Raw genomic sequence first — 143,888 nt, 5'->3', positions numbered from 1 at the left:
TAGCAGTGTTAACTGCTTAATAGCCACGTTATAAAACAGAGAAGAAATTCAATTCAGCTCAGTTTGGCATGGCCTTGAGGTTGTTTTCAGTGACTTCAGTGCCAGTGTTTGTGTGCTCAGAGCAAAGCATATGCTTAAATACATTTCTGGAGAACAAGATTTTAGTAGCAATTTCAGTTCAAGGATATTTATCTCAATTACCTATTTTTGGAACAAATTCCCCACAAAACATCTTACTCTTTGCACCTGCAAAATACTTGTGCAACAGCATTTACTGGCAGCTCCTTAAAACCTTGCTGCTACTTCAGAAACTGCTACAAATATTTATCCAAGCATTAACTTTATTACATTTTCTGCAGAAGACTACTCAGCCTTGTTCTCTTTGACATTAAGGGATGTGGGGAATTTCTTTTCCAGCACACCCTGAACTTAATTTTGCTTCTAACCTTGAGGCAGTTTATTGAAAATCCAGAGGTGATTGTTTTCTTACAGCATGATTAACACTTAGTGGTAAAAATTTCTTTGTCCTTGTGTAAAGAACTTTTTAGTCACAAGAGGAACAAAGATTAACAGTTATCAGAAGATTCAAACTTTGCTTTTGTTTAATACGACTAGCTCAGTTATAAAATGCAGTTATGAGATTTCTGTAATGTACAGTATTATTGACATTCATCAGAATGTAAAGACACAAGGAAATTTATTTTCTGTATGAGATTAAGATTGAAAAATATATATATATAATGCTGGGAGTTGTGTATTTTTTGCAAGAGAAAAATTCTCTTTGGTTTGGATTTACAATCAAAGAGCAGAGAGATGCTGGGAAGCCACAGGCCAAAAGTGATTAAAAGGGACAGTGGCTTGTCCCAAATGGGAGCAATGGTGAAGTCAGGATGGGCATCCACATTCCAAGGCTTTCACATCCCTTCCTCACTGCCTGAATCCTGTCACCTTTCTGCACTCATGGCTGTGTAATTTCCATATCTCCTGGAGTCTCCATTTGGCATCAGTGACGACCCACAAATTGTCTGTGCAAGGAAAACAGATGCTCCAAGCTCAAAGACTAATTAAAAAAACAACAATAAATATAATTAAAAATAAAGGGGAGAAAGGGAAATAGCCATCAGACAAGTTCAAGCACAAGCCAATCTAATCACAACTTGAAAGAAAATTGTTTATTTCACAGTTACTGCATTGGGAAAACATGTCAAGTTGTTTTCACAGGAGTCTGAAACCAAATAATAATAAATGTGAAGCTCATACGGACTTGAGAATTCCATTTTGTGGAAATTATGACATCTTCAGAAGAGATTTGTTTTACTGAAATGAAACAAAGCCAACTTTTGACATTTCTCACAAAATTTAATTGCCTGAAACATTCCTTAATTGTTTCAGCTCAATCAAGGCATTTCATTTTGTTTTGATGCATTGGAATATTTCTAGCTCATTTCACTACTGAAACTCAACATATATGTATAAAGAGAGAAAAATTGTCTTTTAAAATTAGCTTTGGTTAAGTTTCCTAAATCAAAAATGTAAAAAGAGATTAGCATCCATTGCCTATTCTAAACAGGCACTTGGCACTCTGACTGTACTGGTAATCAAGATCAGATTGAGATTGACAATCTGATCTCTCAGTGACCAGTTGTCCCCAGCTTCCTTACTGGCAATTGCAGAACTGAGCAATATTTATTTATCAGAAATCTGTGAGCAGTCTATCTGGATGATTGATTCCTGTTCATGTAACGCAATCAGGAGGCCACATTTAGGTCAGGAACCCAAGTCCCAGGTAGGTCTCAGGCTGCTCAGGAAAGAGTTCCATGTAATCAGACTCTGCTAAAGCCATCAGGTTACAAGAGGAGCCACACAGGATTGGGTAAGAAAATTAAAACCAGGAATAGCAACGCTCCAGCTTTTCTAAAATCAGACATCGAGCTGCTGAATTATTTCTAGGATGATCAATTTTTCATACTTTGAGAACAAAATATTGTCAAAATCATCAGTTTTCCAAAAAAAAAAAAATTGACATTTTACAGCAAAAATATATTCCATATGTGAATTTTAAAGACTTTTGCTGTCCAAGGGTGGATTCATCTCCATATTTGAACTGCAAGCCTGGGCCAATAAAATGGGGTGGAAAGTCTACCAAAATTTCTTACTATTTAGTGTAAGATTTAAGAGCATCAGAATACCAGGGTGGGGGAGAAAAAGGAAGGAGAAGAGGGGAAAAAAGGAAGATATTATGTTTCTGCTGTATCAATAGGGATCAGTGGTTTAGGAAACCTGACATGCAGGGGGAGGAAAACAGGAACTGACCTTTCTGTCAAAGAAGGAGAAATGAAAGAGGCAGAATGTATCACTCTGCATTCTGACTTAGGTGGGAAACAAGGGTTTGGACTGAAATAAGGGAATTTAGGCTTGGTACTGGGGAAAAAATAATTTAAAAACCCACAAACAAATAAGAAATAACACCCCACAAAAAGTCTCCTTACTGAAAAGAGCATAGGATAGACTGCACAGAAATGGGCCATTCTCTCTAGATGTCCAAAAACATTTCATATTCTCAAAAATAGTCCAAACATCCATCACAGAACAGTTAATAATAATATAGTTAATAATACAGAATAGTTGAATAATTCAGAATAATACAGAACAATTGATCGTGTGCATTTTTTTAGTGTTTTCCAGCTCTCTTTTCTCTCAGAGCCTGGAAGACACAAAAAGAGGAAGACATGAATTCAGATCATACCAATTGTACAGGGGTTAGCCTTGATTAAGAAGCAAAGAGGAAAAGGTCTTTCCTAGAAGGGTTCTCATCCAGGGAACCATGTTTCTTTGGATATCTCAATTCCCTGGGTGGTTTATTATATCCCTGGATTTTTCACACCAGATCCTGGCAGTGATTTGGCAAGAGCAAATAATTTCTGCCCACTGCTTCTATCAGTATCACCCACAAAACGTCCTTTGGTGCTTCTGCTCTCTGTGAAGGAGGGAAGAAGGAAATCCAATCCTGATGAGCCTCAGCCTGCCAACTTTGCCGCTGAAGCAATGCATTATGCATGTGTTTGTGACAGAGAGTGGTGAGTTTAATGTGCAGAAATGAGCCTGGAGAGCTGTGGGGTTGTTACATGCCCTGCCTGGCTGTGCAGGGATTTGTGCTGGTTGCTGCTGCTGTGCCAATACTCCTGTGTAAAATGCAATCCCACCATGTCAGGACTGCTAGAGCCTCTTGTTTGCTCTGCTCTTTGGGTTGTACATCCTGTCATCACTCCATGTTCATGGCATTTGCCAGTAGAAATTGTGAAACCTTAATGAGCTGAAAAAATGTCGTCTAATCTCATTTCAAATCCCTCAGGAAAAACAAATACAGAAGCACAGAATCACAGAATGAGAAGGACATTAAAGATCATCCAGTTCCAAGCCCTGCCATGGCAGGGACACCTTCCACCACCCCAGGTTGCACCAAGCCCTGTCCAACCTGGCCTTGAGCACTTCCAGGCATGGGGCAGCCACAGCTTCTCTGCCAATATTTCACATTGTCCCTCAAGCTCTTAAAATCAAGACAAAAGAGTCTAGAATAGGGTGAAGTTTTTTATTTTAGCTGACAGTGAAAATATAGACATAAATTTGATACCATGGTATAAAGCCATGAAGAAATTTGTGGGATACCAGAAGAAAAAAAACACAGGATCATCAGAAGAGGCTGAAAGGTTCTTCTCATTGCCAGTGTGCAGGGAAAAGGGAGAATTATTTTAACAAAACAAGGAGTCATCTGTCAAAGAATAATAAAACCCTGCAATTAGGCACCAAAAACATGTAAGAGGGATGAAAACTCCTCAAATTGCTGGAGGAGTTATCATGAGAAGGGTATTAACTTAACTGCAGCTTTAACCAGTCAAGGCTGGGCAAGATTGAGTATTTCACTTTGTTTTTTTAAATGCCACTGCACTTGCCTTTGTCACATCTGCTGGGGCACCAACCAAATAAAAGCCTATTTATACCATTATTCCTTATATTAACACAAAACAATGGTAATATTTCTTCAGCCAGCATAATTTTGACCCACTGCATTGACTTCCACTAGGACTTGAAGACTTTCCCCACAGTTCATAAATGTTGAGCTGCTGTTTTACAGGACAGTTTCTTATGCTACATGTGGTGCCACTGAAGTCATTAATTTCCCCTGGAATAAGCAATGCTTAGTCTAACTTGCAATTCTCTGCAGTATATTTCTCCATGCTGTAGCTGTAAAGGCTAACAAGGACCTTGATTGTGCAAATCAGAATAGATTAGGTTGGTGTGTTAAGATTATTTCCCTTTCGTTTAGCTCCAATAGCCCCTAGTGCAAGAAGGAGCATTGCAAATCATACAAAGTTCAAAATATGATATAATGGCACAAAATGAACCTTTTGCATGAAAAATACAAAGAGTTCAATCTCTTTAGTTCAGCCAAAAGAAAGTTAAAGGAGCCATAATGAGATTATAAATTTCTATGAAGGGGAAATACATTGTATAACAGGTGCTTTCAGTTTAGCAAAACACTGAGTACAAGTTTAAAAATGCTTGTACCAGGCACCCAAATTATCATTTGGTTTCCTCTATGTTGGAAAAGTGTCTAACAAATAAAGCAGAGGTTAATGCTGGCAAGTGCAGAGGGAAATGAAGTTAAGGCTTTAATTGCAAGGGTAGTGAAGCACCAAAACTTATTAAAGTCACAGTAGATTCTCCATGACTGAGCAGGGGGAAGGGGTTTCCTTAAATTTCAAGGTATTGTTCCAATTATCATGAGCTCCAGGAAAACTCCTGGTTTCTTTGCTATGGGAAATCAAATTAGGAAACTTCAGTTGTTCCTTCTGACCACGTGAAGTTGTCATTGGTGTATATAGAGCAGAGTGGTCAGGATCTTTCAGCCTTTGCAATGCTGTGTCTTCCATCAAACTTGCAAAAAGGAGAAAGGAAAAGTGCCATGAGACATTTGGATATTGCTGAACTGACAGAGCTTCCTTCAGAGATGGGCAAATAAAAACAAATTAACCTAAACAGATGGCACAGAATCACAGAAAAGGCTGGAAAAGACCCCTAAGATTGAATCCAACCATTTACCCAGCACTGCCAAGCCCACCACTAAACCATGTCCCTAAGCAACACAGCTACATGTTTTTGGGAGCACTTCCAGCATGTTACAGCATTATATCTAGGACTGCTAAATCTGAGAAAACAAATGCAGGCACAGAACTCTGGGATCCCAAAACTGGAAAAACCACCTGCTTCATCTCCTACCCATCCAGGATCACTCTCAGCAGCACAGCAGTTGATTTATTCAGGGATGGTATATTTATTGCCAAGCATCTTTCATCATGTGCAGAGGTTTCACTCAGCTGAAAAATCCAGATAATAATTTCCAATCACAACAGTATAATGCCCATTAAATTGTCCAGTATTTGTCAAATTAACATTCATCCCAATGAGTTAATGTATAATATTAGGGTGATCACCATCTTTATGCTGTCCTTGTTACTGTTCAGTGCTCAGTAAACTCAACTTTTGCAATAAAAGCACATTTGTAAATAAACAATCCCATGCTTCCAGGGCTCCCTGAGCACCATATCAAGCATTAAATGAGGTTGTTTTTAAAGTGGGCTCCAGCATTTCTGGTGATGAAGCTGAGAATCTCCAGGCTGCAGGAGGATGAAAACAGAAAAAATGCAAAAAATGTCACTGTGCTTTAGCCAACAGTGGTGCAGACCAGCTGGCTTTGACCAGGGTAACAAGAATCAATGTTTGCCTCACCTTCCCTATGAATAACATTTTTCCTTGTATTTATAGGAATTTCCTGTATTTCTCTTCGTGCCTATTTCTTCTCACCATGGTCACTGGACACCACTGAGAAGAGTCTGACTACACCTTCTTTATGCCCCCACACTGGATTTTTGTAAACATGGATGAGGTGTTTGCCCTTCCTGTGGGCAAAAATGTCTGGTCAGTTCAGAGATCAGAAGAATGGAATGGGGGACCTTGACATCTGTGGAGCTGGTTTCATGTCAGCCAAAAGGAAGATTTAGATAATTTCTCCCATGCTTGAATTACATCAGATTCTTGGAGATGATGCAGCTTCTCTGTCACCCTGAAAGGTAAAAGTGGTGGCAAGGATGAGAGTCCAGCCCTTCACCCAGTGTCTGAGCTGCTGCATTTATTCCATTTCTAGGACACCTGATGGGTTTTAAAAAGCCATCAGAAAGTCTCCAAACCAGGAAAAGCCAGGAAAAAACCATCAGATGCTGCTGTTTAACACAGATTTTACTGTTCTTCCAGCTTGGAAATCAGATTATTCATTTTTATCCAGCTCATGACACCTACCCTTCCTCAAGTCCTGGCATTAGGAGTTAAGTTGTATCCCTCCAAAAATTCTGCAGGTCCAGTCTTAGATCCTAAAATGGAAAATAATGAGCAGCCCTGCAGATCCCCCTGGGCCAGGCACAGACAGCAAACCCTCCTTCCACCAGCCCAGCACAAGGAACACACTCTGCAAATCCTATAAAGGCAAAACTTTACAGATGTGCCTGGTTAAGATGTTTCTGTTGCTGCATGATAGAGTCAGTCTGAAAAACATGGCTTTCTCTTCATGCTCTCAGGACCTAACATTAACTAAGTTCTGCTCTTAACCCAGCTGCTTCCTGCTTGACATTTATCTGTGGCTTTGGCTCGAAAAGTCAGTTTGCACCGTCTGTTCTGTTTTCCTGCAGAGAAATCACCATCTGTATTTGCCATTGTTTGATGATTAGCTACAAGTAGCATCAAACTCTTCTTTTCCAGGTGTTTGCCCTGGAGAGAGATTCACCTGTTTCAGTGGTTTCACCTATTATAGGTTCAAATTCTCATTAATATAAAACTTTTGGGTTTAAAGAGCCTGTTTTGTCCCAGTGGTGATGGTTTCCAGCCATGGGGTACCACTGTCAGGGGTGACTGTGAAAATCATATTGGGGTCCATTGAGCTGGCAAAAGTCAAAGCCCAGACCACAAATCCCTGTTCACAAAAGATGCAATCCATTACCCTTGCCTCATATTTGTTAACTGCTCTTGGCACTAAAAAACATCAAAAACACATATGGAAAGAAACAATAGGGGAATTCCATGCTGAGAAAAAAAATTTTCAAAACTGTACTTCACTATAACACTCATGTGGCTGCTTTTAGTGTCTCTGCAGAAGAAGAAGGAAGTAAAATATGCCTGGTGAAAGAAGGTCTTGCTCAAGAGAAATGCCTTGGAAAAATCATTTTAAAAAATTAAAAGCCTTGGAAAAATAATTTTTAAAAATTAAAAGCACCAAAGTAATAAGAATATTTTTTTTCCTTTTCTGGCAGGAACCCCCTGACTATTAAGGAATTCTTTTTGGAAGAAGCTATTAAAATGTAATACAAGACACTTTTTCCACAGAAGCCACAAAATTTGCTGGCCAAGTTCTCCCTTGAAGTAGTGAGAATTCTGTACCAGTGGAATAAGGAAAGATATCAGTGAATTGAAAATCGACTTTGTTAAATGTACAAAAAACAGGTTAGTGAGGTTATAACAAGAACTCCAGTGCATGTTAACATATTTTGCAGGTTCTGCACTTACCAGCCATGGCCCAAGGATGTAGGAATGGGAATCTTTTCAGGGAACCTTTTCAGCTCAGAACATGAACAGCAAGCCTCTCAAATCCAAGAGCAGGTTTAGACTGAGATCCAGAACTTCTTTTCAGAAGAAAACAAAGACTATTTACAGGAGCATGTAGTGACAGGACAACAGGGAATGGCTTTAAACTGGAAGAAAATAGATTTAGATTGCTTATTAGGAAAAAAAATATTCACTGTGAGGGTGGTGAGGCCCTGGCACAGGTTGCCCACAGAAGCTGTGGCTGCCCCATCCCTGGAAGTGTCCAAGGCCAGGTTGGATGGGGCTTGAAGCAGCCTGGGACAGTGGAAAGTGTCCCTCCCGTGGCAGGGGTTGGAACTCAATGATCTTTGAGGTCCCTTCCAACCCAAACCATTCTATGTTTCTGTGAAGAATTGTCTCCACCCTGATGGGATGACTGGGTAAGGATTTGAGTCCCTCTCCACACCACTGGTGAGAGCTACAGGGATTTTTTTCTTTTTTTTTGGTCTATGCAGCCATAGCTGCTTCTCTCCTCCCATTGTTTGCTTCTCCTTCTTTCCAAGGTCACCAAACCAGCTCGTAACAGGCTTCTCATTTGCATATTCATTACTGAGGTGAATAGAAATGCAAGGTACTGATGTTCAGGCAGCAGCAGACAGTTGTGTGCCAGCACCCAGCAGTGCAGGGTCCTCAGCACCCTTTGAACACAGCACCTTCCTTTAGGAATCTTTATTAATTCCTCTCCTGTTAATGTGCTGCATTCACCAGGCAGGTACCACAGGCTTACCTGGTGAACCCAGGGCTGTAGAGGCCTGGAAATTACCTCTGCACTGTGTTAATGAGGTGGAAGTATCCTGAATGAATCCTAAACATGATCTCCTGTGAACACTGCCTGTGTTTTCACTCTCACCATTGCACTCCAACCCTTTGTGCCATTTGAAATCCTTTGGAAAGGGACAAGTGTCACTGTCATATTTTCTGAAAAATCCCTTTGCCAGGATTTCTTCTCCTGGGAAGATGAGAAGCCTCAGAGAGAAATTAAAACAATAATTATCTGATTGCTTTTCCCTAATTTGCTTCTTCGGAATGTGGTCTGGAGAGTGTTTATCCAACAGGTGGTTGTTTGATTGGTTTCATGTGAATTGTTTTGACTTAATGACCAATCACCATCCAGCTGTGTCAGGACTGTGGCGAGTCACAAGTTTTCATTGTCATTCTTATTAAGCCTTCTGTCTGCATCCTTTCTCTGTTTTTTAGTATAGTATTCTTTATTATAATATAATATCATAAAAAAATAAATTAGCCTTCTAAGAACATGGAGTCAGATTCTCAATTCCTCCTTCATCCTGTGGACCTGAAAAATACCACAGACATGCCTGCCCAGCACTGAGAGCTGGGGCAGAAAACATCCTGGTGGTGCCAAACCTTCTGCAGAAGCACCTGGAGGCCACAAGACATCCTCAAAAACATCTGAAAGGGCATGAGAGAGAGCTGTGTGCAGAGCCTGAAATATTAATTTACAGTCAACCAAGCACAGTCTTCATGGAACCATGCTGACCATATTTATATTAACAGAGAAAATATGGAGTTTGACTTTACCTTGCATTTCTTTAGGTTTACAAACTGCAAACTGAAAGGACATGAGACAAAGTAATCAGAGGCATGAGGGATAGCCAGAGGCATCTGGAATCCACAGCTTGACAATAAAAGACCCCACAGTGGGTTTGTCAAAACTGCCACTGTTGCAACACTTCTCTGTGCAACAGAAAATCAGAGCACAGCAAAAAACAAATGAAACTTATAAAAGGAAAAATATGGGTAAGCACATAAAGGAAATTTTTTTTAAAAAAGGAAATAGCATGAGATTTTATGTCATCTAATTTTTTTTAATATCGAAATCTCGTCCACCTAGAAAAGAACACATCATCCCCATGGCTTATATTTCTCTAGGAGAAGTTATTAATCTGTTTAAACTGCCTCAGAGTGTAATTATCACCCTTTTCTGTGAAAGCAAAGCCTGAAAATTTTTGATCTTTGGTATTATTTACTGAAGCTGTCCCTGACTCACCAGCACCCTCAAAATAAAAAACTGTAATCAATATCTTATTATGGAATTTTTTTTTTGAGGTAAATTAGCTTTTATTCCACAGACACCTATACATTTTCTTGTGTGAGTGAGCCTTTTCTCACTGGCTACCTACTCCCTTTTCATTTAATCTCAAGTCAAAAAACAGATCTCAGGATTTATTTTGAAAGAAAGCAAAACAAATGGAATTTTCAGATGAAGAGGAATGTCTGTACAGTGGAAGCAAGAGGAACTCAGGAGACCTGAATGCTCTCATCTGGCTGTGATTTGAGAGATCTGAGACTTCATTTCAAGCTGTAGTCATCTCTTCTCTTCCAGCCATGGCTGTACTGTAAAAAACTCTTATAAACTCTGAAAAAAATCAAAATCCAGAGCAGACCCCTTGCTGTCAACCTGGTTTTCCTGAGTTATTATTTTCAATTAGTATTTAAAAGTGTGTCTTTTTTTTCTTCCTTATTTTGTTAAAGCTGTAATGAAAAAACTGCAATGTGCAACCCAAATGAATGACCAATATTTAGGACTGAACCTATAGCAAAATCAATAAATTTTTATTATTCTTGTTGCTGGGAAAAAATTTTACAGTAAGGATACTTTGAAATTTTCAAAGTCTTTATCCTAACCATCATGAAATAAAAAAATGTGTAGTTTGAAACAGTCAACAAATTATGTTCATACTATTATGCAATGTGTTAAAATAATAGAAAGTAAATTGGGAGTCTTCCAGCAGCACTGCAAGACTGAATTGAAATGTGATAGATGGGTTCAGAGATATGAAACTCATTGGAATAAAAGAGGTAAAAGGATGAAATGACAACAAGAAACGGTTCAGAACCACGAATGAGCTTGATGGAAAAACAAAATGGGAAAAGTAGCAGTCTGAAATTGCAGAGCAGGAGGCATCTTTACTGTCATGTTGCTGCTGCCTCAATCTGATGTCCAAGTTCACTTGGTCTCTCATCCAAGTCAGTCTCTGGGTGCTCCAGGGCTTCTTTAAGGTCCCTGCATTTGGCCAGGGAAATCAAAGCAAAGAAATCAATGTCCTTATTTTGTACCCCATGGCTTTTTTCATGGACAGGACTGAGCCAGACTTGCTTTCTACCAAACTCCTGTTTCTAACTCTCTGCACCCAGGAGCCCCAAGGAAGCCAAATTCACCCTGGCACAGCACTCATGGGTGATACAGCACAAGCTCATCTTTATCCTGCTCCAAAATTTCCTTCTTCTCCAAAGGCTTTTCCAAGGTTTCTCACATCACCAACTGAGCAGACAGATAAATTCAGTCCCCCACTTTCACTTCTCATTCCACTGCCAAGGTGAAGCAGTCAGGAACTAAACCCTCCCCTGCTACACCCTCTACTAACTCACAACTCAATTGTTTACTGCTATAAGAGGTTTAAGACTTTTATAAAACTTCTTTTTTTTTTTTTTTCAGGGGTAGATGGTATTTATGGTGTGCTTAGGAGCTGTGGGGGAACAAAACCAGAAAATTTATGCTAACCTTCCCATCCTGCATTGTCCAGGACATTTTCAGTGTGTGGAAATGCTCAGCTCTTTGGAGGAAGGCACTCTGAGGGATCTCAGTGCAGCAGCCAACATTTGCTTAACGTCCCATTAATATTTAAACAACAAATCTGTCAACAGATTAATTGGCACTGCCACTTTCCAGCAGTTTTATGGGCACTTCAAACCACCAGCAGTCTATTGCTAAAAAGAAGCATGTAGCTTTTAAATATGTATGCATACAAGACAATACTGATATTAAGCACCCTGAAGAAAAAGCAGAATTGTAATCATGCTGAATTCCCAATGCTTCCTGTTCTCTCCAGAGAAGTGTTGACAGAAAGAGGTCATCAAAAATATTTAGGAATTACTTGGGCACTTTTTCCCATGGCAGAGAAGACATTGATGTCAAGGACCAAACATAGACTGGAACGAGCAAGGAGGGAGGGAAGATTTTAGATCATGTAAGAAGCCATTTTGTGGAATCATAGAATCATTAAGGTTGAAAAGACCTCTGAGATCATCAAATCCAACTGTTAACTCAGCACCAGCCCTCTCTGGAGGCTCTCCTATCCCTTCCCCAGCTGCTACTGAGGGAACCTGGACAGTTTAGATTTCAACTGATGCTTAAAAGCTGAAGTTTGGTGAAGGGAACTTTACCCCTGGTATGGAGCACCACTCAAGCCTCATTTATTAAATTCAATGGCTTTCCCAGCTCTATTTTGACAGGCACATCACAGTTAATTACAGGAATTATTCAGTGAAGTGGGCATAGATTAATGCATGTGCTTGCTCGGATCCATGCCAATAGATCTGGGAAAAAATTTGCAAGAGTGACAGACACTACAGTGCATAATTCCCCTGCTTCACTCATTAGCCAAGCATGTACCAGTTTCAGGAGCAGTGATCCAACCTTATTTGCTCTGCAGAGAGATAAAATCCACAAATGTGTGGGAAAGTGAGGAAAATGGGCACAGAGATAGAGACTGTAGCCCCTAATTGATCCTCCACAAAATGTATTTACTCTGTTTTTGTTCCCTGGTGAATTCATTAGCTCTCACTTAGCACCATTCTTTGGTCAAATGCTCAGGGAGGAAATAAATTGAAGCAATTTATTCTAGCACTCATAAAATACTGGTTTATTTCCACCTTTTGACTATGCAAGCCATGAAAGCAGTTACTCTTTGGAAGAGCAATAATTCTCCTCCTGGCCTCCAGAGGTTTTTTGGAAGAAACTCACACGAATGTGTATCTGTGTGTGGGCACACTCATAGCAAATTTCATAACAATTTCATGGTGTCACTACCAGCAGCTTAGGAACAAAATACAATCAAGGCACTTGAAGTTTTCTGCCAACCCTCCAAGCTTTTTTCTGGAGCCTTTCTCACTGGCAGTGCAGATTTGAGGCATTAATCACACCCTCTTGTGCTCCATCAGATTTCCTTCCTCAGCCAGAGGGTGAGTGAATGAGACAGAGCTACATTTCATGTTTATAAAGACTCATAGCTCTTAATTTTACTTTTAATTTTAAGCAATCAAGTAATACTTGTGTTCATTCAGCAGCTGTTCTGTGCCTCTGGTGAAGCAGGTACCTGCCCATTTGTGAGCTCAGGCCATATTTCTGCAACATCTAAACAAAAAGGATTTTGAGATTTACCACTGGGAAAACTTTTTAAAGCTTACTTACTTACCCTACCAAGCCATCACTCCTTGTTTAATGACTTTTTTCTGGCTGCATTTCAGATCTATTTCTTCATTGTGGATTTCTGTAATCAACATTTCACTTCAAACTTAACACAATTATTTGGCTTTATACCTGGCGTTTGAACTCAAAACTGAATTTAAAAATATATATTTTTTCTGAGATATTTGTTGCTCAATTTATTTCCCTTGCTAGGGTGTTATTGAACACACACTCCTTTCTTCTGTAGTGCAATATTCCAAGTACAAGTAGCTTCATTTGAGTTTGAACTTCAGAAATGGGCAATTTCTGAACTTCCAAGAGTCTTTGATCCTCTAGAATCTCATTAAAGTTGCTCCTGAATACAACACTCTATTTTTGCAATCACTTTGCCAATTAATGTTAAAAAAAAAAGTCACTTATTAGTAAATCGGTGAGAGGCCATGACCTGATTATTTGGAATAAGAGGCTATTCCTGGTTTTAACAAAGGAGCTGCATCAACAGAGCTTTGATAAGATTCTGTTATATGGCTGCAAATAAACTGGGTCTGCACTGATCCTGGAGAGGCTGCCTAGAACAGAGGCCAGGCAGTGTTAAAGGAATAAAGCAGGGATTTATTGGAAGCCCTTCAAAGGTCACACCTTGGGCAGTGCAAGAGCCTGGCCATGGCTCCACCCAAGATGGACCCTGGGTCACAAGTTTCCAGATTCTTATAAGTTTTGGTCCATTTAAATATTGAGTCAATTGTCCAATTACAGCTTCAGGTTATGAAGTCCCATCCTCCCAGTTTGCTCTCCTCAATTCTCTGTTGTTTGCACTTTTTGGGTCTGAAGCTGCAATAGCATCCTTGGTTCTGGGGCTGGACAAGGATTGTTTTGTCTGACTAAGCTGTGAGGAGAACTTGCTAGCACTTTATATGAAGTTCAGAGTTATACACTAATGCAGTACAGAATCTGGAAAATATGAAAGCTAAAACTTATGGAATCAACACAGTGTTAATTATTTAAAGTGACAAAAGAGACAAATTGTCTCCAAGAGCCCCCCCTTGGCTGGAAAGGTGGCATCATTGCTCCTTAGCCAGAGTCTTTCCAATGGAAGAGAAAAATATTATTTCCAGATAATTTTTTTTTATTATTATTATTATTATTATTGGTGGTGGTGGTGGTGTTGCTTAAGTTACTATTCCATTACAATTTTTCTTCCCTCTTCACATGAGGGAATGAGAACATCAATAATGTGGGGATTTTTGTCTTCAAGGAAAGATATCAATGTTTGATGAAGAAATATAATTCCAAGGAAACCCAAGCATGGTTATAATTAACACCTCCAAGTGTGTCCATTCTCATTTCTTTCTAAGCTGCGTTGCAGCTTTAAGTATTAGCAGAAGTCAGCTGAGAATTTACAGCTTGCAGGCTCAAATAGAAACAGCTTCTCCTAAACTGTACCAGAGCTTAAAATGCAATTATAAATCATGTATTTAATTACACTGCAATCTCTCTGTATACACAGAATATTCCAGTTAGCATAATCAATATGAAAGACAGAGAAAGCAGCAGTGTGAACTCTGAAATCTCAGAGTTAATTTACCCAACACGAGCACCAAAGCCAAAACAGCACTCCTCAAATCTCAGTTGCAGCAACAAACTCCTGGAAAAGCATTTTGCCTTCGGAATGGTTTTCAGTTAGTTTTGAAATTTGTAGCTCAGAAAGAAATGAGAGGAAATGTTCTGTTTGCAGTCTATCCATGAAGATACTTGAAGCCCAACAGGACACAGTTCTTTCAGTCTTTCACCAAACTTGCTTGAGGGAGTTGATCCATCCCTGTATCATCCTTTCCATGTTCCAAAACTCTGTGAAGTTAGGGATAGCTATCCCAGCACAACATAAAAAACAGCTATCAGCCAAAAATTATTTAATGGCTTATATTTCTAAGCACCTAAATTTCCTAGCAGCACCTGTCTCATACTGACACACAAGGAAAAGATCAGGAATCATGTTCTAGGAGAATGAGACACCAATAAAACAATCTTAAATACCCTTAAGAGGAACTTTAGCAAAGAGCAAGCATATGCATAGAAGTGGTATTTAGGTTTTGGGGGTAATTCCAAAGAGATCTTCAAAGGCAAATTTAGCAGAACTGGACAGAGGTTTTCAGAATATTGCTTTACCAGGAAAGCAGTTATTCTAGTACAAACAGGTAGGACAAAGTAAGACAAAAAAATAGCAGTTAAATGACAAAAGAATTAACCTTAATTTACTCTAATTAACCTAGAGATTAATTGGTCTTTGCCACTATATTCTGCCATCACACTATGGTTTTTATAAGTTATTCTTATTGGCCAATCCATCTTCAATTCGACTTTCCTTCTTAAGTCCTCATTACTATTCTACAGCTCAATAGCTTTTTTTTTTCCACTGGACATGTTAAATGGGGGAAAAATAAAATGGATCAATATAGCAACTCAATTAATTCCTCATCTTAAATTCTAATAAAATCAATTTGGAGAAGTGTCGTATCATTAAGCTTACATCATAACGCAGTAATTAGAAACAACTTTCATCTTGCTTGTTCCTTTGAAGATTTTAATGGCAATCAATTAAACATGCTTTGCTTCTCCATTAAAGACTTCCAAAATGGAAATTGGATGGGAAGTTAAAGATAAGGTGGCTGATTGCACACTCCTCTCATCCTCCCCCATTTCAAATATTCCCCCCCAAAATGTGCAGACTCACCATTAAAAAGTTAGCATGAGCATAGTAACCAGCAATAAGTTTTCAGTGAATAGATCATGTTCTAATAGAGTGCTGCAGCACTTTGGGATTTGCATATTTACCAAGCAGAAATTTTGGTGGTGCTCACTGAGCTCAAATCTCTTTTCAGGTTTACACTCAGACACCTTTAGGAGTTCAGCTATTTTTTAATTAAAAGGATGAAAAAAAAGCTTCTCTGTGCACTATTTAAATTAAAATGTTTCTGCAGGTTTTAGAGAGAAAATGATAAATTTTACATGCTGTTTCATTAACAGTAATAACAGCATCTTAGCAGTGATTCCCCCTATACCAGGTGCTGCACAGAAAACAAAATTAAAGAGGACAGGCCCAATTTCAATTTTTCTACAGTTTAAGCATAAACAACCAGGTACCTCCAGTAATTTTTCTCCAGCTAGGGATTTATGCCCAGGAGGAATTCACAAAGAAAACATGCACACCCAGTCAATGGCTGAACATCCAATTAGCTGCTACTCTCTGACATCAGAGAAATCCACATCCCTTAACTGCCTGTGTTCTGCCTTATTAAATTCCAACAGCATCTCTGCAGAAGTCAGAACTGCACACAATGGCCCTGGTGAAGTCCCAGCATGAACCCCACAACTTCACACCATCCTCCCCCTTGTTATCACCCCATGGTGCCTGAAATGGCACTCAAGGGGGTTTTTCCAGGTTTCCTGAATTGTTCACAACTTGTATATTAACACTTTCACAAATTATAGAATCACAGAAAGGTTTGGATTGGAAAAGGACCTTGAAGATCATCTCATTCCAATCCCCCTACCAGGAGCAGGGAAACTTTCTACTAAACCAGGTTGTTCAGAGCCCCATCCAACTTGACCTTTAGCACTTCTGGGAATGGGGCATCCACAGTTTCTCTGGGAAACCTGTGCCAGTGCCTCACCACCCTCACAGAGAAGATTTTTTTTTCAAATATCTGATCTAAAGCTACTTTCCTTCAGTTTGAAGCTGTTCTCCCTTGTTCTGTCACTCCATGCTCTTGTGAAAGTCCCTCTCCATCTTTCTTTTAGCTTCTTCCATCAGAAGCAGATCAGGGTAATTGCAATTGAGACCATCACAGCACAATAGAAGGTTTGGATTAACTCCAAACCATGAATACCATTTATTCTCCAGGTCTCTCCATTGTCTCTTGTTATTTTTTTTCATTCATTTAACTATCTGTCCTTTCTACAATCAAAGAAAAGACTAACATTTAAGTAAAAAGCTCTTCCAAGAATTGAACAACTTGTTCTTTAGTCGATGTCATTGGAACTTTATAGATAAAACTATTTCTGGATATGTCAGTAAAAGAGACCTCATTGTGCCAACATTTGCAGTCAGTCTGAGTATTGATGAAAATATGAAATGGTATAATTAGAGTTCATTGTTATAATTAGAGTTCATCACTCTTTAGTTCATTAAAAGTTAGCATTTTGCTGAAAATGTAAGATCAGCTTTTGTTGAACAATTTTTAAAATTCTTCTTTGGACGTCTTATGAAATATTAGTATGTGAAAGCAATTATATGCTTAACTTTTCCTGAACTTTCTTATGCTTTGAATAGAAAGTGCAGAAAAAGTAAGGAAACTGCTTTAAGAGGGATGTAATGCAGTCATAGCTGAGAAAAAAATTTGAAAGGAGGAACAAGAGCTAAAGAAAAAAGGACAAACCAAAAGTGGAAGAGAGGAAAATTTTTTTTTTTTTTAAAAATGACACGTCAGAGAGAGCACCACAGATTAAAAATTATTGATTTACAACATTTCTAAATAAAATTACATTCTTCAGTCAAAACCTTGTGTGATTTGGGTTCATCTCATCAAAAGGTCTCAAGGTCTGCACCTGAACTAGAAATGAATGTGCTTTTAGAGTCAATGAAAAAATGAACAGTTCATCTTGGGCTATAACTCAGATGTTAGGAATCAGTCAGATGGATAATGTCTGTTCCTCTGCAGTACCTGCAAGGTGAGCCTGGTGTTCCCAACACTGAGCAAGGCACCACCTAAGGGAGGTGACATTAATGCCACCTCTGGATTTTCAGCCCTATCAATGTCACAGAAAATTTTGTTTAGAAGGAAAAGAGGTGCAGGGTCAAACATCCAAGAACCCACAGGCAGGTGGAAGCTGTGACAGGGTGGATTTGTTGGGTTTGTGAAAATCACAGAATGGTTTGGGCTGGAATGGATCTCAAAGCTCATCTCATTCCATGGGCAGGGACACCCTCCACTATCCCAGGTTGCTCCAAGCCCCATCCAGCCTGGGTTTGGACACTCCCAGGCATGGGGCAGCCACAGCTTCTCTGGGCAGCACCTCAGAGGTTTTCATGGCTGCAAAACATCACAACAGGAACCATCCTCAGGTCACTCTTCAGAAACTGGTATTGGCAATAACTTAACCTGGACTTTACTTGGACTTTACAACACTCCGAGTTTTTGCATCAGAAGATCAAATGGTTGAAAAATCACTTTTTACATTGCTCAAGTGGCCTTTGCACTCAGGAGAACATTGTGCTTTTACTTCATAAAATTGCTCCAGACATCCACAGGTTTAAAGGAAAGCATGTTAAAGAAGGGTGATGTAAATGTCTGACAAACTAATTCCACATCAGTGTCAATGCCTGAACTTGACTTTGAACAGGTTATCAGAAGTGAGACATTTTCAAAACAGAAAATGTGAGACACACTCGTGGATATTTCACAGAAAGCCTCAGCAGCTGCATCCCCTAGGCCTCTGTCAGTGCTGCTGCTGGGTTAAATAAAGATACAAGGGCACTGGAAATTGGAGTCTGGTAAAACAGAGGTCTAAGAGAACTCCCACACACCTCTAGAGAGATCAACACTGCTTTTAAAATTATCAACCCACAGCAAGTCCATCACTCAGTTTGTATTTTCTAGACGGAGGATAGGGAGCTGCTAGCTCAGAAAGTTTGCTGAAAAAAATTAAACTGAACTGGTTTCCATTAACCCTGGCCCTGGATCTGTCCTCAGGGACAGCAATCACAGGATGTATTTGTCAGCCACGAAGCCCTGGAGAAACTGTTGGCTTGCAAAAGTCAGATCACAGTTCAGGAGTTGGATGTACAGACCCAAACCTCACAAACAGCTCCCTGGCTGAGCAATAAATCCCATTTAAACTTGTCCAGAGCACTAAGCTGGATGTGAATTCCCTCACAAAATGACTTTGTAGGTCCTTTCTTACAAACCCTTCCCACAGCTCTGCCTTGCAAATGCTTTTTTGGCACAGCAAATACCTGTGGATGCCATCCCTGGAAGTGTGCAAAGCCAAGCTGGAAGGGCTTGGAGCAACCTGGTCTAGGGGAAGGTGTCCCTGCCCATGACAGGGGGTTGGAACTGGGTCATCTTTAAGTCCTTTCCAGCACAAATTGCTCTGTGGTTTTATGATTATTCAGTGTTTTATTCACCTATTCAAGAAGTGTAACCCAAGCAACTGTAGTGGCACCATGAGTCATTGCAGACACTGGGAGAGAAATTAGGATAAGGCTGAGTCAAAACATTAAGCCAAAAACACCTGAGCAATGCTCTCCTTACAAATTCCCACCACAGGATATTCACCAAAGTCAGAATTCATAGAAACATCCCATAAGGACTTTGTGATGGGGCTCCTGAGCTGTTAAAGGCTGTCCTTTTGTTGTGCTCTAGAGAGAAATCAAGCATGAAGGAAAGATTATTTGATATTAGAAAGAAATATCAGTATTTCTTGCTGTGTGATTTAAATGCTGATGGAGTGTCCCAGTACTCTGCTGATCTGCTCCATTCCCAACCAGGTGTCTGAGATTTCACTAATAAAGAAGTGCAACACATCTTCTACCATTCCTTAGCAACACAAGGCTCCCCAGATTTCGGAACAGAAGTTTTACAGACTATTAACTGTCTAATGCCTAAAAGTTCCCCAGGAGTTATTTTGCAGTATTAAGCTAAAGTAATATGACAATCTCTGATTAGAAGATGAATTTTCATGTAATGACCTGATAAAAGTCTTAATTGAAAAAAACTTTACAAAAAGGTCTTTTTAACTGTTTCTATTTTCAGACAAACATACAAATTTCTTAAAGAAATCACATCACATAACTACATCAGCTACTTATAGCCACAGCTGGAATCTGATCTTTCTGCAGAAGCAACAATACAGACAAAACAGAAAAACTAAAAAACATTTTAAAAAATGGATTGTTTAAGAGAAACACGGAAAATTCTTAAAGAATTTAATTTTACAAGGAAATTAGGAAAAGAAAGCAAAAGCCTACAGAAATCCTTTAAATGGGGAAATGCAAAATTTCCATCAGCAGAGATATTTAAGAAAAGGTTAGACTGGCATGGTTTGAACTGAAGTCAGTACCATCTTCAGGAAATGGCTTGACCAGAAATCTTTTCTAGCCCAGCATTATTTACAGCATTCTCCCCCTCCTCAGGTCTTCTGTGCTAATTGCAAAAGCTGAAGCTGCACAATGGGAATTTTACACGCCTGATTTTGAGCAGAGCAAGGGGTTTCTCCATGTCAGACCTGCAGGAACCAGCAGAATGTGTTTTCTGTGGCTTCATTTTCTGTTTCCATCGCCCAGATCCTCAGGCTGTTCTGGGCTGGGTGACTGCTGCTCCCACAGCCTGGACAGGTGGCTGTACCTTAACCCTTGGGTCATCCAAAATTTCTTCTCTGTACCCACAAACTTCTGAGTCAGATGTCACAGAGGCACCTCCCTATATGGAAATGAGTTGCATGCAGGCTGCAAAATGAGATTTTTGCTCTGCTCTTCATGTAAGAGTTCAGGGATAAACACCAGGTTTCAATTTTTTTTTAAAACTAAATGGATCATGTTCTTTGTGTTATTTTCTGCACATGGAGGGACTCTTGTGTCAGGGAATTACCTCAACAACAACGAGACAGAGAGCAATAAACTTTAAAAATGTTAAATATTATAAATTGTTTTAATTTATGTGTCCTGTACTGCTATTCATCAAGCAGCATCTCTTTCTCCTTTCTCTTTCTCCTCCCTGCCCCTGAAGCTACCCCATAATTAAGAAGGGGTCACCTGGTTGTCCATGTTTACTGAGTTAGATCCTGACCTGAGACATTTACACGCAAAACCAGGTGTGCACTGACTTTCAAGTGTTAAATCAGGTCCTAAATGAAAAAATAATACTGTGCTCAAGCTCCTTGTTCTTATCAGGGTGGCCTGTAAACGTCCCACTTCACCTTTAACATGTTCTATTTGGAAATTAAACCATCTTAAGCAACTATTCATTAATATTGCTATTGCTAATATTATCTCTTCCTTTTTATGAAATAATGTTTGTGTATAATTTTCATGCTTATGAAGCCTTGGTAGACCTTCACAAGGATTTGGCTGAGGCTAAGCAGCACAAGTGGCTTTATCTGTCCCTAGTGGGCAGTTTTCCTCCTTTACTCTCCCACCTTCTCCCTGTCACTGGTTTCAGATGCTGTTGCACGTTCCTTATTCCCAAGACTGAAAGCTCTGCTATTTTTTATTCCTCCAGATCCTCACCAAACAGAGTCCTGACCCTCTCCTGAGAATCCCTGGTGCTGCAGAGAGGCAAATTCCTCACACAAGGCTCGAGAGCTCCTCTCCTGCCAGGCAGCTTTGCATTAGCATTCATAATTTCCAGGAGTGCTTCAGTACAGCAGGAAAAGCTTGGGAATGAGAAGCAGGCACAAAAAAAGCTCTGAAATGTGGAGGGCACAAGCTGCTGCCCAGCAGGGTTTGCTGGAGGCATCTCAACTGGGAGCTCTGCTCACTCATCATCAAATCCCCAGGTTGCTTTCAGAGCCTGGTCTCCAAACCTTTGCCCATCTGAGGACTGGCCCAGCCTCTGTGGCAGTGGCCATTTCTGCTCAGGAAAAAAGAAATTCAGCTGGGAAAGAACATCCCAGAGTGGAAAGTCATCCTTGGAAGTGTTCAAAAGGTGGGTGTGGATGAGGCATTTGGGACCGTGGCTAAATGGTGGGCCTGGCAGTGCTGGGTTAACAGCTGAACTTGATGGTTTTAGAGGAACTTGATGTTTTTAGGTGTTTTACAGCCTAAATGATTCTATGGTCCATTTTCTTCACAAAGAAAATATCTGTGAAGTCTCTGTCCCTGGGCCTGTGACATGCCTTAGAACCTGGTGGCAATCAGGACTTCAGGAGAATCTGGAGTTTTCCCAAAATTACAAAATATTAAGTAGAATAGAGTCAAAACATGACCCATCTTTCCTGCTGCCACCATGCTGGTGTCACCGTGCTCTCCTGAGGCTTGCCTTGCAGAGCTTGGGGATAAAATGGGAAGCTGTTATGCAGCTGTTTCATAATTATTTATATATCATTCAACACACAGAGATTAGGGAAAATATAGATTTTTGTCAGTGTCTTCCTCACAAACCAAAATAGCCACAGGAACATGCTGCTTCCCAAGATGACAGGAAAAATCAGAGACATCTCATTGTGCATGAGTCTGTTCTACTGCACATTTCAATTACTCTTGTCATTGGAAACATCTTATCCTGCATTTACTAAAGAATCAACATCTCTGCTTGCCCGAACCCAAATTTCTCTTTCCTGTCCTTAATCAGTACAGCTGGCAGAGACAGTCTTGATTATTTTCCATAAGATCTGATATTGATTTGAACAAAATGCCTGTCTGAGGAGGAGCTGAATTCAGAGAGTGAAAACAGATAAGAATTACATCCCTTTTCTACTACACATGGAAATGTGCAGAGAAGGAGGTTGAAACAGCGGAGGAATCAGAAGAATGAAATTCGTATTTTTCTACAGTACTGAGACTAAAACTGTGCAGTTGCCAGAGACATTCAATTTCATCTTTCAAAACACCTTTGCCAGGAAAAAAAGTTCTACTTAAAGTAGAGAGAGGTAATTACACTAAATTGCGCAGAGGTAAATGAGATTCAGTCATGCATGAGGGTCTTAGGAGGAGAAAATGGGGCAGATTCTGTGGTTTCCATGGGATTAGTCGTCCTGTCAATCAATTTGATCTGAAAAGCTGGGCTGAGCAGTCTTTCTGGCTTTTATTATTATAGCATCAGGAAATTGCAGCGACTTGAGAGGCTATCCACAAACCAAAAAACACTTTTACACTTCTCAGACACTTTTGCAACCTTTCAACAAAATTTAGGGATTTAAAGTGCCTGCCTTTTGGTGTGCTGTACATTTTCTGAATTTTGTTGTAAGTGCCGCCAATTGATTAGATGAGCTGCTTTTATTTATTTTTGTCTTCAAGCCCTGCCTTTTTACCACCATCACTACCTGCAATTTTTTGGGAGTTAAGGTAGGAAAGTGAAGACATCTTCTCTGTGACTAGCAGTTTGTGATCCAGAGGGGAATGAAACACTAATGGATCCCCTGAGAAGCAGAGAATGAGGGATTGTGCTGTACCACAGCAAGTAGAAGAAAACATCATAAAGGATAAGGAAGCCATAAAATGACCAAATTCATGTACAACAGTAAAGGGTTATTGAGGGCAATGCTGGTGGGACAGTAGAGACAGGAACCAGAGGAGTGGAAGGGTTATTTTTTTCTGAGTGCTTGCCTTTTGTCCAGGCTGTTATTTTCTTTAAATGAATCCATGTATAAACAAATAGATCCCTAAATCATTAATTTGAGTTGGAGGGGCTTCTGATCTTTGTGCATGTGCAAACACAAGCACATGGATTAACCATTTTATTCCAGGCACTGTTGGGGCATCAGAAGGAGGTGAACAAGTGAGGAAAGAGTACAGGAGGTCCTGACAGCAGAAGAGCCCATAGTCCTTCTTTGGACAGAGCTGTAACACAAAGTGTGGAAACTCTTTAGGAAAGACAAGGGCTGGCCTGAGCAAAACCTCTGCCTCTCACATTTCCAGAGAGCTGGAAGTCAATTGAAATAACCTTTCAGGGTCAGTTTACATACCTTCCGGATTACAAAAATTGCTGAATTTGTGAGAGCTGAAACACATGTAGGAACCTGGAGAGATATGGGATCTCAGCAAACATAAGCAGGGGAGAACCCTCTGAACTTGGCTCTGGAATTTGCCTCTGGACATCACCTTGGGAGAGGTGCAAGACATTATACTCTGTGATTTCCTCTGCAAGAAGCCAGGACTGAGTGAAAAAAAAAAAACTAGCTGGTGTCCTTGAATCATGCCAGGCATCTCCCCATCCAAACCTCATACAATCTCAGATGGGCATCAGGACAGGTTTTCTCTGCATATTACCACAGCTGGTCCCTTTTCTTGTCTCCTTGTCTGCATGTGGCTCAGCTCAGATGAGTACTTCAGGCTCTCCTCTGTCTATCTGCAAAGCTTTCTGCATCACAGCCTTTGCCTGGTCTTTGAAACTGCTGAATTTAAGCAAGAGCTGCTGTTTTTCAAGTTCTCTTGTGTCTATTACCTCTCTGCAGGCTCACAGCTCTCAGACTCCCCTGAACCTTTATTGCAAAAACAAACACCAGTCCCTGTGACTTTCATCCATGGCACTCTGCAAATGAAGGCAAATGTGTTACATGAAAACAGATTTGATTTTTGCCCCTTTTGAAAGCTGAAAAGGGGAAAAAAAGCTCTAATTAAGAGTAAGGTGAAGTTATTTTCATTCCTTTTTTTTTTAAAGCTTAATGAAGCCCATGGGAAAGAGGAACTACAGAAATACAAAGTGAGCAACCTACTTTAGTGGAAGCTGTCTCTGACCACAACAGGAGGCTGTCACTAGATGAGCTTTAATGTCCCTTCCATCTCAAACCATTCTATGATTCTACAACAGTTCAGTCATGAGTGAATGCAACACTACCAGGAAAAAAGAGAAATGAGACACAGGTCTGAGTTACTGCAGCTCCACAAGCTGTAGGTCACTCACTGACAAAAAAATTGAGGAAGTTTACATTGACACAATTCTTCTCACTTGCTATATGTCAAAAGAAGTTCCTGTGAGTGATCACCTCTGCAACCAATGCAGGGTAAGCTCACTTTGCCTTGCTAACTCCGCTTCCTCAGGGGGCCTCTGGGATGACCATTTTAACAATCTAAAATACTGACACAATGAAAGCCATAGAAGAAAGGGTAACAACATCAAAATTATATCACAAGCCCACTGTCTACTTTTTTATTTCTCTTAAGGACGAGTGGGAACCCAACAGTAAAATATGGTACAAAAAGGCCTGTCTGGATGCTGCTGGTGCTGCAGGTTTTTTTCCCATAAGCTGTTCTGTTTTCCTGACAGACTGCAAATGCTCTCTGCCTTTCTCAGAGCCTTAATGCATCACATATCTGCAGCAGCAGAGTTTCCCTGGGATAGGTTCCTTTGCTTGGCTGTGCAGCTCAGGTTGGAGATTGTTTTAGATTAATGGAGCCTGTCACTTCTACAGTAACAGCTGTTACTCACAAAATTGGACATTTTCCAGCTAACCACTGCTCTGAACAGAAGAGTAAATAGAGACCACTTAGCAGAGGCAAGAAACTCAGCACTGCTGGAGGATCAGGACTGTCACAGGTGACAGGTGTCCTCTGAGTGTGGAGTAAGGTCAGGCAGCAGCAGAGTCCCCCCCATCTGCTGCTTCTTCAACACTAATTGTCAGCCTTATGCTTTACATTGGTGATTGCCTCGGGTTAAATCAAGCCCTGATATCTCTTGTCTGGAACGAGCATGCGGAAAAGAGAACAGAAATTTTTGAAAGATGTTTGCAAGCTGTTTATCCAAGCAGCCAGACACTGGAGGAGCTCACCCAGGGAAAGGTGTAAGCCCTCCCTAAAAGAGCTTTCAAAAATAGTTTCAATGAACTGCTGTAAGGTGAGAGCTCTGTTTATTAACATTTCCATGGAACAAGGAGACAGCTTCAATATTCCTCTGTTTCTTGTGAAACGCTGAGCTGTTAAAAGATGCTAAACTGCCCTGCTAAAAAAGACAGGTATATTGAAATGGTTAAATATCAGTGGTCCAGCTATATGCTTATCTGAGTAGATTATGTTTAAATAATCACCAAAAAAATCATTAAATCATTTAATCAAGGAATGGATTAGGTTGGAAGAGACCTTGAAGATCACCCAGTTCCAAACCCCTACCATGGACAGGGACACCTTCCACTAGACCAGGTTGCCCCAAGCCTCTTCCAGCCTGGTCTCAAACACTTCCAGGGGTGGGGCATGTACATAATAATAGCAATAAAATAATAATAAATAATAATAAAAACATATTCTTTCAATATCAATATGAGGGTCTAGAACTGACCTGCTGTAAAAGAAATTACTCATTTTAGACCATTTTCTGTCAACCATATCACAACAGAACAACTCTGGAAACATTCCCCAGGAAAACCCAGAGATGAGAGGTGATGGCAGTGCTCTTGGTCCAGCACAAACAATTAATTTGTGGCAGAAATTTCCAACTAAGGAACTATGCCCAGAATTCCAGGATCATCTCATTCCAACTCCCTGCCACTGGCAAGGACACCTTCTACTAGAGCAGATGCTCAGAGCCCCATCCAGCCTGGCCTTGAACACTTCCAGGGATGGGGCAGCCACAGCTTCTCTGGGCAACCTGTGCCAGTGCCTTACCACCCTCACAGTAAAGAATTTCTTCCAAATATCCAATCTGAACCTGCCCTCCTTCATCTCAAGGCCATTGTCCCTTGCCCTCTCACTACATGCCCTTGCCAAAAGTGGCTCTCCACATCCCTTTATGTACTCCCAATATCTCAAAATATCAGTGCATACTACAGAGCCCATCCCTGGCCAAGAGTTTGTCCCAAACTGAATTTTCACATCAACTATTATCATGTCCTTCATGAAAAGAAATTAGAAGAACATGAGAAGAAATAAGAACATGAGAAGAAATATCTATGAGCTCCATTTTAAAAGGACACAGTACCCTCAAGCAATGTTCAGGTCTGGGCTTTGTTTTTAAAAGTATTGAATGAAAGGCTGTGCCTGTGGAAAGGGAATGCTGATGCATTTTTTTTATTTATCAGACAATGTAGGGCTTAAAAGAAGCATTATTCTCATATCTATTATATATCTAACTTCTGGATAAGGTCCAGCAAATGCATAGAATTTCATCATCATCATTTTTGGTATCTTTTCTATTGAGTAGTGAGGCATGACCAAGAAGTCCCTCAAATCAGATACTAATTTCAAAATGTTGACGCTGACAGAATTTTCTCCCAGGTTTGCCTGAGATAAACACCCCAGAAGGCTGCTGACATCTGATCTTCAAGGCACTCCCTGGCAAACAAAGCTCTCTTTCTCTCATGAGGGTTTGTTTGAATGCCTCCCAAGAGAGGTCAGAACTGATGTGTGAAGGGTGCACCCACATCACACACCCAGGGAGTGACCTGCTGTGCTTCCTCAGCTCCCTGCCTGCCAGTGCCAGAGCTCTGTTCCCTCACACAGCACATTCCCTTCTGCTTTATTAGCTGAAACTCAGCCCTGTGTGAAACGCAAAGAAATGAACTCCCAGGCCTTTTTTTTTCCCTCTCCTTTTTCAGTGCCTGTACTCTCATGCCAGCTAATTTACAGAGGAAAATGTGCTGCGAGCAAAGGGAGCAAAATGGATGATTCTCCTTTCACTTCAGATCACTTCCGATTTCTCAATTGAAACTGCATTTGCATTGAGCATCTCAGTGCAACCTCATGGTAACAAACAGGAGCCCCCCAGCTCCTGCTCTATCATCACCATCCCCTCAATCAGAGATCAGCTCATCACTTGCTGAAAACACGTTGGTTTTATGACTTTTCTGTGATCAACCATATTCTTTAGAGGTCTTTATATCAAGCCATAGGCAGTGTCTTACACATAAATGTGTGGGTGGCAGCAAAATCTCCAGAGCTATACAGAAAGAAACATAACAGACACTGCAGATGGAAATTCCTGTTATATCCACATCCCAGGAAATCTCTGATGCACCATCCACAGAGCTGTTTCCCAAGTCAAAAGACCTTGGCACATGCTTCCACTGCCAGGTAAAGGAAAATGAGGCAATATCAGGCTGGAAAAGGCCATGGCAGCATGATAACTCTGCCACAGAACAAAGAGAGAGAGCAAGGAGCAATCTGCTCTCCTTGCTGTCTCTGTCCTGCTGGTGCTGTGCTGCAATGGTGAGTGATGACTCCACACTGGTATCCACACATTTGCTCCTGTTTCACTGTGTGATGACAGGCAGCTCTGGGGAAGAGCGGGAGAAGGGAGCAGCATGAGCAGGAAATGAGGGAGGAGGATTTGGAGAGGGGAAGAATGCTAATGTGCAGCTGGAGAGGGATGTGGTCATAGTAAAACAATGACAGAGTCAAAAAAAAAAAAATAACAACGGGAGGGAAAAAATGCAAAGCTCCAATGCTTTCATTATTTAACCAAAGAATCCTGAGGACACTGAAAGCAATGTCCTTGTCAGGTCAGTGTCCAGTAGGATCCTTTTAATAAAGCCCATCAACAGCATTGCTATCTGCCCTGTTTCCACTGAATGTGTCACCAGAAATTCAAACCATTTCAAACTTTCAGCCTCTGCAGGGAGCTGCTGTCTGTGGGTCTCACTGATGGCTTGAGCACAGTGGGGACAGAGGGGACACTGAACTTGCTCCATCCATAGGTGCTTCCATGCCTTCATCTTTCTGCCTCTCAGTCCCTTCATTCCTCTGCCCCTCCAGCCCTTCATCCCTCACAGGGAGAGCAACAGGGACAAGGCTTGGCTGGGCCTGCCCTTCTCTTGTGACTTGTTCGAGGAGCACATCCTTCCTTAGACCCATCAGACACTTCTCCCACTGCTGCACTCTGTTCTCTAAGGGGGATAAGACAGAGAAAGAGAATAAGAATGGGCTTCAAATTCTCCTGTGAAGAAATTTCAAAGCAAACCCAAGAGAGTTCATTATGAAGGTGAGGAGCTCCTCACCACAGGATGCTGTAGGTGTTAAGTGATGAGTTTTCAGGGGTATGTGCATGCCAAAAGAGCCACCAATTTTACAAAATACACAGAAACCACTCCAGGAAAATCTCTGAACACCAAGTATTTGGATGCCAGAAGAACAATTCACTGAAATATGTTTACCTTGCTCTTATACCTCGTGTCACTCTGGGCACTGCCAGAGACAGGACATGAGGCCACACAGCCAATACAGCCTCTCTTCTGTCCTGGCATCCCAGGACCTCTTCCATATTCCATGGGAGCAATCTCTCCCCTTCAGTAAACAAACAACCCTTCCCTCCAACAGGCAGATTTTGGTTTTTAAATATGATCAATACCATCCCAGCCCCTGACCTTTAAATTCAGTGTTATGCCAGGCCCTCAAACTCTGCTACCTAAATTGACTCCATACTTCCAGCACCATTTCAATCAGTAACAGTGTGAAGGGACTATGACACCAGCTCTGCATTAATCCAAATAATGGTTTACTCCTTCTGATTCTGGCCCCCCACCAAGAACCTCAGATTCCCAAAGCCAGGTTTGGAAGATGGAAGGAAGGTGTAAAAGCAGGGAGAAGTGATTTGGGAAAGGAAGGGTAGGTTAAATAAATCCACAAAACCAGCAAGATGTCATCTTTTCTGCTACTTTTCTGCATTGTTTTTTTACTCCTAGATTACACTTTTTTCCCTAGTCACCAGTGCCAACATACCCTCAGAAAAGATGCCTTTAAAGATTTGTTTGCTTGATAAAATGCTATTTTTGTTGTGAGGTTTGATGAGTACCTGAAAAATCTCTCATACCCCTGTCAAAGACAGAAATCTATCTAAGGAAGAGGTCTTTTCTTAGGAAACAGCAAAAGCTCAGTCCAAAATATGTCTATCACACATAATTGCTTCCAATAACTTGGACTGTCTTAGTCTTGGCAGTTGTTGGGCAAAAGCATCTTGTGTAAAGGGAAAAAGCACAATATTTACAGGTTGGCTTAGGGCATCTCATTTAACAGTTCACAAATTATTTGGGTTTTGCTTGCCCACAGATTTACCCCCCACTTCCTCAGACAAACATGTCTGCAGGCAATACATGCACCAAGATTGACCAAATGCCATTGACTCAGTTCTCATGCCAGAAGGGAGGTGTAATATACACCCAGTACCCATTCAAGCACAGAAATTTCATCAGTCCCACCCTGGGGTTGCAGCATCTTCCTGCAGACCCGTAAGAAATTGTTTGCTTTGATGGCAAACATCACCACAGCAGCAAATCTGCCTTTTCATGCAGCATTGCTGGGCATGACTCCTTTTTTCATTTTGTGAAAATGTCTCTTTATTAGGTTTCTGTGATCCTGAAACTCCACCAGGGTAGTGTGTGTGTTGGGAGAGAACAGGGGACAGGTAGGCCACCCTGATTAATAGGACAATGATGAATTGTGTCCATGACCTGAGTCCTTATTTGTGTTTTTTTCACCTCAATCTCAGCAGAGCAGCCACTGGGTCAGGGCACTGCCAAGTCACAGGGCTCTGTGCTGCACTTTCACATGCAGAAACAGTGGCTCTTTTTTATTTGTGTCACATTTCAGGGCTCTGTGCTGTTTTCCCTACGGCAGGAGAGAGAGGTGAGACCCTGCTGGCAGAGGTAAGATCACACAGAGGTCCATGCTCAGAATATTTATTTAACAGGACAAGAGTGAGGAGAGGCAGTACAGGACATGCAGATCAACTATCATCCACAGAGGTTGCAGAGGTTGTCATCACAAGCTTGACAATGTGTTTAACAGCTTTCCTGGCATGCTCTGAATACAGAGGCATCCCTGTTCTGCATCCAAGCCTTTGGCCACTGTGGTCTGCACTGGAAAAGTGAGAAGTACTCAGGCTTGGGCACTGATTTATCACTGACTGGACCACTTCCATCTTGGAGTAAATTTCAAGCCTTTCAAAGAGGTCTTTCCCAGGCAATGTGTAAATATCATTTGAGGAGCAGCACAAGCCAGGGACTGCTCCCAAAGGGCAGAACAAATTGCCCTTACAAAGTAAGGATTTTTAATCACACACATGCCAACCTGCCGTGTCCTCTGGACCAAGGAATGGACTTTGCCCCTTATTTGTCCATAAAACATTGTCATAGAAACCAGACTCTAGACACAGGTGAATTTATTTGGGGATGAATATTATAGCCCCGTGGCTATAATATTATTGCTCTTAATTTTATTTTGGAAATAAAATTAAGACCAAAAAAACCATAATCAGATCTTCTTCCTCCATACCTCTAAAGACTTTTGTCCACTATAGCAAACTGCAAAGAGACAGCTGCTCATCTGTGATCACTGAAGGCCACCCCTCCCCAAATATACCTTCCAGCTGAAATTAGGACCATGTGAGGAACTTGAGATAAGATAAAGAGAATACTATCGTCCAATCATCCCAGGTCTGGGGAGAAGAATGTGTCCACCACTGATACTGGAAGAGACACTGGAATGCTGATGGTTCCAACATTCAGTGGGAAGCTGCTGATATGCAAAGAACCTGCCCAGGTGCCCACCTCAGGCTACAGCTGGTGTTGAACAAGATAAGGAAAGAGGCAAACCAACATCCAGCTGAAACTCCCTGCCTCAAGGGAGGTACCTGGGCATTCCCACCTGAATCTGAGTGGATGTAAATCCAATAGAGTTGGTGTTCCTGGGATTTCTCCCAACACTTGATGAGTCTGGATTTTGATCAACAGACATTGAAATTGCAACAACCAAGTTTTATTGTGAGCCCTACAAGTGGTGAGATCTTTCTACTTCTATCTTTTCCTTCTCTTTCTTATATATTTGTAAGTGGTATCTATATGCTTTTATATTGTCATTTTACTATGAATAACAACCAAAATGTGTCCATGCCCATTTCTCTGGGCAGACAAATTGTTCTACAATAAACCCTCCATGTGTATATTTGCAAAAACTGATCGTTCCGTGTTGTTTCACTCTAATCTCTCCCAAGGGATTTATAAAGAACCTGGGTTATCCTCACCTTCTAGGACAGGTCACAACACGTGTCTAACACTTCTACAGATATCCAGTGTTTTCTTTCTGTGCTCTTTCTGCTGCACAAGCAAGCAGGAATAAAAAAAACTTAGGATAACAACTGTTCACAAATTCATGTGGATTTGGCTAGTTTGGTGAGATATCACGCTTTCTAGAGAGAAAAAATGCTGGACTTTTTTGGTTTATGTTTATATCTTCATTGAAATTTTAATTTTCAAATGAACCCCAGCCAGTGCAAACTCATGGTTTCTACAGTGTTTTGAGTCCAGGAGGGAACACAGATTTCAGTACACTGCCTCTGCTTCACTGCAGTGGATGGAATTAAACTCCTGAGTTCTTCAAATGGAAGGCTCTGGGATATTTAAAGGATAACTGCTTCATCAAGAAAAACCGCTTATATGAATTAATTAGAGCTTTAGGACATGGAACTCAAATATGGAAAAGAAAGAAATCCAGCCTGGGAAGAGTTAATGACTCTGACAAGATCAGTCCTGGGCTCCAGCATTTGCTGGAGGGTTGCAGTGCCTGAGAGCAGTACAAGAAAGGTACCAAGAGAATGGGAAAACTGACTTTGTCAACAAAAAAAAAATCTTGTCTCCTGATTTCTTTATCAAGGCAGCGATTTCTTTTGAACAGGTCAATACAGTCCTGCTCTGACTTTCTTGTACATGTGAAGATGGGCTTGGCACCACTTCTGTAAATTCTCTGAGATGAGATACATCATAAGTTACATGAAACCCCATGAGTCAGGCAGCTCTCTCCATCAAGAAACTTTCCAGCCAAGGAGCAGGAGCAGTTCACAGTGAAATCCATTGGCATTTGTCTCTTCAGCCAGATCTATGGGGGTTTTTCCTTTTTTGCCTGTATTCAGAATTTACACCTGCCTAACACAATGCAGGAGCAGTTGTACTGACCACACTTCAGTGGGATAACTCACACATTTGTTGCTGCAAGGCTGGGATTTGCATTAGTAGGAATTTTCGATTTTTCAGTGGCCATATTCATTTAATAAATTAGACATTTTTGAACAGTGTTTAATTGTGGATCAAGCTTCCAAAAATGTGTGTTAATAAAATAGTCTGGAGCTCTAAAGGACATAAAGGGAAGCTTTGAAGATGTGAAATCAAGTCCACAAACAGGATTTCAGAAAGAGAAGTAAATACTTAATTCCTTTTCCCTCCACGAGTAAGGAAACAGATGGAAAATTATGCAGAGGGTTCAAAGGGAAAAATCATGAAGCTGTGGTCCTTAGGAAAAAGCTGCAAGATCCATTCAGATGTGTCTCACTTGTTCATCAAACAGAGGCAACCAAAATTCTGGTGAAATCCTGCTCTGTTGGATGCAGCTTTGGGAATTCCAGCTTTCCCTTTCATTTGGGTTTTTTTGCAGGAGATAGGGGTGACCTTTCCCCATCTCCTTTCCACATCAGTGCTGCAGAGCTGAATGCGAGCTGACACAAACTGGGTTTACCAAGAAGCCTTTCAACTCATTGCTGGGGACTCCTCTGAAGTCTGCCAGATGCTGCAAGTGACCATTGTTCTTTATGACAAAAAAACCCCACAAGCAGAGCCTTTGCTGGCATAAATTAACAGTTTGCAGCATCTGAGGACTTGCCTCTAATTTGGTCACTCAAAGGTGGCACTTCAATCCATTTCTGATGCACTGAGTCATCCTGGGAGGTGTGAGCAGCCATCTCTACTTTCCCTCTGTTCATAATTTAGAGGTGATCTTACAGTGTTCAACTGGTTCATAGGCTGGGATATGGAAACTTCAGAGTAAATTACTTATTCCAAACGCCTCAGACTCTCTCAACTGAGGAAATGGAGGTTTTTACAGAGCAAGAAGTATTTCAGCCTAGGAATAGTAGCCTGAAATGCTGGTGAAAAAGCAATGTATAGCTCCCAAGTGCTCCAAATCTTGCTTACACAACTCAAGTTTCAGTCTTGATCAGGCATGAAACTCAGAGCTGCCTTCTTTCTTAATAACTTGACTGGCTCAGAACTTGCTAGGAAAACCATGAGTTTGACCTTCCAGGCACACTAACTGCACAGAAACTCCTTCTCAACACTCAGACTGTTCTGAGACCATCCAGTAGAAGCAAATTACTATATCTGGTAGTGTGCAAAGCATTATTATGCACAAAACTTTCACACATGCTGAGGGTTTAATCTTTTCCTTGTTTGTGGTGGAATTTATTGTAGTCTTAATTTCTAATTGTAAAAATGCATTTCTATAAAGGGCACATGTCAGAACAAATTCTCAATAAAAAGCATCTCTTTGGGAATCTGTATTCATTCCACAGCATTGGGCAGGGATAGGATTATCTCACACCTAAGAATATCTCTGGTACATTTAAGGCACAATAACTATTGATTCTCTTGCACAAATGGAAGAGTAAATATGACTGAGATGATTTCACTGCTTTGAAAATTCCAGGAAGGAAGAAATATAAATAAATTGAAACCAACCAGCATGTGTTTTGTCAGATGAAATCAGGAGGGAACAATATGTGCTTTCTGAAAATATAAGAGAGTGTTAAATGCAATGAAAAGATTCATTTGTTTGGTTTTAAACAAGAAGGAAACAATAAAAGCACAGTTGTATCCACTGATAGTTGCTCTCTGGGCAGATGGGGATGGTAGCTTTCTCCAGTTATGCACAACACATTGAAAGGAAACTTAGGAAAAGTAAAACAGGCAGTTTAAGAGGAAAAGAACAAATAACTGAGTAGTCTGAGAGCAGGAGTGTCAGCAGCTATTGTCTTTCTGAGTGCCAGAAAGGCATCTGAAGGTCAGTAACACCAGGAGTGCAGCCCCACAAAGTGTAGTGTGGCAGTTGTGGGTGAGCACTGAATGGGTTGGGTTGGGTTGGAAGGGACCTTAAAGATTCTCTAATTCCAACCCCCTGCCATGGGCAGGGACACCTTCTACTAAACCAGGTTGATTAAAGTCCCATCCAACCTTGCCTTAAAAACTTCTATGGATGGGGCAGCTACAGCTTCTCTGCAGCCTGTGCCAGGGCCTCAGCACCCTCCCAGGAAAGGATTTCTTCCTCAAAGTCAATATAAACCTTTCCTCTTTCAGTTTAACGCCATTCTCCCTTGTCCTGTCGCTCCATGACCAGAAACCTCTTTCGAGATTTCTTGTAGCCTCCCCCAGGCATTGAAAAGCTGCAATCAGGTCACATTTTCAGGACAAATGCAGTAGCTGCAAGTTCTGGATTCTAAACAAAGGCCCTGAGTTTAATTACACAGCAACTTCTTGAGTTGGACCCCGGTCTGGTGACCTGGGGCAGTAGTTGCCTTGCAGGAGATACATTTATCTTCCAAGATGCACAAGGAGTGATCACTATCCACTTTACTCCAGGTCTGAGAAGGATCTCACACATCTACAACCACAGGGAGAGTGAAAAGCAAGGTCCTGATGTACAGTCTCTGGGCACAGGATGTCCAAGGAGATCAAGCAATTGAACTGGTTGATAGATTCAGGATGTGCTCATGCCAAATCATGGCTTCCTCTAGATACTTTCTCCCTAGGACAACTATGCCTGTACTCCCATCACAGCCCCACCTTGTCCATTTAGGGCTGATAATCATGTTCTTTCCCAAAAATACATTGCATTGTTTGTCCCCTGTCTGGCAGCTTCCTTGAAGCACTGAGGAAGCAGCCTGAATGAGTGCATTTGCTCACCACATAAATTCCTGAAAGAAAAGGTTATGCAAATATTTCATTTCCACAGCAGCAGGCTTTGACCTCAGAGCAGCCTCTGTGGCTGTGTTATCTCTGCTAAAGGCTTCCAACTATGCTGAGATCTGGCATGTGAGATTAATGGCCATGTAAAGGGGTTAGGGTTTGTGCTGAAATATTGTTGAAAGGCATCACATTGATTCCACTGAGTCAAGAAAAAGGAGTCTTGCTATACAGCTCCAGTTTGGCCAGTGGGATGTTTTCATCCCAACACCTTCAGGATTAAAAGTTCACGCTCTCTCTGCAGTGCTCTGACATACAGCTGCTCCAAGGCAGCAGGTACCCAGTTGTAAGTACATAGGTGTAAAGGGAAGCAACCATATTCATGTAAGCAGACTCCTTGAAAGGCTGAGAGAATTGGGATTGTTGAGTCTGAAAAAGAGAAGGCTCTTGGGAGACCTTGGAGCCCCTTCCAGTACCTGAAGTAGTCTCAAAATGAATCTGGAGAGAGACATTTTACAAGGGCATGTAGAGACAGGACAAGGGGGAATTGCTTTAAACTGAAAGAGAGTAGATTGAGATTAAATGTTAAGAAGAAATTCTTCCTTGTGAGGGTGGTGAGGCCCTGGAACAGATTGCCCAGAGATGTTGTGGATGCTGCCCCATCCCTGGAAGTGTTCAAGGCCAGGCTGGATGGGGCTTTGAACAACCTGGTTTAGTGGAAGATGTCTCTGCCAATGGCAGGGAGTTGGAATGAGATGATCCTGGGATTCTGGGCACAGCTTCTCAGTTGGCAATTTCTGCCACAAATTAATTGCTTGTGCTGGAACAAGAGCACTGCCACCACCTCTCATCTCTGGGCTTTCCTGAGGAATGTTTTCAGAGTTGTGCTGATGTGATGTGGTTGCCAGAAGATGGTCTAAAATGAGTAATGCCTCTTACAGTAGGTCAGTTCTAGACTCATACATTAAACTGTGTATTAAACACTTATGGGAACAAAAGTGGTGAACAAAACCTCGTACAATCAGAGATCAGTTATTTGTCTCAGGGCCAGCACACAGAAACAATTTTCTAGCATTAGGGACTTCCTCTGATAGAGGTGTGATCCTTACATTTAATGGCTTTTGACAGAATTTTTCCCCCACTTTTAATTTATCCATGGCTGTTTTACTGCCTCCAGACTTCTGGCATTCTCACTTACCTGTGGCAATAAATTAAATATATTCTTAAAAAAAAAAAAAAAAGAAGAAGTGAAAAAAAATATTGTTTGCTGTGCAAATATTGAGATTTCTTTCTCTCTGTGTCCCTCTATTCATCTGATTTTCTGTAGACTCTTCTGTTCTTCTGCTGGACAAAGACTCTCCTGTGTCCCTCTCTGTGGATACATCCTTCTAGGTGGCTGTCCTTGGAGCCAGGCCCTCACAGACATTTGAGCACATTTAGCTTTCCTCTCCAGCTTTGGTTTGTTTCCTATTAAGGTGACAGTCCTGCAATCCCTCTTCATTAAAACAGGCGATTGGAGAGGAAAGTGACTCCCTGCATGTCTTATCTCCGGCACTTGACCAGCTAAACAACAACTTGTTGCCTCAGGAAAGGGCAACTCCTTCATCTCCCACAGCTCTGTACGTCACCCACTGTGAAGTGCATCTCCTGCTGGTCCTGGTGTTTGATTTGTCCTTATATCTGCAGGTGTCTGTACAAGCACACTGGGTACAAACAATTATATGGTATATGAGTATTGCTCATTATGGTGTGTCACCTTCGAGCTTAGCAAGGATTTCTGAACAACCTGGGACAGTAATAGGTCATGGCTTACCTAAAAATTCTTTTTCCTATGAAGTTGTATTTTTTTTGTCCCTGCTGTCCTTCCCTGTACCTTCTGTAGTTCACCCTCTTTTAAGAATGGTGCACACAGTTTTCAGAATCATAACAAAATTCAAGTCAGAAAGAGCCTTAAGAAATCCTCCTGTCCAAACCCCTGGTCAAAAAAAGGCTTTGAGATTAGATCTGATTCCTGGAGTCTTGTCCCAGAAATCTGATTAATATCTCCAAGGATGGAAAATCTACAGACTTTCCAGGTAACCTCTTTCAGTATCTAGACTAGCACTGATAGCAAGGAAATTTTGGCAATAGAATTTCCTCCCAGTTTTCTCTAACCAATGGGTTTCCACATTCTGGAACAATTTTTGGATGGGCACTTTCCAGCCTGGACTTGATTAGCATTGTACCTTTGTGTCTTATTATCAACATCTCCAACTAGTCCTCCTGCAGTTTTGGCTCCAGGGGCTGTGACTGCTTTCAGACTGATTGCCCATGGTAACTCCTTGTTCAGATCCAGTTTCAAAATACTTACTTTGGCTTCATGGGCAGCATTCTGGAATTCACATCCTTCAGCCTTTCTGCCCATTGATGTAAACTTCTTCTTAACACCATAGAAAACAACAGTCAATGGATCAAACCAGCTGTCTCAAGACCCTCCTCACAATTTTTTCTAGCTGGAATAACTGGAAAAAAGAGAGACAGTTTTGATACTTTCTTGCCTTTTTTTTTTTTAATCTTTCTTTATCAAGACTTGAAAAACATCCTGTTTTCAGGTTTCCAGATGGCCCCAGCTCTATGATCATTTATTGTGCGGACATGAGGAGGCTGGTTAGCAATAAACAAAGGTCCACAAATTTTCAAAGGAATTCAAACCACTTGTTGAAAAACTAATTAAGTATCATACAGATTAGATGCATGCTACAGTGATTGCAAATGCTTTGTGTCTCAAGTGCTATCTTAGCACAGACATCAACTTCATAATTTTAATTTCCTTACACTCACCCTCTCTTCAGTTCCGCCCGAGTGATTTATTTGGGTTTTTCAAGTGGTATAAATTAGCATAAATTGAAATGTCAATATCAGGGAAGAGAAAAAAAAAACAACAATAAAAAAATCACTGTTGGGAAAACCATGTGTCTTTTTTCAATTCCCTGAAACATCCATATTTTTAACTAGGGAAGCATATCTACTTAAAAATGCTCTGACCTGAAGTAGTTTAGTTTCTCTCATAAAGCAGGAAGGAGCACTTCAAAATCACAAAGAGCTTTATTAATCTGTTGCTTTTATGCAAAACTCTAAGGACACTAACAGTTGTCTTTTGCACCTCTTCCATACACAGGTTTTAGGAGCAGATGAATCATTGTCACATCCAGTCTGACCAAAGCACAACCAAAATATTGGTACCAAATACACACATTTTTCACAAATATCATCACAGGTAGGCAGGTTCTGTCTAATATCTCTGTCAATTATCTGGATGAGACATCCTCAGGCAGTTTGCAGCTGACACCAAGGAGGTGGGAGTGTTGATTTTCTGGAGGGTAGGAAGGCTCTGCAGGCAGATGGGACCAGGCTGGATGGATGTTGTGAAGCCAGAGGAGTAAGATTCAAGAAGAACAAGGCCTGGGCCCTGCCCTTATGTCCCAAGAAGCCCCTGCAGTGCCCCAGGCTGGGGGCAGAGTGGCTGGAAAACTGCCCAGCAGGAAAGGTCCTCAGAGAGCTGGTTGACAGTGGCCAAATGTGAGCCAGTGTGTGGACAAAGAGGTCAGTGGACCTCTGGCCTTCTGTGCCAGCACTAGTGTGGCCAGCAGGACCAGGGCAGTGACCGTCCCTCTGTGCAGGGCACTGGGGAGGCCACACCTGGAGTCCTGTGTGCAGATGTGTGGCCCTGTTTAAGATCTGAGCAGTGAGAGATGCCTCTGCCCGAATTAAGGTGCCAACAAGACCATTTATCAACGTGAACAATGGGGATTTATTTAACAATAAATGTGGGGTAGAGAGATAGGGATCGGACAGAAGAGGGTGAGAAGGAAAGAGGGGGAAGATCAAGGGTGGGTTGGGCTAGGCTGGGGTAGGGAACAGCAGGACTAGGGTTGAGTGGGGAAGAGTGGGAGTGGGGAGGGGAAGGAATCAGACAGAGGGAAGTCCAGGATGCTTGTTGCAAGTGGTGTCTGGTTGGTCCTTCCCCTCTCTGAGCTTCTGCACTGGACTCTGGTGTTTCTTGTGGAGTTGAGGAGACCAGGTCATTCATCCAGTATTAACGCCTTCCCCAGTCTATGTTGTTGTTGGTACCCAGAGAGGCGTTTTCCTAGTTGCCCTGTGAAGAGAGAATGGGTTTGCCTTCATTTACCTGCAATGCTGAGGCCCAAGCAGCATTTCTCAGCTACAAATGCAGCCTATAGCAGGGTGGGGATGCACCACCACAATGCACCCGAGCCTCAATCAGCTGTGGGATTATTCAATGTAGCTCTGTCACCCTTCCTCAGCCGGCTCTCCCTGACCAGGCTGCCTTGCTGTTGGCTTAGGGGTGAAGGGCTGGGGCCAGCAGCAGGGCCTACCTTTGGCAAGTGGTTGCCTTGGCCACCATCCACCCATCCATCCATGTATCCCGCATTTCATCTCCCTGGAGCCGTTCCCTCTGGGACCTGCCGCTGCCCCTGGGAGCTGGGTGTCCCCAGGGTGAGCCCCGGCATCTTTGGCCATGGTCCTGCTGCTGGCCCCGGGCTCACTCCTCTGGCTGCCCCCTGAGGCAGCTGAAGGAGAAAAGGCGGCGCAGAGCCCGCCGGGCCCTCTTGGCCATGGAGCGCCATGGCCGTGGGGCCGGGGGCTGCGGGACGGCTGCGCTGCCAGCGGGGCAAGCAGGAACGCTGCGTGCCAGGGGCTGCACAGGCACCGGGCAAGCACCTGCTGGCGGCTCATCCCCGCAGGGCTTTTCCTGGGGAGGGGCGGCCTGGGCACAGCCAGCCTCCATGCCTGCTGCCTCGGCCTCGTCCGCAGCCTCGGCAGGCGAGGGGCACCCCGCAAACCCCTTTGGCTCTTGGGGTGGTGCCCTGGGGAGAGGCTCGCTGTGCTCCTGGTCACTGAGGTTGCTGTCCGGAGAAGTAGAAGCTGGCTCGAACTCTTCGTCACTCAGTGAGAGGGACAACGGGCTCTCTACCTCTCTGTCCCATTCTCCTGCTGCTTCTTCTTGCTCCCACTTCTCCAGGAGCTCGTTCAGAAGAGTTTCCATTGACAGCGAATCCTCAGAGTCAGACCCTGAGTCTACCAACAGCTCAGGAGACACAAGCTCAGAAAAGCTTTGTGTCTCTGCTGTGGCGTCTTCGGTCGTGCTGCAAGGGCTGAGTGCCACCGAGGGGTCTGCAGCTGGTTCCAGGTTGGCAGTTGATGGATCCCCGAGGTTACCGCTGGACACCACGGAGCTTTCTTCATTGTCCGTGTAGATGCATCTAAACAGATCTGCATACATTTTGTCTTCGTCCAGGTTCTCCAGCTCCTCTGGAGAGCTGGAGAGTGGCCTCGCCCACTGCTGCTTGTGAAGTGCAGCATGCTCAGTTGCTCTCTCCTCACAGAAGCCTCCAGGCAAAGGAGAAGCTGAGAAACCTGAGTTTTCCTCAGGCTCTAATGTGAGGAAGAACTTGCTGTGCCCCTCATCACAGGGATCTCCAGCCAGGGCACAAGCTTCTTCCTCTCCCTCATTCTCCTTCAACGAGGCAAGCAACGCGCTCTGCAGGTCTCGATCCCACTCTCCTGCAGCCTGTGTTTCTGGGAGCTCTTCCTCCTCCCACTTTTTCTCCAGCTCCCTTACAGAATTGCCACAGGGCTGCAGGTTTAGAGAGACATGGCGCCACATGGGCTTCCAAGCCGGCCGTGTCCCGGTGCAAACCGGCACGCTGCATGTGGGTGCCATGGGCGGCCGGGGGTGCCCCTGCCTTGCTGCTGACCCAGTCCAGAGTCCTTCCCCTCTGCTCCCCAGGGAAAGTGTTCCCTGGTCTCTGCCCGCAGCCAGAGTGCCCCATGGAGGAGGTGGCACACGCTCTGGCTGGCCCCTGGCCATGGGGCCCACAGCACGAGCTGTGCCTCTGAAAGAGGACCCAGAGGTGGCTGCTGCTGACAGAGGGGGCAGCTTAACACAGTCAGTGGGTGCTCTTGGGCTTTGCCCACTGAGCTGGCGTGGAGGTGCCAGTGTCAACTGAGGGCCGTGGAGAGGCGGCAAGTCCGACACAGACAATCTCCGTGGCCCCGTGACACGGCTGCGGGGCACTGAGTGCCCGCCCTCCCTGCTGCCCCTGCCTGTGCAGGACCAGGTGGGGCTCCGTGACGGGATGGGGAACAGAGTGGGCCTGTTCCCAGGGATGGGTGTGATGGTTATCCAGGTGACCTGAGGTGCTGCCTGTGGCTGCCTGGGGGTCACCTGTGAGAAGCAGAAGGAGGCATGGGATGGAGGCGGCTGTGTGAGCACAGTGTCCCCCACGTGCCTGCAAGCCCGGGCCTGGCCCCAAGGCAGGTGCTGGCCACAGCAGCCAGGCTGGGCCACGTTCCCAGCTGGGCTCGCTGCCTCTGGGCCATTGCTGGGCCTGGGCCATCCCAGGGCAGGCCCTGCACAGAGCATGGCCTGCTGCCAGGCCTGGCTATCCCTGCCCCAGGGCTTCCCCCAGGTCCCACTGCAGGCTGTCCCTCCTTCCCCAGCCCACACCTGTTGCCGCCGCCGGTACAGCAGTGGCTGCCCCTCATGGGGCAGGCCATGGGCATTCGCCTCCTGCTTCCGTGACATTGTGGGAGTGCTCTGCTGAACACTGGCCACAATCTCCCAGGTGAGCTGCTGCCTCCAGAGAAGCTGCTGCCTCCTCAGAGAGCTGCTCTCCTGGGAGTGGCCACTGCAGGGTATTTATAGCCCCAAGGCTCATGACATGCACCCACATCACAATGGCCTCTGGGCACGATGTCACTGCGGGTCACAAAGGCGTGGTGGCCATGGCCACACCCTTTCTCCCAGAGGCCTGACAGTTTCCATGCTGATGCCCCTGGACACAATGGCCTTTTTAAAGCCTTTTCCCCTCAACTTTGCCTACTCTTATTCCTCTCCCAGTGACCTGCAGCTCTCTCTTGTCCCACCACTTGGTCCTGCCCTAAACACACCCAAGGAAGCCCTGTGCCCAAGTGCCAAAGTGCTTTGCCCACCCACATCACCATGTGTTCCAGCCCTTGGCACCGACCTCATGTAGAAAGACCATCAGAAACATAAATGCCTTATTGTAAGAACCACACACTGCCATCTGGGACATGTTTCATGTGGTCAAAACATCAAACGCCAAAATATTTTCATTGTGCTTCTTAATCACAAAGTGAGTAGATTAATGCGCTTCTTGCCTGGGTGCCATAACTTATTTTCATGGTTTGGTGAATAACACTTGTTCCATTCTCTTTGGTGACTTTAACTCTCCACAGCCCGGGTCACAGATCCTGCTTCTTGGCATCCTATCATGTTACTGCCGAAATTTGTGCTCCCAATCCTATTAGGAATTTCAGCAGATATTTCAAGCACCATCTGGAATTAGATTCAATTTACTTCAGTGATGGGTATAGTCTTATCACAATCATCAGGATCATCCCAAATATCACCATCCCAATCTTCTGGGGACTGTTAGTTTCCTAATTTGCATGGGGTTAGGTGAATGTGAGGCCCACATGGGCATCATCTAGATCCTTTCTTCCAACTTTTGCATTTTCTCCTTTTCTTCCTGCAATTACTCCTGTTCAATTTGCATGTACAGTAGTAACTCAGCTGCTCCCTTGCCTTCTATTCCCTCTCTCAGATCTTGTCTGTCTACATTATGCTTTTTCCTGTCCTCACAGGTGGCTTTTAGGCAGCTGCCTAACATCTTACAAATAATTCCTTTTCCTCTACCATTTTCAATATTTCCTCTTGCTAATTTAATTTGCTTTGCAGTTGCACTCCAGTCATGTCAGTGGTGGTAAGCCCATTCTTCTGAGAATTTGGGACTCAGACTTATTCCATGCTGCCACAAGCAATCAGGAATGCTAGTCCCCATCCTGACAACTGCACCAATATGTTGTGAATGGGTGATTTAGATCACTTAAAGAACCACTGTCAAAGGTATTAGCAAAATGTTGTTTGTGTCGCTGTCATATTTTCTGAAAAATCTCTTTGCCCAGGATTTTCTCCTGGGAAGCTGAGAAGCCTCAGAGAAAAAGGAAAACAAATTCTTATCTCATTTGCTTCTCCTGTGTTGTCCTCACACGTGCAATGTGTTTGGAGATTGTTTATCCAATAGGTGATTGTTTCTTTGGTTTCATGTGAATTGTTTTGACTTAATGACCAATCAGGGTCAAGCTGTGTCAGGACTCTGGAAGGAGTCACAAGTTTTCATCATTATCTTTTAACCTTCTGTAAGTATCCTTTCGGTATTCTTTAGTATAGTTTAGTTTAGTATTCTTTAATATAATATAATATCATAAAATAACAAATTAGCCTTCTAAGAACATGGAGTGAGATTCATCATTTCTTCCTGCCACAGGGAACCCCTCAAATGCAATAGGTTTGGTGGGTTTTTTTAATACAAGGTTGCAGAAGTGTGACTTAACAAAGTCTGAGGTCAACAGTCACTGATTGGCACAGTCATTTGAACATTGATTCTAAACTGCCATCTGACAAGTCAAAGTTGCCAAACTACAAGGTTATGCACAGTGTCAGTCAATTACCAAAGATTTGCCACCAGTAAAAAGTCTCTCTGACTTCAGAATTACTTCAGCTCAAGGGGAGATTGCAGCAGAGAGAGGCAGCTCAGCTCTGAGTGGTGCCAGTCACCCCCTCCTGGCACAAGGTACTCTGCCTGCAAGGGTAATCAGAACACATCATTATCTTAAAGGCAGCAATGAATGTATTAGAGATGAGGCACAAAGATGGTAAAACTGCTGAATGTTCTTTTTGACAACCTATGAGCTCTCCAGTTGCTCAACTGTAGAACTGCAGCAGCATTTAAGGCACGAGACACTCCATTGCTTATAAGCTTATTTTTCCAGTTCTTTTTAAAAAGAGAAGAATTCCCATTTCCTAAGGCAAACTGTTAAATATCTCTGTGTCTCTGCTTATTTTTATGATATAACAAAATTCTGGAGCCAGCTGTATTAGTTTATGTGCCTGAACAAGTAAAACTTCTCAAAATAGGAAACCAATTCATTTTTCAAACTCACTGCACTAAGGGGAAAGTCACCTCCCTGAACTACTTTTCTGCATGTTGGTGACAATAAACCCAAAGAGCTCATTCTCACCTCAGTTAAATTGGCATCAACCTGCTCATTTTCCATCACTGCCCAGTTAACTTCCAGTTTCCAGGTGCAATACTGATACCTTTTGCACTTGAGGAAGAGATGACAAGACTTAGTTTCATTTTTATTTTGGAAAAAGAACTTTTCTCATGATCTGCAACCCTTTGCTCTGCCAGAAGCTTTCATTTTAAGAATTTTCTTATTTGTACAAAGATCTAGATATTAATTTCTATCTGAAAGTCAACAAAGTTTGAAATGGAAATGAAATACTTATTTTAACAGAGAATAAGTAATTATTGGAGCTGATTATGATGGGATGAAGGGAAATCTCCACTGTTTGACCTCCTTAATCAAAGTCAGATATTCTTCTAAAAAAAGTTGTGATTGATCGTTAAGCAGCAATCTGAATGAAATTATAAAATCAGGTGGAATGTCTGTTTTTCTCCACACTCCAAGCCTTTGAATCTGTTTGTTCTTTTGGTGGATCTAACATTCAAAGCACTGATCCATCACACCATCCAAGCTTATCAAGGAAGTGAACTCTTACAGGTGTTAGCTTAAAACAAAATTTGTTATATAGTATCAGTGCCAATCTGAAGGCTTTTAAAAAGACTTCTACAGACAGGTGTGTGCTTTCCATTTAAGAAAAAATTCAGAAATCAGCAGGATATAGCCAAGCTGCAGCACAGAAAGGGATAAATTCTGTCAGTGTAACATTATCCCCTCCATTCTTCTGTCAGTCTTTTCCCATTCTGGATTTTCTCACTGTCAAAAGACCAGATGTTTCATTGCAGCATCTCGGAGAAATGGCCTAAGAATCTGTTTGCTTCTTAGAAAAGACAAAGGGGGAAGTCCATCTTCAAGCAAAGAAAGCTTTAGAGGGATTTTTCTAAAGCATCCCTAGAAGTTGGGGTAAAACTGCTTAAAACTGCTGTTGACATTGAAGGAATTCCTTTCCCTTTCTCCTCCTGTTCAGATACATTAACCCAAGATATGATCTTCAGGGAAATTGAACCAATCTTCACCTCCTAGGATTGTACTGGGGTTTACAGCCCAGGCACTCCAGGACCTGAGGCAATGTAAACCTTGATCTTTCCTGCTTTCTTCTCACAATCTCACCCTTCCCTAGGTTTTTGGGTTTTTTTCATTAGAAGTATTAAATTTTTGAGAAGATGGCAGGCAAAGTTTGGAAGTGGAAGGATCTACCCTGAGTACTTCACCCCATTTCAGACCCAGCTTTCCATTCTGTGGCTGGGCCAGCTGCTGGACACAGTGATTTCATGGATCACTGCTGACCTCTAGCAAAGGTCTAAAAAGGCCAAATCAATACCTGGGAGATTTAAATTTTCCAAAAAGTGGACCATTTTCAGGTCAGAGCGAAACCTCAGTGTTTCTTCCCCAGAGGAGGATAGAAACATGTTTTTCTGGCTGATATTGCCCAGCCACCAGCACTGGAGACTCCAGAGGCTGTGAGTTCCTGGCAGACAGAGTCCACCCAGGATGCTGCTGGCACAGTGCTGGCAGGCAAACCCCAAGCAGAGCAGGCTTGTGAGCAGTTTGCTGAAGGGAAAGAAAAAACACACTAAAACCTTCCTCAGGATGTTGCAAATGACACAGATCAGCAATTTTGGTAGCAGGTGTGTTTTTCTCAGCATTTTCCCCACCACTTCTCCTTATAAGTTTGATATTTCCTGCTGTATTTCTTGGTTCCCAGAGACTCATTGCTGCCTGTCAGGCAGAAGGATGTTTCAAGCTATATCCTGCCCTGCTGCGGGAAAAGTCCTCATGCTGGTTTTGGCTAACTTAAATTTCCTTTGAGGAATGTATTCCCAGGTGTTCAGTTTAGTAACTACATGATTTTCTGGCTGATCTTATGTTTTACAAATAGCAAAAATTATCTTTTAACAGAGAATGAATAAGAAGAAAGCTACTCTTGACTGCCTGAGAATTGCAGCCTTTAGCTAACAGTTAAAATTTAGAGATGCTGCTTTGAAGGAAGGACTTGGAACAGGGCCTATCTTCCCTCTGCAAAGCAAAGACTCATTGCAGCATAGGAGCAACACTCAATAATGTGCTAATTAATCAACTTTCCTTACAAAGATATCAGAGAGAATAGTTCCCAGACAATTCAGCTGGACAAATGTTTCTGAGCCACAAGAATCAGATGTGATTGAGTGGATTAAAGGAGCAAAAGGGCAAAAGCACACATGGTTCCTGCAGATTTACCCTTCCCATTTCAAAACACTGCCCTAAAATACTGCTCTGGGGCAGATTTGCTTGATGGCGAGAGATTTAGGGTAGCACTTTCCCACAGCACATCCCCATTTCACTCCAAAGTAGCTCCAGTTTTGAGCAGCAATAAAAAGTAAATTACATTTATTAAATCCCTTGATCCCACCTTTAAGGACTGCCAGTAACAGCATTTTCATAAAAGGAAATGTCTCTCTCAGGCTCCAAGTCTTTCCATTTCTGCTGTAATTTAAAGAGGGGAATAATTTCTTCAGAAAAGACTTCTGCCAATGCCTGGCATCCATGTTAGGCATATTTAATATTTAGTAAAATGTTGAACACACCATGCTGTATTTCAAATTCTTCAAAGCTAGATACTAGATGAATATCATGTGAGTGAGATTTCAGCTTCATGGAACAGCTTGTGTTGGAAGGGAACTTGAAGATCATCTCATTCCATGATCTTCTTCTGCTTAGGGCCTAATTACCTGCCTGGCCTAATTACCAACAGCTCATTGCCACTGCTTCACAGACTCTGAGCTTCCAAATCCCTTCGTGTTTTGGGGAGATTTTTGGACGGATTCCCGTCCATTTTGATGGATTCCCATGATGTTGGAGCAGGTGAAGTTCCTCTTGGAAGCAGGAGAGGTCAGGAGGCTGGACACACAAAACAAATGCTGCATATTGACTTCAGGACCCCTTGGCCATTTGTTTATAACCTTGAAAGGTCTCCAGAGCTTGCAGATAACCGAGATGAGCCTCTGTAGAGGCCAAGATCAGAGCTCCTGGTGTCCTACCCCAGGGTGTGGCAAGCACAGGGAGTCATAGAGGGGTATAAGGACAGATTATAAGACAAAATAGCTCTTCTCTGATACACTCCTACCATCATCTAGTTTGGTGACTTTACTGATTTTAGGAACTTTCCTACTTGAGGAGAGGACCCAAGGCATTTTTGACAGGCTCCATACATTTAATAGCAGAAAATCCAAGAGATCCATGGGCTTGCTAGATGAGTGCTGCTAGCACAGCAATCCTAAGGGAAGCAATGATAAAAGCAGTGGATAAAAGTGGAAGTATGGGACACAGGAAAGCTGTTTTGTTCCTCCCCATTCTCTGCTCTGGGCAAAAGCATCATCAGAACCTCATTCCATCAGTTTATCATTTCATGGCAACCAGATCTACTTTAGAATAGTCAGAAAACAAGCCCAAGTCAGACCATGGGTTTCTTTCCTGAGCAGATGAAATCAGGGGATCCTCCTCTCTTGCCAATGGGAAGAGCATTCACAATGACCACCCCACTGCAGCTCCTCTTCTCCTCCAGGTGGAGGGAGAAGTTTGTGATTGCATTATCACAGTGACACCTCCACCTCCCCATGAAGTAGCTTCCCGGAGTTGTGCTCAATCTCCAGCCCATTTCAGCTGATAACATCCCACCTTCCTGCTGAAAAAAACACATCTGTTGAGACCAGCTCCTACCACTACTTTCTGTTCATTCTGGTTTTAGACTCCCACCATCATCTTGAAAGTCCTTAGAAAAATGAAATGGGCCTCCTCAGTGAGCTCATTTTTCTACTGCAGGGCTTCAACCACTGTGGTCAACAAAGATGTGAGAGGGCTCTGAGACCCTGAGACTTTGCCAGGGTGATGGATGGGTATTAGACTCAATAATTCCCTGGAACTGGTTCTGTGATGCAATTCAAGCCTAGCAAGGGCAGTACATTTCCCAACAGGGATGGCAGGAGACTTAGGCTCCAAATTTATCTGGGAAAAATTCTGTTGTCACAGATAAATAAATTCAGGTTATCAAAAACAAAGGAGGAGGAAGAAAAATAGTCCTTTGTTGTCAGTGTGTTGCCACAACAAAGTAATGATCAAGCAAGGTATTATTAACAACACATGCAAAAGCTGAAAACCTGCATCCAGTTCTTAAATCTTACCTATTTTTAAATAAAATCACTTACTAGAACAAGATCCTCCAAACAAAGAGAAGTGTTACTTTTTTGGACACTTAAAAAGACATCTAAATAATAATATAAATATAAATAATAATATAAATATAATTTATAAATGTAAATATAAGTATATAAATATAAAGCCTTGCAAAGAAGGAAGGATACTATCCAGCTGTGGAGATTTTTGTTTATTTACTGGCAAAAAGACTTCAAAATCTTTTTCAGGTCTCTTCCAAAATAGTCTGGGCTGTAAGGCAGAGCCCATGTTTACTCAGTGTGGCACTGATTTAGCTGTGACTCTGGGAGAAGAGTCCTGCAGGGGCTGAAGGGTTGTGGCTGCCTCGGATTTACAGAAGGAAAAGCCTTTGGATCATTTATCTCTGAAGATGAAGTGCCTTCTATTCACTGTACACAAGGGAATAACAAGGGTATCATTATATAACTATGGTGCTAACCTAATTAATATTTGACTAAGAAAGAAAAAGAGAAAGAATAAAGCTTTTTGAAGTTAAAGAGTATTAGATAAAACCTTGGACTTAACAGTCTTCCTCTTTTCATTTCCCTGCTTTAATCTTCAGGTATAAAGAGACTAGTTTGAAATAATTTAGGATGTTTTTATGGGAAGATCACAGAATTGTTGAGTTTAGAACAGAAAACACCTACTCCAACCCTCTTATCAAAACAGGGTCAGCCAGGGTAGTTTGCTTGTCTGAGTTTTGAACATCTTCAAGGAGGGAGACACAACATCTCTGGGCAAACTGCTCTGCTGTTTGTCCACCTTCAAAACAAAATAAAGAAGGGAAAGAAAAGAAAATTTCTCATGTCTAAATGAAATCACAGAAGCATAGAATGGGTTGGGTTGGAAGAGATCTTAAAGATCATCCAGTCCCACCCCCCTGCTATGGACAGGGACATCTTCCACTGATGCTCAGAGCCCCATCCAACCTGGCCTTGAACACTTGCAGAGATGAGGCAGCCCCAGCTTCTCTGGGCAATCTGTGCCAGGGTCTCACCACCCTCACAGAGAATAATTTCTAATATTTACTATAAACCTTCCCTCCATTGTAAGGCCCTTCCCCCTTGTCCTATCACTGGATACCCATGTGAACACCTCAGCTGAGAAGGGACCTACCAGGATCATCCAATGTCTAACCCAAGCTTGCAGAGGCTGTGGTCAGCATGGAAAAGGTGGAAAAGAGGAGACTGAAGGAGAAATAGGACAGGGACCCTGCAGAGTGTCTCCAGGAAGAGTGAAATAGCTGGATTCAGGATTATCAAATAGGCAGGATTCAGGCAAGGACCAGGTGCTGAAAGTGCTGGTGCTCAGTGTGACAGCAAGAAAAATTCAAAAATAAAATTAAAAAAAACAAAAGGTGTAAAGTAATAAGGCTTACACATGAAGGAATTCCTCCAGGAGGAATGGCAGCAGACATGAGCTCACTAATGCCTAACAGCTTCACAGCACAAAAACTTCTCTCCCCTGGATGTCTGCTTTTCTCACAGAGCCTGACATGCTTTTACCTCTTGACCTGCCTGTCCTGCCTTCAGCCCTGAGAGAAAACAGCCCACACTCAATAAAGGTCTGGCATTCCCTCTGGAAAACACAGAGGTAAATTCTCAAAATGGTGTGGTGGAACCTTAAAGTATCTAAATACAAGTACCATTTCCAGGACTCTCAGATTAAATGATTTTATAGCATTCAGGTGGATGAATGCTTCACTTCCACCCTTTTTCCATTTCTGGTTTGTTTTGGGGATTTTTTAATAAATAACCATTTTTGTATAGATATCCAATATTCTTTTAGATTGCCAGATTATCTCCAGGTAGTTCACATCATCATTCTACATTCGTTTTGTCACTAGCAACTCAACACTCAAACTGATGTTTGGGGTTCCTGTCAAACTTCCCTCTCCTCCTATAAAAAAAAAAATCTCTGCCATTTAGATATGGAGGATTCTTTTTTCTTTTGGACATCTCTATGACTTTTCCACCACAAGTTAAATACTTCCAAAATAATTTTAAATAATCTGAAGTATAATAAATGAAACAAGGTGGGCAAGGCACAAGGTCTATTGGTGAGAATCTAAGTTGAAGTCCTTGTGCCAGAAGGCTTTTTCACAGAATCTGTTGCTGATGAAGATTCCTGGCTCTGGTGACTGCAGATGCCCTGGATTTAGGAAAAGCTGTTTGACAGAGTTCTAAGGAAAACAGGTTCTTCAAGGAAAATAGGTTCTCCAGGCATGGGTATCTGAGTTTTAATATCAAAAAGCATTTTGCAATGTTCCTTCATGCAAGAACTTTGGAGTTCCTTCTTCTGAGAAATTATGAGAGAAAGCCCTACATTTATTTCCATTTTCTTGAAGACAACTTAAGGGAAAAATGGAGCAAGTTTCTGGTCACCTCTTTTCTGAACACCTTCCTAATTGTAGGGTCATCATCTGGTCTTTAATAACCACAATTTTGCAGAGGCGACCTGGTAGAAAATCCTGCCAAATTCCTACGGTTTTAATTAACAGACAGAGCTAAGAGACCCTGAGACTGTTTATTTCTGTTCCTTAGATGAGCAAAAACATTGACTGGCACAACAATATTTGTCTTCTTTTGGATCCCTGGTTCAAAATGATAGCAAAATACATCAAAACACAATGTGAGGGTACGAGATATTCGTTATTGCAATTACACATGGCAGCCACATTAATTAGTCATCCCAGCATAGATGGTGGAGAGGGGAGATTATAAATTTAAACAGCTTGGGTCACAACAGTAACAAAGTCAAAATATAAGCCAAAATGACTTGTGGGAAAGAGATAATATTTTAACTATCTCTATTTTGGAAATGTTCATCAATTGTGAAATTCCATAGGAGTTAAGAAAACATTTTATCTACTAAAACTGATTGAGTGTTGTTTCTCTGTAGAGAGGAAATTCTTGCCTGTTTCTATTTTTTGTTTCTTCAGAAAAATTTTGTCCCCAGAGACTATACCAGGATTCAAGTCCTCTTGAACCACTGCTACTAGCCATAAGCTTGAATATTTTGTTTTTTTTGTTAAGGAATAAACTTTTAATTTTGTCCCAGTGGTTAAATTAACTTTGCTTTCTGCACAGTTCCCCAAGCCCAAAAGAAAACAAAATATAAGCACTCATTTATTAGAGAAAAAATATCAGAACTGGAAGCTGGATTTTGCTGGGTTTTTAGCAAGAGATTTTCTTCCATCTGCAAAAATTAAAGGAAGACAAACAATTTACCTACACCCCGCATTTTGGGTTCCAGAAACCTCAGTTATGAACAGTTCAGGAACATTTGCCTTCATCATAGATCAAGGATGAACAACCTAAGGTGCTACAATATGATTCCTTTTCCCTGTAAGAATCCATCACCCTTTCATAGCTCAAAAGTTTTGAAGTTTTTAAACTATGATTTTGGAAGATGTGAACAAATTTATTTCATTTTCTGGGTACCCATCAAAAACATGTCTTTTGAGAACTTCTCAAATAGGATTTGCAACAATGTTATTCTCCTCTTCCTTTCAAGCCCCTGCTTTTCTTATAGAATCATAACATCATTAATGTTCCAAAATCCCTCAGAGATCATTGAATCCAACTGTTAACCCTGTACTGCCAGATCCACCACTAAACCATGTCCCCAAGTGACACAGCCTTTGGTGATCCCACCACCTCCCTGGGCAGTCTGCTCAACTGACTGGCCACCCTTTCTGTGAAAAAAAATTTCCAGATATCCAATCTGAACCTCCTCTGGTACAACTTGAGGCCATTTCCTCTTATCCTGTCACCTGGCAGAAGAATCTGCCCCCATCTGGCTACACCCTCCTGCCAGGGAGTTGTAGAGAGCAATAAGATCCCCCCTGAGCCTCCTTTTCTCCAAGCTGAGCCCCCTCAGCTCCCTCAGCCACTCACCAGATGTGCTCCAGACCCTTTCCCATCTCCGTTGCCATTTTCTGGACACACAAAGGTGTCCCCTCTCCTTCACCACCCCAAACAAGGGTGTTTGTCCCCCCCACACCACCTGTGACATCCCCACAGCTCTGCTGTGGAGAAAAGGGTATCTGTTACAACTGAGAGAAGGCTCAGATCTCTGGAGGTTTCTCAGGATAAATCCAAACCTTTCACTGCTGTGGTGGTGTAGCAAGTTCATCTCTTCACAGCTTTCCATCCCAAATCTCCTGCAAATTCTCTTCACAGCCTTCCATCCCAAATCTCCTGCAAATTTCCATCCCAGATCTGCTGCACTATGCAAGATCTTCTTGCTCCTCTTCTCCCATAGAAGGAGCAGCTCAGATCCTGACCCTGCTCAGTTCTGCCTCTTGCTAAGAAGCCTTGAGCCATTTTTAATGCCAAAATGGCATAGCAAGGACTTTGAGACTCTATCAAAACTAATAAACCACTGCCCAGAGTTGTGAAGGACTACAGAGGGGATGTGATTGTGAGTCCTGCCATGTTTTCCTACAATGGAAAAGAAGGGGTTTGGTGGGAAAGGCACCTGGGAGGCCTCAGTAATCCCATAAGTGCCAGAGTGAATTCCTTGAGCTGGAGGCAGGTCTGCAGCCTTCAGCAGCAGAATGGGGTTTGCCAAAGGGAGGATGGACCTGTGCAGCCTCGACACATGCAGACCCCATTTCCAACAGTCACTCACCTCCATGTATCTCCTGCATCTCTGGGGCTCTGCTTGCCTCCAGCTTCAAACCTGAGATTTATGTAACCTAAAAAGGGCAGAAAAATAGTCAAGAATCATACAATTCAATTTGCACTTTTTGCTGTTGGGGGAGCAGGGAGGTACAAGGGAATTTGCTGGTGGTGGTGTTATTTTGGACAAGATATAAAACGTTCCAAATATGAATGTAGAAAATAATTATGGAGTAACCACTCCTGCTTCTTCCTTCTTGCAGATGCTTGAAGACTGTTTCTCTCTAAATGGAAGGACAGCTGCAGAGAGATACATTTTTGCAGGAAATGCAGCTCTGATGAATACCAGTTGCTGAATTTCCCCTCTGTCCACCCTGAAACATTTCACCTGTTCATCTAATGGCTTTTTGAAGCAGCAGGGCTGATTTGTCCTTGACACAGAGTGAACTGGCTTTTAACATGGATTTATCCTAACTTCATTTTACAGGAAGCTCAGTTCTCTTTTCCAGATAAAGTCCCTGTGTCACATAAAACCCAAATATTCTGGGACATGGGGAACAGAAGACGATCCAGGAAAACTATCAGTGACCTCTGGGACCACAGCAGCTTGGATTTACCTGGCTTTCCTATGAAGAAAAACTCACATTTCCTAGAGGAAAAAAAAAAATAGTGCAACAATCAAGAAGCTGCAAAGTAAGGAGACACTCTGGTGTGTGAAATTCCCCTATCCCCAAAGGATTTTATTTTCTATTTTAGGTAGCCTCAATTCCATGTGGGAAGACAGAAAGGGATAAGAGACAAGAATGTAATAAAGGATTTGATATGGAAGCTCCCAAGATAAAAATCTTGCCCCAAAATTCATTGTGTAAATTGAACCTCTCAATGTGTGCAGGGTGACCACATGAGCTGAACAAATGGGGATGTGAGGTTGGGTTTGATTTGGTTTTCTGGATTTTAATTTTTTGTAAGTACTTTGTGCTGCACACAGAAAACATGCAGAGATTCTGACTGTGCCACAGGCTGGCCTTACAAGAATTTAACTGAGAGGACAGAAATTTCAAAGAGTTCAGACTGGTTTGGGCTCATTTGGCTACAGCTGGAGGAGAATGCACAAAAGTCGCTCTCCATAATTTTGTGTTAGGTTTAAAAAATCTCCATTGAACACTTTGGTTGTTGTATTAACAATTTTTCTATTGTTATTCCATAAAAGTAAGCTGACTTCTGCAATTCCATCTTAGAGATTTCCACGAGGGCGATATCCCAGAGACTCCTGAGACAGTATCCAATCATTTCAGTGGGAATTTCATATGAATAACATGTCCCAGTGAAGAGCTGGATTTCAAGTTGCTTTCTGTGGTAAGGCTGGGACAGACAGGCAATCCTAAGGTAATCATTGAAACCCTCTACAAAATATCAAACTCTAATGAGACAGCTGATCATCTTGGACTCAAAGAGCCAAAATTTAACTGTCTTTTTTGGCCAATTTTATTCATAATCATAGCTAATCATAATTTTTCCCCCTTCTATAAATTCAGAGCCATAAAAAAATCCTCTTGGTCTCCCTTATTTCCTCTTGTTGGTGTAGATAAAGGCTACTTTACAAAACACTCCATGCCTGTTTATTTACAAATAGCTTAACATAATGAGCCACTAATCTTATTTGAGGCCTCTGAGCAGTATTGAAATATAGATTGTCACTAATAACCACAGTACTTCCATGTTACTGGTGCTGAAATGCCAGTCCTTCCCTCCCTGCTTCCCCATGGAGCAGAAGAGAATGTTTGCTGAATTTCCAATGGGCATGTCAGGATAACAGCATCAACCACAGCAGAAACTCCCCAATTTACTGAATGTGTTCCTTCTTTGAGTCAGTTCTTGTGATGGTTCCCTAAACTAAAAAAAGAAAAACAAAACCAAAGTTGTCCAATTCTGTTGGCCACAAAAATCCCATTTTTCAGGTGTGCTTCCAACTTTACAATAAGTTGGAAGCATCTGTTACACAACAATTTTCCACCTGTAAATAACATTTCTTGGAAACAGAGACATTGTGTTGAAATATTTTGATTTTGGTGAAATATCTGATGGGAAATTTGGATTGTTTTGACTTCTTCATTTCACTCTGGTGTTGAAATGTTTTGTTTCAGTAAAGCAGAGAGGGAATGTTTTGACTTTCTTACTCTGTTTTGTTTTACCCTAATTTTATATTACCATCCTTCCAATACTGTGTTTATGTATTTGCCTGTTATAGTAACAGTTCCTTTGGCCATCTGAAAATATGCTGAGATGAAAGAAAATGAGTATATTTCATCTTTTCTCTGAGTAGTATTGATTACTTCACAACATAATGTTTGTACAATCACTGATGTTTGGGGTGGTTTTTTCTTTTCTCATTTCACTGAAGCTCCATTTTGCTGTAAAAGCAATTTACAAAATGGCACCTTTTCCCACAGACAGGGACATTTATTTACCATCAAAACTAATGTGCTAACTAACAGTGTCAAATCACATTCAGCTGCCACAACAATTAATTTCCCACTGCCTGGCCATGGCTGCCCTTTTTCCTCCTGATTTACAGGCCCTCATTGTACAATCTTCCCCTTGCACTGGAATAAGTTATTGGCCCTCTTGCTGGGGAAATGAGGGGCTATTTCAGGCCCAATGGTTTACTGGGAGGTGTCCTTGCCTATGGAAGGGTGTTGGAACTGGGTGACTGTTTAGGTCCCTTCCAACCCAAACCACTCTATGAGTCTGTAATCCTCTACAAAAGTGTCCACAAAAACACAGGTTTTGACTCCTGATTCAAGGCAATGGAAAGCCATGGCAGCAATCAGGTTAAGCTGCATGTTAATCCTTGAGAGGGTGTGCAGAAAACAGGAATATCTCCTTTTCTTAGGAGAGTTGGGAACGTTGGTTCTGAACAGCACCCTTGGGATGTTAATGGACAGTAGCAGAGTTTCTCCAGCAGCCTTACCCCCAGAGTGTCACCTCATGTCAGCTTTTGATCCAAACAAATCCCAGGAATTACAGCTAGGGAAGATCTGTGCAGTCAGTGAGGTGGGAGTAGGATCTTTGCTGAAGGTTTGTCTCCACCTGGAAGTTTAATGAGTAAATTACTGAGCTCAAAGCCAGGTCTGTACAACACTGTCCCATTCTATATCCTCACACAACCCTGGGAGCCCCTTGCTAATTCCTACCACTGTCCCAATGCAACAAACCCCTTTCCTAAACTTTGTAGCCCAACTGGTGCTTCCTAATGCTCTGGGATGTGACTCCAGGATGCTCCAGTATCCATCTGGTCTCTCTTGTGCTTTCAGATTTATAACTATTTCCCCCCACTTACCTCTTAATATTCTCCATACCCAACATGCATGAAAACTCTGATGTTTTATTCAGGGGCAGTTGTCTCTGGCCATACTTCTGCCAATTTAAATACCAGCACCATATCAATGCTGTTGCATAGCTTCACCTTTAATTCTCTGACAATAATTTTATTACTCCAGGTTTTGATTCACATATTCATATTTCTTGATGCTTTCCTTGTTCTCACGTCTATTTCCACCTCTGTACTGCTGTTATCTATTATTACCAGGTTGCCACAGTAACTGCATTCCTCAACACTCCTTATTTGTTCCACACCAATTGTTATATGGACTGTGTTTGTTCCCATCATTGCCAAGATCTTGATCCTTTTGTTGTTGTTGTTGTTGAAATTTTGTCCTGTTCCATGGTTTGGAAGCTTTTGGCTGCACATCATGGGGCAAGAAAGAAGAGAGGTAACTCCTCCTCCAAGGCCCCACACACTCACAGTTCTCACTGAAAATATTGCTGTTCTCTGAGGCAGTTGGCTCTGACATGTCATTCTCTGCAGGTCATCAAGTTTTCCACTTCCTGACCATCCAAGGAGCACAGATTCTCCCTGTTCAGCCTGGTGTTCTCTGCAGGACTGCTCTGGGTGTGAGCTACAGCAAACTGCCCACCCCATCAAACTTGTTCAGGCTGCAGAAACATCCCCATGGGCAGCACCAGAAAACCCCAAATCCCACCAGGGCACCCTTCCTGAAACCGCAACATGAACTCCTGCACACTCAGCGAGGGGATTTCTTTCCCTTTCTCTCTCAACCTCTATGTTTTGCTGCCCTCTCCTGCTCAGCCAGGAAACCTCTCAAACCTCTCAAACCAGGAACTGCAGAGCTCACCTGGAAATTTGAGGCTCCCTCATATGTATGACAAGTCTTGCCAGAGCAGAGCATCCCTGATGGGAGCAAAGTGGCAGAGGCAGCAAGGAGGTACAGGGTATCAGTGGATACCAAGATTAACCCTTCCTGAGAATCTGTTCTGGAAAGAAAAACAAACAAACAAAAAACAAAACAAAACAAAACAAAAAAAAAAAGCTGTGAGGAAATTGCTCTGCAAAAGAAGCAGTACTCAAATGTTTCTACAGCTTGACCCAAGTACTAAAGGGGGCGTTATCTCCTTCTTCTTTAACTCTCAGGAGCTCAGGATGTGGCTGTGGGAGGAAGTCAGAGAAGTCATTGCAGCATTGCAGCCACTGCTGTATTGGAGCCTCTGAGCTCACATTTGGAGGTCCCAAATTGGCCCCTCCATGTCCTTCACTCCCACAGCAGCAGCAGCAAAGGTCGGTGACTGTGACCACCTAAAATAGCAAAGGGCAGTGCTGCCACCCCCTGCACACAAACCCTGTCCCTGGGAAGCACCTCACTGCCAATGTTCCAGTCTCAGCTATGTTATTGCCTACAAAAATTCTCCATTTCAGGCATCACTGGAGTGATTTCATGGTGCTTTTACTGATTTGTTGATTAATGACCTTGCTGTGCTGCACAACAAAAACTTTCTTGGGGCTGAAACAGAAGCCCAGCACTAAGGACATGAAATGCTACAGTGCCATCCAAGCACCAGGAATGGAGCTGCTTTCTCCCACTAAAAACTATCAGAGGTAAGAGCAGATTTGAGCTGATTTTAGTGGGTTCACCCCCTTTATTCCTGAAGGGAAAGCAAATGGTTTCCTGCAACTCACTCCTTGTGGTGGGGTGCCAGGCCATCCCATGGTAATGCAGCCAGCCAAGTCATAAATCACTGAATCATGGACTATTTTGGGTTAGAAGGGACCTTTAAAGGTCACCAAGTCCAACCCTCCTGCCATGATCAGGGACACCTTCAACCAGATCAAGTTGCTCAGAGCTCTGTCCAACCGAAACCTGAAAGTTTCCAGGGATGGGGCAGCCACTACCTCTCTTCTCTTCCTTCACTGCTCTCAAATGACAATTGTACACATTATTGAACCCATGCCTTGCTTTAGACATCAAACTGTTTTCCCCACCTGAAAAAAACAGATTGGCAAAAATTTATGCATTGCAATATGTGTTTTACACTCACAAATTCCTTGTATTCTTCATAACTTATTTTCTCTATGAAGCCATGGTAAAAATATTGAGAAAGCTAATAGGGACAGCAAAAGATAGAATTTAATTACAATAAGAATTTATTTACAAGAAGGCTGTAAGGGACTTTTTACTACCCCTTCCCATAGTAACAGGACTGGGGGTAATGGTAAAGGAGAGAGGGTTTAGATTAGATATTAGGAATAAATTCTTCCCTGTGAGGGTGGTGAAGCCCTGGCACAGGTTGTCCAGAGAAGCTGTGTCTGCCACATCCTGGGAAATGTTCAAGACCAGGCTGGATGAGGGTTGGAGCAACCTGGGATAATGGAAGGTGTCCCTGCCCATGTCAGGGGGGTTGGAACAAGATAATATTGAAGGTCCCTTCCAACCCAAGCCATTCTAGGATTCTCTGGATATAATTCCCAGCTGACTAACACAGCCACCAGCTGATCCTCATTCCACACAAGCAGAGAGGAGAGACCAGGCCAGGGTTTGGTCTGGTTTAGCCACATCATGTTTGTGCTACAGATGCTGCACAAACATGAACATGGGCATAAATGGGGCAATAAAAAAGTCACAGAGAAGAAAAGCTGAGAGAAGGTGACCTTGACAAGTCAACTAATACAATATTTATTGGCTTTTGAAAGAAGGGTTTATTGAGCAAGAAAGAATGACATCAGCCAACAGAGGATGAAAACAAGCACCTGATAAGAGCTGGCTTAAAGCTCTGTCCAAGCATATATAAGGAATATAAAGCATATATGAGGAATATAAAGCAGGAAGAGGGATATATCCTAGAGAGGGCTGGTGGATATGCTGTCCACATGCTCAGTGCTCAGGGAAGTGCTGCAGGTGAACTGGAACAGTCAGTATCATGGAAAGGACATTGTACAACCAGCCTGTCACCAAATTACCCCAAATCTTTACCAAGAACCTAGTCCCTTGTGATGATGTGCATATATGGAGTTTCTAATCCTAAATAGCTACCTGGGGAGAAACAAAAACAACAAAAAAAATCCAAAACCCATAAAACCTGGCATCAGCTAGAAAGTGTATACATGCCTGGGAAAACTGGAAAAAAAACCACCAGTTTTATTTTAAATTCAGATACTAACATTTACACTAAAATGTCAAGCCATAAGAGAATGGAATCAACCGAGCCTGTAAAAGCAAAATAGGCCACATTATTAGACAGCACTTTTAAAATTAGTCTTGATGTTCACTTAATTATCTCCCCTTGGCTGAGTCAGGAAAATAGAACCTTGCCTTATTATTAGCATTTCTTATAATTATGAAGGTCTTTGATTGGGTTCTGTAGATGATCTCAATGGGATCTGTCAAACAATAGGATAATCTTCATTTCAGTGAAAAAGCTCTCTATCCCAAAGGCATGGGTTTTTTTTCTTTTGATAAATGGCTCTTTCATGTAGACACAAACCTAGCAAGACATTGAATCATGTGTTCAAAATATAATGGCTTAGATGATTAACAAAAAGTTAACATGGGAAAGGTATAATGTACTTAAGAAAAATCTCTTTATTCCTGAGAAGGAAAAGAAAGATGGGGTAGAAAAGTAATATTTACTGCCAGCTCCACAGCAAGTACATCCACACACAGTATAATTATTCAAATTCCACTGTCCTCCAGTAAGGTGGGGTTCCAGGGAACTTAGGACAATAGATCACCTAGAGTTGCCTAAAAATGTTACTGTATTGGAAGGAAATTCTCCGATAAGTTTATCAAAATTATGAGCAATTTCTTCCAACACAGTTAGAACTTGAGTGTAAAATGAATCAAATCAGTGTAAGCAGAAAGGTGCATTTGTCAAAGCAGTATTACCAGCAAGGAAGCACATTACAGCAAAAGTGTGGAAAACTGCACTTTCTTTGCTCAGAAAAGCTATAATTTGGCAAAGAACTTCAGTGTGTGCCTAAGTTATGAAGTACATTACATATGATGGAAATCAAGCAGTGAGGTTGTTATTCCCCAGAATGCTGTAACTTAATTTCCTCCATTTGTCAATTAGGAGTACATCGGAAAAATACTTTTTTAATCCAAGAATAAATATATCCAGAGAAGTAGGAGCACAAGTGTGATTGGTACAAGACTTCTGGCTGTGATGTCCAGACCTCACAGAGCTTGTACAACCACAACCATTTCTGATTCACCTGTGATTGAACATGCTACAGTTCTGCCAATAAACCAGAGTGCCTCAGGCCTTCTGGAAAGCCATTCTATATGAGAAACATGAAAATCCTGACTTCTCTTATTTATGATTTAAAGCAGAATCTCCAGAGCTTTGTCAAGGCTGAGAAACATGCACGCCTCAGGGCATGTGGCCACCTCCAGCTAATAGAGGTCAGGAGGAACAACACTTCCCCCCTGGCCCCAGGACTACCTGCAGCATCCCAAGGTGTGTGCTATGGGCTACTGTACCAGGCAATTAATGTCCTTTCTCTAATTCCTCTGTCTTTGCCCACCAGGGACATCTCCACAAGGATCTCAAAGGCAACCAGCAACAGGATGAGAGGACAAAGCCCCCAGCTGTGCCAGGGGAGCTTCAGGTTGCACATCAGGAAGAATTTCTTCACAAAAAGGGTGCTTAAACTTTGGAATGGGCTGCTCAGGGTGGTGGTGGAGTCACCAGCCCTGGAGGTGCTTGAGAAATGACTGCACATGGTGCTCAGTGCTGTGGTTTAGCTGACAAGGTGGTGATTGGACAAATATTGGACTCAATGATCTTGGAGCTATTTTCTAACCTTAATGATTCTGTGATTCTATGTCAGCTTCCAGGTTAAACCTGAAGGATGGCAGGAAATGCAGCTGTGCACTGGGAACTAGGACTGGAAATGTGGGAAGACAGCAGAGAGGGGAGGATAATTAAAGAGAAGTGGAAAAAGGAGATTGGTGTGTACAGTGTTGCCCTTTATCTTTGCAAGTCAGTCCTGAAGCAGCCTTAAAACTGTGAAGATGGCTAAGCAGAGACCTTTGGACTCAGGCCTCACTGGCAATGTCCCTACCATCATGTAACAGCTTCTCTGTCACCTCCTAATTCCTGATTATCCTTGGACATGTAAACATCAATTCAATCCCAGGCTATTTTGCAATAAAGCAGTCAGTTTTCCCCAAAACAGCTTCTCATGGGTAGATTTTTTGCTATAAAACTCTTGCTCAGTGAGCAGTGCATGAAATTTCACCAGGTTTGGCTCTCCTTGCCTTACAGTGTGTTCCAACAGGGCCACCCCTGGCTTTGCATCTCCAGGGCACAGAGCCCAAAGCAGTGTAAAAGCAAAAGGTCTGTTCTGGAGGAGACAATTCTCAATCACTGTGGAGGAATGGTGGGCATAACCAATGAGGGGAATAGGGAAAGGGATGAAAGAAAAGCAGTAAATGGCTGAGGAGACACAGAAGATGAGGGGATGTAAACCCCAGACCTTTTAATTTCTCCATGCACAGCACCCCACTGTAAAGCACCCAGTTCCCAGTTGAAACTCAGCACTGCAGCTCCTTTCCCCAGGGTGCTGACCTCCCATCTCACCTGCAGAAATCATGGCCAAACACAACAAAGCTGAACTCTGCAGGGCCAAAATTTCTCGTGGAATGGTTACAGCTATGGTATGCTCCAATCTGTCCCAGTAGAGCTGTGTGGAGCTTTGACAGAGGAAATCTGGGCCCAGTCCTCAAGAGTTCATGAACCTTTCAGTAAAACTGGCCCCCAATCCAAAAAATCCTGGGCTCACATCCAAGAAAAACTCCAGCTCCAAGAACATCCTGCCTTACCATAGCTCTTCTACATCCATCCACCCAGAACATGCCAGGAAATGCTCGATGCTCTTTTCATCTTGAATTGCACACAGAGAAATGGTGAGGGATCTTGGTAGTAGCAAAACAAGCAAAAGCAGAGGGGCCAGGTGTCTGTTAAAACCAGCTTGAAGAATTCTTTTCCTCTCTGGTAGCTGGTTTAACAACTGGGTATTAGTTCACATGAAATTACAGCTTCATTCCTATGGAATTATACACTCCATCCATCTGTTCTTGCACTGAATATCGAGGAAGAGGCAAGGAAGATTTTAGGCTTTTCCTCCCATTCTGCAAGCAGAAGGGCATTTGACTTTTCATATTTGTCAGCCTACTCTGGGAAAATGACTTTCAAACACATGGCATGAACCCAGAGAGCTGCAAATAGAAAAAGGGATTTGATGGTGTGTGCCCTGGCAGACAATAGCTTTGCACAGGCATTGTTAGGACAGGCAGGGCCAGCTTGCAGCTGCCAGGCTTCAGCTGGTTCCCACACAGCCCAGAAAAGGCTTTCCTGTACATCTCTGGCCTGGCAGCAGTGCTGAGCTGCCAGGACCTCCCAGGCTATCTGGGTCCTCAGACACTGTAGGAGATCAGAGGATGGACAACCCAAACCCTCCAGGTGGCTGCTGGGACTCTCTTTTGCAGCCCAGACCACTGATGGTGGCCCAAGCCCCTGATGTCATCAAATCACAGACTATCCCAAGCTGGAAGAGTCCCACAAAGACCATTGAGTCCAGCTCCTGGCCCTGCATAAAACAGCCCCAAAAATCCCACCATGAGCTTGAAAGCATAGTCCAAACACTCCTTGAACTCTGGCAGGCTTGGGGTGGTTTCCTGTCCTGCCTGTGGGCTACCCTTGGAGCACTTCCAACTCTCCAGATACATGTGAAAAGCCCACAATCTTCATCCCTCAGCAGTACAGAGAGCCTGATATGCCTCAGGGAGGTTTCTACCCTGGAATGACAGTGTGCACCCAATATCTGGAGTCTCCTCCCAGCTCCTTCTTTCAGGAATAGGAGAGGCAAACTGAGGGGACAGAGACACCCACCTGGCCACAGCAAAGGGCAGAGTGCTCTGTGCCAGGGTGTGAACTTCTTTCAACCCAAGGACAAACAGCAAGAATCTCAGGGGTTCACCGAGAAAGCTCGAGGTGGATTTTTTCAGGTTTAGTCAAACAGGGATAGACAAGCAGGCTTGCTGTCATTTGCTCTGCATTCCTGGCTACTGCATGCTCAGTGAGCAGTGAGCAGTGAAACCCTGCCCATGATAGATGTACTAAATGAGCAGGACAACAGTGGAACAGCTTAGCACAACATCACTCTATAGCCTATACCACTGACATTGATTTTCCTTTCAATCAAGAAAAAGCAGGGGAAAACTCTGCTTCTACCACTGCCACCTCCAGGAATTTCCAATCATCCATGCAGAGAAGCCTGTTATCATCACTTTGCAGATTATAAAGGAAGAAAAATCCTGCTGTTGATTTGACAAGCAGTGTCAGCCCTCTGAGAAGCAGGTTCAGGTCAGGTCTTCCTGACACCTCCCATTCCCTCCACGGCTCTGAGAATGTTGTTTGATCTCTCTGTGTCCTTCAGATCTGCCTCTATAAAACAAAGCTAATGCTGCTGACCCAGAAGGCTCTGTAAGGAGAAAGGTCTTCACTTGTCTCTGGCACCACACAGAAAGAACCAAGAGAGAGCCTAAGAAGACCAGAAGGGGGTTATATTCTGCTCTGCTGCTTAATTGAATAAGCTGCTATTTGCAAGTAATTAAGGGAAAACTCAAGTGTCTGTGAGTGGGGTGAAAGAGGAGAATTCCTCTAATTTACATCTCATTGCCACTGAGATAAATATGCTTTTCTCGTTCTTATCAAAATGATTAACGAGACCTTCCTTAATAGCAATGCCTTTTAACTACTGTTTTCACCTAATGATTATACTAATGGGAAGCTAAAGCCTGGAAGTTCACCTGCTTGTTTCATGAAAAAAATTTTCTCCCTCCAACCTCCCATCCAGTCCCAGTTACAAACTCCAGCTCTGCTGCAGATTTACCCAATAGTGGAACTGGGAGAGGTTAAAGCCTGTTTAAGGGCCTCACTCCATCCGTGACAACATGATCCAGCCAAGTCTGCATCGGTGGTTGTCAGACTGTCTGTAGCCCAGACAAAGCAGACACATCATGATTCCAGAAATCCAAGCTCAGGTACCTCCCCAGAGGTTGCACTTATCCCTCACATCCTCCTCAGCCCATGTAATTTGTATTCCAAAATTCATGTAAGTGATGAAAACAGTGTTTGGGGTTGGACCCACACATGTGCTGGATCAGCCACATGAACAGACCATTGATGAGTGCACATGGTTTTGGATGAGGATCCATCAAATCCAGGCTGGATTTGAGCCTCCCCAAGCTGACATCACAGACAGCACTCAGGATATCCACAAGTAGGTGTTGGCTGTGTGATCGTGTTTGATCTCCCATGAAAATCAAGGCAGACCACAGGCAGCACTCAGATGCTTAGAACAGAGATCTCCAGTGTCCCTCTGCCACTCCCAGGCAGTTTGGGTGTCACAGGCCATGTGAAATTTCCCTGGAAGTCCAGAAAATCAAGTCCTTTCTGTGGTGAGCAGAGTCAGCTGGAGAAATATTCACTCTAGCACAGATGCCTTTGAGCTATTGATCCAGGAAGAGGTTGGTCACTCATAAGTTCTGGGCTATTTCTGTCTTGCCCACAGAGATTTTTGGATGCTGCCAGGCATGTCAGATAGCATTGGGCATCTTCATTTGGCAAATGAATCCCACCTCTGTGCTGTAATTTGTACTAGCTAAAAAAACAATAAAATGTTCCAAAAAGAAATCATACCCAGTGTCAATGTAAATGATCTCATGAGGTATAATGCTGGTAAAAAAACCCATCCTTTTGGGTCAGTTTTTCTTTTCTCTAAGCAAAATTCCTACCTGACATTTTATGCTTGCAAGAGTGCAATAGCAGCACAACACTTAACTAATTTTACATTTAGATTGCTTCTCCTCTGTTTGCTGCATGGGATGCTCACTCTGCTCCTTGCCAATAAGCCATCCAGAGAAGCAGAACGACATTAATGATCAGGAAAAAAACAAAAGCTAGTCAATAATAACCTCAGTGGTAATTTCCTGATGAGAAATTCACTCATTTCTTTATTTGTGCCTGGGAGCTCTCGTTGTTCTTATTATGAATCCTTAGGCATAAAAAGTGGATGTGATTTCTAATTTAAATAGAGTTGGTATAACCCTCTGAAAATGAATCTTCATGAAATGATAAAGCAGGGCTCTAATATTGTGTTTAGAAGGATGCCACATGTTCTGAATAATGTTGTGGGTGCATAACTGAGCAGGCAGCACTGGCTTGAATGGGACAGAAATGGGACCCCTTTGAGGTTCCTCAGAGACTCCATGTAGCCACATGCTAACATGGAGTGGACAGAGGAACTTTGCTTGGGAGAAGACACATTTCACTAGCCCAGGTGGCTCCATTCCCCATCCAAACTGGACTTGAGCACTGCCAGGGATGCCTGTGTTGGAAGGGACCTACAAGGATCAAGTCCAACTCAGTGCTTGGTGGAATGTGCTGTGATGCAGGTGATGCCTCACCTGAAAAAGAGGGACACCTCTAAACCTAGAAACTGCTGACAGCCATGAAACTCTCCCAGGAGTAAATGGAGTTTTCTCAACTGTTGCAGGTGATCTAAAGACATTTCTTGCTCTGACATGACACACCAAGCCTTCATGTGGACAACAGTGTTGGCACCCTTTGCACACCACAAAGCAATGTGGCATCTCTCTCACTCAGCAGTGAACCAATGAAGTACCAGGGCCCTGCTCAAAGGATTCCCAGACCCTTAGATATGGCATAAAAGATGAACTAGCTCCATCACTTGACAAGGTCAAAGCAGGAAATAATATATTTATTTGAAGATAAATTTGCATCACTGGGCTAGAGTTAGAAGAAAATGTGATGTCAGATTTTATTTCAGTTTTGCAGAATAAAGACCTTCCTTAATTGTTGCAGTATCTCAGACAGCTTCTATCCCCTGTCCTGAGGTGAAATCTTTGTCCATGGGTTTTCTGATGTTCGCACTGTTCTAAAGCAATTTGAGTGTCAAATACAAGCTTTGAAAGTGTCTTTTATGTCCTTCTTTCTACATCCATCCCCTGCCTTGCAGTGAGAAGGAAGAGGGTGGTACAAAGGTTTCAACATAATTTAAAATATCATTTCCCAGCCTCGCTCACCTCCTCGTGGTCATTTCCTTCCTATTTTCTCCCATCAATTCTGTGATTGTATCTGACTTAGCACCTGTCTGGCCCCACCTCCCTGTGTCTGCTACAGCTGCCTAAAACACATTTGTAAAGCTCCTGAATGTTGAAGAAATATTAAGCATAATTCTGCTCATTCCTACAAGGAGGAAAAGGACACAGGGATCTGAGCCATTCCTGTAACAGAGAATTTCTGTGTCTGGAAAAGCAAAGCCTCTGTGAAGGCTAAATAAACCCAGAGGTGCATGAAGAAGTAAGCAGGACTAAGAGGTTTTAACTTCTTTACTGTGATCTCATGTGCAGTCTGGGACCAACTGGGCTGAAAAATATTTACAGGCCTAAATTAAACGCTACTTACATTGTTCAAGAGCTATGGAAAGATACTTTGGGGAAGGTTTTGAGGAACTGAGCACAGAGAGGATGAGGCTGATTTGGTTCTTACAGAGCAAACTGAAGACATTATTTGACAAAGCACAGAAAGAAATGGCAACAAGCTGGTTTGTCAGTCAATATCCCATTTCCTCTTCAACCCTGCCTCTAGAATTCAAGGAGAATCACTATCCAAGGAGCCTGTGTACCTCCATTTAAAAATTAAAACTAATCCTCTACTGTATTTTCACCAGCAAAAAAATATGATTAAACCACCATTATTCTGATCTTGGGGAGCATTCAGAGCTCTGATATGACAGAAATAACTGCAGAGCAAGTGATGGAGAGTCAGGACCCTCGAGGGGAAGGGTTTGGAAAATACCTCTGGGATTCAGAAGGGTGAGCAGTTCTTGAGCATATGGCTGAAGTAATTGCTCTCACTTCCTTGCTTCACAGAGCAGTTCAGGATAACCCAGCATGGCCTCCCAGCACAGTGGGGGAGAAGTCAGAGAATAAAAAACATATTTCTCTTCTATCTTAGAAAAGAAGAGCACGTGATTTGCAAATTCAGCATCAAATGGGCATCAGCAACATGAAAACCAGGTTATTGCCAGGTTATGCTGGAGGTTAAGCTGAACTTGAGGGAATGCTGGATGATGGACATGAAAAAAAAAAACAACTTGAAATCAAAAGTCTGGTATTGTTGAATTTCTCTATCTTGGGAAAAAACAGTTCCTGGAAGGAAGAAGTTTTTCAAATGTACTGGAATGTGAATTAACCCCTCCCTCTGGAAATCATTTTGTCTTATAAGTGAAAAATTATCAGTTCTATGGCTGTAGTGATGCCAAAATCCACTTTAATGACAGGTAAAAAAATTAGCAGGAAAAAAAATACCTCCATCATATACAGAGGGAAATGGTGGCAAGGAAAGGGACTGCTGGGAGCTCAGAGGGGCAGGAGCTGCAGCTCAGGGGTTTGTGGCTGGCAGCTTTTCTGCCTGCCTGTGAATCTCTCATGGCCCAGAAACTTATGGTATATTCTACACTTCCAATAAAAAGAAGAAAAGCAGTTAAGAATCTTTCATCAAAAAGCTCAAGGAGGGGACAGAGCCCAGAGATCTGAGCCAAAAACCCAAAAAAGACATTTATAAAACTTGATTCTTCAGAGATGACCCCATAACTCCAGCACTCATCCACATGAATCTGCTGAAATGTGACATTTTTTTTTTTTTTTATAGAGGAGGTGGGGACCACAGAGGAGAGGGAGAAGGGAAATTCCTGACTGTGAGTGGCTCACTGATGCCAAGCAGTGGGATGAGGTAACCCACCAGCCCCCATGAGCTGAGGGGCATGAGGACAGCCTAGATCTCCAGGACCTGAGCTCCAGCTCCCTTACATGGCAAAAACAGCAATCACACTGACTAAACATTTGTATGATTTTTTTATTGGATCATAGATCAGCTTTTTGGGTGTGGAAATCTATATCAAAGGTAGTTTGTGATTTCATTGCAAAGGTTTATTTAGCAAATACAGTTAATTTGCCTAATTAAAAGAGGAAAAGGAAAGTACTCTCCCTCTTACTGGGCAATAAACAAGGGGTAGTGAGTTAATAAAAAAGAAAAATAATTATAATGGGGGAAAGAGATGGTTATTTTCAGCTTTCCACATTCATCTCAGAAAAAGGCAAGGCTATGCACTGCTGGGTAACCAGAATTCACCAAAGGATGATAGATGGCTAAACACTTCCCATATTTCTTCTCTTGAATATGTCCACTAAGCTTCACAAGCACAGAGAAACTTTAGAAAGCATCCCCTGTATGCTACTCACCAAATCCATCCTACAGCTGCTGTGCCTTTCTCCATCCCTTCAATACTCTGAGCCATGACCACCAACACCTGGCAAAGGAGCAAGAGGAGCTGTGCCTGCAGTGAAACCCACTGGAAAACAGGTGAAAATGGAAATCAAACCAGCAGGCATCTAATGGATTCTTTGCTTCTTTTCTGCCAAGGTCAGGATTAAATCATGAGAAGGTGTTTCTTGTTCAGACTCAGATGTTCACCAGGTCTCATCCATGTCTCACAAGCTGTGAGCTCCACAGTATTTTAACAAGGTAAAAAATGTCAATGTATCTCTCTCTACAAGGCCTTTAAGGATAAACTGTCCAATTAAGAAATGACACCTAAATTATTTTTACTTTTAACCCAATAACCAATCACCTGTGCCCCGAAATGTGGACTTTTCTATCCAATTACACAAAACCACCCAAACCCATGAAGAAGGTGAAGAAGAAGGTGAAGAAGAAGTGAAGAAGAAGGTGAAGAAGAAGGTGAAGAAGAAGAAACAGCCTCCTCCCTAAAACCTTCATCTTGCTTCATATATATTACTATATCCTAAAACCTTAAACTCTAAGTTTTCCACCATGTGTTATCACACACTTCTATTCAAACTCCACACTCATAATCTCAGTTCTGTCATTCAATTTTAGAAGCCTTCTCCACAGCCTCAGGTCAAATGCAGTGTTCTCTTGGGGGTCATTGCCTGACAGCACAGAAAGTCTAAAATTCTCAGCATCCAGGCTTCCAACAGGCACCCACACAGTGCTGTGAAACTGGAGGGGGAAATATCCTCCTGGGGAGGGCAGAGGCCGTGCAGAACCACCTGAGAGCCCCGTGCCCCAGAGAGGTGCTCAAGCAAAGCCCTAAAACAGCCCTGCCCGTGCTCTGTGGGGTGACAGCCCCCGCACCCCAGGCATCAGCAGCTCTCCCTGCCCAGAGCAGGCTCCCAGGGGAGGATGGAAATCCCAGGCAGGGCACGGCTGAGGCTCTGCCCTTGGCTCCAGGTCCTTGGCTTCGGCCGCAGACGGCAGCGAGGGTGGGCAGAGCAGTTTCACACGACCTTCCTCCCTGAACCAAAGCTGCTGACGTCCACCCAGCCCCAGTCCCGGGCACAGGGCCAGGGCCTGCCTGCCAAAGGCTGTCCCCCTTCCAAAACACATCAGCTGGAATTGCTGAATCCCTGAACCTGCTCCGGGAACGGCCCCGGGCTGTGGCTTCATCTACACATGAGCACAGCCTGATGCACAGTGCTCCAGCAATAACCTGCAAACCTCCTCTACACCTCTGAAATAGGGCTGTGGAGACAAAAATCACCTTGCAGATTCACTAGGGCAATCCATAAATGAGACTTAAAATTAAGTACTGGCAACCTCATTTTATAGCCCAAACCCTCTGTCCTACAGAGTTGGGTTTTTATCTTTTTTTTTTCTTCTGTTACTCTTATTTTTCACCTAAAATAAATAAGGAAATTATTTATTTGAGAGTTGTCCTTATCTCTAACAAGATACCTGGATTTCCATATCAGGGATTGTTTCTCATTTCTTGGAGATAACAAAAAAAAATGTGGTCTGGGGAATTCTGATTTACATTCAGCAGCTTGTGAGAAACCTACTGATAAAAATATTCAAGGAAGAATTGAACAGATTGTGTCTGAGGATTATCTCTACACCCAAATGTATGTGTAAAAAATAAATAAAAGCAATAAAAGCCATTCCATCTGCACAGAGATAGAAGCAGGCTTCTTTTGCAGTAAGAAAAGCCATTATTTAAGTTATTATTTACAGAATCAGACAAGTTTGTGTTGGAAGGGACCTTAAAGGTCATCTCATTCCAACTCTTCTGCCATGGGCAGGGACACCTTCCACTAGACCAGGTTGCTGTCTCTGGGACAGTGGAGGAGAAAAATAAACAAATACTGAATTGCAGAATAACTTTGCAAAATAACATTATATATAAAAAAAAAAAAAAAAAGTGGTTTAGCCTCTCTCTGCTTATGAGCTGGAAGAAAATGAGTTTAAAGAAACCTGATCAGGTGATAACTGCATTATGCCAATTCATTCCTCCCTCCAGCACAGGTCCTTTAATGAGACCTTTTTGCATTGCAGCTGCCATCCCTTGGCTGACCAGCCAAACCCTCTTCTCAGTGAGGTGTTTAGTCCCAGATCATCTCCCTTATAGAGCTGCAAGCATCTTCTGCAAGATTAAACAATTTCTGGGGGAGATTTTCTGAGAGACATGAATTTTCTCGGACCATAATTTGTCCTTGGGAAGATCAGCCTAGTCTGGGGGGCTTTCCAGTGGAGAGGCAGGGGCAAAGACATCCCAGTGCAGAAGGCCTGAAGAACAGCACTCAAATGGCTAAACTACTTATTGAAAGTCATAGAATCAAAGAATGGTTTGGGCTGGAAGGGACCTTCAAACACCATCTCATGCCAATCTGCTCCCTTGGACAGGGACACTTTCCACTATCCCACGTTGTTCCAAGTCCTGTCCAACTTGGCCTCGAACTCTTCCAGGGATGGGACAGCCACAGCTTCTCTGGGCAGCCTGTGCCAGGGCCTCATGACCCCCACAGGAAAGAATTTTTTCCTAACATCCAATCTAAATCTCTTTCAGTTTAAAACCATTCCCCCTTGTTCTATCACTAACTGCCCTTGTAAATACATTTGTCTGCACAGACAACCTTGGAAACCTGCAACCTCTGTTCATGCACAAGAAAAGAGAACATTTAAGGCAGAAAAGTGATATCTTCCCCCCGTCAGCCCTGCAGCTCAGCCCTGGGAGTAGGAAAAGATTCAGAGAACAGGTCTTCCCAGGTGTTCATGCACTGCAGAGCATCCCAGCAGCGGCAGCAGCTCCTTCCAGCCCTCCTGCTCAGAAGATGAGCAGTGGCTGAACCCATCAGGACCATGCTCCTAAAAAGTGGCATCAGCAAGGAGAATCCATCAGCAAGGAGAAAAGGTCTTGGAAATCTGGGAAGACACAGAGGGAGGCGTGTCCAGGGAGGTCTGCTGGCACTCCAGAGAGGTACAGTGGTGGTGTTGAGTGAGGATGAAGGCAGACAGGATTCATCACACCACAGCCATGAGCTGTGGCCTCTCCCCAGCTGAGCCATGAACAGGAGAAGACCAAAGCACTTGGGACAAACTGGGAAAATTATCCCAACTCCAGCAAGAAGCTTGGATGGGAGAGGGAGGAGAAGGAGCAAAAGAGACAGGATGTTTTCAAGGCTGGAGAAGCCCCATCTCTTGAGGAGCCAGGGGTGTGCCAGCTCTCCAGTGGGATAGCTCTGCAGCTTCCTTGTTTTCCCTGGATTTTACCAGCAAAAACAGGACCTTCCAAACCCCCCATGATGTCAACTAAGAGAATTCAAGACTAAAGTCATGATTTGGGGCTGTACCATGAAGATGTTCAAGTCTGAAAAGAGATGGGTCTTTTACAAGGAAAATGAAACAACAATCTCCCTGCTTGGCCTTGGAGTTCCTCAGGGAGGCAGATGTTTGATTCCAGGATTTTGGCACCCGAGACATGAAGACCACAGAAGGGAGAGAGCAGAAAGACAGACATATACACTGAATTCCAAGTATATTTGCCTGATAGGGGTGTAGGACATACAAGAATTTCAGCAAAATGCCTGTCAATTAACTAAAAAACTATTTTTATAGAAAATATTTCATACTTTTGGAAATTAGTAGCAGCCCTATTTAAGGCTGCCTGTTCATAAACAAACCCGTATCACTGGAAAATTTTCAGATTTATATGAAGCCTAGGATTTACATGTTTTATTAATGATCAGTAACATCCTATTTATCAACCTATGGGCCAAGAAAGAAATTAACTGATGGAAGCTGAAACCTGTGCTTGGTTGTGCTGATTGCTCCCTCCGTGGTAACTGGCATTCCAGTCAGCCCCAGACACTGAAAAATCCTGAGTCAGGCCTTAAAACCCACATGCCCCGCTTGAAAACCACAAGAGAATTTGACATTTATGAATAATAACAACAAAAACAGCAGCAGCAACAACCTTGGTATCTCACCCTTGGCATTCTGCTGTATTTCTAGCTTGTATTTCTCAGCTAGAACTTATTTTTGATCATGAAGCCTGAGAATATAATGGGTTAGAAGGTCCTAGAAGTTGGATGCATCAGAAAAAAAACCTCATCTATTGCAAAACAAACAGTAAAATTACACAACAGCATTGTGCTTGGCATCTTTACAAAGCAGGAATATTCTTATTTTCTGCACTTACCTAGACAAATCTACCAGACATCTTTCCTCACCAGCATCTAAGGGACTTTATGGGGCAGTAAAAACTGAATTAATAAACACAGATAAGAAGCAATACATTATTGGCTTGGAAAAAAAAAAAGAACATACTTGTCTTTCAAAATATTGGAGCTGTTAAAACCATCAGGGAAGAATTAGGTAACTTTATAGCTGATTTCAGTCTGTGGGCATTGGAAGAACAAGGGTTTGCATCCCAATGACCTTCTGCACATGAAACATTTACAGACCCCTTTTTGGGTATGTGCATTTGGACATTTTTAGTTGTGTCCTTCTCTCAATTTATTCAGTTTTACATTGAAAAGACAGAATAAGAGACCAGCAATGTGAAAGCCAAAAATACCCCTGATTTTCATTTTCCAAAAATGGCCAGTTTGGAGGGGAAAAAAAAAAAAGTTTTATTTGGTGGGTTAAGGCAAATGGCCCATTTTGAAATAAAAAAATGCTGTTTCCAATGCAAACAAACCTTCTTGCATTAGAAATTATGTGATTGGATTGTGCAAGTCAAACGTGTCTCAGCGGACTGAGGGGCAAAGGGAGCAGCTTTGGGCATGTTCAGGGCTGCAGCCACAATGCTGGCCTCTGTCCTCTTCTCCTTCCCTCCTTCAACAACCTTCAGACTGCTGCCTCAGTTTCCCTCAGTGTAAAACACGCTAAAAATAGCAACTCTCCTCCTGGAGGAAGCTCTGAGGAGTAATTAACTAATGCTAGCAAAGTGCCAGCCAGCACTAATTGCTATCATTATGCAGGAGAGGAGCAGTGGGGTTTGCTTTGGTCCTGGTGATGCTTGTTTTCCTGGACTCGATGAGCCACAGCACCAATGAGCCACTGATGGGGCTCTAAGTGACTCCTCAAGGCACTGCAGCAGGTTCTGAAAATATAAACATCCACAAATTAATTTAGCTCTCCAACAGCCTCTGGGAAAGTGAAGCCTCCCTCACAATGTGGAATGCTGAGGAAAAAGGAAAGAAAAGTTATTCCTGCTATTCCAGGCTGATAAAGTGCCTGGGCTGAGCTGTACATCCCCATTCACCCTTTGATTTGTCCTGCAAATCCAATGTGGTCACACCAGCACTGTGGTGGCCCTGGTGCAGCACCTGGAGTCGTGCCCTGGGAGCAGGAAATTGGGAATGGGGCCAGGCTGGTGCAGGAAGGATGGAAGAAAGCAACTGGTTTTCAAAGCAGGGAAAGAGAAGAACTTAGCCTGAGAGCAAGAGTCAAGGCGTTCCCTACACCTTCTGGTCAAAAATCTGGCCAAAAATTGGGAATGCTTTGTGGAAGAATCAGAGACAGGGACATTACCAAATTCACCTATGGAACAGGAACTTCTGGTGCAGACAGGCCTTTCATGAACATGGAGGTTTTACAAAATAGAGGACCCAAGCTATGATGTGTCCAAAAAAACATTTCTCTGCCTGGGAGAGCAACAGCTTCTCTGTCATCCTCAATTTTTGCATCAGGAGAGGCTGCTGGGTCAATATCAACTAGAAATTGTTGATCCCATGGCCGGGGGGTTGTAACTAAATTATCTTTAAGGTCCCTTCCAGCCCAAACAATTCTATGATTCTATGAAATTACATCAGGGTCCAGAACAAAGCTGTTGTTTGCAATCTGCAGAGATCAACTCTCTGCAGGAACTTTCCCAAAGGATGCTCCAGGGGTGGGCATCCCCCATGGCCATGGCACCAGCAGAGCCTGCAGACTGAGAAAAGACTTTCTTCAGGTTTGAAAGAGGGATAACCATGCTCAGGCCAAGTGCAGAGCTCAGATTTAATTGCACTCCCCATTTAGACAATTGAAGGGAAATAGATTTGCTGACTGCTGTCTATCTGTGAAGACCTAACAAAGCAGGGAGATGGGAATAGTCCTAGGTCTGGACATGTTCCAAGGTGGTAGCAGCAAAAACAAGGAGCTATTCCCACAGGAAGAGACAGTGTGAAGGAATCTTCTTTCACAGTTCTTTCCTCTCTGGCAACAGTTTCTCAAGTTAAATATTTATATATGTATATATGCATTCATGTACATACCCTCACAAAGCAAGGCAAAAAGTCAAATCTTACTGTCTGAAAAGTGGATCTAATCAAGTAAATGATCTTCAATCTTGAAATTTCCCTTACAAGACTCTAAAATTTTTTATTTCAAAGTACACCCTCAGCTTTCCAAGTAGAGAGTCATTTATAGATTAACATTTTAAGTATAAGGCCTTTGAAGTCCCTTTTAAACTTCCCAAAATGCTTTGGAGATGGGAGGTTCAAACTTACAAAACCCTGGGAAAAAAGGTGCCCCTTTAGAGCCAGATGGGCCTGATCATCCTGTTCACTCCAAAACCCCTACAATTAGTAAGATAATTTGGAAAACCCAGCATGTGTTACCCCAATATGACATTAGATGTCACCCATGCACTGCATTTACTGCCTGTCCCCCGATCCTGGTCCCCACATGGGAAAGCAGCAGCCCATTCCCCCCCTCACCCCAGGGCTGGTCATTCAAGCTGAGGGGATCTCAGGACATCACTCCAGGGAGGCCCCTGGAGTACCAGGAGAAATGCCCACAGCCTGGATCTGATACCTCAGCCTGGAAAAGGTGGGATAGGAGCAGTATCCATGTCCCCATGGCCTTGCAGGACAGGGGTGGGTCTTCGGACTCAGGAGAAGGTCCAAGATGCAGATGTTTAACTCTGTACAGTCCCCGACCCGTGCCAGCCAGCACTGCCCATGTCTGGGCAACCTTGAGGTGGCTGAAGGGTTTGGAGACGAGTCCCCACTGGGATGCATCCCAAATTTAGCCAGAAGAGAGTACAGCTGTGTGGAACTTAGATGTTCTGTGTCACACACACGTCCATGGCCAGGAAATGGGTCCCCAGAGGAGACAGGAGCCAGAGATGGCACAGAGGTACAGGGAACATGTAAGGCAGCCAGGGTGCTCTGCAGCCCCCATTCCCCTGGCTCAAGGTCTCCTTCACACACCCTCTCCTCCAAGGACTGCTTCACCCTCCTGTTCCCTTGCTACAGGAGGGGAACCAGAACCCTGGGAAGGTGGCCACCAGGCTGGAAAGCTGGGAAGGAGCCAGCTGAGCAGCCCCACGCTGGGAACCACCCGTGGTGCTATTTGGGCACTGTCCCAGCCCTCCACCAAGTGGGGCAGGATCTCCCTGAGGGCTGACAGGAGCCGGCAGGAGGAATGCCATGGACTGGAGAAGGAGGCCGACCTCATTAAAGCCATGGAAATCCCCTTCCACATTCCCGGCTGCGGTGTTTCCTCTCTTGCAAGAGCGTGAGGCAGTGGCAGGCAGGGGGAGGCACTTTGGGGAGCGTGTTTACAGAACTCCTGCCAAACCACAGGAAGTCCCAGCTCCTGGAGATGGAGAACGGGCGGAGGAGGAGGCAGATGTGGCCAAGGCTCTGTCAACTCCTCTCCACTGCCACTGGCAAACAAAAGCCAGAGCACAGCAGTGCTGTTGTGCCTGGCCATGTGGGATGCAGAAGGGCCTGGAGTCTTCTCCCTTTGCTGTTTTATCTCAGAGCAGCTCAGCAAGTGAAGTCCTCCAGCAAAAGGGGAGAAAAGCACCTGAGATAGGTAATTTTTCTGCACGCTTCTAGAGTTAAGCACACCTCATTGTACTTCTGGCTGTGGCAACTGAGAACAGACTCAGAAATGGCATCCAACAGCTCACCGTGCAGAAAGCTGACGCTCAGTTGTATTAACATAATTTTTTAATGATTTCTAAACAGCATTCATCTGCTGCACCCTGTTTACCCACCCAAGGAATGCCACCTTGTGGGGTTCTGGCATCTCTCTGAAGGGCTGGCAGCTGAGCTGTCTACACATACAAGTAATCTAGAGGAAGGTTTTCCTTCCCATGGCATGAGAGCTTGAACTACATGATCTTGAATGTTCCCTTCCAACCCAAACCATTCCATGATTTTATGCATCTGCTGCCTCTGCCACCACTCACAGCCGTGACATGCCATTAGTCCAGTGAGGCTATCAAAGGTTTGGACAACAGCTTGAAGATGCTCCTCCTTGATCAGAAGGTGTTGGACACCCCTACCAATACATCCTAGAATGGCAATGAGCTCTTGAGACTGGCACCACGAGGGTCTCCTCTGCTGACATCAGCTGAGCAGGATTTGGGCAGCAGGTCCACAGCTCAGCACATGCTCCATATTCCTTTTCATTTCATTAGGGACAACAGCCTTACAGCAGTCAAGGATGTTTCTTTATCTCCCACAATCTCACACTCCTGGTGGCTTTGGCTGCATCCTTGGTGAAGACCTTGCACTCATAATGGCTTTAACCTGAAGGTGGGTAGGTTTAAATTAGATATTAGGAAGAAATTCTTTACTGTGGGGGTGGTGAGACACTGGAACAGGTTTGCCCAGAGAAGCTGTGGCTGCCCTGTCCCAGGAAGTGTTCAAGGCCAGGATGGATGGGGCTTAGAGTAACCTGGTCTAGTGGAAGGTGTCCCTGCCCATGGGAGGGGGTTGGAATGAGACGATTTTTAAGGAATCTTCTGACCCAAACTATTCTGGTATTCTATGATAGGTATCTACAGAGAAGCCACCATTCCCCAAAGTACTCAGCACAGCCCTGTCCTCACCATTTCACTTGTTTGAGGAGGACAGACACTCCACACCCTGATTTATCTATCAACACCTGCAGGGGTACAGACAGGCAGAAAAACAACCTACCTACCAAAACATTGCCTCATATTGCTCAAGCCAGTCAGAGCTGCAAATTAATTCATAACAGACTGAATTTAAGACCTAAAGAAAAATACAAGTTCATTTATTGGACATGCTATTTCAAAATGAATAATATAGTTCTTGTTTAAAAGCCACTAAAGAGACAGATTTAATAAAAGAGCAAAGTTTCCAAGAGGTTTCATCTGACAGTGAATATCATATTGAACATAGTCAGGAAGAGAAGTTATTGTAGTCTATATAATTAGTCCTTCCCTCCACCCCTGTTTGGCAATCACTTTATCAAATTACAGATGTCCAGACTGGATTAAGTGTTGCTGAAATACCTTGCAGTCAAAATCTTTGCGCGGTGTTCATTATCATTAATTAAGTGTATGCGATCCCAGTTCCCAGAAGAATGTCCTCTTCTGTTAGCTGAGCTATATTTAAACTCAGGAGAATTCAGCATACATTTTTAATAGAAATTCAACAGACAGTATTGACATTTCTTTTCTGTTTACAGCAGCCTTTTAACATCACAAAAAACATCACAATGACCCAGGGAAATTGTGGTTCTCCTTTTCAGCTAAAACCCCAGTTCTTTAAACCAATTTCTGAGATCTTTCCATCACCCTATTCTAGACTCAGATCCAGAAATGCTTTGCCCCACTTCTAAGTAGTAAACTCTGAGTTTACTACTAGTGATGTGCTTGTTTACACCTCCCAGTACTCTCTCTGCTCTCTCCAGAGGGTGGATTTCCTGACTCACAGTGCCTCTAACCCATTGCCCAAACCGGTTGCTCCCCCTCCTGTCTTTGTGCAGCTGACTGTTCCTCCTGCCTTATTCCACCCCACATGCCTCCTGACTGAATCTCACCTACTTTGGAAAGGACATTATTCCACAAACTGAGGGTCCCTCTCCTTCCTAATCTCATCCTCCTGTGCTTTTCTCAGTTATTCCTGACTCTGCATGTCCAGTGGATTGAATAATCCTCCTCTAGATTCATCCACCCACCCTGAAGACCCATGTTCACCATCACTATCCTTCTCAGAAGTCCTGTTAAAAAGCATCTGAGTTGTGCTTCAGCTGCATAATAAGATTAGTGATGAAAGCCCTGCTGGAGCCAAAGTAGCTACTTCATTTCTCCTTTGCAGAACTGAGTTTGATTGATCCAAAAGTTTTCTCTTGACCAGTCCTTAATGGCTGATATTAATTTCCTTCATTACCTGTCATGTGTTTGTAAAATGGTCATTTAATTACCTGTCCTTCACTTCTCTTTTGTAAGAGTGTGTGTTTCCTACCCTGTTGACTCTCCCACTTTACTGTACAGGTCTGAACACCCAGTCTTGCTCTGCCTCACCACCCCTGATCCTCAGCATGAAACAGTCCTATTACAGGTCACTAAGGGGAGAAAAGCCCCTCCAAAACATATCTGCTAAACATTCTCAGTGCCTTCAGTGAATGTTTGGGTGCCATTCCTAATATTAGTCCATTAGACCCTAAAATAACACCTAAGTACACAACACATCACCAGCTTCCCCACAGGTCTCAGAGCTTTGGCTCTGGTTCATAACATTGTGGAGACTAAATGTCTCCATCCGTGGGTTAAAAAAATGCTGGTGATGTTTATCTGTTCCAAGGAACACCTGTGAAATGGATTCACACATTGAAACAACTTGTGTTCACCTCATTGGAGAAATGAGAACCCAAGATTTCTTCAGTGCTTCCCAGCCAAGCCCATACCCCTGTCCTCCTGGGAAGGAAAGCGTTCCCATGAAGGCTGGGCTGAGAAGCAAGGAGAAAATCCACATTCAATGAAGAATTTTCTTCCCCAGCAGCATCCCAGAGGGTTTTTGTGTAGGAGCTTGTTCGTACCTGATGATGCAACTGAGACCTGTGCTAAGGTGGCCCCAGGGGACTTTAAAACACACTTGACTGAAGCACCTCCACTAAAAGCTGCTCCCTGGGGTCCTTATACTACCAAAGAAATGGCAGAACATCACTCCTGGGGGTCTTTAGGGATCCTCAAGGTAGCAAGCATGAATCCCTGCTATTGGGGATAGGGATTCTCTACCATTTGGAGGGAAGTTGCTCACAGTTACAACAGGGAAGAATCAGATCTTGCCTTTCTCTCACTGCTCAGCTGAGACCATCTTCAGGCTGCTCATCTCTTCTGTGTGAGATAAAATTTATTACAAAGCCAGTCCCTCCTTGCCAGAAGATGGAAGTGGTCCAATGAAAACAGGACAAATACACCAGCTAATGCCAGCTCTCTGTCAGTCAGCCTTCCCTCTGAAATGAAAAGCAAAGCAAGTCCCAGAGGTCTCTCCTGCTCTGAGCATGGCTTTACAATTATAAATTATCCCAAGATTATCTCTGTCCCCAGCAGAGCTGAATTCACCTCTGCTGTGTTTGCTGGGGGATTAATTGCTGCTGCATTAGCTGCACTGCAAAGCAAAAGCTGGGGATGCAGCAAGCTCCTGATTGCCACCATCATTCAACAAGGGGTGACAAATTTACAGCCAAATACACAGGAAAGACTCTTTGATTTAGCACAGTCTGCAATTAGCCAGCACAGACCACTGCTGGGGAGGAAATCAAGGTAAAAAAGACCAGGCATCCAAAGGATGTGAGCAAGGACAGGGATTAGGGTGGCACTGGTAAAACAGCAATGCCCAGAGCTGACCATCCTGGCTCCAGGAGGCACCATCCAAGGATGAACAGGTGCTTCTTCCTCTTCCCACAACCTAGCATGATGTCTGACAGTGTTGGATGCAACATCCAACTCATTCCTTGACATCCTCTCCCACACTGCCAGGAGATTGCATTGGTGCCAATTTCTAGGACTCTGCATTCAAAAGAGATGCTCCAGGACAGCCCTTCCATCCCACATCTTCCCTTGATGGACCACACATCTCACATGGGGAAATGTGGAGATATCTGAGGATGGTCTGGTGCTATTGCAGAGCACTGGGCTTGCTTGAAGTGTCTGGCTCTATCTTGGATATCCTGCCTGAGTGTGAGGAAAGAAGGAGCTTCATTTCCAGCAGAAAAATTTCCCACCTGCAGAAGTCACCCACACCCTCACCATCCTTGTCATGGTGGGAACAAGCAGCAAACACATCACTCCTCACTGAGCCTGGGCTAGATCAGAGGAAAGCTGAGATCCATGGGATTGCAGGAGGACCCTGGACATCAGCTCTGCTGTCATCCCCCTCTGGTGCTGTGGGACTTCCAGGCACATGGAAATGTGGTGAGAGCTCTGGGCCCAGAGGCTCAGATGAAACACCAGAAGCTCCACAGCTCTGAGTGGGACCGGGCTGAAAATCTGTCAAGCTTTCTCATGAGATTTCCTCTCTCCCTCCTGGTTCTGTTTGGACTGGAAACACCATGAGAATAACTTTCCTCCTTGCATTTCAGCAGTTTTGCTTCCGGGCCTGGGCTAAACAAGGAAGTGCAGAGGCGTGGGAACCAAGGGGAGACACAAACACATGGGAGCACAGGATGAATGGCTCCAAATCCCTGCATTCAACTCACTGCCTCCATCAGGGTTCTCCTGCCAGCTGAACTCCTCTGCACGGGCTGGGACTTTCAGGTGGAGGTGGTTATCTGTGGTTCAGATCCTTCTCTCCCTTAGGCAGCAAAGCACTCCCAGGAATAACTCAACTTTTACTGCTGTGAGACAAGAACATTTGGACCAGGATCTTGGTGCCTTTTAAAGACACATCATCCAGCCAGCAGCAGAGCACTTGGACACAGAGCCCAGACCTCCTAACCTTTGTCCTTCTGTGATAAAAGGGTTTGACTTCTTGATGCACTCATCATCTCAGCACCCTGAAAACAGAGTCCATTTCAGGTGTGGAGTACCACAAACCACTTCATGGGAGGCTGACCCATTCCTCCAGGATCCAAACTTCTTCATTGCTCCACACCTTCAGCATCCACTGACAAAACAAGTTGTGCCCACAGGAGCAGGTATGGCATGCAGGGATGAATAATGATCCTATCACCACATAAATATTTCAGGATAAAATTCCAGCTTCACCACAGCCTAATGCACCACCCAACATGTGTTTACACCAAACAATCAGCAACTCAAAGCTACAAAGAATGAGGAAATGGGAAGGAGTTTTTCCCATACCAAGCAGCTTGCAATTTAAGGCATTGCTCTTTCCCATAAGTCTTCACCAGATTGGCATGGAAATCTCTTTGGGATTATGTGGATCTATTCAGCAGTTCAAAGGTTAATTGGAGCTACACCAGCATATGAGCAGAAAGGAAGGGACAATTTCTAGCAGCAAGGTCATGTATCTACTGAGCACTTCCCTCTGGAGCATTCATCATTATTTAATTATCACTGTACTAATAGCTAGCATGAATTAAAGTATTCTGGGTCTCTTAGGCTTTGTGGAAGAATAAAAACTTCTGGGTTTTTAAAGAACTTCACAACAGGAGATTGTGGAACATCCTCCTGGCCCAGCTGGCCCTGTCTCTGAGCACTTGGGACAAACAACTGAACTTACTTGACTCTACAGCTTCTAGGCAGGACTGGCCCAGATCACGAGCAAAGAAGTTCCAGGTGGGTCTCAAGGACCTGCAGACAGCAGTGGCACAAGCCAGGAGAGGACCCAGTGACTAGAGAGGACATTTAAGTGGCTTTAATTTGAACCAAAATAGGTTTAGATTAGACACTAGGAAAGAATTCTTAACAGTAAGGGCGGTGAGGCCCTGGCACAGGTTGCCCAGAGAAGTTGTGAGTCCCCCATCCCTGGAAGTGTTCCAAGGCCCGGTTGGATGGGACTTGGAGCAACCTGGGATAGGGGAAAGTGTCCCCTCCATCCTGCCAGAGGCTCATCACTGAACAGGTTACATCTGAATTTGAGCCCTTAATACCTGTTGCAAAACCACCTTCCCCTCCTGGGTGCCACCTGGTAGCAGCACCCAGACAGGTTCTGCTGTCCCCTTGTCTGTCATGTTCCTGCTCTGAACACATCCCCAGAGACACAAGCACAGCTTCTCCATGTCCCTGGCTCAGACAGAGAAGCACAGCCCTGAGCTGTGTCCTCCTCTCCCTGTCAGAAGAAGCAAGAGAGGCAGAAATGCACCCAAGAGACACCCTGTGACTCTGGTCCCTGCCAGCTCTCTCCAATCTGCCCTGCCCAAGGCACTTTTCCCTGTCACAGTCTGGCACATCTATTTCAAATGCTGAGGATTGCCACATATCACAGGGAACAAGAAACAGATTCCCACCGGGGAAGCAGGGCCCTGGAGCAGAGTGGCGTCAATGACATGCCCTTGAGGTTCAGAGAAGGAGGACACAACTGCTTGTTAATCCTGCTTCCCAGCTGATGATTTCTAGGGATAACCTAGCCAGGGAATTCTAGGGAAAACGTTAAAAGAGCTTCTAGCAATGCACTGTGAGAATAAAATCCCCATCGCTGCAGCTCACAGGGAGGCAACACTGCTGGTTGCACAATAAACCATGTGAACCACTGGACACAGATCCAAGGATCAGGAAACAGGCAGCAAAGTCTCCAGTAAAATCACCTCTTTCACTATTTGGTTTTAGGAACCCAGATGTGACCTCCTGTGTTAGGGTAGATTACATGGTGGTCCCAAGCCTGCCTTTCAACCCCACTTTTCATGAGTCCAATATTTTCTCTTGTTATCTTGTGCCTTTAATTATTCATGTTCACATGTTCACCCCTACCGCATTCACCTCCTTACCCTTATCCCAGGCCCTCTCCCCAGCTTCCCCAGACACCATGAGCCCTCAGCCTGTTCTTGACCTCTCAGAGTGGCAGTCTTGAGCTCTTCAGACCTTGCCTGTGATTTTATGCTTCAGCACTTTTATTAATTCAGAGGTGCCTTGTCTTAGAGGACAGAATATGTAGCAATCTGAAGGCATGAGGTAAGGCCACATGCTTGCAGCCCCAGAAGACAAGCACATGCTCTGTGCCCAGGTAGATGCTACCTGGCACAGTCCTGCCACTGAGGACCAAGAAATGAATCAACAGCACAGTGCTCCACCTTTACACAGGCAAGGCAAAGAGGCAGAGGTGAAGAAAAGTCACAAAATCAGAGCTGCATTACTCAGCACGGTCAGTTTGTCATTGCAGCACGATCTACCACCTGAGTCACAGGAGTAGAATTCATTCCCCTTAAATTTTGACCTCTAAAATGTAGAATCTTATGTCTGGCCACACAGATTCAGCTTCCTTTACAGTCTGTGATTCATCTGACCTCTCTCAGACACTATTGTAGATTGAATCACACTCTGGTTCTTCCTATTTTTCTGCATTGGCAGTGAAGGGAGCCGACGGTGACTAGTTCATCCAAAGCCAGACATCTCAACTCTATATGCCAAAATAAGAGCAAAGGAATCCCACTCTGGGTATTGTCATTTCTCCCTAATTGAAGGGCTTAAAACTTTCAAAGCAGAAGGACAATGACAGCTGAATTTGTGGTGGGCTTTTCATGCCAACATTCAGAGACTGTTTCTTCCCTGCCAGCTCACTCAATTTAATTCATGGGAATGTCCAGAAACAGGAACCCCTGGAGCACAGCAAAAAAATGAGCCAGGCTCTGGCATTTCTGTGAGCAACCAGTTCTTAATTATTTGACTAATACAAGCATTGTGCAGCAACCATATTGCATTGAGCAGTTCATGGAGGTTTCTTTGTCACTCATGTACAAACCTCCACAAGGGTCTAGGGCTTCTGCAGAGGTTTGGGTACAAGAGCACAATGACAAACTACAACTCTTCTAAGGGTGTTTGAGGAATTTATAATGAAACTCACCTTAAATGTAATTTGGGTCGGGAAGGATCAGAGCACCAGAAAAGGTTGGGCTAATGCTGATCAGGAAGGAGATGTATCATGGGCATGAGGCAAACCCTCCCCAGTTCTGGAAAGGGCAGGAGCATACTGGGAAAACCACAGGAATGGGGGTTTCTGCACAGAAGGGACACAACTACCCTGGGAGGAGGCTGCAAAGAAGCTCTCTGAGCCATGAAAATGGAGACAAAATTACTCACAAGCCCCTGGATGTTGGATACCTGTGAAGATGTTGGCTCTCCCTTCACTAGGAAATAGGTCAAATTTGGTTAGAAATTAGGATTTTTATCATTTAAGCTCCCCACCCCCAGAAGTATTGCTACTTGAGGGTTCTAAGGCAGAGCATAGCCAGGAGGGAAGGAAATGTCTTGGGCTGTGCCCAGGGGCTGCACTCAGACCCCACAGGGCTATGGCAGGGCCAGGAGGAGAGCACAGGAGAAGGAAGTCTTACAGCAAGGTCGGACAGCAGCTGTCTCCAGGAATGAATCCAGGAGCAGCATCCTCCTGGGATGGGCCAGGAGGATCTTGCATTGACTGACTGCCCTTCCTGAGTTTGGGAGGAAATTAATCTCCCACCATGGGCTCCAGTTTATTTTTACATTGCAAGTTAGCCCGAAGGGAAAAAAAGAAAATCATAAAAAAAGTTCTATTCCCTAAAAGGAATCACAAATTTCACAGCGACCTAAGGAGATTAGTCAAATCCCTGTGACCGTCAGCAGTTTCACTTAGGTCAAAGCCTGGCATAACTCAATCTCTGTGAGAAGGGAGGAGTGGCAGCGTGGACTGCCCAGCTCTGCAGGCTGGCCAGCCTCTCCAAGAGGGCCCTTCTGCAATATCTGGAGGGAAATATCCCTTTTGCAGTCCCACAGCAAGCAGTCAGGCTGACCCGGAGTGCAGACTGTGAAAGGGAGCGTTATCTCTTGCAGATACCACAGTGAGACCTTCCAAGCTGGGAAGCAGGAGGAGGACAAATTTCCCAGGCTGGGAGACATCAAAGGCTGTGTGAAACCTTCCGAAAATGCTCACCCTGAATTTCTCATGCATGGGTGGGCATATGGGATAACTCTCCATAGGGTCAGGGAAATGTAGAAAGTGGAGCAGTCGGGTTCTGATTCGCCTCTTGCTTTGAGGGAGAAAATGAAGAGAATTTAGCTCAAAACCTAAAAATAAATATGACACCCATAGGTTTGGCTTTGCACAAAAACTGGCCTGAGTTAGGTAACCTAAGGCATTTTTTTTATGAATTCATTTTCATCCCTTGCCAAACATGTCTGTGTCAATGGGCTCACAGAAGCATCAGCCCTTCAAGCTGTGCCTCAGACTTCACCCAGAGGATCAGTAATGTGGTGCTGCTGCTGTGGTGCTGCTGCTGCAATGCACTCAGTGAGCAGAGAGGTGTTGGAGAAATAAATTGAGAACAAACTTTCAGATTTGAAAATGTTCAGGACCAGGTTGGATGGGGCTTTGAGTAACCTGGTCTAGTGGAAGATGTCCCTGCCCCTGGCAGAGGGGTTTGAATCTTTAGGGACCCTTCCAACTCAAATCATTCTATGCTTCTATGATTACACTAAGGAGAAATAGGGCTTTCAGCTCATACTCCACAGCTTTAAAAAAAATCTGCCTCCTTTTCAGCGAGAGGAAGGGGCCTCTTGATAGAAACCCAACAGAAAGTCTCCTGCTCTGTGATTTTCTGTTGTGCAAATACAGAATTTGCTTTACATGGTATCATGAAGCCAAAAAGGATAGAAGTTCCAGTGTCCTTCCTCCACTCCAGAGAGGCAGGAGGCTTTTGCAACTGTTTATCTCTCTCTGAGGAAGTTGTTGGTGCAGTTCTTAAAAGAACAACTTTTGCAATTCTTAGCTCTCCTCCCTTGTTCTCTCATTGTGGCTTCTCCATCATTTGAACTCTTCCAGTAGTACCAGACCTGAAGTTTTCAAAATTACAAGTCAGGAACTAGAAAATCCTTACACTGATTTAGAAACTAAAAGATTAAAAACAAAACAGCAAGAGAGACCTCAACTGCAGGAACTTTTGAGTTGCTTCTGGTCTTTGAGGTTCTGAAACCAAGAGTGGGACAGTCCCGTTGCATTTTTTCCGAGTATCATCACACCTGCTCCTCTATCTGCTGTTTCTCTCCTGGTGTTGAGTTCTCTTCAGACCATAAAGCATCTTTGTGTCCTATGAATGTGCAGCATTTAGCACAAAGTGGTCTTCAGGCAGGATGCATCTTCTGGGCATGGGAAAAATGAAGGTGAATTGTTACAGTCAGTTGTTTTACCTACAAAATACATAAACCCAGAGTAAACATTTGAGAAGTGAAGAGAGCAGATGGGATAAGGAAGACAGACAGCATCATTGTCCATCACAGCTGGAAGCACTCCCACTCTTCAGTATTTGCTCCTGACCCAGTGAAAGCTTTCCTGTGGGGGAAAAGGAGCAATAAATAATAGGGAATCATAGAGTTATAGAATGGTTTGGATTGGAAGGGACCATCTTGTTCCAACCCCTGCCATGGACAGGGACACAAATCCACTAGACCAGATTGATCAGGGTCCCATCCAACTTGGCCTTGAACTTCCAGAGATGGGGCAACCATGTCATCATCGCCATCACCATCATCATCATCAAAAATATTACTCATCCTCAACACATCAGAATATCCTCTGCTATTCCTCTAACATCAGGGTGACCAAAAGCATGAGTTTGCACTAAGTGGGTTCAGATTAGTCAGAGGTAACATGGCCTTTTGCTCCTGATGATTTCACCAACACGACATTTGTTCTCATGCCCTTCTCCAGCCTCCATCTCCCTCAAAAAACATGGAAATGCAGTTTCCCTAACTGGAAACACACATTTCATAGTAACATTTTCCAGACCACTTTGCAAGAGGTAAAGTGAGACGAATTTTTTCAGCACAATTTTGTAGAAGCTCACAGCTCTTACCTGGCCCTTCCTGTCTGTGTCCTGACATATTCCTTCAGTAATCCCCAGGTCCTCTTGGCTTTGTCTTTTTGTGGTGTTTGTTTCTTTGCCCTTCTTAAATAAACTATTGGCAGTTCCTATGGTAACACGCCTCATTCTTTCTCTCTCCTCCCTAAAAGTCTCTTCCCATTTAACAGGCTTTTAAAAAGGCTCTATTTATACTTTCTTTTGTTATCCTGCCCCTGCTCCCTTGCAGCCAGACAAGGGCAAGCACGGAGCAGTGCATGCACTACCCTGTGTTACTAATAATGGCCATCCATAAACACGAGACCGAGCCGTGGGGATCAAAGCTGTGACCTTCAACAGGAGATGCTCTGCTTCTTCGAGCAAAAAGAAAGGAAACCTGAGACACGGCTGGCTCGGGAGGGAAGCACTGTTTGCAGGGGCCATCCCCACCCCTCCCACTCTCCAGCAATGCGCTGAGGGGCTGCAAGCCCCCCAAACCAGCCAGCATGTGAAAAACAGCCTCGCTCTCTCTGCAGGCAGTTTCCACCTCCCCTCTTTGCTCAGTGTCAGACATTCATCTATATTACCAGTAATTGGATAAAGAGAAAAATATGAACTGTGCTTCTTTTTGCTTCCCATTCCATGAAAAGAAAAGCTCCCCTCCTCTCTGTGCTTTTTTGTTTTAAATCTTGAGGCTATTACCAAGCATCAAGGTTTATTTCCTTTAGGTTCATCATATAATTAAAATGCAGATTACAACTTATTTTAACCCTTAGCTGAAGCAGTAGGTGGATTTTTATGATGACAACTCATTGTTTCTCAGGCATTTCTCCTAATGAAAAACAAAGGGTCTGAAACAGTCCAAGTACAATTTAGTTCCTTTCTCCATCGAGAGGTTTCACTTGCACAGTCAGGCTGGTGCCAGAAACCACACGTTTTTTGGTCATCTTTAGGGTGTTCCAGGAAACATATTGTCAACAGATCTCAATTTTTCAGTAGGAAAAGCAAGTAGAAGAATGACTCTCCAGCCTTCCCCTTTCTTTCTCCACATAAAGACAGCTTTCAGGGTTTCTTTATTGATGAAGAATGACTCCCAACAGTTGTAAATCCATTTTTTTTTTCTTGCTTGTGATCTCTCCTCCTTTGCCAGCACAAGTGATGCCCTCCAAGTGCCACTGCAGAAAGGGTTAAGGTATCTTAAACTACAGCCTCAATAAGCAGCTCGCAAAAGTGTCCTGTCCCCAGGGTAGGATCAGTGTATGAGAATTTGCTCAGATCATTTCATGTTTGTAACTTGATTTCCTGCCGGAAAGCTTCAGTGGGCGGAGTTTCTGCTGAACCAGACAGAACTAGAGCTATTTCCTTTTCCAGATTGCTTGTGCATGTCCAGTCAGGCTCAACTGAATTAATGGCAATCGGCTTGTTTCCCCCACACACCCCTTCCCATTCACCTTTTGCAGTGCAAATACGGGAAGTGAGTGATAATCCTGCTGTCAGGGCCTCAGGAGATGGGATGGCTCCACAACCTTGGGCAAGTCCTGTTCATTCTCTGCACCTCTGGCCCACTTCTTGTTAAATTCTGGAAAAAGGATGCTCTAATGACCCAGCTCCTGCCCTACTGATTTCCTACATGACCTTGGGAAAGTCACTTAACATTTGCCTGCCTCCACCTTCCATGAAATGGAGAGGAAATCATCAAAAGGCTTTGCTCACTCTGCTGCCACCACCAGTATTAAACCATGGCCCCTGAAGACTGAGAGTAGAATTCTTTCCAATTTAAACTTAAAGACAAGTTGCTATTTTCTCCTGAACAGTGCAGGTCTGTGTTGGATCACCTGCAGCACTTCTGCTAGGAAAAAACAGCCCCTGTTACTCCCCATCATGCTCCCAAGTGCAAATTGATTCATTCCTTCCCTGCCTTGACCATCCCAGGAACCATACTCATGGTTGCATTCATCACTGAATGCAACCAAACCTCCTGGGAAAGACCAGGTGCTGCTCCAGGTGCTTGGTTTTTTACCAAAGTTTTAGGTTTCATCAAAGTAGTCTGAGCTAAGCCCCATCAAAGATGCTTTCATCAATACTGAGATCCTCTACAGAGGGGTGAATGCAGGACCAGCCAAGTGGGATCCTATGGATCTCATAGGAGAACAAATGGCTGGGGCCAGAGATCTACCCCATGTACAGCCTCAGGACTCTACTGGTTTGCCAGACACTTCATTACTGAGGTGAAAGTGGGCAAGCCCCCTTCTCTCAGTCCATTTTCAACAGCACCATTCGAAAATCCTCCCCAGCATAAACAGCAAAGTCACCCCAAACAAAAGAAATGAAGCACTGTGGGGTTTTTTTTCTCTAACAGAACCAAATAGGAAATTCCTCTGAAGCACAGAGAAATTTCTGAGTGCTGTGTTTCTCACCCTTTTCAAACTGCTGTCTCCACACCAGCCTGGGAGCCCCAGTGCTGAATGCCTGGGGCAGCACCCTCTCCCCCCATCCAGATAGTATCATGTCCTTAGGATGTGTCTACACTGCCAGGTGGAGCTGGTTACACAGAATAGTCCTTTCCTTAGGCCTGGCTAAGTCTGGAGGCCTGGGCGTGAGACAGAAAGTAGGCACTGTTCCTTATCTTACAAAGGAGATTATGCAAGAATGTCCTGTAATGAGGATAAGGAAGGTGCTTTGAATAGGTATGTGGGGTTGGCTGCAGGTACCCTCTGGCAGCAGCAGGGCTCTTGCAGCATGGACCAACCCTGGTTTCCAGTGCCAGATGAAGTGGGGCAATCAGCTGCTCCCTAAACCAAATGATCAACTGAGCTCCTTTCACAAAAAAAAAAAAAAAAAAGCACAAAATTTGAGAACATCAATGAAGGAACCGTCACCAGGACCTGAAACTCAAAATCTTTATCTGCTTCTGTTACTTCATCCTCCTTTCTGATTGCTGGCTCATATGCATGGGAATGCAACGTGTATGGTTTCATTTTCTTAATTGCAATTATCCTGCAGACCACCTTCATGCACACTGGGGACCACCAGTAGTGCAGGGACCGCATGTGGAGAAGCCCTGCCCTGGGAGACCCATCCCTCCTTCCCTGATGTGGTTAAAATGCCATTCCAGATTGTGGTGCCTGCAAGGATTTAACGATGTTCTCAGCCCAGAGGAGAGCCCTGGACTATGCCCTGTGCCTGAGAAAGCAGGACTGAGCTTCAGCTGTGTAGGAGGGCAGCTGTAAGAAACCAGGATATCTACAGCCATGGTAGAGTTCCCTTCATAGCCTACCCCATCTCTTCCACATGCAAGTGCAACCTTGGAGTCTCTGGACCGAGCTCTTTCTGCTCTGAAGCCTTCACTGGCTATTAATACCTGGGGAATCTGTGAAGCAGGCAAACAAGGTTTTGATGAGTGTGGGAAAAAGAAAGGCGTTACCATGTATGAGTGAACTTCAGTTTCGCTCATGTGCTGAATTAGTCAGTGCCTTCAAGTGAATTCCAAGTGCTGGTCTAGCTATTAAATGACTCTTCTTGAAGAGCTAAGTGCTCCATTTTTAGCCTCTACTGGAGGAAAACTAAATTTAAAAAATAATATTTTAATCAGAACTATTGCAAGGGCTTTAGGGTTGGGTTTTTTGGGGTGCATTGTTTTGGGGTGGTTTTTTTGCATTTTTCAACTTTTTGATCCCTCCCAGAAATAAAAAGTAACCAGTAGTCAACACACAGCAGTTGCTGGCTGGAGAAATCCAGGTCACTTGTTATGCCCATGAATGTGATGTCTGAGTCAGGAAACCTCACTGAGATGTTGTAGCCCCAGAGGAGCACAATGTGATAATTGCCTCACCAAAGGACCAGAAGTACTTGGTGCAGAGGGTCAAGACACAAGCTCCAGTGGCTGAGAAATTCCGTGGAGGACTTGCTCAATTTGAACATTTAGTGGATGGAAAGGAAGTTGGAACATCAACACTGACATCTCAAGAATTCATGTTTCACTTCCTACCCTGGAGGAGTGGTTCCTCCTGCAACCTTTCCAACCCAGAGTTAACACTTTTCTGCTGCTTCCCCCTCTAATACAGCGACTGTGAGAAGTGCTGTCTGCAGGTGGCAAAAAACAGAGTTGTTTTTTCCATCAGTTCACTGTTAATGGTGTCCTGGCTTGAAGAAAGTTGAGTTTGGCTGAAATGGAAATGACAGAAGGGGCAGGGGAAAAAAAGATTACAGAAATTTAGACAAAGCAGGTGTATGGATTGCATGTCTATCCTTTCTGCAAACACGGAGGCTGCGTGGGCTACATCCAGGAAAGTGTCCCAGCTGTAATACAAGCACTTTGACAAGCACACATGAAAAGGTAGCCAAGCTTTGCACTAACACTAAGGCAAACGCAGCCCGCTGGGATTAGCATCTGTGCAGAGGTTACAATCCTTCCACACTGCTTTTCAGTGATTAGGCTGAAAAACATGCTCAAGGATGCTCACGTGCACAGGAGATTGTCGATATTTGTGCTGAAAATCCATTCAAATTCAGAAATTACAGCTAACATGAAGCCTACTTGATCCTCTTAAGGCTGTGACCTGATTGTGGAAACATTTCTCTTTGCTTGTTTTTCTAAAATACAAAGAAGCAAGGCAGAGGCTTGACTGGAGATGGATTCAGGCTTGCCAGGAGGCCTGAAGGTGTTCCCCAGTTGCATCGCTCATCAATTTTTAATGCCTCCATTTCCCCTCCAGCTCACAATGGACAAAAGCTCCCCTAGTCAGGATATTCTCTGATTCTGTGGTGCCCAAGAGCATCAGCCAAACTGGTATGAATTTACACCCCCGGCCAAGAAGCAACACTCCCAGGCACAGCAACCCTTCAGCCTCACCCATGCAAGAGGGATCAAGCTGGGTTTGACAGCACTTCTGAGGCAATGTGGTGGAGCCTCATGCTGTTGGCCCTTTTTCTTCTGCCAGAGCTGTCAAGCTGAGGTTGTGCTCGAGCGCTACAATTTGCCATGTGACATTTCAGATGGGAAGCAAAAAGAATGGCTGTGCCAACCACCACTCTCAGGTTCTCTGCAAAATAAAAACCAGATTCCTGACATTTGCTGTGTCTGAGAGAAAGGCGGGTCTGTCGTTTTTACAAACAATAAAGGATGCAGAAAAACAAACTTATTCCCTCAGAGCCAAGCGCAGTTCCCCATCATGCCTGGGAATCCCCGTGGAAGGGAAATTCTGTTCTAACAAGAAAAGATTTGACCAAAAATACCAACCAAATGCAGCAACTGCAACATTTTTCTTTGTATTTTTTTTGTTTGTTTGTTTCAGTTCTCAGGTTTTTTTGGGTTTTAAAGAAAGCAGTCACAGGCAGACTTCTCTGTGGGACCCACCATCATCACCAGTGTTAGCAGAGGGACCTCTGCCCCCCAGAGCTTTCCCCAGGCTTTGCCAGACTGATTTTAGCACCACCAAAAGTCACACTCTGAGTTTTCATTAAAAAAAGTCGATGTGAAAACCAGTTAATTTTCTCACTTCGAAAAAGTAGCAGGGAGTCAGACAGCAGAACCTAAATGTCAATAGCAAGGGAAATCACAGGTTTTTTTCTGTTCTCAGCAGACTTCTTTCCAAGGTGTGAATTTGCTGATGCCTAACCAAGGTTAAACTTATGCTCTGCCTTGAGAGGGGAAGGGGAAGGAGAGAATGAAAATCCCTTTCATCCAGCAGCTAGTTTCAAACTTGCAGACACCAAAGGTGTTGAATAGCCTTTGAAATCAATCAAGAGATTCCAAAGTTTTTATCCAAGGATCCATTTTATACATTTACACATATAACACTGTAGTTGCATAAGATTCAAAAGTGTTAAGAGATTTTGGTAAATTTGGTACATTTTTTGGTAATATTTGGTGATTTTTTTTTATTTCCTTTACTCTTTCGAAACAGTCATATGCCAAATCAGCCCTTCTCAAGTCCTGCTGTAGGTCCTAACAGGTTGGGATGTCAAGGCTGTGTTGTGTAACAGCCTGAAGCTGTGTCAGGGAAGATTTAGGTTGGACATTAGGGAAATGTTCTTCACTCAGAGCATGACTGAGCATTGGAATGGGATCCTCGGGGAAGTGGTCACAGCACCAAGCCTGACAGAGCTCAAGAAGCATTTGGACAACACTCTTAGGTGTGATTTTTGGGGTTGTCCTCTGCAGGGCCAGGAGTTGAACTCGATGATCCTTGTGGGTCACCTCCAACTGAGCATATTCTATGATCTCTGCTTCCAGGCCATCCCTTAACCAGAGAGGAGGGCTGCATCCTTTGAACAATGTTCTCAGAAACATAAAGCACCCTCGGACTATTCTGGTTTAGAGGACACCAGTTTAGTGCCTTTCAGGGAAGAGGTAAAAATATCCTTAAAATGCAAAAACATCTGAGGGTCTCCTGGTATTCATCTCTACGTGTTTGTGTCTCCTGAGGAATCACTTCATCCCTCTGTGCCGGTGACCCCAAGCCCCCTATTATTCTTTTCATTTTTTGAAGCCCTTGGCTGCTTCTGTGGTGACTTCTACTAAGAAAGTCCACAGCAAGATGGTAATAAATGAAAACCTGTGATGGCATCACGTGCTCTGCTCCTTTTCCTTTGAATTTATGGTGGTTCTTTACACCACAGATCTGGACACGGGTTGTAGACACAAAGGTTGACAACCTGGGGTGAGGGCCTTGGCTGTAAAGTGACAGCAGCTCCTGAATTGTGCCAGCTTGGTGACACTCTGGGTGACCCCTGTGCCTCACACGTACTCAGAACCACTGATGGGAGATGTTAAATATATCCTGCATACCCTCAGGAATGGGCAGCCTCCACCCTTCATTGGTCAGGGGATAAGGGCATCTTACCCCAGAGGACAGGGGACACTGCTGCACTGAGCCCAGGCCTGTGCTGTGTCCCCTTTACTCCGTCCCCAGGCTCTTTTTTGTCTTCCTCAGCTTCCTTTTTGTCATCTTTGTTTTTTCTTTCTCCTTATCCTTCTTCTTCTCCTTCCTCTTTCTTCTTCCTCTTCTTTCTTCTTCTTCTTTCTCCTCTTCATCTTTCTCATCACTTTTTTTTACATTTACCTTCTTTCTTCCTCTTCTTCCTTCATATTTATTCTTTTCCTCCTCCTCTTTCTCCTTGTCATCACCATTTTCTTTCTTTTTCCTCTTCTTCCTCCTCCTCTTCCTCCTCATCATCTTCATTTTCTTCTTCTTAGAATCCCAGAATCACAGAATATTTTGGGTTGGAAGCGACCTCAAAGCTCATCCAGTTCCAACACTCTCCCATGGGCAGGAACAACTTCCACTATCCCAGGCTGCCCCATCCAGCCTGGTTTTGAACACTTCCAGGGATGAGGCATCCACAGCTTCTTTGGGCAGCCTGTGCTAGTGCCTCACTACTCTCACAGGGAAGAGTTTTTTCCTAATATCTCGTCTAAACCTGCCCTCTGCATTTTAAGGCAATTCTTGCTTCTCCTGTCACTCCAGCCCTTTGTCCAAAGTCACTCTCCAGCTCTCTTGGAGACCCTTTAGGCATCGTAAGGGGCTCTAAGTTCTCTCTGGAGCCTTCTCTTCTCCAGGCTGACCAACCCCAGCTCTCTCAGCCTGTTTCCACAGCAGACCTGCTCCAGCGCCTCCGGTTCCATTTCTTTCCCTTTTCCTTTTCTCTTTTCCCTTTTCCCTTTTCCCTTCCCTCACGCTCCCCTCACCCCTTGACCCCGCCCACTTCCACAGGTCCCGCCCCTTCTCCAGCCCCGCCCACACTCTCACTAGACCACGCCCTCTCCGCCGTCCGTTCCCTCCCCATTGGCTCCTGCGGGTACCACGTGACGCGGCGGTGGCGCGCGCGGGGGCGGGGCCGGGTGCGCGGGTGCGTTCGGGGCGGCGGCGGCGGTGGCTGCATGTGCGGGCGGGGGGCGGCGAGCGGGGCCGGCCGGGCGGCGAGCGGAGCCGGGCGCGGGGCGAGCGCAGCCCAGAGGAGCCGAGCGGAGCCGGCGGGCAGGTCAGTGCGGGGGCGCGGAGGCGGGCGGGCGAGGGGAAGCGGCGGCGGCGGTGGCCGCACGTGGGTCCGCCCGCTCAACAATGCGGGCGGGAGGGGTCCGTGCGCCGCCGGCTGCGGGGCCACCGCGGCGTGCGGAGGAGGCTGCGCCGTGCCATGTCCCCCACCGGAGCGGGCTGATGGCTCCGCCGCAGACATCCTGGGGCTTTGGTGGGGGGCAGCAGCGTGCGTGCCCCCCCGGCCCCCAGCGAGGCTACGGCACCTTCAGATTGAACCCAAAATGAAGGGAGGGGAGCCACAGCCCCGGTGTGCGGGGGTCCCGCTCGCTGCTCCCTCCCCGCTGGGAGCCCAGGCGCGGTGCCGCAGTCCCCCACCCCGTGTGCGGCCACAGAGCATCCCGGCAGAGCCCATCTCCGTGGGTGGGATGCAGCGTGGGCACCGTCAGGGCTCCGCGGGGCCTCTCCACCCCCGTCTGGGGCCGGACGCAGCGATCGGTGTCATAAGGGGCCCGAGGGGGGAAGCGCCGTGTTCCCGGCTGCCCGGTCTCGCCATCCCTGAGGATGTTTCCGTCAAACGGATGGGGCTGCCGTGCATCGGTAGCTGCGGCGGGGGTGGCCTCTCCTGGCTCGTGTTTAGAGCAGGCTGTCGAGGGAAGTGGTGGAATCACCATCCCCGGGGGTGTTCAGAAAACGCGTGGCTATGGCACTCGGTGGTGAGCGTGGTGGTGGTGCATTGATGGTGGCGCTTGGTGATCTTGGAGGTCTTTTCCAGCCTGGATGATTCAGTGATTATGTATTTTAACGTGTCTCGTTAGGCTGACAAGCCATTCCTGGCCTTGCTATGGCATGGGGGCTTGGGAATGCCAGTGGCTCCCATTCCCTGGGCAGGCAGGTCACATAGCTGGAGAACGTCCCATGCCGTGCCTTTCTCTGCCGTAGGTAAAGTGGATTTTTGCGTGCCACTGGAATTACTAATCCAAGCAATTAGCTGGAATCTGTCAAGTTTGTGCTGCTGCCAATTTCTCTGGTTCATTTGGTTACAGCTTCATCTTTCTGCTCAAAGGAACTGAAATGTGTAAGCAGGGCAACTGAGTGTCTGGAGCTGTTGGGTTGGGTTTATGTGCATCCTTCTGGCCAAAGGAGGATCAGCAAGAAGACTGAGCCTTAATGAAGTCGTATATTTATTGGCAGCAGTGGAAAAAGAGTGGATAAATGGGGCTAGTGGCTTCTTTGTATACGAAATGTCATGAATCTCCCTACCAGGTTGTGAGCTGGATTTAAATTCCACTGTTACAAGGATCGCTGATTTTTTAATCACATCGTTGCTAATAGCTTACATTAAAAATGCTGCAGGTGGATTTAAAGCTGAGGGTCTTGTGGGCTCAGCAATGTTCTGCACCAATATTTATACACATCCAGGGGCTTAACAGGGTGTTGTTACTTGGCTTCAGAGTTGAGTGCCCAGCTGGCAGGGGCTGATGCAGCATGGTCCCTGACACAGCCACTTTCTGGGGATCTCAGTTGCCACCAAATTTGCCTGTTGGGCAAGTGAAGAGACTTTTTATCTTTGATAAGTGCTCCAACCTGAAATTTGTTCCTTCTGGGAATATTAAAACTTTAACTTTGGTTAACTTGTGTCAAAGGTGTGTGCCGTGAGCCTTCGCCCTGTTGGGTCTGCTTAGGGAGATGGCTGCTTGCAGAAGCAAAAAGCTTTTGTTACAGCTCTTTTATTTTTATGTGTGCTTTGATGGCTCAAAAATCACTCAGCTTCCAGTCAAGGCAATCCTGGGTGAGAAGCATCCACTGGGATTGGCATGTTAAGTGAGTTTCTTTGATTTGACAGCAGAAGTGCCCAGAGAGACATCAAAAACCCCAACATCAGGGCGTGTTTCCAGCTTCATCATCCCCTGCAAGCCATGGAAATCAGTGGCTTGAAATCCAACAGCACTTGATGTTAAAATAGCAAACAGTAAACATCGTCTCCTATCAATAACTTTAATTATGGTTTGGGTTTTGTCTTAAATATACACACATTGTCATCAGGAATCAAAGTTTAGCATCCAGACGTGCTCAGTGGGGTGGTAGCGTCTTTGGACAGGGTGTAACACGCTTTTATAGCATAAATTAAAATAAAAAAGGGGTTTAGCAGCATAGCATGCTGTTGTGTAAGAAAACTGCCAACTTTTGGGCTGAGACTGCTTGGTTTCTGGGCATCGTGTGCTGCGGCGAGTTGGCGGGTTGTGTTCCCGGGCAGCTTTGGATGGGGAGAGCGAGTTTTACCACTCTGCAGCTGAACCCTGACGGGGTTTTTCAACCATAAAACCAAGTGCAGAGGAGGCTTTGTGTGTTCCATGGGTAGCCAAACCGAAAGCAAAAATAAACACCCGCGAAAGCTGGGTTTTTTTGGTCATTGACGGAAAAGGAAAGTGCCGGTCTAGGGGAGGGTGTGAAGTCCCGTGTTCGTTACGCTCCTAATCTGGAAAATACAGACTGTGGCACATGGCAGCAGTGTGCGTGGCTAATTTTACATCTTGTCCTTTTCCCTTTCTGATTTAACCCAAAATTAAGGAAGGGAAGCAGCACCCATTGGCCTATTAAATGTTCATTTTTGCCAAGTTACGCCACTTTGCGAACACGAGACGCGACCGGATTCCTGTGGCAAGGAGCCCTTAAAATTTCAACAGCTCTACCTATAAATATAGTCACCGTGAAAGGCAATCCGGCTTTAAAAGAAAAAAAAAAGCAACCATGCTCTTTTTTTAGTCCCACTGTATCTGCCTGACTTTAGTGCCATGCGATGCATCTCCAGCCGGGCGGTGAAGCCGAGGCGGTGTGGAACATTCAGTCTCCTGATTCCTCTTGCTAATTTGTGTGAAGAATGGGTGCAAGCAGAGAAAAAAAAAATCATTTTAGTTGTCCTGAAGATTTTTGGGGATGGGATGGTGGGGCTGGATCTCTGCATCCATGTCATGGCTTTTTGGAGAGGGACCTTTGGTCATTGCTTGGTCCTGGTGCATTCCCAGGAGCTGCTGCACTATGGGGAAGTGCAGGATGGAGCCTGAAGCATCCCTTGGCTCTAAAGCAATGTCCCAGATGAAAATTAAAGGGAAGAAAAAGAAAGAAAGAGGCTGGCTGCCACCTCACCCCAGAGGAGTCTGGGCTCACCCACTGCTCTCTGATGCAAGCACAGCAGCTCAGGGAGCTCAGGGGCTGGTTTTGGACATGCCCGGGGTTGCCCAGGGACAGGCTGGCCTCGGGAGCAGGTACAGCATGTTCTGGGCACTCCTCCAGGCCAGTGGGACCCCCCACCAGCCCCAGATGATGTAGTGGGGTGGTGGCCACTGACACATCCTGGTAGAGAAGACAGCACTGCCTGCAGGGCTGGGATTTAGGTGGAGAAGCTGCAAGGGAGGGTGGTTTTGCAGCTTAGTGATGCTTTTCAGCGTGCCCTGCACTTGCATGGCAGAAATCCACTTTTGTGGCCAGAGCAGCTGGGTCACCTTGCAGTGCCAAAACCTGCTGGGTATGGTTGGGATGGGGCACGGGCTGGGAAGCGTGTGGGAGTGGGGCGGGAGAGCTCGGCACGGGGAATTGCTGCGTGTGCACTCGGGCGAAGTGCTGAGCCTGGGCTGCGCGGGAGCTGCAGACAGAACCCACACGTGACGTCTGAATTTCAGATGATTGCTGGACCACTTTGCCAACAGCCTCTCGCAGCTCATCAGCTGCAATATCGCTTCTTCTTTTCCCCGTTTTTTTTTTATTTCCTTTCCCCTTCCCCACCCTGCCTGTTTTCTAAGCCGAAGCAGGAGGGATGAATACGACACCGAGGGTGGCTGCAGCTGCGCAGGGTTTGTATCCAAATGGTTTCCTGGAAGGCAAGTTTTTTTGTTGTTTTTCAATCTTAAAAATATTTTTACAGCAAGCGTCTCGTATCGGGGCTGTTTGGATGTCAGGTTTAGTTTCCCATGACATGGAGTGATTAGAGGAGGGAGGGGAAGGAGGGGCTGGGTGCTGCTTTATGTGCAGATCTCTCTGCACCGGTATCATTGCCTATTGATGGTAAATGTGTTCCCTCTCATCTCTGTGATAGTTCTCGGAGATTTCCTCTTTTACGTCACTGCAGTTAATAAGATGTTTAACTTGGGAGCTGGGGGCGATGTGCTGTGCTGTGCTATCGTGTTGCAAGGAACGGGGGGATGACGAGTTCCTGCGTAGACTTGTGCTGGGAAGATCGTATCAATGCTGGGGAGAACAGCTGGCTTTGGAGTCAAACCATTGCCTTTCACCCTTAATGAACCTGACCTGGCTGCATCTCTTTTTTTTTTTTTTTTTTTATTGTGACAATGATTATTTTCCTTCTAATACTGAGAGAGGCAACTCTGTCCTCTCTATCTGCTGCACTGCTGGAGTCAAGGGTGCACCTTGATTTTTTTAAGCAGATTGTGTCTGCCTGGCTGGACTTAGCTCTTTTTTTCTTCTTTTTTGGGGACCACTGAAGCATTTCATGAGAGCACCTGATGGCTTTTTGTGGTGAAGCTGCAGGTGCAGTAGCTGCAGAGCCAGAGCCCTCTCCAGGAAAGTCCTTGACTGTGTGTTTGCGTGTTTTGTGTGTCACTGGTTGATTATAGAGTTAAGAAAATGCTGCTGCTGTACATGCCTTGACCAGGAATAGCCTCCCTCCTGCCACACTTTGCAAGGCCAGCTCATCGAGGGCAGGCGAGTTGGTCAATAAACGCTCCAAGCGGCACCCTAGGGAGTTGGGAACCAAAATGGGAACACTTGTGTCCTTCAGCTCCTCCTTTCTTGCCAAGTTGTTTTCTTCCCCCAGCTCCTTCTCCAGCTTGCCAGTCAAACCCTCTTCATTCTGCTGTGTTTTTCCACAAATGTTTTTCAAGCGTGACAGCAGGGAGAAGAAAGCCACGAGTGCTGCAGGGGGCTGATGCCTATCAGGCCAACCCTTGCCTGTGGCTTTGGGGGCCCCTTCACTTCAGTGTCTTGGTGGCTGCAGGTGGGTTCACATCTGGCAGCTGTTGGGCTTGGAGTTGCTTCTGTCTGCCACCAGACCCAACCCAGCCACCTGCACTTATTCCAAGGCTCCCAGCTCATCTCCAGGGCTTGGGTCAGGTGGGATGGCCATGGTGTCCCTATGTAGGTGTGGAGGGGAGAAGGGCTCTGTAACCCTCTCAGGGAAACGGGGACATGGAAGGTTTGCAGGAGGAGCAACCACAGCTCTGGTGGTGGCATTTTCCAACCTTCCATCAGGACCTGTCGCTCGCAGTCCTGATGACATTTAGCTGCTGACTTGCTGTCACTGATTTTGCTCAGTAACCCTTTTCTTTTTAAGACTAAAATGTTCCTTAAAAAACAGCATGCCACCAACACGTTGGACATTGATTTAGTTTTTGGGAGGCTCGCAGCCTCCCAGTTCTACTTTTGCTCTGGGGAGGAAGCAACATGGTTGGGTGCAATTTTTAGCCCCCATGGGAACAGGGACTTAAAAGATAACCCTACCACATCACAGCTCACACCCTCACTGCTGGATGTGGGAGTTAATTTTTCTCACTGCTGCCACGCACAGCAGCCCCTTTCTGTGCTTTTGCTGCGAGCTGGGACAAGGGGAATTTTGGGTGCAACTCCAGGCAGTGCTGGCTCGGCACATGTCCCCAAGCGTCCCAGCTGGGCGGCTGCCCGGGGCCCCCTTCATGTGAACGGGGTCAGCAGCTGGGAAATAGCAGAGCAAAGTGCCTCCCTGGTAATTCCCAGCTGCTGTTAAAGCGGCTTTAAAATAAATTCCCTCAAAGAGTAATTCCAAGTATTTGAGGGTTTGAACTTTTCCAGAGAAGGGTTTGGGAGCTGCCGGCTACCGCACTGCACCCTGGCACGCCGGGGATTGCCCTGATTATCCCAACATCTAAAAAACACCTTTTTGATGTCTATATGATGTTTATTTATTAGCTGCATGTGCAGCACAACTGTTGGAAATGGGGCACTGCTGGAAGCAGAGTTGTGCTAAACTGGGAAGATGGGTGGCTGGGCAATGTCGTGGGCTGGAGGCAATGCCCAAGGCTCAGTGACCCTGGCTGTGCCATCCTACCTGGCCACCAGCCTTACCCAGGGGTGCAGCACAGCCGGGTGCCCCTGGCCGCACATTCCACGGCCGGCCCTGCTTGGTAACGTGGGCACAACAGAAAACAAACTTTGCAGCAAACTTTTGCTCTCCCAGAACCCCTGAAGCTTGCTTAAAAAAAAAAAAAGCTTTGGAGCAATGTGGTCTTTCTTTTTCTCATGCTCATGAAAATTCTCATACCAAACTAGTAACCTCCACTGCCCCCTGTTCATTATTTTTTAAGGTGGCGTTAGGGGGCATTTAAGGCAAGCCTTGTCTCATCCTCTGTGTCCCCTCCTCTCCTACATCCCGTCGTGGCAAATTACAGTTTCTGTGCTTGTGTGACAGACACTAAAAGGGAGAGGTTTGGTCAACAAACTGCAAAGTTGGTCTCATCCCTGAAAGGCTCTGGATGTCCCTGTGCTGGTGCTCCCCAGGGTGATGTGTTGCTGCATCCAGACTGGTGCAACTTCTTGGTCACAGGAATGTCCCCATGAGGCTGAGTACCCCGAGCTGGGGACATCCAAGCTTTTCCCTGCAGAGACAGTTCTGGGCTCTTGCCCAAGTCCCCTCTCCAGGGCCCTGGCACCAGTGCAAGTGCAGTCAGGCTGAAGGCTGATGATTAAACCCATGATCCAGGTCACTCTTGCCTCTCTCAGTGCTCCAAAAAATAAGGATGCTGATAGCAAGACTACATCCAGATGGGGATGCTGCACTTCTCTGCACAGTTCCGTAGGTTTGGAGGTGAACTGAGCTAATTTGGGGTATAACCACCCTAAAAAAAAAAACATTGCAGTAGGGAGTTCTCCCCCACACACTCTTCATTGCATGGCTAAGTTGCTTCCAGCTCAAACTGACTTCGTTCATGGGCTGACCTTTAATCTGGCAGCTTCTTACTGAACTTTATATCATATATATAGTTTTTAAATAATTTTTTTTTTCTGTGTGGGCATGACAGAGTTGTCTCCTGAGGTGGCAGAGAACACATCTTGCCTCTTAAGGACAGGGAAACCTGCACATAGCACAGGGAGATTTGCTGTGGATGGGGCACAACCCAGTGCTGTCCCAACCCAAAGTCACATCCACTGGACCACACACTTAGCTCCTTTTTTTTTTTTTTTTCTCCTCCCAAACTAATCCCTCCAGCCCCTTAGGCTTTTTTGTTGTTGTTGTTATTGCTCCTCTCTGAATTCCTTCTAATTTGCAGGCTCACTGCCAGCATCCAACGCACTATAAAAAGGGGACTTGTTCTTCAAGCTTCCCTCTGGTACAGAGCGTTTGCACAAATAGCAACACGCTTGACAAGTAGGTCTGATTCTCCCTGCTATTACCGAAATGCTCGTAGGGTGCTTGGGGAGTAGAGCTGCTGTCTCAAGACAAGCCAAGCTGAATTTCACACAGGGCCCTGAGCCCAATTCCCAGCCGGTGTTTAAGCTCCTGTCAGCTGGAAAAACGGAGCTGTGCATTTTTATTTTCCTCTCCAAGAGCGAGCGGATGCGCTCGCATCCCTCCGTATCCCACCAGCTCAGGTGGGATGTGGGCTGTGGCTGCAGACCCATGTCCTGCTGAAGGCAGCAGCTCCAGGGCCACCACCAGTTTTTGGCTGGTCCCCCCCTGCTGTTTCAAGCAGCCATGACACAAACCCCCTGCCAGCTTCCTTCTTAAAACTAATGAGCTGTTTGACCCTGGCAAGTCCTCTGGGAAAGCTGTTGCCAGAGCCTTGCTGCTCACACAGACACAAACTGCTCTCATTTCCAGCTTAAATTTATTTGTGGATGACTCGTACCCATTTGGCCTTGTTCTTCTTGTACCCACACTGGCTTTTAGCTTGGATGGCTCCTTTCCCTGCTCTGGTATTTATCCTCTGGCAGGCTTTGCCAAGTGCTCTGGGTCTGCCAATCTAAATAACCCCAGAGCTCCTGGTGGAGCACGGCTGGGAGGGGTGTGAGGGCATCTGGGCTTCCTCATTCCTGCAGTGGAGACAGCCCCAGCAACTTGATTTGCAGCTCACCCATTGAAAAGGAAAATCCACCATGCTGCCTCTTGACATCCTCACGGGGGATGGTCCCAGCCTGCAGAAGGACAACTCCAACCATCCTCTCCACTGACAAAGGCTCTCTGATTTGAAACCATTATCTAATTTCATGAGCACACTTCTCTTTTGCAATGCAAACACCATTTTGGCAGAAGATGAGCTTTTTTTTTTCCTGGTGCAGCCTTCAGGAGCACCTTTCCCTCTCCTTTCTGGTAGTGCCAGGGCTCATGTTCCTGGCCTTGCCAATCTCAGCCCTGCTGTTGTGAAGCTGACATTTCCCAAGCACAGCTGTGCCAGGCACTTTGCTCAAAGGCTGAAGTGGATTTAAAATGTGAAAGTTCATCAGGTCAAAATACACACGTGGCTCCTTACCACTGGCCCCTTTTGGAGCTGTAGGACTATGCAGGATGATATGAAAGAGCTGCAAGGTGTTTGCTTTCCCCCCAGGATGATAATTTTTCACCATACTTTTCACTGCTGCATCTTTGCCGTGGCTTTTCTTTGCCTTTTATGTGCTTTCTTTGGGATCTCTGTGCTTATTCCTGGTGATGCTGAGATGCTGGCTAATCCATCCCAATTTAGACCTCTGCCTTCACCTTGGCAGATAGAACTTGTACCTTTGATGGAAGGAAGGATGCTCCAGGTGCCATCACTCACCAGCTCCTTATTTCCTCCAAGTTTCCCTTTAGTTATGACTTTTTTTTTTTTTTTTTCCTTCTCTCCAATCTAAACTGCACCAGCATGTGTCTGTTTGAGGCAGGATTTCATGTTCCCCTGCAGTGTCCTTCCATCATTCTGTGCCCTCGTTAAACCACGCGGAAATTGGCATCATTGAGGAGGAGCTGGCCTCTGCCGTTTATTAGCAGGATTATTCTCATCTCCTGATTTCCAGTGAAGCTGCTGGGCTGGTGTAACACAATTCCCACTAAAGCTCATCTCCACTGTCAGGGAGAGTGATGCTGATGGGGCACTGAGCATCAGCAGTGCATACCAGGAGGAAACCAGCAGACCTCATCGCATCTTTCCACATTAAGTGATTTTTGACCCCCAGTTCCTCTCCTCCAGGCCATGGTTGTTTAGCACATCATGGTGGGCATTAACTTCCCCTCCTGAATCTTTTCTGAGCAGCCCGTGGGCTCCTTCACAGCTGCAGCTCCAGCACAGGAGTGCATCACACCCTGCACTCATCGCTGGGTTTGCTTTGTGCATTGCATTTTCTCGCTGCCTAAATCAGCATCCACAGCCTCCAGCACTCAGAGTGGGTACAGCTGGGCATTTTCTGCCTGCAGTGGATCTTCCTTGTTCCTCTTTCCCTATTTATTTCATTTCTCACTGTATTTAAAGGAGAGGTCAGCGTGTGTTTTGCAACCTTCTCCTCCTGTTATTAATTTCTTAGAAACAAAGGGGAAGGAACCACAAGCAATAAAGAGCCTGAGGTTTGAGGACTGGTTGATTATTTGTCAAAGCTAGAAATGCAGTGACTGAAGAGGACAAGAGAAAATCCTCAATGCAGATGTACCTCATTTAAGTTTAGGCTTGTGTAGGTCAGATTTGGGGGGGTGTGGATTTTCTTCTGCTGCAGTTTTAGATGGAGCTGTTATCACTGCCCTTATTGCAAATAGCATCTTAGTTTTGCCTTCTGCACCTCATTTTTTCACCCTACAGCCTGACTTTCCTGCACCATGCCCATCTGATGCTGGGGGAGCAGTGGTGCCCATCTCAGTGGCATCCTGGCAACCCATGGAGTGGGATTGGATTGCATGTGGCTGATGGCAAGTGGATGGCAATAAACCAGTCCTAAGGGTGCAAATGTGGCCAAGGAGTCTGGGACTGGCCATCAGCTGCCGGGAAGAGGGGATGAGGAGAAGCAGGATGCCTCAGATGCCAGAGCCAAAGATGCTCAGAAGCCCAAAAGGGACAAAAATAGGTGTCTGGGTCACTCAAGAGGATTTGAGGACCACTTAAAATCTTTTCCCTCGGAAGCAGCAATTACCAGATGAAAGGGAATGTCTTCAAGCAGGCATTTTGGAGCATCTGGTTCGTATTTGGCACATTCACTGGGGGAAGCAGGGAAGGCTGGAAGGCTGCTGGGTGGGTTGGTGGCTGGGCGAGGCAGAGGGTGTCCTTCAGGGGATGAATCTGGTTGCTTACAAAATGCATTTTGACACCAGGAGCATTCCCACATCTCTCCTCCTTTTTGGACTGTGCTGCCAATAACTTTTCAAAGCATTAATGCTGAGTATGAGCTGGATTTCTGCTCGTGGGAGGTTAAGGGGTGTCCCCACATGAAGTGGCAAATAGGGGGATGACGTTTTTTTCTTTTTAGGTTTCGCCCTTCCTTGCTACAGAGGAGGCATTGGCATGTAATTGCCACCAGCTTTAATCCAGCCAGACCAACTGCCTTTCTGGCAGACCCAAATACAATAGGAGCCAAAGGTTATTGCATGCCCTAAATAAAACCATTACAGCCCTGGGGCCTCACCCAAGCCCAGACCGCAAAGCATCCAGGACCGGCTCCATTCAGTTTTTCTGAGTCTGGAAGATTTGGTTTGATGGCAGTGACCCATAACTTTTTTTTTCTTTTTACTTTTTTTAATTTTTTTTTTTACTTTCCCCCTGCAAAGCCACCTGCACACTTGCAACCACTGTGGCACCTGCCAGGAGCAGCACATCTGGCCAGCGTTAGCGAGCCTGCCAGGGATGCACTTGGTTCATTCTTTTCTTGCTAAAATCATTAGTGGCTTTAATTGAAAGCAGAGGTGAATGAAGGCACGTCATACAGACACACCACAGCGTGCACAGCTCAGCCCAGCACGTGGCTGTGACCAGTGTCCTCTCAAACTGCTGCCAGATACAGCCCAATGTTCTGCCCATCCATGGGGTGGACTGAGATTTCAGACACCACATAAGGACCCATGTGGCCTGGAGTAGTCACCCAGCAGCCAGTGGGTCCCACACTGTACTCTTCTCCCAGTTACTGCTCCAAACTGGGATTTACTCTGAAACCTGAAGGGTTTTGCTCTCTATCCATAAGCAAATACAGCCCAAAGTGATGCAAATGCGTGACCTCACCCAGATCTCAAGAGGTAAATATTGCATCACTATGAGCACGCCCTGTATCCTTTCACCTCGTCTGAGACACTCTTGAGTCCATCCTGATGCAGGGGCAAGCCAGGCCAGGGAGGAGCTGTATGATGGGAAAGGCTTTTTCCTCACCTCCCAGTTTAATTATCAGTGTCTCATGTTTGCAGCATGATGGACACTGGTCCTGCCTCTGTGCAAGGCTGTTCTGGCTCCTGGCATCCCCACAGAGCTGCCAGCAGGGAGAAATTGCATTTCACAACCCGTCTTTCCAGGCTCCCACAAGATTACTGGAGGGAGAGGAATGTGCTGAAGAAAATATCCCAACTGCTGTTAAAAGGCACAGCTTTCCCTACCCCTTTCTGGGATGGCCATTCCTTCACTGAACCAGACACCCTCCTCCAGCTGGCAGCACCCACTGGAGCCAGCACTGTGTCACCTCCCCACATCACCCTGGGGTGCCTTTGCCCTCCTGGCCTCCCCTTCATGTGCAAATAATTGAAATTGTGATAAGCAGGCTCTTTTATGAAGAAATTCTGCTTTTCCCTCGTGGTGCTCCTGGGACAGAGCTCAGTCACTTTATATCTGGGCAATAAATCTCCAGGCTCTCTAGGGCACACCCGCCACACAAGGCAGTAATGGGCCTGCCAGATGCTGTTCTGTCTGGGTGAAGAGCTCCCCAGCCAGTGCAGCATCTGTTAATCATTTGCCACGAGAGCCCAGGCAGTGAGGGAGTCTCAAGTTGAATCCCTTTTGGCCAATCCTTTTGAATCACAGTGAAGGTTTCTGGTCTACCTGGAGCTGAAACACCCTGTGAGCTGCTGCAGTCTGTGATCTGGGCTGAGAGATGCAGCCCACACATCTCAGGAGGAAGGTGAGAAATCTTTCCCCTTGGTCCTTCTTCTGAGAGGTGTAAAATCCTCACCAGGCCAAGGCTAAGTTAGCCTTTTTCCTTGATCTCTCTCTTCTGCTTTTGCTTCAAAATCCAGTGAGCATCAGATGATGAGATGTGGTCCTGGGCAGTGAAAAGCAGTGGGGAATCTTGAACTGGTTTGGTGTTGAGTCATCTGCTCCTGGGTGATGGCATATGGACAAGGCTGAAAGCAGGGATGGCTTTCTCTGATGTTTCTTCTCTGTTGAGTCTTCTTTCAATATTCCACAATCCCAGACCACACATTTGCCTCCAGCAAGTAAAACACCTCCAGGTTCTCCACAGAAGATACTGTTGCATCTGGGGGCGATGGTTGGGCTGTTGCACTCATTCTGATTTCTCTCCTCAGCTAATTACAAGCCTCTTGGACTCTCTCAGGTGGCTTTGGCAAGTGTTCTGCTTTTCTAGTGCCAGTGCCAGGGAGCCTTGGCCACATCCATCAAATCTTTCCCCAACTATTAGAAAGCAGTTACGCTCCTTGTGTGTTTTTTCATTGCCGGAAGCTGGTAAGTGGATGGATCCTACACAAATAAACTTCTTGAGGGCAGAGAGTCAAAATATCCCTGGGCTTGTTTGGTGGGAAAAGGTTAACCAGTGTGAAGTCTATGAATTGCTGCTGACCCAACTTTGTTGACAAAATATAGTTATTAATTGGACTTGCAGGCAAACTGCCTGGGGATATTTAGAAGGAACTTGTCCATCACAAGGGCTGAGATCTCCCTGGGAGAAGATCTGTCTGGGCTCTTTGGAGATGCACCTAGGCCTTGGCCATGGCTCTGGTTTGGGGTTTTGTTGTTGAGGATAAGATGTGTCAGGGTCTCAGTCTTCCACACTGGCCATGGGGCCACACAGATTCACTAAGAGCAGAGCTGTAGCAGAGGAGGACAGGAGGAGCCTGTCAAGAAGCCTGGGTCCAGGTGACTGAAATGGTCTCTTGATCTGCTGGAAGGTCTCCTTGCTCATTGCAGGAGTACATGCTGCTGAGCTAGACAACTTTTGAAGTTCTTTCTAACCCAAACCATTCTGTGATTTTTGTGATGACTCTAATGAGGCTCCTCCGCCCCTAAATTCAGATTTCTGCTCTCAAGCTGAATCCTATACAAAGCATCATTACCTAGACAGGAGCAGAAGCTTCATGATGAAGGTGAAGTTCCAGAGTGTGACCTGTGCTGTTCCCAGTGTGCTCCTAAATCCCAGCAGCAGTTCACTGCTGCATTGACCCTGATGACACTCACTGTCACCCTACCCTCAGCCTGGTGGCTTATTTTTGACTGTGGCAGGGCAGTGGTCAGTGCATGTCCCTGGGTGCCACCACAGCCTTTCAGCCACCATCATGGCAGCTCCAGAGCTGGTGCTCCTCATGGCTGGCGAGTTCCTTCACAGCATCCCATAACCCTGTGTGAGGAACAGCTTGCTTCCCTCAGCCTGGGAGCGAGCAGAACACCCGCACTGGCACTGGCCCAAGACAGAAGCTTTGGGAATCCTCCTCGACAGCATGACAGCAAATGCTCCTCTCCAGCAGGGCCAGTGCTGGGAGGCTCCCAGCAGCAAAGCCCATCCCAGTGCAGGAAGAGCTCACCTTGGGCTGAGAGGTTTCCTGCACCTGTGTGACTGAACATGCTGGAAAGCACCTTCCATGCGTGCCAGAGTGGTGGAAATCCAACTGCCAGCAGATAAACATGCCTGTGCCTGTCCTGCCGTGCTTTGAGGAGGAGGTGGCACCTAGTGGAGGTGGGCAAAGGGGCCCACCTCCTCAGTTTCCCTAAAAGGCTGATAGTTGCCTCCTAGGTGAGGTCAGCTACATCCAGGTGGAGCTTCATACAGTTTACCTGTGCTCCTCAAAGGTGGCCATGTGCCTGTAGCCCACAGATGAAGCCACCTCTCTGGGATGCTCAGCCATGTCTAATTCAAGTTGGGCCATGCAAACATGACCTGGAAGAGCCAACTGGAGCAAGATCCTTTTGCCTGTTCCTCTTGTGCAGCCTCTGGATGTTTTCTTGCCCAGGCTGGAGTTCAGAGCAGCCTGACCGTTCCCTGAGAGCAGCCATGGCAAGCAGCCCACGTTTCACAAGTGGGGTTTTCCCATCAGGCTCTCCAGCTGCTATAAATAACAGGAAACGTTTTGTCGTTTTCTGCTCTGGGGAAGGTCAGGAGCTGCATTCTGTGGTCTTTGGAGCTTTAATAAGGTTGGAGATTCTGTGCAGTGTACCCAGAACTCCCCCGAGACAGCTTGCCTGAGGCTGTTTGGCTCCTTGGATGGAGAAGTCCTGAATGCCAGCCTTTGACAAAGTTACCATAGCTGCCCTTTATGAGCTGTCAGGTCCTGCTAAATCCTTAATGTGCTCTTCATCTCCAGACCAGATGCTAACTCTTGGGTTGCTGCCGAACCAGCTCACGAGAGGTTTGAACTATCTTCTGTCAGTGGTAGGAAAAGCTTCCACCATGGATCCCAGGATGGATGGATCTAGGGACACCTAGATCTTGTGAGCTTGCTGGGAACTCATCTTCACAGAATCACAGAATGTGCCCTTGTGAGACCCACCTGCAGAACTGTGCCCAGGTCTGGGGTCCTCAGCACAAGAAATACATGGACCTGTCAGAGAGGCACCAGAGGAGACCACAAAAATGATCAGAGGGCTGGAGCATCTCCTCATGTTTGTGTTTGCAGCAGGATGGAAATCTCCCCAGCAAATCAAGTGGGGAGATCCATCCTCAGGGGGTTGCTCAGACATCTAGACAGCTTTTCTGGGTCCTGGAGAGCCCCAGGCTCAGGTCTGTGCTGCCTGTAGCCCCAGCAGCCGTGCAGGGAGGAGGCAGGGCTCTGTCTGCCGCCTCTCCCATTTCCCCAGCAGATGCAGGAATGCTTTGATGTCCACTTCCCCAGCCCCAGTGCCCAGCACCAGGATTAACCACCAGTCAGATGTCTCCACTGACTCCAAATAAATCTTCTAAACTCAGACAAGCACCACTCAGAGGGGTCCCAGCTTCCCCCTCTTGCAGAATGAGAGTTAAAAGTAGTTTTTCCCCCCTGCACCTGCCTCTCTGAAGCCAAGGCTGTGTTTTATTTTTAAAACCTAAGTTTCTTGGTGGTTGGCTCCTCTCCTGGAGTGCACAGGCCAGGGATAAATAGAAAAATTGCCCATCTCAGTGGCACAAAGAAGGTGAGCAGTGTGGAACGTGCTCACATGGGTTGGAAGAAACTCTTTCCCCCCCCTCCCCCAATCTCTTCTTCCTATAACCAAGACAGAAATGCAGCTCTAGGGATGATCCTTCAGAAAAATACTGAATTTTGCTCCTTTTTGCATGTTTATGAAAGTGTTCTATTTGTCTCTAAGGGGTTTTTGGGTCAAAGTTAGCATGCCCTGTGCAGATCTCTGAAGCCTGGCTCAGTCCCACTTAAATGGTTTCAGTGAGGCTGAATTATTTTTTGTTAAAGCCCATGTGTTTACATTTCATAAGCTTATTTTAAAACACATGTGTATACAAGAGCAGGCTTATTTATATGGCAGATTGGCCTGCTGTGTCCTTACCTGACTTAAGTGTCAAGGAAGCAGCTTTTTTTAACTTTTTACAAGCAGAGTTTAAAATAAAATACTGGTTTGCTGTGCTCCAGTGAATCTGCCCAAGAGAGGAGGTCAGGACAAGGTCTTGTTTTCCAACTGTAAAATGTTATTTTGCTTATTTACAGAGCTTCCTCTCACCAGCCATCATTTTAGGTTAGTATGTTAACAACAGCTATAGGTAACAAAAGAAAAAAAAAAAACCCAACATTTATGTTCCCCAGAGTCTTGGCAAGCCAAAATCCCCAAGTAGCCAGACTTCCCAGTGAACCAGCTTTTGGGAACTTTCCATCAGTAAAGCAGGATTTGCTGGGTGACCCATTCTACCCAGGTTCTTGGCAAGATTTCTGATTTCAAGTACCCCAGGGAAATACTTGAGAAAAGCCTTTGTGGAGAGATCTTGGCATTTTCTACTTGCCCTGGAGGAAGGATTTTATTCTTGATTTTAATCATTTGAATTGGTAACACACCAGTCCAGCTGCAGGAAGGTGAGGAGCACTTATGGTGGTGCGGTTCAGTGTTGGAGTGTGAGGAGACGTGTGTGGACCTTAAAGCAGGATGGGAGGGTGAGGAGAGCCCCAGGGAGCTACAAATTTACACAAAAGCAAAGGGAAGCTTTGACCGTAGGACATAAAATTCATCTTTCACAGAGGATGAGAAGCCCGCATGTATTTTTATGCCTGTGCTTGGAGAACTTTTCCTGCTTCTATCAAGCTTCCACGTGGGGCTGGTGGACATGGACATGAGGACCTAGGAGGTAATGAGAGAAGTGTTGACATTTACGCCCAGGAGAGAGCTGGAGCAGACACAGAGTGAGGGATGGTTTCCATCCAGAGCAGCTGTAAACCAAAGCCCTGACCACTGGTGGTTATTTAAAGACTCCAGCAGCATTTCCTGCCATGGGAAGGTGCTTGGCCCACGTTCAGCCTGAGCGACTGCTCTCTGCAAAGCCAAATAAACAACAGCCACTTGAACTTTCCACCTTGCAGGCTCAGCCAGATGCCTCATCCTGGGCCATGATCAGGCACTGCACCGCAGGTGGGCCTTGTGGATGAGCCTCTTGGGAGGATCCAGAGCGATCACCACATTTTGGGGTTGAGGGTGCATCTCCTGTCTCTGAAGGACCCTAGTGAAAGAGTTTGGTGCTGTTTGGAGCTGAGAGAGGGCATTTGGGAAGGGAGATCTGTGTCTCCATGCAGGTCCATGTCCTTCAGTGACCTTGGGCAGGGCAAAGGGAGGAAATTACATCCTTTAACTCTAGAAGTGTGCTTTAGATGCTCCATCTCCTCAGAGGAGCACAGTTCAAGTGGCCAGGATCAGGATCTCATCCATCAATCCAGGCATGGTGGTAATGTGTGACTGCAGTGACCATCTGATCTGCAGGATGTCCATGAGGGTGCCAAGGCATTAGCGGGGAGATGCCCATAGCAATGCTTCGCCCCTTGGGGAGGTTGGAGGTGGTCCTTTCCAACCTCAGCCTTCCTGTGACAGTCAATATGAGATGTCACAATCCTCTGTAGGCATTTTGTTGCTTTTATTGAGTTGTAGTCAACACGATGCACGTCCTTCCCTACTTCTGACCCTTCCCCATGAGCTGAGATGTTTCAGCAACTCACATGAACCCTGCAGTGGATGTTCCTCAAGCCCAGCTCCTCAGCCTGGGAACTTTTGCAAGACTTGGCAGCAGGGCTGTTGCAGGAGTATTCCACACAGGACCCAAAAATCTTGCTGTCGGTGCAGCGTCGTCCGGCCTGGGCGCGGGGTCAGGTCCCTCAGAAATCAGACTGTTGACGAACAAGCTTGAGCACATTCAAATGTTTCGTCTGATTTTCTTGGACTGCAGAGTTTCCAAGGAAGCCAAAAAGCTGGCTGCTCCTCTTGTTGACTCTGCAGACCAGAAATACAGCTGGGTTCAGTGAAATAAGGGAGCTCACAATTCTTGCACTGGTGTAGAAGAGAGAGGAAAAGCTCGATTTGGAAAAGCTCAAATGTCTTTCTAGAGATAAAAATAAGTTCAAGGTGGTGCTCTCTCCTGCCTGACATCCCTCTGAATTTCTGGCAAAGAAGCAAATCCAGTGGCATTTCACTTTATCAAGTTTGAAAAGTGTGTCCACACAGGCTTTGGGGAGTGCAGAGAGAACCTGTGCCAGCACTGAGCTGGGATGACAGCACAGGAAACTTCAGGCAGGAAAAGAGCATCACTTTAAACTGCAAATGAACCCTGAAATGACAAAAAACTTGAAGCAAGCCCACATTTCGGGTCAGGCTGGCCGTGAATCAGCTCTAGAAAACAAAAGACAAAACTTTCTGACTTCAGTTCAAGTTATGAACTTACAAACTCTCATTTATCTGGTTTAATGGATGCGAGCCAGAGACATTTTTTGAGGTTAGTGGATGGGACAGCTTCCTGAAAATGAACTCATTGAGAAAGGCATGATTTGGAAAGTTTGTCTCAAATTCTCATCTTGTACAAGGCTGGGTTAATGTGACATGGAAATACCTTCTGTATATCCCAGAGTTGCTCTTGAGCATCCTCCATCCATTTAATGCTCTCTGCTAAAATGCAGAGGCATGATAAATCACTTCCAAAAATGAAAGTTGAAAAAAAAAACAAATCCGATTTTAAACTCATCTGAATGACAACAAATGTGTAAAAAGCTTTTGCACAGGACAGCCATGTAACCTCACTCCATTCCCCCAAGATAACAAGCACGGAGTGGCAGTGAGGTGTGGACAAGTGGGGCAGCCCATGGTCCAGCTTTGTGATTTCATGGCTCAGAGATGGGGATCAGAATAGGAGTGTCTCACATGTTGGTGGTTTTTGTCAGCAAATCTTAGTAGTTTTATTTTTTTTCAGAACAAGGCTATTTTCCCCCCACTCTGTTTCCCTTTAAAACACCGATTTATTTTTGCCGTTGCTTTAAAAATGGCTGTGTATTCCCCACAACTGTCTTCAGGCATTACAAAAATCAGAATATTGCCTGAAGCTAGGCATAAAAATGCAGCAGAGGCGTCATGCAGGCAGCTGGGCTAAAATTGGTATCTGCTAAAGTTAGGGGAGAATTTCATGGAGCTGTTGTTTTATTGAAGGGGACAGGTTGAAGACCTGGGTTTTATCAATGCCCTGGCATCAGAGGGATGCACTACTGGTCCTGCATGCTGTGAATGTTCCTCATCCTGGGTGCTGTGGCTGCAAGCTGGAAGGGTGGCTGGGATGTGCTCCTGGTGAGGAGTTGGAGGTGTTGTCACCAGCTTTGGAGGCAGCGATGCCACAATGATGCTCCTGCCTGCAGTTTTGCTGGAGAAGTGGGTGAGCTCAGAGTTGATCCTTAGTATTAACTAAAGGCTCCTCTTCTTACACTGTGCCAGTCTCCTGGGAGCAGATTTGGGGCAGGAGTTCCTCTGTGCTTGAGTTAGGTGATGGCTCCATGGGTGCACCCAGCCAGATGCAGATCACCACAGTCCTGCCAGCTTGTGAGGCTCAGACAGGGAGGCTGTGGGTCCAGCCACATGGGACAGGTTGGTTGGAATTTCCAAACCTTGCAGGGAGGTCTCTTGCTGAGGTCCCCACAACCTTTCAGGTACCACTATGTGGTGGAGCTTGAGGGAAGTCCCTCTGTTTCTAGTAAATGCCAGACCAGGACGTGCTAATGACAGCAGAGAGGATGTGCTCCATCTGTGTGACGAATGACACTTACAGGAGATCTGGAAACAGGATGGGGATGTTTTATTGACCAGCTGATAAAAGAAAATGCCAGGGAAATTCCCCTATGGGAACACACGACAGAGTTTCACCCCATGGCTCAGCATTGAATTACAGAGCTCATTTAGCAACCCTTGGCTGCCTGTCCCAGTGCTGCCCACAGTGCCCTGCCAGTACAGCTGCCTGTTTGTAGAGACATGGGCTGGGAACGGATCAAGCTGAAAATAAACTTTTTTATTTTTTTTTTAACTCCCCCAAGGCATGATCGACTCCATGGTGCCTTTGCCAAGACAGCCTCGTGCTGGAAGAACTGAGCCAAACCAGTACCTGCTGATTTTTCACTGGAGCAGATGAACCCCATGTCATGTGGCTGGAAGGGACATCTTCAGTCCCTCTCCACTGCCTCTGTCCCACTGTGGTTCAGCCCACACCAGGCTTGTTTTGCTCTTAGTTGTCATGTGCAATTCCAAATTTAAATTATTTGTGAAGCAGCAAAACATCCTTTGTGCTGGCTGCTGAAGTACTGTGTACACATCTGTGTCTGTAGGGTTTTTCTTCTAGGATAGTGAAATAGTATGGATTTTAGCATGGAACCAGGTATATTAATAGGAATGCCCTAATTTTGCTTTTTCTCTGTACCAAAGGATCTTACAATGGGGGAATTAATTGAGCCTTAACTCAGCACTGGGTGTTCTGCAAAGTCTCCATAGATATTCCTCAATGTTTTGTTTTTTGTTTGCAGCAGCCTGGTTCTTTAGGAAGCAGCATGAAAAAGAGGTGGAGAAAAACCCTCCCAGGATACACTCATGGCCAACAGAACAGGGAATGTCTGTCTGCCTCCTCCCCAGGCTGAAACCCTCTTATGTGCCCCTGGGAGCAGAGGGACAGGGACCATTCTGGACAGATTTCAAAGCCAGTATTTAACCCAGACATCTGGTTACTGGGGTTGCTTTTTCATTCACCTCCTTTCCCTTTTTCCCTGCTGAGAGGCAGAGCATGTGTGTGTGTGTGCATTTCCAGAAACATTGACTATCATCAGTCGGCTTCATCATAAATGATGAATTTGAGCTTGCAGCTTCCTTTACCCAGGGAAGCTCATTTGCTTTCAGCTCGATTAGAGCCTGCTCCAGCACAGCAAGGGTGGCTTGGAAATGCCACCCACGCCAGGGTGTCAAAATGCCTCAGAAACCATCCGGGAGCCAAGCGGAGCCGGGAAGCCAAGCAGAGCTGGAGCAGCTTGCGTGTCTCCAGGCCATTAAAGCTCACCCCTGGGGCTGGGGAGGATGTGCAGAGCACGGATGAAACGCTGCATCCTGCCTGTCCCATCCCTGCTGGATCCGGCCCTAGGAGCTGAGGAAGTTTTCCTGCTTAGCAGGGTGGGGAGGCTTCACATCTCAGCCTTTATTTAGTTTTCAGGTGATAAAAGCGTCGCTTCCTTGCCTGGCGCGTCAGAGCAGCCAGCACCTTCAAACGCTCCACTTACTCCAGGGAATTTGCATTTCCCTGGCAGCACCAGATTTATGCAAAAATCTAGATGAAAGGCAAGGCATGCTGGTGAGTAAGCTTTCCTGGGTACTTCCTGAACAGTCAGACCCTCTCCTTCCAACCTTTTGGGATTTTGGGGAGAAGTGATGCTGACTGCAAGTTCCTCCAGCCCCAAAAACACTTGGTGATGACCACTTCACCTCCATGTTGTCCCAAGAGTGGTATCAGTCTGGAAAGGTGCTTTGAGGTTATGACATCCCACTGTTGGATTTGCTTTTCCTGGGTGCACCATTCCCTCTTGTTATGGTGTTCAGGTGGTGTTTCCTCTCTAGACAGGATGGATTTCTTCCTCATCCTGCCATTCCCCTGAGAATGTGGTCCTTCTCCTTCAGTGATCTCCAAAATCACCTGGGTGCAGTCCATCAAAGCCAGCTGGCTGTGCTGCATGACCTTCTCCTTGCTTTCCCTGACAGGATGGGAAGAGCACCAAGTATCATCATCCAACAGTGGCTCTGACATGAGCTTTTTTGCTCATGCAAATCATTGCAGTTTCCCTTCCTGAAATACCAGGGCGTTTGCTGGCTTTTACAAAGCCACCACTGGAAATCCTTCCTGTGAATGACAGGAACAGGATTGGATGACTCTTCATCTTCTGTATCAAAAGACAGTTCATTTAAGTTCAAGAAGTGCCAGGATCTGTATAGTTTGCCATCTTTTTTTAGCCTGTTTCGCCTCCAACAGTGGCTGGGAGCAGCCTTGGCATGCCAGAGCATCTCTTGTGTGACAAGTGAGGATGTGATTTAAAATCTGCTCATCTGGGCCTGCAGCAGCTGCTCCCTGCTTCTGGTGTGCAGCCCAGAAAGGGACAGGCTTGATGGTAATTGAGGAGCCCATTTCTGCAGTCCAAAACCACCAAGTCCCAAGCTGCAGCATTGTAGGGCTCCACCCCAAAGGATTTTTCAATTTTTCATCCCATTTTCCTTATTCTGAGTGTCCTGTTCCAGCAAGGTTTTTTATGCCTTGGTTAAACTTGAATCCAGTTTGAACCCCACGTGATGAAGTTGCAAGTGGGAAACTGGGTGGGAGCTGATGTGGAGAACCCAGGGGAAGAGTCATGGTGACACCCAACCACTCTGGCCATCAGACACTCAGAGAATCATGCAGTGGTTTGGGATGGAAAGGACCTTTATAAAACTTTATCTAGTTTCAACCATGCTGCCATGGACAGTGACACCTTCCATTGCAACCAGGTTGTTTAAGGCCTCATCCAGCCTGGCATTGAACATTTCCAGGGATGGGGCAGCCCCAGCTTCTGGGGACAATCTGTTTCAGTGTGTTGCCACTCCCACCATAACAAATTTCCTCCTTATGTTCAATATGAACCTGCCCTCCTTAAGTTTAAAGCTGTTGCTTTTTGTATTATCACTACAGGCCCATGTAAAAGTCTTTTTGAATCTTTTTTTTTTTCAACCTCTCTTTAATACATTGAAAGCCTGCAGTGAGGTCTCCCTGATCACCAATTCCTGAGCTGGAGAAAGAGCCACTGCCAAATCCTCACCTTTTTATGCCCATCTGAGCCCAGCTGCAAGGTGCATTTCCAAAGGGCTTTGGGTTTCAGAAGTTCTGTAGTTGGGAAAAGACCTCAAGTTGCACCAAGGGAGGTTCAGGCTGGATATCAGGAAGAGTTTCTTCACTGAAGGAGTGACTCAGCATTGGAATGGACTGCTCAGGGAACTGATGGAAAACATGCCTGAAGTGTTCAAAAATGGGTAGACATGGTAGTCAGGAATGTGGTTTGGTGGGGCAGGATGGTACTTGGTTGAAGGATGGACTTCATGAGCATGGAGATCCTTTCCAACCTGAATGATTTTTTAATTCTGTCAACAGTTCTGTTATTCTGATTTGTAGACCCTGAGCTCTCCACTGCCTTATTCTCCTTCCTCCAAGTGATAACTTGATCCTCCTTCCTCCTCCTTCCAGTTTAGTCCCCCATCTCCCATGTGGACAAGGTGCAAATCAGGCTGAGGACATGAGGCAGTGCTTTACACACCAGGCAGGCTTGGCAGAGAGAGTGGAGACATTGCTGTCCCTCCAGCAAGAACAGCTGTGACTTTCAGCATTTCATGCCCTTTGATCTTTTATTTGAAAGAAAACCACCTTCATTTGCTTTGTGAGCTCCCATGGGTGGGGGGCAGCTCGTAGCACAGCTTTGGGGTTTTGATCAGGAGTGGCAGGGCCAAGGGATTTTGTCCCTCTTGCTGAGGATGGCTGGGCCCAGGAGGGTAGGAGAGGCTGCAGGGGAACAGAAGAGGGCACAGGATCAAGCCATGTTGTAGCTATGCATCCAAAACTGGCAGCTTGGAAGTACCCACCTTTTTCCCTAGAGCTTTGTTAACGTGTTGCTTTTGCAGAGCACTTGTCCTGTGGCAACCATGGAGCTCTGCTGTGCTTTGTGCTGGAGCTAAGGAGTTTTCTGGAAGAGGGTTTTAGGGAAAAACATCTCTGCAGGACCTGAGCATGATGTGTTGTGGGGTCTTGATAACATTGCCAGACCTTGCTACATCCTACCCAGGAGCAGCCTGTTTTCCCATCTCCCTTCACTTGCTCCATGGCTTTTAATTACCCTGGCTGACACTCAACTGTGTTTCCTGCAGGACCTCTCTGTATTGTTGATACTCCTGAGGGGACATTTCTCACCTACATGGAGCATCTCTGTCCCATCCTGCTGGAAAAGGGACATCCCTGGAGGGGCTGTTTTAAGAGACAGTTTCTGCTGTTAAAGTGACAATAGCTATGGCTGGAGAGGATGAGAAGGAGACAACCCAGGGGGTTTCCTTTCAGCACTGTCCCCATGGGCTTGGTGGCTGCCTTCAGAAGTGCTTTGATGTCCTTCACACAGGAGAGGGCTGGTGGTGCTGCCACCTCCCAGCAGCCTGTTATGATCTGTGTGACCCTGTCTCCATGGGGTGAAATGTGTAAAACAAAAAGTGCAGAGCAACAGCAAGATGGTTTGGGAGGACAACCCCAAGCAGCACAGGGTCTCGATGATGGAGGAAGCTCAGAGACCCACAAACACCATCTAAGCCTTGTGCCACTGACTTGGAAGAGGTGCCTTTCTCCAGAGCTTGGCTTCTCTGGACAATCCTGACCATAGCTTGAAGCCATCAGAGATCTTTCCATGGGACACATCACAGGCAGAGCATGTTCTGTCCTGTGTTGCATGCCCAGCATGTCACAGAACACTATTTCAACATTGTCTGCAGGTCAAAATCCACCCTTTGGGTAGATTTGAGTCCCTCGGAGCCCCCTTCATCAGCAAACTTCCATCAAAGCCACCGCAGCCTGTCCGGGCTGGGGCTTGTGCAAGAGGCGCCAGTGACGCAGACAGGGCTCTGGTGGCCTTGGGTCAGGGCTCCTGGTGGCCTGACCAGGTAATGTAGGGACAACTTCCCATCAGAATCCCCCCTCTGAGGAGGGACATTGCAAATAGCAAAGTTCAGGTCTTGTGGGACAGAGGTTCAGGCTCAAACCGTACCTCAAAGGGGAGGTCATGGCAGCTCCTCCCTGCCCTTCCCAGGAGTGTGCTGCTGTTTCTCATGTTTGCCCCAAAAAACACATCATTCTGCACCCCCACCCCCAGGCTTTGCCACCTGCCACAAGTATTAAATTGGCTCAAAATACTGTGAGAAACCACAAGAAAAAAGCTGAACAGATGTTCAACTGCACCAGAGTTTCAGGGTGGGAGAGACACGTGGCAGTGGCACTTGTTGGGGGGGACCACTGGGGTCAGTTTGCCCCCAGTGTGTGTTTTGGGGCGAGGATGCTGCTTTAGGATTCTTTTCTTTCCAAAGATACTATTGGACAAGGCTTGAAGCCTGGAAATGCCCAATCACACACAGATTTGCTTTTTTTTCCCCTGATTCTTCTGGCCAAAAGAAATCCCTGAAGGATGAGGGGAGCTGGCCCCCAGTGTTTGGGGTGCCTGACTTCCCTGTGAGTTGGGCGCCGGAGCGTGGGGACCATCCATCCCCAAATGTCCAAACTTTTCACCCCTCCCCAAAAAAAATCCTCTAGGGCACACCCTCTGCAGATTTGGGAGGCAGCCAGCCCCAAGCCTGTTATTACTTTTCCCTGTGGAGTTGGCCTCTCTTCCTCCCCCTTCTTTTTTCTTTTTTTTTTTCCTCCTTTCCCTTCAAATCCAAGCCAGGAAAAACCTCTGACATCGGCACACGGCTGCAAGCTCCTCATGGCTGCTGGGGGAAGGCAGTGGAGGGAATATCCCAGACCATAAAACCAGGATCTCACTGTGAGCAGGGCCACCGGTGGCTGCCTGTGAGTTGTCCACTGCTGGGGACAGGGTGGGAGGGATGGATGGGGGACTTTGTTCAGCTGGGGGGGTTCCTTTTCCCCTCAGTGAAGAAGGTTTAGTGCCTTTTTGTGGTTTTTATGATTCTCTGGTGGCTGAATCTCTTCTGGTACAAGATGGAATTAGGTTAAAAAGCTGTCCATGGAGACCTCAAATTCGACTTGCTTGGGGGCTGCGTGAGAAGGGAAAAGCTGAAATTCCAGCTACAGGGCTGTTGAAGGGGTGCTTGAAGCATCATGTTTCCTCCAGGGCATTGCCCTGTGAGTTCTGGACAGGAGAGGCAGCCCTGACACTGGTGGCATCACAGGAATTCCAGTGTGAGCACAGGGTCCGTGTCCAGGGGTTATGAATCTGGGTGAGAGGGAAAAACAACTCCCAAAGGACCTTTGGAGACACTTTCCACTCTGTGCCTCAGCCTCTCTTCAAAGACAAAAGGTGCAAATACAAGATAAGAAAGGGTTGATCATGTTACCAGTGCCTCTGGTGCATTCCCAGCTTGCACAGTGCTGGGAAGACTTTGCTCTTCTTTTTATCTGGCTGGCTGGCTTGCTGCCTCAGTTTCCCTATTCCTCTCTCTTTCCTGGTGTCCTGAGTGCCTCCTGCTTGCAAATGCTGGCATCTTTCCCTGCTCTAAATGCTACCAAACTCTTTAAGTCCAACTGGAGCTGTAAAATCAAGGGCTGCACAGCTCTCTTTGGCAAAATTTTGTGTTAGCCAGTATTTACTGCACACCAAAAAGGATGTGGGGAAAGATGCATGACTTGGTTTATCTTGCAGGTGTGTTTTCATGGGCTGCCAAGAGCCCCCCCATCACTCTGCCTCAACACCTGTGCATTTTTAATCCTCCTTGTTGTGTTTTGCTCAGAAAACATCACGTGCAGCAAGAAAAACAACCTAAAAATTAACCCCTTGGAGGAAAAACCCCACAATGCTTCCCTGGCAGATGTTGCCAGGCACTGCTTCACTCCTGGCAGCAGGTACCCCACAGCCAGCACGGTACCCAGCATGGCTTTTCCAGGACATCCCATCTGCTCTGTCCAGCTCTGCCCCTGGAGCAGGATGTGCTGGTGCTGCTTGCACCTCTCCCCACAGATGCCGGCTCCTGCTGGGTGTTTTGTTTCCGTCGCTCTCCTCCCGGACCTTTCCTGTTTCCTTCCGTGCGGATGCAACTGGAGGAAATCTCAGCACATTGGCTGTGTCCCAGCTGCAGTCAGGCTGGGGACAGCACTGTAGCTCTCTGTGTCCTGGGATCTGTTCTCCCTGGCGGTGATGGTGATGGTGGCAGTGGTGATGCTGCTCGTGCTGGTGGAACCCAGTGTGGCAGTGGTAGTGTTGCTCATAGTGGTGGCAGCAGTGACACTGGTGGCAATGCTTGGAATGGTGGCAGTGCTGCTGCTGATGCTGGTGGCAGTGGTAGTGATGGCAGTGGTGCTCCTCCCACTGATAGCAGTGGTGACACTGCTGGCAGTGGTGGTGCTCATGGCAGTGGTGATTGTGGTGGTTGTGGTGGCAATGGAGAAGTGGTGGCGCTGCTGGTACAAACTTTACGTGTGCAGCTGAGCCTCACAGGCCTGCTCCCCGTGGTCACTCATGTCAGTGGCAATGCATGTGTGCAGAAACTTCTGCATGGTGGTAACTGGAAATACTCAGAAACTTGGATTCAGTTCTCAGGGTGATGGAAGTGCTTGTTGGGAGCAGGGAGAGCAGAACTTCATCAGCCTTAAGGGGAAAGGGCTGGTCAGTGCCTTGCTATGTGAGCTGAAAGCAGGAGAGAGGTCAAGAAAGTGTGATACAGCTGGATGTTTTGTTGGATTTCTCTGAAGATGAACTTTGAACAGGAGATGTGCTCACTCCGAGCTCGCTGTATTTATGTACGGGTGAGATACACATTGTTTGGGTGAGTGAGAGCCTTTGTTCCGAGTCCCGCTGCTAAAGCTCATGCGGAGCGACACTTTGGCTCTGCAGAGCTTCCTTTTCCTTCTCTTGGGGGTGTGCTGTGTTTAGGAAAACCTGACTCCACCATCTGTGTCCTGCTAGCCGGGTACCAGCAGCACAGCCATCAGGTCAGGCAGCTGCTCACACTCCAACCGAGCTCTTCCAGTCACCGGGTGAAGAAGATCTGACCTTTATTTTCCATCAAGTTGCCCTGAGGAAGATCAGCCTCATTCCTCTGTTGCAGGTTCAGTCCCTGGACATCTGGGATGAGGCCAAGACATTTGTAATGGCCTTGCCACACTGCAAATATTTCAGAGAGCCCTGTGATCCCCTCAGCTGTGAGGGTGTATAAGACAAGGAGATGATGGCTCAGTGGTCCCTTTCCCTAAGAGCAGCAGCCTTCACTGCTGTCTACACACACTGGTGTGTGTTCATACTGGATCTTCAGTGGGCTCTTGGCTGCAAATTCTTGTGTAAGAAGCAGAAATTTCCACAGTCATGGTGAAAAGAAAATCATAGAATCATTGAAGTTGGAAAAGATCTCTGAGATCAGTTGTTAACACTGCCAGGTCCACCACTAAACCACGTGCCACATCTATGAGCACTTCCATCTTTGAACAGTTTCAGGGATACTGATTCCACCACTTCCCTGGGCAGCCTTCTCCAATGTCTGAGCACCCTTCTAGTGAAGAAATTTTTCCTTATACCCAGTCTAAACCTCCCCTGGCAGAGCTTGAGGCTGTTTCATCTTGTCCTGTCCTTTGTTATGTGGAAGAAGAGACCAACCCCCACCTGGCTACAGCCTCCTTTCATCGAGGTTCCCCAAGACGGGTTTGAGCCTGACAGGCCAGCACTGCATTGCTGAGCATCCTCATCCAGGGCTTGTTCACTGTGTCCTCACATGCTTCCTCTACATCCCCCGGAGCGCTCAAATGAGAAGGATTTATATTCCACTTGGCAGGTTATTAATATTAGCTGAAATTCCCTTCTCCACATTGTTCTGCCACGCTTAATATGGAGATCAGCATCGCAGCCTGAACCGCCGGGGATGATTTGTGATTGAATACCCATTAGGGATTTATGGGCTTTGGGACTGAATTGCTGGGATGTGTGATTGCCAAAATACTTGAAACGCTTCCACTGGAGAGAGGAGACCTTGTGGGAAAGGAGCACTCGCTGTTCTCGTAGGCAGGCGGTTCCCACTGAGCCTCCCTTACTGGCAGCGAGCACGCCCAAGCCAATAAAAAATTGTCCAGGATCCAGAGCACCAATGGAGCATGAACTGTGTGCTGGATGATGACAGGGGGCAGCGCTGGCATTGGTGCTGGCAGCAGCTCCCAGCCCCACAGGGCTGCTCAGCAGGTGGGATTTAATCCAGGACATGGGTAAACATGGGCACAGTTTGTATTGATGTCCCTGGCAGCTGGTTAAAAGGAGGTATGAGTTTTTTTGGAGGGAGAAAAGTCACTTTTTTGATGCTTTCCCTTGTGCACCTTTGGTGCTGGTATGTCAAATCAGATTGATCATCAGGATCAGATCGAATCATTAGGACAGATGGCATTAAACACACTGGAAGCCTGAAGAGCAAAGGCATGAAAAGTAAAAGCAAAATATCCTCAATTCCTTTGTTTCACTGGGCTTTTAAGCTGATGGTGTGAGGCAATTCCTACTTTGCATCAGCTCTTCCCTTGCCCCACAGCAGGCAACTGTGGCTGCCCATCTCTCCCACCTCCCATCCCTTTTTGTGGTTGTGCTGGCCAGCAGATTGGCAGCTGGACATGTAGAGCCACACAGCCAAAACCAGCCCAGAATTACCCTCCAGAAATAACAAATTGGTTCTTACCCAGCCATGGTGAGATCGTCTTGGGAAGAAGCAGACCCCACAGACAAAGTTATAGGTGGGTTCATCACTGAAAAAGCACGGTGAACACTGGGGGAAGCAGGTTTCCCAGCCCATCTTGCAGGATGATTGCAAGCTTTGAGCAAAAATTCTACCTGCTGTGGTCCAGGTGGGGAGGATCAGCTACCCTGGGGGGTTCAGCATCATCTGTGGGCTGAGCTGCTCTGAATCACACCTAAAATGCTGCAGAGAGGCAGCCCTCACCTCACTCCCATGCCTCAGCCAAGGTCCCAGCCTCCATCAGCTGCTAAACTCTGATTTCTCAATGGGGACTGGAAAGTCATCCTCCCTGAATGTCCCACTCATGCCCTGCAGCCCAGGCAGGGTTTGAACTTTGCAGAACATCCTTGCAGGAGTCTGGGATAGCATTATCCCCTTCTTTATGGGCAAAAAAGTGTGAAGTCAGGTGTGATAGAAAATGGTTGTTGGGAAGAGTCTGTGATTTTAGCAGCCAAACTGGGCACATTCAGCAGAGCAGTTCTGCTTCCCCTGACACCTCACCTGGCTTTTTTCCTGTTGCTATTTAACTTCTTCATTCCTTGGTACCACTGGAGAAGCAGGAGGTGTTAAACACATTGTAAATGATGCTCAGGCCTGGACAAACCCATTGTCAGCACCCAGGTGCTGTTATGAGCTGGTCAGGGCTCAGCTCATCTCCCTGCTCCCACCTTGTCTCATTGCATAAGGGTTAAACAATCCAGAGGGGAAAGTTTCTGGCTGCTATGAGGAGAGCTAAAGGGGTGCCTGCTGGCCTGGCTCGGGTTACTTATGTGCTTATGGTCTATTTTGAGGCTCTGGCCACCCAGCACTAAGCAGCCACTGACCTGGGGAAGGACCAGCTTCAAAACAAGAGTCCAGTGGGGAACAACCTGGGGAGGCTCTGGCTGGGTTTCCCTAAGCTCTGAGTGGGGCTGGCAGAGCCCTTGCCTCCCTGCTGGGCCCATCATCTCATGGATTTGAGTATTTACACAGTGGGAGTTGATTTTCTTTCTTAATTCTTCCCACTGCCATCCTTGAAAGCAAAGATGCCACGGGTGGAGGGGCCAGGCTCCGTTACTGGGAGCGATGTGCCGGCGGTGTGGGAATGTGGATGAGCAGGCAGGGAGACACATCCATCACCAACCCTGGCAAAACCACACACACACAACCCCCTCCTTGCCCCCCCCCTCCCCAAGATAGCTCATTTGCAGGCAGCTTAATTCTCCTAAGAGCATTAGAGGTGCATTTAGTGGACATGAGCCCAGCGCCAGGAGCATGTGGCCGATTAGCAGCAGCGGCAGCTGGTTTCGGGCACAGCGTGCATTTGGGGTGGAGATACTCAACGTGCTTTTTGGGGACACAAAGGTGAGGTCTGAGGGGGTCTGGATGGGTGTCAGGGGGGTCAGCTGGCATGAATTGGGTGCTTAATTCCACCAGCAGGTGCAGGTGTTGGGTGGTATATGGGAGCAAGACCTTCCCTGCCATGTGCTTTCTGTTCTGCAGGTGAAATGTGAGTTGCCCTTTCTGGCTTTCCAGTGCCATTTCAGCTCTCCAGACGATATTTCAGCTTTAGCTTTAAATACCACCTCACTTTCTAATTTGTGATCTCCTGTTAAGATGAGAATGGTCAGGGATGCTCACAGGGGATGTAGAAAGTGAGGGGTGCTCACACCAGCCAGGGGCTTCCTTGGGGAGGAGCACACTCTCAGCACAGCATTTCCCTTTCTCTCCCCCACAGCCTCGCTCTGCACTGGGATTTATGGAGGTGCTGAGGAGCAGCTGTGAGCCCCACAACCGCCGGCAGCCCGCCCTGTGAAGCAGCAGCCCCCGGCCGCCTCTCCTCGTCCCGCCCAGCACCCCGACCCTCCGACTCAACCATTCAAGGCTCCCGTGCATGGATCGCCCCAGCGAGGCACCGCTGCCCGACGCCGCCGACGCCGCCCCGTAGGCTCCCGGCCCCCCGTGCCGCCCCCAAGTACTCCACATACCCCGATGGGGTAACGTGACGGGGGTCACCTCCCGCCACCACCAAGCACCCCCATATGCAGAGGCCTTTCTAGAGCGCCCGGGAGCGCGCGGCACCGGAGGCAGCAGCCGCTTGCCGTCACACACACACACACAGAGGACGCCAACACTACAGCAAAGGGATTTTTTTTTAATTATTATTATTATTATTTCATTAATATTATTTTTTTCCCCCCATCTGGCTTTTTTTTTTTCCCCCTGGGAGGCTTGTGGTGTGTCAAGGAAGCTGGTGCGCTCCCAGGAGTTGGGATTATTTGCACAACGTCTGTATATTGAGTTCTCGATCCTCTTTTATTTTTATTTTTGAAGCACAGAGGGGTCGTTGGGTTTTTGTTTGGTTTTGGTTTTTTTTGCCCCTCCACACCACTCTTTTCTTGGGTTTGTCCCCTGCCACTGTCAGCACCACCTCACCTTCCCACTGTCCCCACCATGGCCCGGATGAACCGCCCTGCACCTGTGGAGGTCTGCTACAAAAACATGAGGTTCCTCATCACCCACAACCCCACCAATGCCACGCTCAGCACCTTTTTGGAGGTAAGGAGGAGAGATTGGAAGGTGTGGGCCAGGGTCCAATTGCATATTTTGGGGATAAAAGCCAATGTCAATGAGAGGGCATCACATCCCCTTTGGTACCACAGCCCCTGGTGGCATCCTGGGGCAGTGGATCCAATCATTGCCAGCTTTTTGGAATGGGATGATTTTCAGCACCCCAAGTGTGATGTTTGGGCACAGTAGAGATGGAGCAGAGTTTCCCCATTCCTGTTGCATCCCTTGCCAGCTCCACTAGCACATCATGTCACAGGGTTTTGGAGTGATGCACATGGGTGCACACAATCTGCTCTGTCCCTCCCAGCACCTCAATAATGGCTTTTGATCCCAAATATCCCAGGGTATTTCCAGTGCCTAGAGTGTGTTGGGTAGTGCTGGAGAGCTTGTTGTTGAAGAGCCAGCACTGGTAGCAGCTGTGTGAGTGCCACTGCCTCAGGGTGGCTGTGAAGGTGGCTGTGATTTGGGGACAGTCACCCCATACTCGCTGCAGAGGGCGATGGGGACCACACTAGTGGGAAGGGAGAAAAATTCCCCTTTTCTCCAACCTCTTAGACTTTTGGCCAGGCTGCTGAGCATGTGGGGCTCACCACGGTCTGGTGAGCGGCCGTGGGGAACAAAGGAGGTGGATCACTGGGGATGATCTCATGGTTCCCGGCGAGGCCGGCGCACCGGGCGCGTAATCCGGGGGCAATCCTCGCGCCGGGCACTGAGCCATGCTGGAAGCATCCCAAGGCCCACGCCTGAGCCTGCAGCGGGTTGGAGCGATGATGGGATACAGCAGCGAGGTGGAGAAGGAGCCCCTGAGCCATCTGTGAGATGCTGAGCTCGGCTGGCAGGGCATGCTGCGACTCCCACACTGCTGCCTCCATGCATTTCTGCACCAGGAGTGTGACCTCAGCAGGCACAAACAATTTCTCCTTCAGAGGACTGGCACCCATGTCAGGGATGTTTCTTTGCCTGAGGTATAAAATCCCTGCTGATGAGGCTGTCAGGGCTTAAAAATAAATGGCCCCATTGGTACTCGTGACTCTGAGGAGTCATGAAGATGCTGCTTAAAAATCCTACAAGGCCACGTGGCTTCATTGTCCTGGGATTTCATGTTTCCTTGTGCCTGCCAGGGATGGACCATGAGTCAAGGGTTCAGAGAAGGGCCACAGCACCGTTTAAGGGTCCACACTGCTCCACATGGTCATAGCAGGGCTTGGATGTGTCAGGGTTAAGTGGGGTGCATTTGGCAGGGTCTGTTCAGACCCCTCCTTCTCCTTCCCTCCCCAGGACCTGAAGAAGTACGGTGCCACCACGGTCGTGCGAGTGTGTGAAGTGACCTATGACAAGACCCCCCTGGAGAAGGACGGCATCACTGTCATGGTAGGTGGGCAGCAGGATGGGCACCAAGGGGCTGCCCCAACACCACCCATAAAAATCTCATCCCCTGGGGCTGTTAAACACCCTGGCAGCCCAGTAGAGCATCACACTGAGGCAGGAGCAGAGCTGGAAGCCCAGCTGAGCTGAGCTGAGGCTGGTGCTTTAAAAAGAGCCGTGCTGCCCACGCAGCCGAAACTGTGACTCACTGGCTGAGTCGGCAGCTGCCTCCCTGCCTGTTGCTCAGGCTCTGAAGCATCCAGGGATGAGAGCTCCTGATCCCACGAGGAAGATGCACGTGGTTCCCGTTCCCCCCGGCGTTATCTTATCCTGGGGGGTGCTGTGAGCTCTTCCAGCAGCTGGTTGGTGCAGCTGGGGGGGATGAAAGGAGCAGGCAGCAAGCTGGGAAAGGCAGAGCACGCAGCTGCCTGGGCTGTATCTTGGCTGATAGGTAATTGAAGATGATGTCAGATGTGATAGCCCTGCCAGGGAGTTCAGCTCCAGCTGGGAAGTGAGGCTCTGCTTATTATTTAGGGAAGGGTTTGGAAATGCCTTGTGTCTCCTGGGGTGGTCGTCTGTGTGTAGGACCTCTTAATATAGCTCTGTCTGTATAATGTATATCCTAGAGAGAGAGGAGGCTCTTAGATCCTCAGGGATATGGGTGGATAATCCCATGGCTCTCTAGATACAGATCCTCCAGATGCAGATGTCTCTAGATAGAGATGCAGTCTGTGTCTCTACTGGATGTATCTTGGAAATATCACTGTATCCTGCATATATGAATCTGTATGTTTGAGATCATATCTGCTCACTTACACACCAAATTCTGCATTTTACCCCATTTCTAACTGGAGCCTCCAGTCTGAGTTCCTATATCTAGGATATATCTACCTCTTTACATCTCTTACATCTCTCTTATGTGGAGAGATACATATCTAGGATGTGTTTTGTATAGAGAGTTAGAGAAACTATACAGGACACTGTATAGAAACTAAATAGCTTCTATATCAACATTTCTATAACCATACAGAAACTATATAAGGCAAATCAAGAGATATCTATAATCTGGTTTTCTATAGATAGATGTATCTCTGCAGATACAGAAATATCTCTATAATTATATCAAATCTCTGTATACTTTTGAGATATCATGGTATATATTTTTATTTGATATACACAGTTTGGTATATTTTTATCTGTATCCTCATTTATTTATCTGTATCCTCATAGATATATCTGGCATATAAATATATCTTGATGCACAAGTCTGATGAGGAACAGCTGAGGGTTTTTAGCCTGGAGAAAAGGAGACTTGGGGAAGATCTTTCCTCTCTAAAACTCCCTTAAAGGAGGTTGTAGCCAGGTGGGGGTTGCTACCTGTCAGGTAGCGAGCAACAAGACAGGAGGAAATGACATTTAGTTGCTCCATGGGAGGTTTAGATTAGATATTAGAAAAAATTTCTTCACTGAAAAGGTTGTCAAACATTGAAACAGCCTGCCCAGGGAAGTGGTGGAGTCACCATCCCTGGAGGGGTTTAGAAGAGCTGTAGATGTGGCACTTGGAGACACGGTTTAGTGGTGGCCTTGCCAGTGCTGGGGTAACAGTTGGACTTGACAATCTTAGAGGGCTTTTCCAACCTAAACAATTCTATGCTTCTATATATAGACCATATATAGGTCTGTATATGGAGAAGTGAAGGCTCTGGGGAGACCTTAAAGCCCCTTCCAGTCCCTAAAGGGGCTGCAGGGGAGCTGGACTATTTACACAGGCATGTAGTGATAGACCAAGGGGCAATGTCTTTCAACTGACAGAGAGCAGATTTAGAGGAGACATAAGGAAAAAGGTTTTTATCATGAGAGTGGTGAGACACTGGCACAGGTTGCCCAGAGAAGTTGAGGCTGCCCCATCTCTGGAAGTGTTCGTGGCCAGGTTGCAGCAAGCTGGGGTAGTGGAAGGTGTCCCTGCCATGGCAAGGTTTGGACTAGATGATATTTGAAGGTGCTTTCCATCCCAAACCATTCCATCAGGGGGTGATTCTGTCATCCCTGGTGTGAGCCCCTGACCTGCACTCATGGCTGCAGGAAGGACATGGCCCTGCAGGAGGAGATGGCCTTGCAGGACAGGCACAGGCCAGCCAGGGGGGCTGGCTCAAACACTGCAAATACCCTGAAGCCCAGAGTGCTCCTTTGCTATCAAATCCCAACAGAAATCTCACCACCTGTTCAAACACTGAAGTGAAGCAGCTTATTTTGCCATCTCACACCAAGGGTGACTCCAGCACAGCAGCTTAGTGACTCACTCCTCAAAATCTAGGATTAGGGCCCAGTACCCCCCACCCTTCAGGGCTCACCAAGCCACATCCTCTCAAGGGATGCTTCCCTTCCTGTCTCTCTCTGCCAGTGCTGCGTAGCCAGTGGCCGTGCTCCTCCTGACAAATCTGTTTTGGGAAAGAAATCCCCATTTTGGGACACTTAACCCTTGTAACTGAGCCCAGGGCTGAGGAATATCAAATGCAGAATCCATTTGACCAACTTCCTCACCATGCTCCAATTTTGAACCCCTGCAATTTGAGGATGAAGCTCAGAAGGAGATGGGATTTTTTTGTTTTCATCCCTAAATGGCCTTTTCTGAAGGATGGTATTTGAATGGCCCCATTTGGAGTGATCTCCCTTCCTTTGACTCTCTCTCTAGGGCTGTGTTAGTGGGTCCCCAGACCATTCTTTTGGTGTTCCCCTCCATGTGTTGCAGGAAGCTGAATTTCAGCACCTCATCAAGCTCTGAGATTTCAACCTTCAATCCACCTTTGCTCAAATCCCCTGCAGTGTGCTCCCAAATTCTGGAATTAGGAGCTGGCAGGAAAGAGGATGGGAACTGCATCACCCCAAAGCTCAGTGAGCTCATCTGGATGGGGATGGAGCATGAGGTGGCCATCCTGGTCTGCAGAAGCAGGAGGTCATGGGGACCATGCTGCAGATCCTACAGGTGCTCCTGTAGGCTGAACGTGTCCATAGGAGGCCAGAGGACTCCAGACCCAGATTTGTGTGGCTTCAAACCCTGAGCCAAAGCAGCCAGGGAATTCCTGTATGCCAGATGATGCCACAAAACCACTGTATCCCCACAGAGCTACGCTGTGAGCCCAGTTCTGGCACTCTTCTACCTCCTTGCAGCTGAGGCCCCAAACACCATCACCCCGAGTGAAAAACAGCCCCTGAAAGGTTTTCCCCAGAGACTTGACAACATTTCTCTCTTCCCAACCTTGCAGGATTGGCCATTTGATGATGGAGCACCTCCTCCCAGCAAGATTGTGGAAGATTGGCTCAACTTGTTGAAGACCAAGTTCTGCGAGGACCCCGGGTGCTGCGTGGCCGTGCACTGCGTGGCCGGCCTGGGGCGGTGAGTCCGAGCCCAGCACCTCAGCTGCCAGCCCTCATGAATGCAGCAGAGGGAAAACCATGCCAGCTCTCCTCTTCCCCTTCCCTAGCCCTGCTCTGAGCAGGGTTTTGTCCCAGCTGCCACCTCCCCAGGAAGGAGGAGAGGGACAACCATGCCAGTACTCCTCCTTCCTTTTCCCAGTCCCTCTTCGAGCATGGTTTTGTGAAACCTTAGTGGGAATAGGTGTTGATGGCAGGGGATTTTCTACCTGACCTTCTCCTCAAATTTTAAATGATGGATATCAGCCTCTGGGCTGTGTGACTGGGGAGTGACAGCCACTGCTTCTGCCTTTCAGTGCTCCCGTCCTTGTCGCGCTGGCCTTGATCGAGAGTGGGATGAAGTATGAAGATGCCATCCAGTTCATCCGACAGTAAGTGGAGCAGTGTTGGGGTGTTAGGGCAGAAAGTCCCTCTCTGAGGGGATGGAGACATCTGGCATGTCCCAGGGTGTGGTTTTTTTGGTGACACCGGGGTTGCTTTTCTCTCCTTTGGGAGTGGGAAAACAATGCATTGGCATGGAGCATCCCTGAGGGGCTTTTGGCATGTCCTGGGACTCAAAGGGTGGATGAGCAAGGAAAGCTGCTGGGCTCAGTGCCTGTCTCCATCCCTAGAGGGTGCACCTGGCTTCAGCCTCCAAAATCCCTTCCTGCTCCAGGCAGGGGAGCTCAGCCCCCCAAAAAGAGTGGTTTGGGGTGGGAGGGATCTCATGCCACACCTCTGACTCTTCTGGCATTTCTCTGTCCCTGCAGGAAGCGCAGAGGAGCCATCAACAGCAAGCAGCTGACGTACTTGGAAAAATACCGACCAAAGCAGAGACTCCGATTTAAGGACCCTCATAACCACAAGAACAAATGCTGCATCATGTAACCTCAATGACCTCTTGCCAAAATCCGTGCACAGACCCCCAGGCACTCGCACACATCCCACCCCTCACCTCCTGGCCCAGCCCTGCACTCCCCACGTGCTGTCCCTCTGCCAGGGCTGGGCTGGGGACATGGAGCATCTCCAGTGTGTTCCAGCACTCACAGCACACTCGTCTTGCTGGATCCCCAAAAAAGGCTGCTCTCTCCAGCTGCAGCCCCAAGGAGGGAAGGCAGCACTGCCCTTAGACTCTTGGTGTTAGCAGGCAATGAGCTCGTGTGACTGTTCTTCATCACCATCCTCCTCCCCCCTTTCCCCTCCCATTGCACTGAGAGGGGTGGGCAAAGGGTGCTTGGTTTGGGGTGATGCAGGCAGGGCTCTGCTAGCTGAGAAGGGATGGGGTGCAGAAGGGCCAGAGCATCCCCAGAAAAGCCTTTCCCCACCTCTTCCCCATAAATAAGGGCTGCAGCAGCAGGGATGGAGGTGGGGATGGCACAGTGGCCTCGGGGGGAAAGGTGGTGATAGCAGGGAGAGGTGACAGGGGCTCTCAGCTCAGTGACCCTTGTGAGCAGGGGAAGGGCTGAGCTAAGACCCCCAGCACCATTCCCTTTCTCCTGGCCCCTCTGTCAGCTCACCACCTCCCTGTTGCCTCAATGCCAGCCAGGATGCTGCAGATGGGGCTTGCTGGGAACTTGCTCCAGTGAAGGCAGAACTGCTGGGAACCTCAGGGACCACAGCAGGGCTTGGAGGCACTCAGCTTTGCTGGGGTGCTGGATCAGCACTGGGTCCCCCAAAGTGTGGGGTGCTCTTATTTACAGCTTCCAAATTCAGTGCCCAGGGTGGTGGGTTCTCTGCTGCCCTGTCCCCACCCCTGAGCTGTGGCACAAACCCCAATTCTGGCTGCAGTGCCCTGGGACACAGTGTGCCTCTCAAGGCACATCCGTGTCCTCCACCACCACTGCATTTGCTGGCCAAGGGGCTGGGCTGCAGCTCTCCTAGGGCATTTGGGGTGTTCCTGGCAAGAGCACATCACCTAATTTTGCACCTGCCTTTTCCATATCTGTACCAAGGCACCTGGCACACACCCAGCTGGGGTGGGCTCAGAGCTGCCCCTGAGCTGGGACATGAAACATCTCTCAACTTTCTGCCTTTGAACGCTTGCAGCAGCTGGAGCAGTGGGCACGTAGGGGGTGTGGGGGTGGGTTTTTTTCTTTAAATGAGGATAACAAGAAATTTGCTAATTAAAGGAAAAAAAAAAACTTTAAAAAATACCCTGTTTGTCTTCCACACATCCTCTGGCCATTCTTTCTCCTGTCACTGCCCAGTAGAGCCCAGGAGGTGACCCATGGTCCCCCAGACTGATCCCCAGCACTGTGTCACAGCTGGCTGCCATCCACTACCACCAGGACACACATGTGGCCCAGGGGATGCTCCAGGTGTCCTTGGGGCCCACTGCTGCTCACACCTCAGCTGCAGAGGATCACAGTTGTTGGGACAAGGAGGGCTGATCTTTCTTCCACCTCTTGGGGTTTTAGGCTGGGCAGCTTGAGATGCCCTCAGTGTCCTGTTGACCCTGAGTTGGGTCTCTCCAAAGGTTTGTGTGCCTCCCAAAATGTAGATATTCAGAGACATTGGCTTCAGGGCATTCATCTCTTGGGACAGGTGGTGAGGAAGGCTGGTTAGACACCTTCAGTACCTGCAGGAGGCTGGGGCCTGCTTTGTACCACCACATGGGTGAGCAGCTGAGGTGTTTGGAGCTGTTTCCAGCACCACTTCACCGGTCCTGATAGAGGCCAATCCCACTGCAGGGCAGGGAAGGCCATCCTTTGGGATAAGCTGTGGTGCTGAGTGAGCTGGGGACCCTGCACATGTGGCCCTGGAGTTGTCACACCCCACACCTTGGGCCTGTCCAACATTGTGGGTCAGCCCTTAATCCCTTGAGTTTCTCCTGCTCTATCCCAGGCTGTTGGTTCCCATGACTCATGGAGAAGGCTAAAGGGTCAGTGTTGATTGGGAATAGTGTGGATTGGGCTGATAAAAAGGCCTGACCCTGCATTAGAGCACCCTGCTGGCTGGGTCACCATCCCCTTCCTGCTTAGGTCTGTCCTCCTGCTGCTAAAATAGGCGCTGCTCCTTCCCCAGGGACATAGGAGGTGGTTTGGCATTGTGGTGGTGACAGCCCCAGTCCCTGCTAGCCAGGAAACCTCCCTATCCCATGCCCTTCCTTGTGGGAACTGTTGCTTTATGGGCCTGCAGACCTTTCTGTCCTGGCAAGATGAGTTTTCCTCACCCATGCTCATGGCAGCATCACCTGGAACGTTGCCCGGGGCAGGAGGTCCTGGGATTCAGCCACGATGCCTTTGAGCTGGACTCAGGCTGGGGACAGAGGGATTTGAATTCAGCCTCCTTTGGCCAGTCTTGAGCAAGACTTCACTTAGGTCTCAGCCTGGGTGGAACATGAGGGGGACAGGCTTTGCTTTATGTAGCATCAACCCAATCACCTTAAAATTAGGGAGCTTCTGGTATAAAAGCAGTCCTTGATCTGGCCATGTGGCCAAATCCTGAGGGCATCTGGCTGGCAGGGTGGCATCTTGATCCTCCTCAGTTTATGATTCACTAAAAAAAACGACAAAAACCAACAAATCATGCTGATTTAATTGTCCTAGATATTTTTCCTTTTTTTTTGTTTTCATGGATATCTCCCCCTTAACCCTAAAATGGGCTGCTTCCATGGAAAGGATACCTTGGCAGCCCAAGAGCTGCTGTTTTGCATGAAGGGCTGAATTCAAAAGTTTCTCTGGGCTGGACTGCCAAATATTTAGGATTTTTTTTTTTTAATACGGACTTGGGCTCCTTCCTCTGAGGTACCAGCTCCTCGATGTTTCAGCCTAGAGAAGGTTACAGAAGCAACAGACTGGGGAAATTGAGAGGTCTTCCAAGGGGGGTTTGGGTTAGAAATCTCAAAGAGCTCAAAAGTCTTGAGACAGTTTGGCAAGGGGGAAGGTTGAAACTCAGTAGACAACACCAGACAAGGGTTCATGGTTTGGGCTGCTCTTGGGTTCTCTCCTTGTGCACTAATCCTCATTTCACCTCAAATGCCAAGATGCTGAAAGGAGAGCCTTAAAAACCTGATGTATTTGCCAACACTGTCACTGCTCCAGTTGTTTCCATCGAATCCTGGCAGATGTCACAGGGAGCAGACACCCCCATGGCTTTGGCTACAAACCAGCCACCTCATCCTGCCCTTTTCTCCAGAAGCAAAGGCTCAAACTGGGTTTTAATCATTTCTCACCCCTATCCCCCCCTTATCCACCTCCTCACCTTCCGTGGAATTCCCACAATTTGCAGGGACAAGGCTCCAAATTGGTGCAAGAACTTTAGAGACCCAAGGGATGGCAAAGCAGAGGTGGCCCAACATCAAACAAAGAGCCTGCAGCCTTTACCCAGGAGTCAGTCATGTCTGAGCCTCATGTGAGGGAATAAATCTGAGCAGGAATTGTAGCTGTGTCCTCTCACCAGTGGCACACAGCACACATATGGCCTCAAATATCCCTTCTGTTGTTTGTTTTCCAGTCAGATGGAGCACGTGGAGGGGGTGGGATGGTGGGAAGGCAGGAAATGTGGCCATCACGAATGTCCAGCTCTTAATTTCAGAAAGTTCTGGTGACACACGTGTAAAGACTTCACATTTGTAAATTGATATTATGAGTCTTGCAGTAAGGCTGACACTGTGGTGCTTGGGCTGGGAGCTTCAGAGGTTTATGTGGAACAGATTTCCCGAGAAAGCAGAGTCTGGCTCTACCCACAACAGAACGAGTCGTTTCCTTTTTTATTTTTTTTCATTGGGTTTGTTTGGTTTTTATTAGTCCCAGTGGGAAAGCTCACAGGGAGATTCGTGACTTCCATGCAGTTTCCAAGGTCTTGGAGCTATTTTGCTGCCAGCACGCTGGGTAGGTGCAGCTTGGCGGGTGGCTTTGGATGGGATTCTGTCTGGTGGGAGACAAATGTGGCTGGTTCTTGGCACAGAGGGGAGTCCTGGGCCGGCCTCTTGCAGACATTCCCGGGGAGGGGGCGTTCCTCTGCTTCCCTTCAGACTATGATCTCCCAATGAACTCTCCACTTCCCTGCTGTTCCTTTCTGTGCAACAAAGAACTGCATATTTTCCTTTTTAACCCCCTGAGCAACCATAGCAGTGTGTAGATTAAGCCCAGATGACTTTTTTTTTTGGTTGAGTTTTTTGGGGGTTTTTTTTGGGATTTTTTTTTTTTTTTGGTCTGAGCCATAGCTAAATTATTGTACCCAATGCTTTTTGTATCAGATGGCATCACTTTGAATATGCAGATGAGGTATAGGATCTTGACACTTTATAACCTTTTTAAAAAGAAACTTGTCTGTTTACTTAATGTCTTGTGTAAAAAGGAAAAAAAAATGTATGCCTTCGGTAATCACTTTTTTTTTTGGTTTTTTGAGTTTTATGAAATTACAGTGGTTACACTCCAGCAGCAAAATAAAAAAGCGTTCACTGTTTTGTACATCCCTGTGTGCCTGGTGCTGCTAATGGGAATTATCAGGATGTGGGAGGCAAAGGCAGAGCTGAACTCTGGCCAAGGGTGGAAGTGTATGGGGGAGTTTGTTCTGGCTGGAGAAGAGAGGGCTTCAGGAAGGCCTTAGAGCACCTTCAGTGCTACAAGAGAACTGGAGAGAGAATTTGCAAGGGCTTAGGGTGACAGGACAACAGGGAATGGCTTCAGACTGACAGAGGATGGGTTTAGAAAAAGAAATTCTTGCCTGTGAGGGTGGTGAGGTCCTGGCACAGGTTGCCCAGAGAAGCTGTGGCTGCCCCATCCCTGGAAGTATTTAAGGCCAGCTTAGATGGGGTTTGGAATAACCTGATCTAGGGAAAAGTTTCCCTGGCCGTGGTGGGGCAGTTGGAACCCTATGATCTTGAAGATCCCTTCCAACCCAAACCATTCCATGATTTTTTATCCAGTAGATCCTAACCTTGACTGGACACCCTGGAGTACACCCAGAGGACACACTACACACACCTCACCTGATCTCATGAAATCAGTTGGGTTTTTAACTCTGCTACCCATGACCAAGGAAGGCAAAGACCAATCTCCATGGAGGCTGAGGAGTTGGAGCTTGCACAAACAGGCTGGTAAGCAGGGAAAGCTGACACAAAGTTGTGTGAGCTCCCAAGTGGGGGTTGCATGGAAGAATGGGGAGGAAACTCCCTTTGTGTTGCTCTAGGTTAAGGAAGGATTTTAAGCCAGATGCCAGCTGGGAAGGAGATGGAGGTGAAGCAGGGTGGCGTGGCCAGAGCTGTCCTTGGATTCCCCCAGCACTTCCCAAGTGCTTGGCACGGCAGATCCTTATCTCCTGCAGGCTTTGAACCGCAGCTGCAAGGGGCACTGCCTCCTCCTTGTGCAAGAAGCAACTGGGCCTTCCAGCAGCCTAATTGCTGCCTCTCTTCTCAAGCAGGAGGGCCAGGGGGACTGCTGAACACAACGTGTGTGCTGGAGAAACACCCACCCGTGCTCCTGCCTGTACATGCTGGCTCCTACCTGCTGCATTCCTCCCTGCTTTCCGTCACCCAGAAACGTGCACCCCCTTGCAGGCCAGATCCCAGCTCTCTGTGTCAGGCTGCTGCCACTCCATGCACAAGTCCCTGCCCTCCCTAAGAGGAGTACTATGAAATTTCATTAAATTGGGTGTTCTGGGAATGCTAAGTTGGCCACTCACAGGGGTCAGCCCAGAGAAGCTGTGGTGGCTGCCCCATCCCTGGAAGTGTTCAAGGCCAGGTTGGATGGGGCTTGGAGCAGCCTGGTGTGGTGGAAGCTGTCCCTGCCCCTGATGGAGGCAGGGGTAGAACTGGATAATCTCTAAGATCTCTTCTAACTCAAACCATTCTATGATTCTCTGATCTCTTCCCAACTGGTGCCATGGTCCACAGTTGGGACCTTGAGCCTTAAACCATTCTCAGCAGAGGATGTTGGTACCTGCAAGGCCCATCACAGGCAGTGTTGCAATGCTTTCAGTCCTGCCAACAAAAAAATCAGTGAAACCCCATCCACCTCAAGGTGGATGTCCACAGCTTTGGTTCATCCCTGACTCCCTTGCCAGTCATCAGAGGTCAAGGGACAGCACCAGAGATTCAGGAGGTACTCATCTGAGACTGTCATGGACACTCCCTTCAGAGCTCCATCACCACAGAGGGACCCCCAGAACTCTCAGCTCACTCAGACACACCCATGCTGGAGACCCCAAAGCCTTGGGAACATGAGCCATGGCTCACAGCTCTCCCTGTCCATGTTCCTACCCCACCTCAGCAAGCCAGGTCTCCACAGAGCAAGGAGGCAAAGGTTGCAGGGTCTTCAGTAAGTCCAGACCAGCCACAGTCCAGCCTCATAAGACTGGATTAAAAAATGTTTTCTGAGGGCTTCCTTGGTACATTCTGAACCATGATGAAACCTTCCTTTGATTATTTTGGACTGCTGCTGGCTGCCATGGCCAACGCTGGCCAATGCTCCCAGGCACAGCAGAGCTCTCAGCACAGATCCCATCTGCCTGCTTGGGATCAGCCCTTTCACAACACCTCCACCTGAGGACATTCTGCTGCCTGAAAGGGTCTCCCCACTTCCCTCTGTGCCCAGGGATTCTTGAACCATCAGCTGTGCAGGGGAAAAGGTCTCACCTCCCCCCAGGACCTGGCAGACCCCAGGTCTGGGCACACGGTGCTGGAAGGTGGGAGGTGCTGCCCTGCTTGCACTGCAGTATCTGGAAACTCCCATGCTGGTAGGGATGAAAATGTAGGGCAACTCTTGGGTTGGAAAGAAAATTAAAATATTTGCAACAAATATAGCTGAAAAGTCAAGTGGGGAATTAGGCACTGCTTGGCAAAGGTACAGGAACACGGATCACCAGGGGTGGGTTTTGCCCTGGGAGCTTTCCCTGGGAAACAGAACAAGGAGGGGAAGGAGAAACTCTTTGCCCAGGCTCACCCAACAACCCCCATGGTTCAGAAAGGGAATCCTGCAAATCCCTGCTCCGTGCCATGACCACAGCAAGGAGCTGTGCTGCCCTGTCTGAGCCACTCACCGGGCAGCACCTCGGGGCAGAATTTGTTTTAACCATGGGAGAGAAAGAACATTTGAGTGGCAGGAGAAGAGGCTTGCAGGGAGCTCGGAAAGGGCTGAGTCACTCGCTGTCGGCGTCAGCAGCTGAGGAGAAAAGCGTGACTGCCAAAGAGCCACCTGGAGCTTTGTCAGCTCATCCTTAAAAAAAAAAAATTAAAAAAAAAAAAGGAAAAATAGCAAAAATCTCAACTGCCACACCAGAGAGCTGAATGTGCCGCACGCAGCCGGGGAGCTCCGTGCAGAAGCGGCAGCTGTGAAAATGAAAATATGAAAATATGAAAATATGAAAATGCCCTTCCCTGGCTGCAGGTGCTGGCTCCTGTTGCGACACCTCCCTTGGGGCTCGCAGCAGAGCAGGGGAGGCAGCACCCACTGTGCTCTCCCACAGCACCCGGGCAGCCTCCAGGGACGTGCCACAGCCAAGCCAGGCTCAGTCCAAGCACCGGGGGCGGAGGGGATCAGAGAGACCCGGAGCTGGCACAGGGAGGATGCAAGAGCTGCCTCCGCCTCGCAGAGATAACTGCGGCTGACTCACCTGAGCCAGGGCATCTTGTCTGGATATCAGGTGGAGACAGGGAGAAGCAATGCATTTAAATGAGCTTTGATCTTTAAAGCAAACAAGGCCTCCTTGTTTTGCAGCGCTCAGGCAGCCGGGCAAGGACAGCCGGGCTGGGTTTGGGGGGCCCAGTTCAGGGCACTCGGTTTTCATGGATGGGTGAAAGCACTCAAAACAAGGGCTGTGATAAAGGGCTTGTCATCAAAACTCACCTGGAGCTGCGAAATGCTGTCTTGTGGCTCTGTCTGCGTTGTAAATCTGCCAGGTTGAGTGAGGCAGCACAGCTGGGTAAGGCAGAGAGGCTGTGACTGCCCCAGCTGCAGCCAAGGGACACACCTGGCAAGAGGAGTCTACTCCTTCTGTTTGCAGCTCCTCAATTTGTTCTCCATTCTGGGGATATTTCAGGGTAAAGCTGTAAGGAACTAGGCTGACTCCCATGACTACCCTGCTTTGAGCAGGAGACCTCCTTCCAGCCTGAATCATTCTGTAGTCCTATGAAGATCCCAAAGAAGAAAAGGATATCTTATAGATCATAGGGTGCAGAATTAGGTCACTGAAGGAGATTTTGGTGAGATACTGCCCTTGGGGCACGTACCTTCTCCTGACACTGCACCTGTCCCCTCCAGCTCCGTCTGTTATGGATAAAATGTCCCTGGCTGCAGAGGGAATTATGTCCAGACTGCCTGCTCCCCCCACAGACAGCTCAGGATCCTCTCTAAAGTGTGATTGTACTGAGTTTCATAGGATCCTGGGATCACAGAATGATTTGAGTTGGAAGGGGTCTCAAAGATCATCCAGTTCCCCCCCTTGCCATGGGCATGGACACCTTCACTATCCCAGGTTGCTCCAAGCCCAGTCCAACCTGGCCTTGAACACTTCCAGGAATGGGGCATCCACAGCTTGTCAGAGGATTTCAACATCCACAGTTCCTCAGATGTGGATTCCAGACTCATCTAAAGCAGTTAAATCACTTCCCTACATGCACCCATAACTCAGCCTGTCTTCTATTTTCTCTTGAGAGTATTTCTATCATGAGATGCAGATTTACCACACTCAAAGCCCTGCAATGAGATGTCTCTGTCTCCATCAGCCGTGATCCATCATGTTCTGAAGAGGCTGAGCTGGGGCCCCTCACATTTTGATCCCTCAATCCACCACTGGGGCCCTTTCCTGCTGGATGGACAGAAATCTGCATGGAAATGCAGGTGCCAAAGTGTGTCCTGTCCAGAAAAGGGTGGTGGAGCTGAGGGAGGGTCTGGAGAACAAATCTGATGAGGAATGGCTGAGGGAGCTGAGGCCTGGAGGAAAGGAGGAGGTTGGAGCCAGGTTGGGGCTGGTCTCTTCTCCCAAGTTACAAATGACCAGAGGAAATGGCCTCAAGTTGTACCTGGGGAAGTTTTGATTGGATATCAGGAAAAATTTCTTTTTCAGAAAGGATGATCAAGCACTGGAAGAGGCCAGTCAGGGAAGCTGAGGAGTCACCATCCCTGCAGGTATTGAAAAGGTGTGTAGATGTGGCACTTGGGAGCACAGTTTAGTGGTGAACATGGTGGTTCTGGGTTAATGGTTGGACTTGATGCACTTAGAGGTCTTTTCCAGCCTTGATGATTCTATGATTCTGTGAAATGGTTTCATACTAAGAGCAATTGTCCAGTCCCTGTGGGTGTTTGTCCATTTTCTACCCCATTTTCCTCCCCTCACAGCTTCTTCGGGAGCAATTTCACATTTATTTCCAGCTCACTGGAGGAAAAGGCTGCACAGCTTTGGGCCAAGGATTTTCCACTGAAGAAACAGATCCAGGCCCTGGTGATAGCCCACTGATCACCATTTTTGAGATCTGTCAGACAGCCAACTCTTAGCTCATTTAACACGTGCTCTACTGATGAGAGGTGCTTTTCCTCCCCACTGGAACACCACACTGTACAAATCTAATATTTTACAAGCATGTTGAATACACAGTTATGTTTATGGGCCAACCTTATGATCTAAAATAATGGCATCAAGCTGGTACAAGACCCCTGCTTCAGAAAACCACGCTGACTGGCATTTTTTATATTTATCCTATTTATGCTTTCATGAATCAGATTCTAGATCAGACAGTTTTTATTAACAATCAGCCTGTTGTTATTACCAGCCTGACATCACCCCTAGACATGTCTGGCCCACAAAGGCAGTTTTGCTGCTCAGCAGGTTCCTGAGGCTCAGCACCACCTTAGCACTGGTACCAGAGACCAGGAGAAGGTGTTGGCCCATGCATCAAGGCCTTTGCATCTTCCAAGGATCTGAGCTCCAGGCTTGCTTGGGTTGAGCCTGAGGCAGCTGTTCTGCATCCAAAAACCGGTTTCCTTACTTTGTCCTGAAGTTTGTATGAAACTCAGATAGAGGACAGATATTATGGCAGCTTCTAAACTCATGAGGGTTCATTGTGTGTTTCTTTGCACAGTGGCCAAGGAGAGGAGATGGTTGTGGGGAGCCTGGCAGGATACACCAGGTGAGGCCTGAGCTCAGGAGCTGCAGGAGAGGCACAGCCACAGTGACCCTGCAAAACTCCCTGTGTGTGACAGCAGTGCTGTGGTCCTTGACCCTCAGGCTGTGGGACAGCAGGGATCAGGCTGGGTGTGATTATAGATCATAGAATTATTTAGCTTGGGAAAAACCTCTATGACCACTGAGTCCAACCATTAACCCAGCACCACTGTGTTCACCACTAAACCATGTCCCCAAGGGCCACACCTCAGTGTCTTTTGAACACTTCCAGGGACAGTGATTCAATAGTGTGTCCACAGCTTTAGGAAAATGTCCGTGCCCCAAAAAGATGAGGAAGCAGCAGCAGCATCCCAAAAACACCAAATCCTACCCAAAACCAAAAGGTGAAGCAGCTGATCTGCTGAGAGCACTGAAGCATACTCTCAAACCCTGTGTGACCATTTCCTCATCTCAGGCTCTGCTTGGGGCTGTTTGCCCTCATTTTATTCCACATATGCAGCATCCTCCGTAGCATGTGCTTCAATTCCTGATCTTCTGGGTCCCCTGTAAACCTCTAAAACTTGTGTGAAAAAGAAGATACTTCAGATATTGAACCAAACCAAATCCTGGTGCAGTTTCACCTCCTCTCCCTGAGCTCACACCCAGCCCAGCCTCCTCCTCCTCCTCTCGCAGCTGGTGCTCCAGCAAAATCATTTGCACACTAAAAACCCCGCCAGACAAAGATCCAGCCGCCCACCCGTGCTCTCAGCCTGCCACCGGCGTAGAGAATCCCCGTCCTTAAGGACACAGCCTTGAACAAAAGCCA

At 46.0% G+C, this 143,888-nt stretch overlaps 1 protein-coding gene and 1 long non-coding RNA gene across 4 annotated transcripts; one reads left to right on the top strand and one right to left on the bottom strand.

Annotated features, from left to right (window-relative positions):
• Nucleotides 1-39,058: 39,058 nt before the first annotated feature.
• LOC143696162 (uncharacterized) lies at nucleotides 39,059-87,714 on the bottom strand. Its single transcript, XR_013185577.1, has 4 exons — nucleotides 87,628-87,714; nucleotides 57,384-57,522; nucleotides 53,198-53,264; nucleotides 39,059-39,395 (listed from the first exon to the last, which is right to left on the bottom strand). It is a non-coding gene; the product is annotated as an uncharacterized LOC143696162 (long non-coding RNA).
• A 7,722-nt stretch (nucleotides 87,715-95,436) lies between these two features.
• PTP4A3 (protein tyrosine phosphatase 4A3) lies at nucleotides 95,437-137,433 on the top strand. Of its 3 annotated transcripts, none has more exons than XM_054647576.2 (6): nucleotides 95,437-95,595; nucleotides 126,411-127,231; nucleotides 128,522-128,614; nucleotides 131,872-132,002; nucleotides 132,337-132,411; nucleotides 132,790-137,433. In XM_054647576.2, the coding sequence occupies exons 2-6, from the start codon at nucleotides 127,127-127,129 to the stop codon at nucleotides 132,905-132,907; spliced, it is 522 nt and encodes a 173-aa protein (XP_054503551.1). In that variant the 5' UTR covers nucleotides 95,437-95,595; nucleotides 126,411-127,126; the 3' UTR covers nucleotides 132,908-137,433. The 3 variants fall into 3 exon arrangements, with proteins under 3 accessions (XP_054503551.1, XP_077045605.1, XP_077045594.1); XM_077189490.1 differs by lacking the exon at nucleotides 95,437-95,595 and adding an exon at nucleotides 99,274-99,439; XM_077189479.1 differs by lacking the exon at nucleotides 95,437-95,595 and adding an exon at nucleotides 99,274-99,466.
• Nucleotides 137,434-143,888: the final 6,455 nt, after the last annotated feature.

This window comes from Agelaius phoeniceus, chromosome 1, assembly GCF_051311805.1.
Source record: "Agelaius phoeniceus isolate bAgePho1 chromosome 1, bAgePho1.hap1, whole genome shotgun sequence".
NCBI lineage: Eukaryota > Metazoa > Chordata > Aves > Passeriformes > Icteridae > Agelaius > Agelaius phoeniceus.
This window is presented reverse-complemented; position numbering and strand designations above follow the sequence as displayed.

Bases quoted from the DNA above. Each gene is read 5' to 3' on its own strand.
- PTP4A3 (XM_054647576.2), top strand. From the start codon at position 127,127: ATGGCCCGGATGAACCGCCCTGCACCTGTGGAGGTCTGCTACAAAAAC. The intron at 127,232-128,521 runs GTAAGGAGGAGA...TTCCCTCCCCAG, and splicing joins CGCTCAGCACCTTTTTGGAG to GACCTGAAGAAGTACGGTGC. The intron at 132,003-132,336 runs GTGAGTCCGAGC...TCTGCCTTTCAG, and splicing joins TGCGTGGCCGGCCTGGGGCG to TGCTCCCGTCCTTGTCGCGC.